The following is a 140071-nucleotide window of genomic DNA, read 5'->3' as shown; positions in this document are numbered from 1 at the left end:
AATCTTAGTGGGTAAAACATATAGAGATCAAACGTATACATATTTATGTATCTACTATCTTGCATGTATCTTTCATCATTATTTTTATAACCGCGACATCGCCGCGTTACCGAATGAAAAATTGTATTTTTCTAGATAAATAACTGATCACGATAAAAATGATTTATTTTACTCGTATATTTTAGGTATAACAAAATATAAATTATTCATAAAGACGAAAAATGTCAAAATATTTTGTAATTGGCGTACCTTATATTACGTAATCCGCCCGCGCGTATAGCATTATCATTTCCGCGCGCTACGTGTGTAACGTGTGTTATGAGACGCAACATTGAGCAATGGCGGCTAATATTCTCGCACCAACAACGTTCTCGTAGCGACGATAAATTCTCCTTCTACCGGCAGTCATTACAAGCGATTACAACGAGGGAGTAACATTTGACGGCAGATTTATTAATTATTTTTACCCAACTACGGCAAAGCAAAAAGACCTTTATGATTTTGACCGGTATACTATATGTGGGTGTGTATGTATGTTCATCTGTTCCCTCTTAACTTCTAAATTACTCAGTATCATTTGACAAATTAGGTGTCATTCAAAGCCAAATCGTCTTGATTGTCCACTGGTTAAAAGGCAATGCCGTGGCCCGTGTGGCAGAGTAGTCTAGGCGTCTCCCGCGAACGGCAGAACCCTTCGTGCGGTTTGGAGTTTTTCTTTCGTATACCTATGACATCTATTGCAGTTACCGCATAGCTAGTAAATTAATTAATTTAATGCCTACTTATCCAAACAGTCTACTTACGAAATTATATTTTCACCACACCATGATCTTAAGTACCTATATTTATTGGTCATATATCTTGATATTACGAACAACGCATAAGTATGTCACCAAAGCCTTTGTTCTACTGAAGGAACCGTTCGCCATCTCTTTGTGGTCAGTTACAACTATTCCTTTGTGTAAGTAAGTTATGAGTTCTTAGAACTTCGGACATAAAATCTGATGTCACAGCTAGGCTTACAATTTAAATAGATTCGAAGTCAATTAATACAATAAATTTTATAGTTTAAAACAAATTTTATAGATTTGAAAGTGGCATGAGATGTTTTAAGTATTAGTCAAATGAGTCAAATATAATATGTAATATGTTAATAAAAGGCCTCTTTTTAATGTCCACACTATTTGACATTTGGGGACCTCGGAACCACCGACATTTTGGGAAATATATGTACCGTCTTGGAATGGTACCGTCGAGAAATTTGCATTTTGCTCGCAGTCGAAGCTCTCAATGACAATAATTATGATGTAAGCCGATTAAATTTTACACAAAAAAGTTATTGTTTTTAGGCTTACTTGAATAAATAATGCTTTGAGTTTGAGTTTAATTATGATAAGTATTTATCGCAATGGCCTGTAGCTGCTATCAACATATAAACATGATTCATAACGGTGGTTAAAGTCGCAACCCTCTTATCTCCCGAAGGGAGTTAGAGTATTTTCACACTGTCCGATCCAATATCCTATCGGATGACGTTTTATTTTTGAACAATAATTATTATTGAAATGGATAAAAATATATAAAACGACATTGTTTTAATTGTGCTTCTGTACAGTCGTACAGTCGACGTCAAAGATATGTTTACATTTTTCGCCTTATTACAAAGGAGTAAGGTGCAAAAGTGTAAACATATTGAGGTCGACTGCACAAGTATTCAACATCCAATAGGTATCGGATTGGACAATGTGAAAACGCTCTTACGAGGTATGGAACTTTAGGTAACTAGTATTATCGAATAAGTTGCATATTCTTTATCTCCTTCAAATAGAGAACAGAATACCTACAAGGTTAAGTAATTATCTGCTTATTGCCAGGGCTATAACCGCGAAAATCGAAGTTCGCAAATTGCGGGCATTTTTCTCTGTCACTCTAATACGCCTTTATTGGAGTAAAAGAGAATGATCCCCGCAATTTGCGAATTTAGATTTTTGCGGTAGCCTCTTGTTATATATTATGTTAGGTGTTGTAAAACCCATTTTTAGTGAAAACGCGTTTTCCCTAGTTAAAACTAATTTTCTGTTACTATATTATAGGAAATACTGTAGGGAGACTAATAGTACAAAATGTACAATGTACAAAAAAACTCACATTGAAATACCTTCTCAGATTTGGGCTCTGAGTTTTTTGGAAGGTCACTTGGTAATGGTCCAAGAGCATTTTTACAATTCTGTTCGAAGAGAGGCGATTCTTCTGAAAACTATCTATGCAATAATAGGTAAACTGTGGCTTCAGCAGAGTATCTGGCTCATAAAAATAATTACCCGTTTTATAATATTTCATCTAAATAATCTTTTTGTCGTTTTTTCTACCTTTCCAAGCATATTTTCAAATGATTCAGACAAACAAAACTCATACAAATCTGCCATCTGTTTCCGATGACTGGTCCTAAAATATTTATCCTTGTCCAGCGCGCTAGTGCCAATCGTACCTAGCATGTTAGTCCGGTTGACACAATACATAGTAAACAAAACATATTTATTTCCATAATGTCTGCACTAAGCGCGATATAAACCGGTTGACCGCGGCTATCTAGTTAGTTCGTCATCAACATGCGCACGCTCAGCGTCGTGGTACTATTCGCACTCGCCGCCATGGCTGCCGCAGGCGCACCCACGCTCTACGACCTCAACCAAGCCGATTCTTTGTTCGAGAAATTCATACAAGAACACAAACGGGAATACAAAGACGCGGCGGACAGAGAACTGCATTTTAATGCGTTCAAGCAGAATGTGGCGAAGATCAACGAACATAACAGCAAGGGATCCTCTGCGACGTACGCTATAAACAAGTTTGCGGACTATACTGAAGAGGAAAAACAGGCGATGAGGGGCTTCAAGAGAAACTAGTGGCTGTGTTTATTGTGATCGCATAATCATTTGTGTGTGTTTTTCCATATTAACTGCTTTTTATAATGATATTACACAATTAATCACTGTATTGTTTGTTTGGTGCTTTAATACGTATTCCTGAAACATGTAGTGTTATTCAAAAGAGCCATAATTTCCAGGGTTTTAGGGTAGGTTACTTTGGGACCAATCCCAAAATTGCATAAAATGCTGTTTCTTACATTTTGGCTAAGCCTGTATTGATATTTTAATACGACGATAAAAAAATTTCTTGTAATGTTATTCACGAGTAGGTAGTTCTTTCCGTAGTACCTATTAGTTTTAGTTTAACCTTTATATATTTAACTCACGGAGTAGGCTAAGTGTTGCAAAAACATCCGGCATTTAGTTCGTGTTTATCTAAACCTACCCAGTAATAAATCAACCAACAATCAACAAAAACATTTATCAACTATTTTTTTTATTTTCAATTTAAATTTTAATAACTAGGTAAGGGTTACCTACCTACTAAACTGTGTCCTTGTGTCAAAGTACTATATAACTTTCTATTCGTCTCCCAATTTCACTTTCGTTTCTGTTCAGGGTTGAACGATGGTTACAAACGATGGTGACATGGATCCAACTTAATCTGATTTTATGTGTGTCAATCATGACGACGCCCGTAAAGATAAATAGCCTCTCGCAACAAACTGTAACTTTTTATTTTCGACCTAAGCTAACGACGGATGGGGTAAATTGAAATGCGGGTTGGGGACAAGAATTGACAAGTTTGACGATACGTGAAACCGATCGAGGGATTTTTCGGACCCTCGTAAAACGTTCCTTAGCGGAGCGAGTTCCGAGACTTCCGAGAGGAAAAATCTTTTTCGAGAATCCTTCTCATGGAATTATGACGTGGCATTCATAAGCGTCAGCGTCGAACGCTGAATATGAGGTCTTCAGTCAGTCGGCAATGCCAATAGAAAAAGGCTCTTGTCTCGATGGAATATTGAGTAATTAAATTACTGTGAAATCGTAATCTCGTTTGAAATAAAAGAATAAAACTTAATCGACAACTAAAATAAATTCAATAAAATCCCGTGACCATTTTGGGCCTGAATCTTTTTGTTAAATCACAAAATAGTAAAAATGTGTTGTCTTTAGGACACTGGCAACTGTTTCAGTCTTTTTGAAATGAAAAACCTCCTGATACATAGCTCATATTACTGTATCTTTCAGTTTTGCAACACTTCTACTAAGTACTTATCTAAACACTGTATGACTAATGTAAGCAGGATGAGTTAGTTTTTTTTAATGTGCAATGAAAAGTCACTAACTATCCAAAGACAAGCAATAATTAAAATATTAAGTAATTCTTAAGTAAATACGTAGGACTCATCCAACAAACAATGAATAGGTACAGTAAACAAAAGAATGTCGCTCTTTATCGCTGAGTTGTGTCATCCTTTACACAACCGCAATGGCGGCATGATATCATTAAAATAATACATAATTTTTAATTAAATCAAAGTATTTAACTCGGTAGGTATTTTTTTTTAACTTGTGATTTGTCTATTACATTAAAAACGTATTCATCTATAGGCAATATAGGCATTACTAAATTTACTAATGATATTTGCGCACTTGAAAATGAATGTTTATTACTTACATGTTTTGAGTTTCTTAAAAATACAGGTCTTATCACTCGTTTCATTAATAATAAAATTATGTAAATACGAAGTTGATTGTACCTATTATTTCCTTATCAGCGAAAAGTGTAATGTGTATTAATTGTGTAGGTTATTCTGATATATTTTTTTATAATTCTGAATAGTTGTTTATTATTATACCTACGCTACATTTGCCACAGATTATAATATAATTATAAAATTTGGCTTTGAATTGTCAAATGATTTTATATGTGTCGGCGGCCGATAGTATCCGCCAGGTCATGAAATTCCTAGTCATATCGTGAAAAGCGAAAAATCATTGTCTCCTCCCTTCCTTGAGTCGACGGAGCCCCGCTACAAGGGGGCTCTTATTTCTGGACAATTTGCCCTTTGGGCATCTGAAGTAACCTAACGAACCTATCCTACCTATCTACATATGTACAGGGACTTTACGATCGGGCGGATTTTGCGTTATATTTTTTTTTAACCATCCGGTTTGTTCCCTTGTTGACCTACCTATGTTTGACTTTTTAAATACAATTATAAACCACGAAATATTTTAATTATTTATTTCACCTTTTGAAATTGACGAAGCAATTATGACGAAGTTAAATTCGTTAAAAAGGTATTTCCAGTCCCAACTTGCGTCTTATTTCGCCGACCGTATAATCAGACGAGTTGTTTATCCCAAACGTAACGTTATCCGACGACTTTTCATTGAACTTATTTATAGACTGCAGGTTCATCTTGAATGCAATGTAATGTATTTCTTTATCTGTGTCATCCTTATACTGACGATTGTAATCCTTTATGAATTGCTCGAATAAAGTTCTTGTTTGGTTTATATCGTAATGGCGTTTCGGTTCCGTTTGTGCTATGGCGATTAGTGCCAATAACAATATAATACTTCGCATGTCCATGGTTTAATTTACACTGTAAGCAAAATAATCCAAAAACATAATATTGGTAATTTTACTGTTTACCTACTGATAAAACAATATTATGATTGCATTAGGTAGGTACCTGATGTAATATCACGGTAATTAAAAATTTAAATACCTTTAATTTTATATTTCTTATTTGTGTCCAAACCTGTCTCATTACTGGCAAGGTTTTCCTTAATAAATGTCCGTCCGAGTTTAAAAACATGCTTAAAGGATAGAAAAAAAATTAAATACTATAAAGTTGGTATAGTATATAGGTACTTATGGTGTAGAATAACAATGGCTTTCCATCATTAGCTTAAAATAATGTTTTTTGTTGATTTTTTTTTGTCGCTGATTGTATACCTACCCTTCCAAAATCTGATAACTGGCACGGGATCACGTAGTGGCCTTATTGAAAAATTTTACATCCTAAATGAAATGGATGGAAAGAAACAATAGGGTAAAGTATTAAATTATTTACTAAAAATAAACTTTTTCTACTCGTCGACTGCAATGCTTGTATTAAAACTTCGTATACCAAAGTGAAATCGCATACTTTTTTCACTATGGGACCCCAACTCAACTATGTATAATATTTATTTCGATACAGTTTAGTCAACTATAATATTCATTTCGATACCGTTTAGTCAACTATAATATACTTTTCTATGTATACTTTTGTTTTTTTTTTACCTACATATATGATTCTTCTACTAGTTTTAAGTATTTTTTTTGTTGACTCGTAGAAAAAGTATTGTATACAATAGTGATATAATCAAGCTTTTCAATTTCGTACCTTACTTAGGCAACTCAGCAAGCTTCGTTGCTTAAACACGGTATTCGACTGAAAAGCTCTCCATTATATCACGATTGTATAAAATACTATTATACATATTTTCACATTCTTGTATTTATTTCGCACGAATGGATTTACAATAAGAAAGGATTTATCAGTGGGATCACAGTTTGCTTTGTAAAATATGAAGACCTAACCAAACAATCGTTCGGATTGGCTCGCAAATTATACAAATATTAGCAATTGAGCAATTATGTAAAGTTAAATACAAAGTTATAATTATTTAGGCATTGATGCTGACGACTTAGGTATTACTTATTTAGTTGTTTAGTAAAGTTGTCAGTAGGTAAATATCACTTTATCATATTTTTTTTGTTGACTCGTAGAAAAAGTATTGTATACAATAGTGATATAATCAAGCTTTTCAATCTCGTATGACGACTTAAGTATTACTTATTTAGTTGTTTAGTAAAGTTGTCAGTAGGTAAATATCACTTTATCATATCACTTTATATATCATATTATTATGTCATATCAAATTATCAAGCTTTTATTTGATTGGTATCTAATTGATCACAATATATTTCATGGACCTTTATAAAATATTTATAGGTACCTATCTTATATTTATTAAAGACATCAAACTCAACACATACGAGTATGTAATAAAACTACCTATTCATTAACATTTTTCTTAATAAAACACACGTTATAAATCATCAGGTCACAGATTCCATCACACTACAACAGATACATCACTGTCACTTTTCGGAATATTTCACGTACGCCACTCGGATAATGGCTGATAAATATGTACCTAATTCTATGGTAACAAAATAATCTGTATTATTAATCACTGATCGGCGTAAATGCTTATAGTTCACAACCAAAATTAGACTTCAAAATCCTTAACCTTTTGGACGCCAATGACCGATATATCCGCACCGTAGGTTCAACGCCAATGACCGATTAATCGGTCACAAATCACAGAGCAACATAGACCTACGTGCATATGCATAAAGTTCAATTTCAGTTTTGACACTTCGGTGTCGTGGCGTCAGCGTGACAGCTTTTGTGTTTGACACGGCGTCAAAAAGGTTAACTATTGGGTACCTACGGTAAGTGACATTCAGATGTCAACCGCAGCAGCAATACTGTTGCGACATTATTGCTGCGGCCTTGACGCGGGCGCTGTATATGTCATTTCCTTAGTAAAATTAGTGACTGACTGAACATTATAATCACGACAGTAATGCGAAGGTGAACTTCACACAGTTTATAAAGGAAATTGACAGATACAACGTCCATATCAACGCCGCTGCAATAATGTCGCAACAGTAATGCAGCTGACATTACATTTTTCTACAGATTACTTAAAACAATAACATTCTGAGCATAATATTTCCTGACGCTAATGGTCAATGGTTTAAATTCAAAATTATTCATATATAAGTAATAAAGTACTTATACGATTGTATTAGGCCCGAGATACACTTGTAAGTTTAACTTGCGTAAGTAGGGACAAATCTATTTGTTAGAATGAGATAACGATATGCATCTCTCATTCTGTAGTATAGCTGTACCTACTAACGTAAGTAAAACTTACAAGTGTATCTTGGGCCTTAATCACAGCACTTGTAGCAATGTTATTTATGATCTAGCTTGACGCTAAGCTAGATGAAGCACTAAAGTTGAGTATCACTAACGCCTGAGTGGTCGGCTGATGAGCTGGCGTCTGGAACAAATTGTACACAATTTAATTACATAATAGTATTATTATATTACCAAAGAGATTTAATGTACCCGAGCAAGCGAAAGATTCCAAAATTCGTAAAATGGAATCTTGAGCGAGGAATTTCAAAGCACGAGGGTCATCTAACTAAGATGCAAATCAAGTCGATAATTACCGGCAAGAACCACTGGTAACTGCTGAGTATCACAGAACACAGCGTCAGGTAGAACAGCACTCAGCTGTTCTCTCACTAGAGGGCGCGCGTCGCACCACACCACTCGTCCACTGCGTGACCACTCTGCCACTAACATATTTATACTCTGGAAAATTAAGGATTAAATAAGTTCCAATATACATACACATTTATTTTTCATACATTTACTTTGCACTGTTCGTTTTATTTTCACCCCCAATCGCGTTTAATAACTAAGTACCTATATTAATTCGTTTTTCTGTGATTCTGTGTGTCTCGCATCGGTCTATTCAGCCACCAAAAACGGTCTTTCTCCGGTGTTACACCATAAATCGTCCGCAATAGACGCAAAGGCCAATGATGATGTTATTTTTAATAAATACGACATAGTGAGAACTTCATTTCTTATAATGAACGAAGCAGTAGATATAGCTTTAATTAGATAAGTAAAAATACACAATACACTACACATTGTAAACAATAATGTACAGAATACCAATCCAATAGAGCAGGTATTTTAACCGAGTTTGCGGTGTGTCCGTCAACATAGCAGCACCGGGATTTGACGTTGCGGTTTGCGTTGCGGTAAGTGCATTGCATGTTCAATTATAGCATCATATATAAACGAAGTAGGATTTACAACAAGGGAACAAATTAAATTATTTTATTGAATACTCTTTGGATTTGTGTTTTAAATTTAATAGTCATTATAAATATATAAATTATAAAACGATACGAAACTAAACCGTCACATCACCGGTCACGTGACCTAGTGGTCAGGGGGCCTAGCCAAGATGTCAATGGTTTGCGCCACGACAAATGAAACGCTATCTGTCTTTCTATCGCACTAATAAGTATGAGCACCCAGGTCGTTAGCCGCTGAAGACGGTTCGATTCCAGCCTTGGCCACCGGAGTGCTTTTATTTTTCTTTCGTATATGACATCTATTTTAGTTTAATTAGTACCTAAAAGAAATCTCAAAATATATATGCAATCATTACACACCTGTAAAAATGTATAGTCTAACCTATACAAACAGTCGCAATGTATCACAAGTACACTCGACCTCCGGCCAGCAATATCTCTTCCTGTCGCATTACTTGCACCGCCATTGCACTGGCTCCCAGCTCCGTTTGATAAAACACCGTCATTAGCTCCAGGTACGATCGTTAGTTGCTTTAATGTTGCTTTATTATCATTTTTCAGCGAGGAGAGCTTTAATCTCACTTTTTCCGCTCCAGCAAAATGGAGATTGCCCACTGGGTGGATAGAATAATGTGGTGGGAGATTTTCTTCCTGAAATATAAATAAGGTCAATATGGCTAATTCCGTCATAAGGACTATTCCGTCTTAGTAGACGCTAGTGCGTTTTTCTCGAATAACGATCAAAATTTATAAATAAATTTCATCGAAATAGCAGCGATATTTAAATGACTCATGCCAGATAGGGCCGGCCGTGCCTCGGCCGAAGCGTCTGACATGTCATTTTCTATGACAGCTGATCGGTGATCACGTGGTGCTTTCTATAGAAACCGAAGCGCCGGAAGCTCCAGCCCGGCCCCGACCCGGTCTAGCTTGAGTCATCCTTAAGAAAAAAATACAATGATATATGATCATATCATCATAGGTTGCTCATTTTTGGTGTATACTATTTAAGTGTATATTTATGTATATAAGATAAGTGTGTATTTAATGTATACCTCAATATATTTCACGTCGAGAGGTGGTCGGGAGTTGTAGTACAAGAGTAAAAGCACGTCGACACCCACTCCGCAGATCAGACCGAGTTCTATACCGAGCGCAAGGCAGCACACAAATGTACCCAGCAATGGGATTATATCCAGTCCTGTTGACAAATGGAAAATGTCTTTTTTCAAGAAGAAAAATACTAGGTATTGTTCGTAGATTTGGAACTGGCCCCGAACGGCTTATCCTTTGTCTAATGTTAAGTAAATCGGCACGTGCTACTCCCTGCATAAAAAATGGTCGAGTCACTTTAACTGTTTATTGAATTACAACTCCTATGGAAATTGCAATAAGATTCAAAATTAACAAATGGAAAGATAATTTGCAAGTTCTTGTGTGGCAGAGAATCCAAGAACTACAGATACTGAGTGCCGGCGAGTCGAACGCTAGCTAGAACCTGTAGCGATCGACTCGCCGGCACTCAGTATCTATCTGTAGGTGGTGGTGAGGGGCCCGATTAAAACAAAAGTCGAATCAATAATTTTGGGAAAATTTTTTCTGTAAGTAGTTATCATCATCATCTTCCGCGCGTTATCCCGGCGTTTTGCCAGAGCCGGGGTCCGCTGGGCAACGAATTCCGAGAATTGGCGTAGGCACTACTTTTTACGAAAGCGACTGCCATCTGACCTTCCAACCCAAAGGGTAAACAAGGCCTTATTGGGATTAGTCCGGTTTCCTCATGATGCTTTCCTTCGCCGAAAAGCGATTGGTAAAGATCATTTCGTAACATAAGTTCCGAATAACTCATTAGTACGAACTACGAACTGGTGGGTTTAGGTGACAACCAAAACTCACTAATTACTAAAAATAATTAAACGAAAATCGTCCTTATCTTGGTACTAATATGGTTCACTATGGCTATATATGAACCTGTGATGGAATTAATGAGTTTTGGTTGTCACCTGATACTCGTATGTATTAGAAACAGGGTTTTAAGATATATTAGACAGTGTTTTGTTTGTTTCGGACTGATGTTTACTTAGGACAGCTCTTGTAATTATAGATTTTCATCGTGGCCGTCATAGGGTTTACCTATTCATTTGGGATAGGAATAATAATTATTTGCTCTTTGTTATGTAAACAATAAAGTTTTGTTGACTTATAATTATAATTCTTTTGAACCGATGTTGACACTCCAGATAGTGAAGTTAAAACAAAAATATTATCGCGAAAAAATGCATTATGTATTTTATAACATAGTTTTACATGCAATTAGTACGCAAGTAAGTAAAATTTTAATAAGAAGGTTGCTGGACTTCAAATTATGTAGGTACTTACGGTTAGACTTCCATATTTTCTTGATGATATCAATATCGACCATATGTAGAACAGCACATACGATTACGGCAGACAGAGCTGCTCGAGGGATGAAGTAGAAGTACGGGGTTAGTAGTGCTAGAGTCAATAGCACTATTATTCCTGAAACAAGAATAGCTTTTGTATTACAAGGGGGCAAAGTTGTTGTTTAACCTCTCGTGCTAATATTGATACCCGAGCACGCGAAAGATTACCTACAAAATTGAACCACGAGCGAAAAATTAGCTGTCATAGGGATCATCATTCGACGCCCTAAGGATAGGTGGCGATATAAATACATATATTATATACCTACTTACATATTATATAAATACATTCCTACTTAGATACCTAGAGCATATACTTATTTATAACTCAGGAACTCACTTTATTCTATGGACTCCATTGTATTTTAAGACATTTTATTTCTGTATTTTTAGCGTTTGTTCCATAAATTATAAAACGGTATATTGGCGTGTAAACGATTTTTATCGTACAATTTAAATACAACAATATCAAATAGAAAAAAAAACGATAAATTCATCCAATGTATCATTGCAACGAAATAACGTACGAAATGATCAGTGAAATTCGCATCTAGATTCAGCGAATTTATTGTTAACAAGTTTAACATTTACAAATTGGTGCAACGAGAATCCAATGCAAAGTTTATCTGTGCTGCAAGCTGCAATTGGTTAAACAGCATACACATTTTGTACGAACAAAGTGCAACGGTCTTCTTATATGAAGTTTATTTAGCAAAATGTCTATATTACCTAAGTACCTATATGTAAACTTAAATCATAATAATTATAGTTACCGGTGGTTTCTAACCGTCGTAATACTCAATATTATCTAAAATGGTTCACGTCATGGTGTTTCTGGGTCACTCAAATTATTCTTTTTAGGTACGGTTAAATATTTGACTTTCATGGAGCTTCCACCAAGATATGTTTACACCATTTTGATCGCCTGGCCCGTGTTTTCTGGTTTTTTCACCACACCAACTGGTAAAGGCTCTCTTGATTGTTCAAAAACTGATAGCAAAGTTGCATTTTATTCACATGTGATGTGAGATGAAGTAATCAAATGCAAATTGGGAGTTGTTTTCTTATGTTTGCTGGTAGAATTGCCTTTTAAATGATTTAAATATTTAATATCATACATTTGGATTTGGTTTGGTTTCCTTTTGTCTGATATCTTACAGTTAAATATTTTCTTCGGGTTGGTGTGGTGGTGAAAAATTTTGTGTTTCACTCGGGGGCAAATTTTGTTTAACCCTCGTGCTTTGAAACCCTCTCAAAGCTCAAGATTACATTTTTCGAACAACTCGGTACCTACGCTAGTGGTTCAATTTTGGAATCTTTCGCTTGCTCGGGCATCAATATTTAATAGCACGAGCGGTTAAAAACAATATCTAAAAAAAAAAAATTAAAATTTAATCTGTTTATTTTCAATCAAGAAAATCTCCCCCCCCCCCTCTTCTTCTTCTTAGATCTTTGCCCCCTTGTTAAACAAATGACTATTACGCACCAGTAACGAATCCAGCGGCGGGGGTGCGTACGCCCGAAGCGTCGCTCACGGCACTCCGAGTGAAAGAACCGTTGACGGGGAAGGAGTGGAAAAAAGCGCCCACCACATTGCAAACGCCTAGAGCTATGATCTCTTGTGTTGCGTCCAGTGTTTTGCCGTTTGCTGAAATTATTGGAATAATATTAGTTATAATAGACGGTGCAGGCCGGGGTTCAGGCAGACCGAAAAGGAGATGGCGGGACGACTTGGACGCATTCTACCCCAAATGGTAGGAAAATGACGAGGGGAGGCCTTTGCCCAGCAGTGAGACACCAAATAGGCTAATAAATAAAAAATAATATTAGTTTGTATCTCGGCCATTAACAACTTAGACTTGAGAGAATAGAGTAAAATTTTTGGGATGAGGAGTGTCAAAAGTTCATTCTCAATTCATCATTGTAGGTACGCGATTCGTGATACACTCAATAAATTACCCTCATTTAGGTACGGCATGCAGTCGGGTAAAGAGACCATCACATCATCTCATAACATCTAGGGCTAGTTTATATTCATATTCAACCTACATACTACCTCCTTAAGACGAAACAGGAGCTGAAATTTAAATATTTTAGGTAAATATACCCGTCTCGCTAACGGAAGCGGCTCCTAAAACTAGTGCGATAAGGACAAGGCGAAAAATCCTGCGTAAAAATCTCAAAAATCCAGGTTTCGTACTCGACTGTTTCCTCCTCCAAAACTTAACTAACCGTAACCAATATTGGAAATCTAAATGATTATGAAATTATCTGTGTTACCGTTTTGCTTTTTTGGCTAATTGATATCAGTTTTGAATACCACGCCTCTCATTGCGGCATAGTCAATTAGGCCATTTAGGCCATTTTTGAAGGGCTCTAGCGCGTTAAAAAACAAAAATATCAATAAAAGCAAAACGGCCCGACACAGATATTGACAATATAAATCATTGCTCTAGCTTCAAAACCCACGGAGGAAACAGTCGAGTACGTTTGTGTGGAGAAATGACCACTCCTGTTGGCTCTTAAACAGAAAAACTGTACTTAAATACATTTTCGGTAAAAGACACCCCTAAAATATATGTATACCTACTGATAGTACCTACTGATGAATTATTCTCTCAGTACCTAGGTAGGTAATATTTTTACGACCATCAAGGTAAAAGACTAGACTAGGTACAAGTTTAAAAGCTAAGTGCTCTGAGCCTTAGGGACTGGTTGGCAAAGCGAAATCTATTCTGCATCTGTTTCAAAACGAAGAACTACAAAATAAACATTTTATAAAAATGTGAAGAATAAATGTCTTATTTTTACCAATTTGACAGAGTTAAGTCTGAACTAATAAGATACACCCAGTTATCGCAGATAATATCATACAAGTATACTCGTATTGTTGTACAACAAATCTGATTATTATTATTTTAACTTAATCCGGGGCTTACCACATGATACATGAGCACTGCAAATATTTCTTTACGGCATCCTTTTATTGATCCTATTATCACTAGAACTAGTTCACACATGACCAATATAACCATCATCTGGCTTCAACCTTTTATTTAGAGACTAATAAAAATAAAAACTTACAAAACGCCTTAGCGATGGCAACATTAGAGATGATCCCCACTAGTGGGACGACCAACAGCCCAGAGCCGAGCTGCGCCAGCATGCCGCCCCCGGAGATGGTGACGTTCCCGACCATCGTGTGGAACGGGGGCGCTTGTGGTGCCGGCAGGCCTGGCGTTATTTTACCTGAAACATTTATATTTTTAACATTATTGGCCGCAAAACTAAGTGGCAAGTTAATCATCGGAATCATTCATGATAATATATATCTTTCGCGCTTGCACTTCGCTAGGCGCACGACTGATGCTGCACTCATTTTGTCGGCTTTTCTACGTTAAATCTTATGGAGTATATAAAATTAGATACAACGGCTGCCACTAGCATTAATGTTTGAAATTTCTTCAGATAACGTGTGTTTGTGACAATTAGCGCCACTTCTTCCTCCACTGACTTCGCACCTTCCCTATAGTGCGGATAGTGTTACGCATAACCTGACTTTTATTGCCCGACTTGCCACTTGGTGCGGCAAGTATAGTTTCAAACAAAGTATGAGCAAAGTGCGAACTTGGAAACTAGTTTAAGTAGTTGAACTAGCTAATTAGAAGTGTGAAAACTCGTATGCGAGTTTCGTTACATTGCGGTATATTTGGCGGTTGAATGAATTGTAAGTAGTACCTCAAGCTGTCTGCAATGTAACTAAATCACAAACTAGTTCTTGAACTGTATAAGTACCTGAACCTTAAAACCGAGCACAACTTTAATAAAATATAGCCATAGCCATAATTGTACTAATATTGTTGTGCACTCTAAAAAAAATTTGGTTGGCCCTATCAATATCTTGATTGTCGTAATCAAGCATCTTGATTCCATACGAGCCTAACAAGAACTTAGACACATCAAATAAGGTAATTCTGATTGTTATTACTATATCTATGTAACTGAACCAATTAAGATCTTGTTCAATATTTACACGAAAAATAATTATGCTAACTAATTGATCCTAGCAAGATCAACTAAGGGCTTGATAATTATTATCATGATAAGTTACTGTACCAACTAATACAAACAAGTCAGTTTAACTAAGATGTAGGTCAATATTAACATGAAGAATTACTGTATTAACTATTTGACCCAAATAAGTTCAACTAAGAACATGATTACATCGACTAATGCACCTTATTAGCCTGAACTAAGATATTGTTAAATTTGAATCTCAATTGTTTAATCATTTCAACTAAGATGTAAATCAATGTTAACATGAAGAATTACTGTATCAACTATTTGACCCTAATAAGTTCAACTAAGAACATGATTGCATCGACTTATGCATCTTATTAGCCAGAACTAAGAAATTGTTAAATTTGAATCTCAATTGTTTAATCAGTTTAACTATGAAGCTTGTCTAGTACAATATACCATTCTTCATCAATTGTACTAGTACAATAACACACAACAACAAACAACAAGCTTCATAGTAGAACTGATTAAACAATTGAGATTCAAATTTAACAAAGTAAAGTTTTATGAAAAGGGGGTAAATGAATAAAAAAAATATATATATAATAAGATGTTATTTATTCATCTAAACATTTAGAAAACTAAACGTTTTACATTTAAAAATCGAACTTTCTTTTACATACCTTACATATATATTATAATTAACATTTAAAACGGGCTACAAATATAATGACCGTTTGGCGTACAACCGTCGATTTCCCCCTTATGGGTACCCGTTGGCGGCAGGCTCGGGGACGTCTGTCGCCTACACGAGGGTCCCTGGGATGGCCAATGCGCAAAAAATGGCGCACTCTTAGAGAAGTAAAGGGGAACAGTTCCTCCGAAGTCGAGTCCGCAGTTCGGACAGCCGCTGGCGGGGTTTCGGAAGCATGGTCCCGATCGTTTCCCGTGCCTCGCCTTAAAGCCTTGAGGCGGCCAATAGGGGTTTTACTGGGTAGACCTGAGGTCTCATTAGTCCACAACAGGGATTCCCACATAACCATCCCGGCCCGTCCCCGCGCCTTTTATTCCCGTCGCCCCGATTAGCACTTGCTCCATGTTGCACATACACTATTATACATTAGGTACACAAAGCAAAGGTAACACGTTCACTGTTCCAGGCTTGCCGTGAAATAAAGGCACAAGTAAAGTTTATTTCGTTGACGCGTACTTGAATGACTAAGTAGTTGAATGTTGAACGTCGAGGCTGAGACTGACTCCCCACTCGCACGGTCACAGGCGCCGAAGGGGCGCGGGCGGGGAGGACCGCGGGTGCACCGGCGCCCCCCCTACTTATCTCTTGATTGAACGGATTAACCGATTATTTAATTTAATTATGAATAAAATCGATTTAACAAATAATTCCTTAATAGAATGGAATATTAGTTTCGTAATTAATACAATAACTTGATCATAATGGGATTGAATGTTTTATCTTCGTTGTTCTAAATATTATATGTTTAGTTGATTAAAATACCAAGTCTTATGTAAATCAACAAAGAGAAAATAATCACATAAACTATTAAAATGTTCATAACTATTACCATATTTATCTGTTTTAATTAATTTGTTAAGGATTGAATCAACCTACGTTACATAATTATGCCAACAAGTTAATGATAGATGCAAAGTATACAATTGTTAGGATTAATAACATATCTACTTTATTAGTTCAATCACAGATACACTTATTGATTTAAGTAATCAGGTTTCTTTGATTTATATAAGATCGTTATTGTTATAATTAACTTAACGTCAACTAAGAGAAAACTGCTCTTAGTTGGTCTTCATTTTTTAGAGTGTGACTATATATCCTATTGAATTGTAATCAGATTCTGACTACAATAGCAGAGGACGCTGGTTCGATTCCAGCCTGGTGCACTGGAGGCCTGGGTCACCTTTTCTTAGTATTATGACATTTATTTCAGTTCAGATTCTGACTCTCAGAAATCGACTGGCATTATGTATTCAGCCAATGCTAGGCCTTATATATGACACCGTAAGATTGTGAACCCGTTAGTTTATAATCGAACGTAGGTTAGGTTAGGTTAGATTATAATCTCCCTACCGTCAGTTTATAATGTAACTAGCGAGATTATAATATGACGAGTGTTTACAATTTTACGGTGACATATATGTAAACCTTACTGTAGTGATGGCTCAAAAATTCTGGTCTCTGATAATAATTAACAGCGGCTCCACTTTATTTACCTACTCGTATTAACTTGATTTTGAATTATTCACGTTTATTAATTTAACGTTTTGGACGCCAATGACCGATATATCCGCACCGTAGGTTCAACGCCAAATACCGATTAATCGGTCACAGACCACATAAAGTTCAACTTCAGTTTTGACACTTCAATGATGTGGCGTGAGTGACAGCTTTTGTGTTTGATACGGCGTGGAAAAGGTTAACGTCTTTAACTCCCGTCATTTTATACCCGATAATTGAATAACTGTTCTGTTAATTAAAATGTTTTTTATGATCTTATTGAAAAAGTTAAATAGTAAATACATATAAAAAAGTCAAAGCAAAAGTTTTACGTAATAAGTACAAGTAGACTATGCTAAGAGCAGATTTTTCGCACACCGAAAATCCAATTACGAATCTCAATAACAGAACACTATTTCCATAAAACTGGTTACCTTCTGCATTCAGATCGGAAAGCAGCAAACTACCAATTTACATATCGAAAAACGGAATGAAATTTAAAACTTCACAGACATTCACGAGATTACTGCCAATCTCTGAGACGTGGGCGTGATGCTTATTTCTAACATAAACGGCTAGGCCCAAGGTGATTTGTTTTTAACAGAAACCAAATTCATTTCTCCATTACATAAAGTTTATCTGGAAGTAATGGCTCTTTAGCAACAAGGCCACCTGCTGTTTACCTCTGTCTTTATATATTGTGTGTGTCTCCTTGTAAATTAATTTTTCGGTTGTGCAATATATTTAGTGGATTTGTATTGCATTGTATATTTCAGAATATTGAGAAAATCTTAAGGTGCTATAAATTTTTATGACGCTATAATTCAAGGAAATAATGGAATAAGACTGTCTCCGCATCGGTATTGAAAACGCAAACGCAAAAGACGAAAGATTTACATTATTACCGTTTTATAGGTCGTGTTCATAACACTTTTATGTGCTTAAAAATTTTACGTGCCCGCAGACATTATACAATTGTAATAAATAAATCAAACAGTATTATGAAATGGTATAAGTTCAAATATGACATGATGATGATGATGTAATCCTGTTATCCCTCATTAGGGACATAGGGCTCGCAGAAGAATTTTCCATTTGTCGCGATCCTGAGCGGCTACTTCCAGCTCTTTCCAACCGAGTCCAGGTGCCCATTTCTCAAACGATATTAGACTAATATTATTAGTCTACGAACTGTCAAATCGTATGGGTTGCCATGACAACACACTAATAATTTAAACTAATATCGTTCGATAAATGGGCCCCAGTTGGCCTCGCCATCCATGTGGTAGGAGGCCGCCCAAAAATGACAATTTGTGCCTGATATTTTAAGAAGTTAAACAAATAATGTGTTATGTTATTTATAATTTTCTACTTTTAAAAGTGATTTGCCACGCTAGCAGTAAAGTCGGTTAATAAAGTAGTTATTAGTTATTCTTAAAACTGCCTACCTGTCAATATCAACGGGTTGCCAACATCCAGATAAACAAAGAAGGCTACAGCGGCAGCTAGGATGACCACAACCGCGTTTCTCGATACACCGGCGAACCACAAGCTTTTCTGTATGAAAACCACCCCTTTTTTACTTTTTTCATTGTCTTTTACTCCTATGTGAATATCCTTTAGGGCCTGAAAACAAAAAAAATGGGTCATTCTATTCTCATTCCCCTGGATTCTCATTCCCCTGTCCATTATTCGCAAACTCTCAAGATTCCGCTTAGCTGTTTGTGTTGTAGATGGAACTTGGTACAAGACAGTCGCCAAAAAATGAGATGCTAATAAAGCGGAATTCCCTGGGAATTTGCGAATAGGTATGGCCAGGGGAATGAGATTTTTGTACAATGACCCAAATACAGTCGGGCTAAGTTAACTCTGCAAGGAGTTTGCTATGACAAAGTGTGGTCATGTCATCATTAATGTCAAATTGCTATGAAAATATGACGTTTATAAGGATTGGGACAGTCAGCAGCAGAAGTTGCTAAGCGGGCCACGTGTTCAAAATGATCTTGACGCGACCTTATTGTTAAGAGAATAAGAGCATGTCCAGGTAATTTTGATCACCTCGCCCGCTTAGCAACTTCTGCTGCTGACTGGACCTCACTTTGTTCCGTATAAGTTCGGTGCAGAGTTAGCCTATACTGGCTTTAAGTAGATTTAATTAGATCACCGTCCATTAAAAAAAAACACTCCATGTGAAAAGATAGGTAGGTAGTTTTCGCACTCAAATAAAAAAATAAGTTAAACTCCAGCAAGAACCCATACTAATGCAAACAAAGGATGGAATTTAACTCACTAAGTGAGAGCACGCTTTGTAAAATCCGGCAATTACTCCGTCAAGTGGCGCTCTCGAATGTAAACCCTGCATATTTGCAGAAAACAACATTTGCTAATCTCATAGAATGTTTGCAATGCAATGTGCAAGAGAGTTTGATACTTTTGAAATGTAGGTACATATTTTTTTTACACGCATTAATTTCCACAAAAAAATTAATATGATACTTAATAAGTTCAAGTTATTTTGCCAAATTAATTTCCACAAAAAATCAAAATGATAATAAGTTCAAGTTATTTTCCCAAAAATATCCTATCAATCCGTAGGGTTCAAGAATATTTATTTATTTATTGAAACCTTCCAAAACCATTTATTTAATATCAGCTTTTTTTAAAGTTTGATAGTAGAAACTGAGCAGTGTATCAGATCAGGCAACCAATTGACCCCTTTAGCCAATTGGGCAGTTCCTTCCATGTAACTATAGACGTCTCTGTCTCCGCAAGTCGGCACATACACTCATAGACGTCTCCGCACTTTGAAGCCCAGCAGACTTGATACCCCAGCCGTACAGCACGCGAATCTAAGCAGCGTGACATACTATTTTCTGCATATGATGAAGCAGAGGACCTACCGCGAAAGTAGAAAATGGAGGCTCAAAAGACCTCTGAATGATTTGGGTTTGATACCTTCTTAGGTATGAAGGTATAGCACAATAAACTAAGCAGTGTATCGGGCAATCTCGTGTCTCCTATATGATGGTACAGCTCCTTCCAAGTAGCTATGAAAGTCTCGGCGCTAAACTTGAGGCCTAATAAGCCTTTAACTTGGGATGAGGCAATCATCACCACAGCTGCTCCCACCCAGGCGTGTCAGGCTATTATCTCAACACGATGATGCAGAGGACCCACCGGGAAAATTGAAGATTGAGGCTGAGCATTTGATTAATTTTGGTTTGATAGGTAACCTACCTTCATACCTAACAGCACAATGCAGCACGCTAAACTGAGCAGTGTATCAGGTAATCTTGTGTCTCCTATATGATGGTACATCTCCTTCCATGTAGCTATGAATGTCTCAGCGCTAAATTTGAGGCCTAATAAGCCTTTGACTTGGGATGAGGCGATGGTGACTGCGGCTGCTGAGGTGAAGCCAGACACGACTGGCAGCGAGACGAACTCTACGAGGAAACCTAAAAGGAGAAAATCAAAATCATATCAATATTTTATAAAGTGGGATGCATCTATTTCAAGGTACAGTCAAGTGTAAAAATAAGAGTACACAAACCATCTTAAAAAATATGTCCCATATTTCTTATGTCAGCGAATCTATCTATCTAATACCTTTAAACGAGCAATTCTTGCATATTTATTTATTTATATATATATATTTCGGGGAACTCGGAAACGACTCTAACGATTTCGATGAAATTTGGTATATGGGAGTTTTCGGGGGCGAAAAGTCGATCTAGCTAGGTCTTATCTCTGGGAAAACGCTAATTTTTGAGATTTTATATGTTTTCCGAGCAAAGCTCGGTCTCCCAGATATTAAAGAACTATGGGACAAATTTTCGAGTAAGTTGGCTACAGTTACACCCATATTTTTACAATTTACTGTACCTTGCAATAAATAAGGAGCGTCAGGTTTTTTTATAAGTATATATATGTTATAAGTGATACAATGATCTTGTTAAATTCATGTTTCAGACTTGGAAACCCCACCGGGTCATTGACAAATACTTGAAAAATCAAAAACTTTAAAATTATAATACATACATGGCCATTCATTCTACTAAGTCATTCATTTTGCTATATTTCAAAACTACTGCAGGGTTAATCTCACAAACAAGAAATTAACAAAGAAATTTCTCGGTTAAAACCATACAAAAAGAAGATTTTGAAGAAATTTTCTGGAATTGTTTCAGTTGAAGAACATTAGGTATTATTCAATATTAAGTAAATCAAATCCTTAGTTTGTGTTTTAATTAAATAAATGAATACGGAGAACGAGTTAATTTGAGAGATTCAAGCTATTTTATTCTTTAAATATGTAAGTACGAGTTTCACAGAAAATGAGATTTCATTATTGAAGAAGGCAGCCAGAGCAGTGACCTTTACAATATGCAAATACATCGCTTGAAAAAGATTAACTTGGGTAGTGACAGCTCGTAACATGGAGGCCAATTATTTAAATTTACATTGTGCCATCAAAATGATATCTAACTGATGTGATTCGCGCGTGCATTTTGCTCGTGATGCCCCGAATAGTGGTTTTGGCCGAATACCGAATATTCGGCCCCTTTCTCGGCCGAATACCGAATATTCGGCATGACATGCAAACATTTTGAGTCACAATTATTATGAAAACTGATCGCCAACAAAGCTCAACGTTAGATGACGTTGCACAGAATTAATGAATAGAGTCAAACAAATCAGACTGATGATAAAAATAAAATGTTTTTATAAAAAACAAATGCTCAAAATATGGTCTTCGTATTTAACAACTTTCCAAGAACACATTCTAAAATACCTACATAGTTTTTGGTTATTTTTATTGTGCAATTTTTCTTTTTCAGTAGGTGCAACAGATATTCGGTATTCGGCCGAATAGTAGGCAACATTAGGCCGAATCCCGAATATTCGGCAAAGTGGCCGAATAGGCCGAATACCGAATAGTTGCCGAATATTCGTGGCATCTTTATTTGTAATCAGTCTTGCCCAGTAAAGACTGTGTGTTGGTTTTAGGGTTTTTTAATTCCTTAATTTTTATTTTATTGAATGCCGTCATCATCCACGATTGAAGGATCTAAATGTATTTTCTCTTGTATGATACTTATACCCACGATTTCCGATTAATTCCCGATAATCCAATAAAAAACCAGCATTATCATACCAAGCTGCAACGTGCCGGCGACCAGCTGCACGAGCCCCGACGTCAGACACAAGAGCACGGCGAAGTCCGGGCTCGTGCCGTTCGTGTACGTGAACGTCAGTAGCGACAGCAGCGCCGTGGGCCCGATGTTTATCTGCGTACTCGTGCCCGTGATCTCGTACATGGACCCGCTTATTTAACAATGCGTATTAATCTTATTATCATACCAAGCTGCAATGTGCCGGCGACCAGCTGGACGAGCCCCGACGTCAGACACAAGAGCACGGCGAAGTCCGGACTCGTGCCGTTCGTGTACGTGAAGGTCAGCAGTGACAGCAGCGCCGTGGGCCCGATGTTTATCTGCGGACACGTGCCCGTGATCCCATACACGAAACCGCCGATCAGCGATGCGTATAAACCGTACTGGAATAGAAAAAACATTTATTATTCTCAACTGTCGTCCATGCGGGCGCAGCATGGTTCCACTTTTATCGCCTATCACTATGCTTTTATTATAACTAACAAGGGACTTATTTAATCGCGAGACTTACTGCCGTATTCGAACTTCAAGATATTCACAAGAGACGACACGTACTAGATCCATTCCAGATACGTTATAGTTTAGATTTCAACTAGTTCTCTTTTGCAGCGCAATTCGGGCAACCAATGTCACTTTTACGATAGATCGTGTCAAATATCTATTAGATGTGAATTAGATCTCTAAGTAATATCTTGTGGAAATCGTTCAAGAGTATCTCCAGAATCGCGGAGATGTCAAATTTGACAGGTTAGATCTTAAACATATCGTTATCGTATCTTGGCGATGTCTACAAGATATCTAATAGATGTCTATTACAAAATCCGAATCGGGCCCTTACGTTTATTTATGGCTATGTATAAGGGCTGAAGTTTGCTTCAGTGTAAACAAATCTTAACGATTGCTTGATTTTTAAGGAATTTCATAAAGCAATTTGGGAATATTAATATCAATTCAATTATTCCTGTTTCCATTTTCCTTCTAAAGTAACCCTTATTAACATTTACAGCACAAGGTATTTCAACATTCTTTTTTTAACAGCCATTCTGATTCTACCTTTCATTTAATAACGTTCTTTTGACATTGCTATGCGGAAAAACAGGCGCACGATGAAATTAAAATAAAATGATACCATGAAGGCTGGAAAGGGAAAATGAGACAATAACAGGGTTTCTACCTTCGTGTTATTTTTATATAAAAAGATATAGGTACCTACGAGGGGTATTCAAAATATTCTCGGTATGAGAATGAAAACAAACAAGTACGAAAAGTTTGATATTTTTATTTTTCAATATACTCCCCCCCTATGTTCATACACTTAAAAGATCGATCAATTATTTTTTTTAATCCCTCGTAAAAATATTTTTTATCTTTCGTGTAAAAATGCTCCTCCACTGCCGCCTTCAATGCTTCATCGTCAGAAAATTTATTTCCACGCAGATCCTTTTTAAGATTGGGGAGCAAAAAGAAGTCGCTGAGGGCTAAGTCCGGACTATACGGTGGGTGAGTAACAGTTTTAAACCCACATTCAACAATAGCTGCCTTGGCAATATGAGCAGTATGGACGGGGGCGTTGTCATGCAGAAGCAGAATACCTTTGGTTAACTTTCCTCGCCTCTTTTCTTTAATTACATCCTTTAATTGACGTAGAATGTTAGCGTAGTACTGTCCTGTGATATTTACACCTTTTTCTTTATAATCGATTAGTAATACTCCTTCACAATCCCAAAATATCGTGGCCATGACCTTGCCAGCTGAAGGGATGACCTTGAACTTCTTGGGATGAGCTGAACCCTTAATGTGCCACTGCATGGACTCTTGTTTACCCTCTGGGTCATAATGATGAACCCAGGTTTCATCTCCAGTAACTATTCTTTGCAGCACCTCATCAGGATTTTCACCGCACAGGTCAATAAAATCGGAACAACAAGCTACACGCATGTCTTTTTGAAGCCGAGTCAGCATTCGCGGAACCCATCTTGCACTTACTTTTGACATATTAAGATGGTCATGTATAATATCATGTACGGTACCAATAGAGAGATTGGTTACTTGTGCTATAGATTTTACCTTCACTCGACCATCTTCCAATATAAGTTTTTCCACTTTATCAATATTTTCTTGTGAAGTAGCTACTACAGGCCGGCCAGGTCTAGGGTCATCTTCAATACTCTCCCTTCCGCGTTTAAACTCGCTTGACCACTTTTGAATGGTAGATAAAGAAGGAGCAGACTCACGGTAAACACAATCCATTTCCTCTTTTATGGTTTTTTGATTTTTACCCTGTTTTGTCAAGAATTTTATCACGCATCGATGTTCTAATTTAGTTAACATTGTCAATTCGCACATGATGTTCATGTTTGTTCAGCAATTGCAGAAAAACAAAAGACCATCTCGGTTCGAATTATACTTTTTTTTAATGTCAATGAATAAACCTTAGCGGCCAGTAACGAAAGAAATTTTAGAAGAGGTCGTAAGATATCAATACCGAGAATATTTTGAACGCCCCTCGTACTTACTGAGTTGCTGACGTCGAAGATAAATGTAAGTATTATTTTTTCGCTTTACAAATGGTGTAATGTGTAATAATGCTTTATCGTATACATAATAAACGTCGAACGCACGTGACTACCAAGACAATGAGACAATTAAATTAAATGGAACATTGTTACGGGAGTATGATGATTGCTATAGTTATTGGCTACACCTAAATTCAGAACGAAACAAGCCATTGGAAACCTTATTGTTAAAAGTGGCCAATTACTAATGTAGTGGGCATTGTGGGCAATAACTGTAATAGCAGTCACCCTATTCACATTGAATGCGGATACGCTCGACGCTCCAGGGTGCGAGTGATTTTAAAGTGACTAACATTCGGGAAGATTCTTTCGGGAAGATTGGCTTAATATTGCCCTAGAACGAGACGCGTGGAAGAAAGAGAGGGAGGCCTTTGCCCAGCAGTGGGACACAACAGGCTAACAAATAAAATAAATAAATAAATAACATTGGATAATTATTAATTAAATTAATTTAGTATCAATCAGAAACGTCTGCGAACGATGCTATCAAACAAATCATTCGTGTTTATATTTTGCATGAGATAACTGAAAGTTTGTATGGAAACTTAACGAACTCGCACTTGACCGGTTAAGTACAAGATTACGGAGTTTCCACAGACTTAATATTTAAGTCTGTGGGAGTTTCATATCAGTAAGTAAATTGATTTTTTCACACTATTTAGACTTTCTGTATTTCCCAGCTATACCTCCGGATAATTTATGCATTTTTAACACATGAGTCAAGCAAGGCGAATCGTATTTAATATTAAATTTAAAAACAGTTACATACCTACAGCATTTTATGTGCGATGATGTCACACATAATTTCGGATATGTGAAATAATTTTCGTATAATAAAGTAATATGAAAAAAAATACGAGTTTTTATACAATAAACTTAAAACTTCATTTCGACATTCAAAAATTATCACCTGTACAGTACTCGTATTGCATCAATGTTTTATAAATTCAAATAATTTATGATAAACGCTCAAGATTCACACGACAATGTAACACAATGTTGTCATTGAGATGGGTAATAACAAACCGTTTACTTTCTCACAACTATTTTAATCGCTTTTTTTTTAAGTCACAAGCTATTGACTGCGGTATAAGCGTCAGAGCCACAGTAATCCCAGCTATCAGGTCGCAGCCCGTCCCGAGGTCATAATTCTTCGACCATTAGAATATTGCTATAGTTCACCTGTGGTTCTAATCCAGCGAGCGACGCGTAAGCTATAGACTGTGGTATGAGCGTCAGGGCCACAGTGATGCCAGCTATCAGGTCGCAGCCCGTCCCGAGGCCATAACTCTTCGGCCATTGGAGTATTGGTATAGTTCACCTGTGGTTCTAATCCAGCGAGCGACGCGTAAGCTATAGACTGTGGTATGAGCGTCAGGGCCACAGTGATGCCAGCTATCAGGTCGCAGCCCGTCCCGAGGCCATAACTCTTCGGCCATTGGAGTATTGGTATAGTTCACCTGTGGTTCTAATCCAGCGAGCGACGCGTAAGCTATAGACTGTGGTATGAGCGTCAGGGCCACAGTGATGCCAGCTATCAGGTCGCAGCCCGTCCCGAGGCCATAACTCTTCGGCCATTGGAGTATTGCTATAGTTCATCTGTGGTTCTAATCCAGCTAGCGACGCGTAATCTATAGACTGTGGTATGAGCGTCAGAGCCACAGTAATCCCAGCTATCAGGTCGCAGCCCGTCCCGAGGTCATAACTCTTCGACCATTGGATATTGTTAAAGTTTACCTGAGGTTCTAATCCAGCGAGCGAGGCGTAGGCTATAGACTGTGGTATGAGCGTCAGAGCCACAGTGATCCCGGCTATCAGGTCGCCAACGCCCGTCCCGATGTTATAACTCTTCGACCATTGAAGTATTGGAAAAATGCCGCCGAGCAGCCGCTTAGGGCTTGGCAGCTTCATATTTCCTGAAAATATAGACATTAATTTAAAATAATATACTACTTGCAGTGATTGTGGTTGGAGGTTAAAAGAAAATGTAAATAGGGTGATTGTCCAGTCAGAACCAATAGTAAATATCACTCTTTAATAGTCTTAAGGTGACATTCCAATGGCAACTACAACTGCACTATTGTTGCAACATTACTGTCGCAGCGTTAATACCGCAGCTGTTGCCTAAAAATGAGTGACGGATTGAACGTCACTCATTAGAACTAATTCATTTTAAAAAATAAAAGTAAAAAGTCATTTATTGTCGCAAAACATACAGTACAAAAAAAACAAACAAGGAAAAAGAAAAAAAGACACAATAATTTTACTCCGTAAGTTAACGTAGAAAAGCTGACAAAATGATGGCAGCACCAGTCGTGCACCTAGCGAATAAATGAAACTGTTTTGCACTCACAAACCAACAAAATATTTCCAAAACTACAAAACGCATGTTCACTTGCTCAACTTAACTAGGCTACCTAGTAGTTACTTACTAATGTTTATCTGTATTAACGTATTTTCTTCACTAGAACAGTTTTTTAAGTTGTTGTGGCGAATGAGTTTAGTTAGGAGTTTTGTGAGTGAAGTCGTTAAGTGCCTAACTAATACACTTAATGAAATTGCTACTAGCTTTTTCAACTCGGTCTTTTTGTACGTATAACCTGGGTTGCTTTGTGTTTTTCAGTCCATACCTAACATAGTGTAAGTATATTTCAAGGCATAAAATTATAAAAATTGTAATAAAATTAACAAAAAGAAAACAAAGAGGCAACTCCAGCAGCGTGCTAGGCACATTTACCCGGGTACCTATCGATCCTAAAATATAGTATCCTTAATAATTGAAAGTGATCCAGAATAAATGATTTAGATCGCCAAAAGAAATATATATTTATCGATTTATGAAAAAAGCGTACATTTATTTTGTAACACACGCAAAATAACCTAAGAATTTATTAAATTAAAGGCAAAATTGAAAAGTTCAACGCTTTGGGCAATACTCGAATTTGCCACGTTTTGGAACACAGGTCCAATCGCTCTTAACCAATTGAGCTACCGAAGCTTACCAGAAGCGTGCGATTTTCTCTATTCCTTCCTTTTGTTTACATGCCCTAAATAGACGCATAGGGACATCATAGCACATCTTTGGTAGCTCAGTTGTAGGGGCCACAAAACCGTGGGTATTTTAGAAAACCGGTTTTTCGGTTTTTGTGAAACAGCAAAACCGGGTTTCCGGGTTTTTCGGTGATTTCGATTTTGCGTAATTTGTAAAATAAGCAACAGGTGAATCAATGCTTTAATATTCAGTCTCCCAGGACATTTCTATTTACTTTATCTTTACCAAGACCATCAAATTCCATCAATAAATTTTTAACACACATGGTCATTACCTCATAAATTACCGGGATTTGACTTGGTAGTGGCCACTATACAGGGTGGATTTTCTTTTTGGGTCAGTGAGAGCAGCTACCAGATCCCGTACTGCTACGAGAAAACGATCTTAGAAGACCTTCCCTCGATTTCAAATTAATGAAGATTGGCTTTTTCAGATTTTGGAAAAAACATACAGGGTGCGAGATAAAGGTCATTTTTGATAAAAAAAATTTTTGATGCCAATCGATCCCATTTCTATTGAGGATCAAAAGCGTGTATGGAACTAAAATAAAAATTCCGGCTAAAAAAGCCACAAATCGAGGAAAACTTTTCCCATACAATTTGTTAGAAAATGAAAACTTTTATTTTTCACATGCTATTTTTGTATGCCAATCGATTCCATTCCTATCTAGTATCAATAGTTTCCTAGGGGTCAACTTACGGTAGTGTACTAAAAAGCCACAAATTAATAAAAACTTTTTCCATATATTTACCATAGTAAAAACGTGAAAACGTGAAATTTTATTCACAATTTTCTGTCTGTCCAGTCAGTCCTGTTACATTTAAGGACCATAATACTGTATGAAGACATTTGACGGCATTTGTTGTGATTCACACTTCTTTTTAGGGTTCGGTACCCAAAGGGTAAAAACGGGACTCTATTACTGGCCGTCTGTCTGTCCATCTATCTGTCACGGCTGTATCTCATGTACCGTGATAGTCTCTCTAGTTGAAATTTTCACAGATGATGTATTTATGTTGCCGCCATAACAACAAATAGTAAAAACAGAATAAAATAAATATTTAAGTGGGGCTCCTATACAACAAACGTGATTTTTTTGCCGTTTTTTGCGTAATGGTACGGAACCCTACGTGCGCGAGTCCGACTCGCACTTGGCCGGTTTTTTTTTCAAGCGTTCGACTATCTGTTACAGATGTCTTACCCACGGCAATCAAAGATAATCGCGGTCATAATATTCATGAATGATTTACAATAACAATACCACTTTTCGTATATTTTATTTAGAACTAGTGGCCCGCCCTGGCTTCGCACGGATAAACCTCTTTCTCAAGAATCACTCTATTGACAGGTGAAAATCGCAGGAAAATCCGTTAAGTAGTTTTTGAGTGTATCGCCAACCTACAGACAGACAGACGCGGTAGGAGACGTTGTTTTAAAGATGTATCGAAGTTTTCTCTGGTTGATCATGCAACATACTTACGAAGTAGTTATGTCGATACAAACGGATACCTATAATAAGTGGCCTCAGCACGGTTCCATTTTTATCGACTATCACTATGCTCGTCACTTTCGCACTTACATACTTGTTAGAACGTGAGAGGCATGGTGACAAACGATTAAAATGCGACCGTGCTACTAGGGCTGATGTTGTCAACTCATAACAAACATTTATTTTTATCGCCTTCGATATAATACATTCACAAAACTCGAGAACCACCTCTCGTTTCCCTTTTTATTTCAAACAAAACTATACGGCCTTGTCTTTGAATCTCGCTGTTTTAAGCGATACCTACGACAAAAAACAGAATAAAAACATGAACTTGGTTTCAATTGAAGTTTTTATTTAATGCTCAAACTGGTTTGCGACCATTCAAATATTATGTTTATTAAATGACTGGCTTTTGCCCGCGACTTCGTCTGCGTGGAATTAGTAATTTGGGTAGCTTATTTTTACCCAATCTGCTTTTTAACGATTGCCCATACAACCTTCCACCCCCCTTCTCACCCCTTAATAGGAGATTTTTGGGATAAATACTACCCTATGTTCTTCTCCGGGACTCAAACTATCTCCATACCAAATTTCAACTAAATCGGTTCAGCGGTTATTAATTGCCCATACAAATTTCCACCCCCCTTTTCACCCCCTTAAGGAGTGAGTTCTGAGATAAAAAGTATCCTATGTCCTTCCCCGGGACTCAAACTATCTTCATTCAACTAAATCGGTTCAGCGGGTTAAGCGCGAAGAGGTAACAGACAGACAGACAGACAGACAGAGACACTTTCGCATTTATAATATTAGTATGGATTACAAAAAGTGCAAAAAATCAAGTCAGTACCGTCAACCGGGGTGACAAGGACGGCTGGGGTGAATAAGCACAAAATTTAAAATGAGATTTACCTGACAATACCTTAATATCTACGGACACAAATTGTGTCATTCGATTGAAAATAATACTAGATTTTATATGATACAATATGTGTGGGTAGATTAATTTCCCGTGAGGAGGGAAAAAGAGGATTGAAAGATGTCGTTAAAATCGTTCTACTGCCATATTCGAACTTCAAGATATTCACAAGAGACGACACGTACTAGATCCATTCTAGATACGTTATAGTTTAGATTTCAACTAGTTCTCTTTTGCAGCGCAATTCGGGCAACCAATGTAACTTTTACGATAGATCATGTTAGATATCTATTAGATATGAATTAGATCTCTAAGTAATATCTTGTGGAAATCGTTCAAAAGTATCTCCAGAATCGCGGAAATGTCAAATTTGACAGGTTAGATCTTAAATATATCGTTATCGTATCTTGGCGATACGATACGACTACAAGACACGTCTTCGATCAACACGGGCTTCCGGCACGGAAGGGATAGGCCCAAGCGATATCTTGACATTCAAATCATTCTGCCATTTTTCGCGGGGGGGAACGTGCACACAGTCGCACTTCTCACACACTTACATACAAAATCTAATCTGTAATGACGACACAAATACATAGAAAATGACACCCTACACAGACAAATCTTGCACACCTCGATCTGTTTCTGTGTACGGACGAGTCACAAGTGTCACAACACGCACACTAACACATTTTCGTCAAAGAATTTTATCGTATTCTGAGAGATGAGAAATCGGATTTGTCGCTCGATCGATCCGCAATTTGTACTGGGCGAGGAAAATCGATAAATCCAGCAATTACATGAGACTAAAATATAATAATTGTGTTTAAATGTAATTAAACGTATGACATGTAAAAAAAATATTACATGAGAAATGTAACACCTTCTTTTTGTAAATTTGATGTCCCCGACCTCTTTTTACAACAAAAAACCGAGCAATTAGGCATTTTTTCTGCTGCTGTGTTCACTCGCGCGTCTGGACTCGGTCTAGTTTAAAATCCGAGCGCAACTAGTTTTATTTACCCGCGCTAGATCAGTTGATCTTGTACCTAGGCACAGGGGAAATAGTGTGAATGCCGCATCCCTTCCGTGTTGATCGAAGAGATATCTAATAGATGTCTATTACAAAATCCGAATCGGGCCTAGTCGAAAGTAATCGTTAGTTAACTATAAAATATTGAGGAAGATCTATGTTTAATTTGATTGTTTACCGGATATCGTAATAAATGCGATGGCATTGCATGAGATATAAATTTGAGCGATTACAATAGCCGGCATTGAACGGAAGTTAGTTACAATCGGTGACATTGATCAGCTGATGTGGCGAAGATCCTGCGCACAGTGAACATCAGTGATGCAAATATTAAAACGCACTTAAGGTCGCTGGCGCTACGTAACAGTTTTTTTCCGTCCCGTCCGGAACGTACGATTCTGCATGCTTTGTGCTGGTATGTACAGTCACGCCTCGCGATTGATGAATTTTAGGGCTCTAGCTAAATTGGCTATTACATAGCGCAAGTATTATCAGCCAATTTAACTAGAACCCTACATGGCATAACAATCGCGAAGCGTGATGGTACATTGCCGGGATAAAAATATTAAGTCAAAGAGGCCGATTCAGATTTAAAAATTCGTTGTGGATGTCATTACCAGAGATCGGCGGGGGTGAGCTATTTACCTTATAATTTGACGTGACACATGTCAAATTATAAGGTAAATAGTAGGGAGTGCTCCCGGTACTGGTTTTCTAAAGGTACAAATACAGTACCGGAACCGGGAAATTCCCGGTTCTCGCCATACAAACTCAGTACCGGGAGCATTCCCTAGTAAATAGCTCACCCCCGCCGATCTCTGGACTCATTACTCATTAGGAATATCACACGTGCTAGAATCTAGCCTCTTAAGCATCTAGCAGCTAGATGCTTTAGAGGGGGCTACCGAAATTAGAAAGAAACAAAAGAGATCCGTATTTTCGAGATTCTACTGCTTTTCTCATTTATTACTTACTGCAAAGTGCATATCATTGCAGTAAGTTGTACCGAATCTTGCAATTGGTCTCGAGCCTTCTTTCGCGTTTTCCTCAATTTATATTCAAATTAGTTGGTTAAATTTTTGCGCCTCTTATTTATATGTATATGCACATCCTCACACACAGACAATTGTAAACCTTAACAGAATGCACGAAGATTAATATTACACTGTAACTGTGCGCGTCTGCGTCCACAAACAGTGCCTTTGGAGGTCAAAGAGATGAACCGGAAAACTGGAACGTTTTGCTGCTAACTACAATAATCCGAGGCTGCACTCCTATTTATTCACATTTTTACTTTGCGATTGAAAGACATATTGTCTTTGAAACGCTGTCACTTGACAAATACGACCATAATATCCGTAATCTGCAGACGCCGTAATGAGTCACTGACAGTGCCAAAACTGACATATACGCTATCGAGAACGGTAATTTACTTTCTACATCTGGCTCGCACTAATATGCGAGTACAAGCGAGATGCATAGAAAGTAAATTACGTTCTCGTTGGCGTTTATGTCAGTGCCAAACTGGCGGTAGCCATACTGGCGTATTATGGTCATCGCGTTTATCACGCGCGACAGGACATATGATTAAAGCGCTCATCTATTCTGGCCCACCACGTAACAGACGTAACACAGCCATTGGCAAACTCATTCAATTGTTTATATTCTTGCGTAATATATTCTAAATTCAAACTAGTTTGTTAATAACGTTAAGTCGCATTCGGATTGCAACCGCAGCTGCATTACTGTTACAGCATTACTGCTGCGTGGAAGCGGGCGCTGGCACTGTCAATTTCCTTAATAAAATAAGTGACGTTCACAGCCGCAACTGCCGCGATTAGAGCATTCAATCCGTCACTCATTTTACTACGGAAATTGAGAGTAACAGCGGCTGCATTCAGCTGCAGTTGCCATCCGAATGTCACCTTTACGGCTGCTATGTATGGTGGAGAAATTGGAGAAGTAGACAAACTTGTTTATTAAACTTAAATATGAAGTAAAAGTTTAGTAGTAGTTTATGTGACTGCTAAATAATGAGAGGCATTAAAACACGAGTGTGGGTTTAACAAACGAACGTTAGTGAGTTTCTTAATAGGATCACACGAGTGTTTTAATGCCTAATTATGTACAGTTACATACACTACTTTCTCTAAACATATACTTAAAACTAATTAAAGATAAACTGTACGTCAAATGGCGGTAAATGAAAACTTTTTTCACGCATGTCACGCATCCGTAGGTTTTTTTTAATTCCTAGATAAACGAATGAAGTCCCTATTCTCATGTCACTCGCGATCAAATATCGTGCGGTTTATATTTTAAAAACATACTAAATTGACGTTTCGTGTCGATAACTGTTTTAATATCTATGGATACTAGAATAGAGACCCACTCGAGTTTTGGCTGCTGTTCCAAATTTAAACTCATAACGTTACAAAAAATCTGTAATGTAATAACATTAAAGTACAGATTTTACCTACTACCACAGATAAGAATGTTCTCATACTTAAATTGGTTATAATAAAGCTGGTCATTCCTACGGTTTCTGAACGCATTATAAAGCACTAATGACATGTGCATTTATTGAACAATTAATAAATACAATTAAATAATAATTAAGGCGATTTCCCAATGAAACGCTCATAATTTTGACGTATATAGTAAACTAGCTTTAGCCCGTGACTTCGTCTGCGTGAAATTAGTGACAGCAACTAAAGTATAGCGCTTGGATAATGCTAATAGCAATCATTCAATTTGCGCATTGCTTACTTCAATTATTAGGAAATTCTTTAATTCTTTCAGTTCCACCACCCTTTGCACTATCTTTAGGCACGATTTCCGACATAAAAACTATCCTATGTCCTTCCCCGGGACTCATAAACTAACTCTATGCCAAATTTCAACTAAATCGGTTCAGCGATTTAAGCGTGAAGAGGTAAAGACAGACAGACTTTCGCATTTATAATATTAGTATGGATAGAGTACCTACCTGATCATATAATACCTATATGATTTATTATTTTCCTACAATATTATGTAAAACATAATTTAATAAATCTGCGTTTACCTGTATTAAAAATTTATAATATTTTCATTAAGTAGGTATCAGCTTTTAAAACTTTTATTTTGAATATCCATTATTGTATCAAGAGCAAAATGAGATATTTGTCAACCGATAGTAAATATTTATATAAGTTTTTAAGTGGACTTTATCTGTTTCTTGAACAAATAAGGTTTGAATTTACTAAGTAAACTTACCTCAGTATTTGAAACACCTATATACCTATACGTAAATCAACATTAATTTTAAAATTTATTGCACACTATTTAACTAAGTTATTAACCATCACAAACTCATATTTATAGTCTCACATGTTTTAACATTTAGATATATTATAATCAACACTTGTCAAAACTTCGCGATTCCCGCGTTTTTCCGCCGCCTTTGCGCTTGCGCGGATATTTTTCACCTGCGCGTTTGACCGCGGCGCCGTGCAAACTGCCATACCGGCGACAATCATCTCGCAATCAGTCAATTTGCCCATCACGACAATGTTTTTATCATTACAACATTTACAACGCGCCCATTAAGGAAAACGCGAACTATTTAGCTCTACTTACATAACTTAAACTAATCGAAATAGACGTTGGGAGGTTATGCGGTGTTCTTTTAAATATATGAAACAATTCCGTTATGTACTGACCAACTACGCATAACTGTTCAGTTCAGGTCCTAAAGAATCGCAATAAGGACATCATGGTCAGGCCCTAGTTCAGTTTATTATAGACAGTTTGACAGTTATGAATTTTATTCACCCTTATGTAGTATTATAAGGTTTTTCATTTTATCGATCATATACATTAATGATCGGGGTCATAATTAAGTGTAACGTCTAATAGTTATGATTCAAACATGATTTCAATGTCAGTGTGCGTTCGACTTAGCCTGTACGAGTACCTATGTAAGTCTCGAGCCAATCAGAAATCGAATGCGACGATTTTAAGGACGATTTGTAAATATTAGGTGTATCAAATTGGCAGTTTTCAATTAGTGACAATATGCGACAATCAGGCGCGCCGAAACTGTATTTTCAGTAGTGTCAGAACAAAGTTTTGGTTTATATTTTAGCAGGTTTCGGCATAAAATAATATTTCCGCTGAAGGTTCGGTTTTGGCCGAAACTAGAGCAAAACCGAAACCGAAATCCGGTTTCGGTCGGGCACGACTTTCTTCATGATATAAAATCAAAATCCACCTGACCCAGATTCGTAACCAGATACGAGTATTTTGTACTTTTAAAGATAGTAATAAAACGTGGCAATACTAACAATTAATAATGAACTATATTATTGATTCATTTTGTTTGCCTTATTACTTAATACCTTAATACATACCTACCTATTCTTTTTTTATACATTGGCAATTACATTTCATGACAAAACTAAGTGTAGGTTACTAAACGAGAATGTACCTAAGTTTGTTATGAGTTACGACCTTACGACACGACAATTTCGTATGGTGCCTGCAATACTGCCACTTGGGCACCAACATTTTTCAATTCAATTCAATATCTTTAATGTCAAAAACACATGTCAAAATATACAATAGAAATTAAAAATAAAATTAGAATTAAAAAAATACATGACTTACACTAAATTAAAAAGTAATATACCTATACAAAATGTCAAAACAGTACCAACAGTACCTACCTAATATAAAGGAAAGGAAGTTTTTTAAAGGAAAATTATCTTTATAATTTTTCAATAGGATATAATCTCCAGTGGCTTTATTGCAAGCATCATACGATGTGCATTGCAACAGTTATTTTTATTACTTATTGGTTAGTCATAATTACATCTATTGAAAACAATATCTATGAATAGTCATAGGTAGCAATGTTTAATAAGTAGCCACATTAATGTCAGGCTGTCCTTATCCACTGAACAAAGCCGAAACGTACGTATACATTAGGGAATTTAGAACCAGTGTATACAAAGTACTTGAAAGTACCGTAAAATGGGGTGAGTAGGGTCAAAACTGAAATTCAAACCTCGATAACATTTTATTTTTACATATGAACATTGAATGGTGTATATAATAAGTGTTCCGGACGTTTGTATTTTAGTTTTTATTTTATTTTGGGTAGTTCCATTTCATAACTTTGACGATAAAGAGAAAAACCCACCTCACCCCGTAGTGCCTCGTATTTGAGGTGAGAGGGGTTTTCATACAAAGGTAATTTTGGAAGATTGTTGGATCGATTTTTTTTATTATGCGTATTACTATAGCTCCATTTTAAATTGGAAAACATTATTTTTGTAGCAGTAACCTTAAAATCCCTTCTCACCCCCCCTCTCAAACCTTCTCTCCCCATTCATAACCCACCTCTCCCCGCGAAACCTACTCACCCCGTTTTACGGTACTAAATATAAAATATAACAAGCGGTGCAGAGGTTACGAAGAAATTAAAAAAATTACAATTTCTTAGCTTTTGTTGCAAGCAATGCACGCATCCGATAAAACACTTATTTCGCGTGTTCCTTCGAAAAGTGTAATCATGAGCGTCGCGAGAGTTTCAAGACACAAATATGTTTCGCACTGTCGTACAGGCTGGATGTACGATTTAAAACATATATGTAGGAGATCTGCAAAAAAACATAAGTTATAACGCGTCCGAATATGGCGTTGCCATGCGTTGCTTAGTGGGTAAACAAATTACGAAACCAAATAGGTATGAAACCAAACGGGCAACTTCGTAAACATGGAATTTCCGTACCATTTTCCATGGAATCTCAGTCTACAAAATCAGCGGTCTAACCACGATTTGTAAAATCTTGCGAATTCCGAGCGAAATTTCGATTTCGAGGTTCGGCGTAGATCAGCGTAGCAATACTATGATGATCATCTCGTAAAAAAACTAACAGTTATATATTATGCCCTACTAACTTAACGTGTACTTGGCTTCTTCGGCCATCTGAGCAGGACAGGGCCAGATAGCTTGGAAAAGCTCATTATTACTGACCGCATGACAAGGAAGCGTAGGGATGGACGTGTGGCCACACGTTGGGCGGACAGAATAACGTCAGTGACAAATGCCACACTGCAGGCTAGCATGCACTGGGCCCAGGACAGAGCGGTCTGGAGAGCACTGGTGAAGAGTACCCACAATCGTCACGTCCCTCAGCCATGAGGTTACGACAAGGAAGAAAACTATTATGCCCTACTGGGTATGTTGAGGAGCTAGGCTAGAGGTATCGTTGTTTAATTTTTAAGTACATATTTGTCGCTTAGGTATAATTAAATACGACTCGGTACTTAAACGAAAATACGTTTACCAAGAGGACCACGTGATAATTGAATCATGTAGAATCAGTAAACCATGTATTGGTTGCATGCTGACCATAATAAGCTACGTCAATATTGTCAAAATATCGTGTTAAGTATCGGTGCTGGTCAGATAGGTATTTTATTTGCGTGAACAAGTACAGAAACCGTTAAATTAAATCAGAATGTTGACAGTATTACACTACTTATTCATGGTAACTGTTAATTTTGATTTAGAAACCTTTACTCGTAAACTTAGAAAGGGTTCTTCCAAATCCTATTACCTATATTTCAAAGAATTTCCAGCGGGAAATATATACTGCGCAGTTAGGGTAGGGTAATAAATTATTTTTAGTTTTTGTTTTAGCCTAAGTAAGACTAACATAATCTTTATTGTTTTGTTATTTTGTTATTAACCAATGATATGGATAATGTCAATAATGTGTCTGAAATATTTTTGAAGTGAAAACTTCTTTAGCGGCGCTGTGCCCTTTTTGAGGTGGGGAAAAAATGTTAAACTCGCGAGAGATCACGTGACCGTAAGACGGACCTGTTACATGTAATGTCATTGAGTTTTTCTTTATTGATTTAAATGCCATCTAGTGAGTTTCGCTCAAACTGCTATTAATATAACTCGAGTACTAACAGTGATGTGCTTAGGGGTTTCAAGTAATGCGACGAAGTAACGCTAGATGGCGTTAACCTCAATTATACATAGTGCATTTTGCACTAGTCATTGAGTTTTAACTTTTGCCGGCACTCCCTGAGTGCAACCCGTTGTTTTTTCTTTTTCAATTTCAATTACAATATGGTCCAAAAATATTTACATAAAAGATAACATACATATACAGTGGTAATACTAGACAAAATTAGTACATAACTAGCTTAAATCTAAAATAGGCCCTTGAGGCATTGTACCAAAGAATATCTTACTTTAGGTGAGACTATTATTTAAATGAAGCAAATTATTTTCATATAAATACATAATGGAACCATCTCACGAAAAACTACACGTCTTGTATTTACTTCTTAGGGTTTTCTAGTTCTTTTTAAATTCTGGCAATCCCTTTATAGTTCTCTATAAAGTAACGCAAGCTTAAACCTTCTACACTAAGGTACGTATTCGGAAGCTTAACGCCTAGAAGCACTCTCGAGCAGAGCTGTGGCTTGAAGGTTTGCTCGTATACTTCTTACTTTATACGATGAGATTTTATGATGCACCTTGCACAAAGTTCTAAAAGCATCCTAAGTTGCGAGTGCACGCTAGCTAGAAGCATGAACTACACTTTGAAGCCGTTGGGTATCAATATTATTAAATATGAACTACTGAAGCATATTCAATCCAGACATCATCCTGCATTTTCTGTCGCACTTAAGTATTACGGGAATTGCTCCGAGGAATTGTTTGGATTAATCCCATATTATTATATTAGCTCAAGACTCTGTAATGATTCATCTGGTGAAATCTTATTGACCTATAAGACTAGAACGCTGAATATGAATAGGTACGTAATTATTGACAGAGATCAACAAACAATTGTATTATTGCAATAACGTAACCGCAGCTTAGCGTAGTATATACCTATACCGTACGGTAGTATATTATCTCTCTACTGGAATTTACATACAAACAGGATAATCACACTTTGTTAATAATGCTGATTGTGCCGCACGTCGCGGGAATAGAAGCCATCCTGATGCAAAGCGTGTCTCGGAGTACGAGTATAGGCGCGCACACAAGAAACGGGACGAGCCAAGGCGGCCATTGTTTATGAGGTAGGCGCGGAACGTCAGAGCTCAATCCGCTATTCAAACAAACATGTACATCGTTCCTTACCGTATCTAAAGCAGAACATGGAACGCTCCTGTTATGTTAATCTCAAATCCCGGACAATCAACGCGGGACTGAACACTGTAGGGAATTCAGGACGACGTTTGTAAACTTATCTCGTCTTCTCGTTAGCGGGAGTGAGCTTTCTGAATACGTAAACGTTTCTTAACGTGGTTGTTGACAAAAATACTCGTACTGTCTCGAGACATTCCAAGCGAACTGAAATACGAACAGTAGATAATTCAGTTACTTAAGTCCTAATTTGCGTTAAAATATTAAAAAGACGGTAACGAACTCGGAAATTTAATCAGCGTCATCACTACATACATAGTACCGTAAAACGGGGTGAGTAGGTTTCGCGGGGACAGGTGGGTTATGAATGGGGAGAGAAGGTTTGAGAGGGGGGTGAGAAGGGATTTTAAGGCTACTGCTACAAAAATAATGTATTCCAATTTAAAATGGAGCTATAGTAATACGCATAATAAAAAAAATCGATCCAACAATCTTCCAAAATCATCTTTGTATGAAAACCCCTCTCACCCCAAATACGAGGCACTACGGGGTGAGGTAGGTTTTCCTCTTTATCGTCAAAGTTATGAAATGGAACTACCCAAAATAAAATAAAAACTAAAATACAAACGTCCGGAACACTTATTATATACACCATTCAGTTTTCATATGTAAAAATAAAATGTTATCGAGGTTTGAATTTCAGTTTTGACCCTACTCACCCTATTTTACGGTATAAAACAAAGTAGCTTCCCGCTGTCTGTCTGTCCCTATGTACTTATGCTTAGATCTTTAAAACTAAGCAACGGATTTTGATGCGGTTTTTTTAATAGATAGAGTGATTCAAGAGAAAGGTTTATGTATAATTTGTTAACCCGTGCGAACCCGGGGCGGGTCGCTATAATAACTGATAAATCTATTTCCAGATATCGTAACCATGTTGACGTATGTAAAGGACAGCGCGGAAAGTTTGAGAAGCGTATCGGCATCGCGGAGTGTAGTACCTAAACGATCCTGAAAATTGTTCGCAATATATTCGGTTCAAGGGTGACCCAGGATATAAAGAAGAGGTCGAGACGTGTGTCACTCAATAAATTATTTACCCACACTGGCAGCGATCTAGGAAAAAAGGGTCATTGAACTTTGAGATATTTTGAACTTAATGTTGACGATATGCTAAATGTAGCATAATTACAAAGGTATAATTATAATACGTATTTTTAAGGTTCCGTACCATAAAAGGAAAAAACGGAACCCTTATAGGATCACTCGTGTGTCTGTCTGTCCGTCTGTCCCAGCGTATTTTCTCGGAAACTACTGGACCAATTAAGTTGAAATTCGATACACATGTTGAGGTGGAGAATTTCAAATACCTATACCAAATACATACATTCAATACATTCATACATTAGAAGTTATTTAAGAAAATAGCCAAAAAAAATGCAGTCAAATGTGAGTCTGACTTAATGTACGGAACCTTTGGAACGCGAGTTCGACTCGCACTTGGCAGGTTTTTTACGCTTATGTCATACCACAGCAAGATTATAGAAATCCGTTTATGATAACAGCAAATCTTACGCGACAAAAGTTCGCAACTGTTATCTTTCCAGCACAGTTCGCACGAAATAGAACTGTGTCAAAGTGTAACTCCGCCTAAGTTGGAAAGGCTTGAGGCTGTTGGGCATACAAAGTTCACTAATGTGATAACGTTTTCATATTCATTCGAAGGAGGGTAAACTCGGGCTATTCCGGGATAAAACAGATACTGGAATTAAATAAATAAATATTATAGGACATTCTTACACAGATTGACTAAGTCCCACAGCAAGCTCAAGAAGGCTTGTGTTGTGGGTACTCAAACAACGATATACATAATACATAAATACGTAGAAAACACCCAAGACTCAGGAACAAATATCTGTGTTAATCACACAAATAAATGCCCTTAACAGGATTCGAACCCAGGACCGCGGCTTTAACAGGCAGGGTCACTACCCAGTAGGCCAGACCAGTCGTACATAGAAAACAACCATGACGCAGGAACAAATATCTGTATCACCATACAAATAAACGCCCTTACCAGGATTCGAACCCGGGACCATCGGTTTCATACTCTTCATAGGCAGGTTCGCTATCCATTAGGCCAGACCGGTCGACAAAATACGGGACAAAAACGGGACCATCAGTAAAAATACGGGACGTGATACTTAAATACGGTGACAGTCCCGTATATACGGGACGTATGGCAACCCTACCTATCCTCCTAGCCTCCAAGCTAGCCAAGCCAAGCCAAGCCGCCCAGACGTCAAAACTTGGCAAGAAAAAAGCAATTTTGATTTTTTGTCAAAACAAGGATTCAAATTAGAATGGAACAGACCTTTTTATAGGTCTCTTTGGCGGCTAGAGGCTATTGTGCCCCACTGTTGTGATTAATTTGTTTAGAATCAAATAAATCATATTCGTGTCACACAACTTTAAAGTAAAAAAGATATAGGTACCTATTTTTAAACTATGTAACATTATATTGGAAACTTAAAACTAAGTATACCCGTATACCTTAGTACCTGTCTACTACGAAAGGATTTTTGAAATCCTACCCCTGCTGAAAATGTTTTATTTGCCAAAGGCATAATTTAGTATAAAATTCACGAGAGGAAAAATATCTGTTTTGAGCTAGCCGCAAAAAATCCGGGAGCGTTGAAATTTTGACAAATCGTACTACGAGTATGTTTCGTACAAAAAATATGAGGAAATGTTATTCTCGCTGAATGTCGAGTGAGTAATGTCCTTTATATGGTCCACAATTTATTAGGCTCTGCTAATACAGCTTCAAACATAATATTGTCGGAGGAAAAATTATACAAGTCATTAGTTGTGATTGTATACCTACTCGATATTTTGCCGATTCATATACCAACTGCCGTATCATCCCAACTCATATTATAAATGCGAAAGTAATTATGTTTGCCTGTCTGTTTCCTCTTCATGCTCTAACCGCTGAACCGATTTAGATATTGGTATGGAAAATGTAAAAACTCATTAATTATATAATAAGTGGTATAAAACTAAAGCTAACTACAATTGGTATGGAGTATGGAGCACATGGCTCAGATAGATAGATAGATAGATAGCAAAAAAAAAGAAAAGTAATTTATGCAACAGCTCATAATTGGTTCTTAAAATTCTCGACTCGACTACGTCTCGTTTTGTAACTTCGACCGTTGAATTTTAAGAACCCTTATTATATCACTGTTGCATAAACTACTATTTTCTACTCCAGCACTTAAATGTGTCAATTAAATGACTGACAGTGATATCTAAAGCAATTCAATTCAATTCAATTCAATACTTTATTTCCAAGAATATGGTACATACAAAGTTGGTTAGTAAAAGGTGTTAGGTCAGCATATTCTGCCGGCATGCATCGGCGTAGAAATGTATTTTGAATGATTTTTCTATAGGCTCATAAGATGACTGCTAGCAGTCATCTTATGAGTATAATACAACTGCTTTATTTTTTTTAAAGATACAACTTCCGATCATCTTGATTGAAAGAGGTATGTTTTCATTTACAATAATAACTTTTTTTTTGGCTCTTTGTTTTGCTGTGTGCATAATAATTCATACAAAGTAACCCATTTTCTTAGTCTCAACTGTTTTGTGTCGGGTGCAGCTGTCATAGAAAAAGTAATGTATGCAACAGCTCATAACTGGTTCTTAAAATTCAAGGGTCTTTTTTTACAAAACTCGACTACGTCTCGTTTTGTAACTTCGACCCTTGAATTTTAACAACCCTTATTATATCACTGTTGCATAAACTACTATTATTTGACAGCTGCAATGACACACAATATAAATTTACACACAATCATCATAGGACAGGATAAGATAGTTTAAGGTCCGGGAAAGGATTTGCGAAACTTTGAGTCGGTACGGTTTTCTCATTCATATTTGTGATAGTCTACCTTTTTGTATGTTCTGAAGTGTTTTGATTAACAGCAAATAATCATAAGTGTGGGTTACAATACCTAATAGAAACCTTTCTTCGATAGTAAACATAAGGATATTTACTGCCTAAAACTTTCTTATTTATTTAAAAGATAAACACGACTTGTTCCTTTATTGAAACTTTTCTTGTTTTGTCTACACGACCTATTCGTTTAATAAAACTTTTCTTGTTTTGTCTTTTACGTTTATGAGTAGATACCAACAGTACCAACACTTAAATTAACTGCCCGAAGTTATAATTTCAACTGTAAACGAACAAATCAAATGTATCTTGTATGTTAATTTGTTTTGCGCTCTCTATAGACGATTATCCCATTCGTTTTTATTAAAAAATGGGGAATCACTCGAAAAACGCAGACGCGATTTACATCCCCAAAAGAAAATAAATATTTTATGTCATAATTCACCCGAGCCATAAACAGGGTGAGCGCAGACGAGCGTCTCGAAATAACTTTGCCCCCACGTTAGCTTATGGAGAAATATGGCATTCCTATGAGCTGATACAGAATGATTTTAGGGATAAAAATAATTTCCAGTCACATTAGCTATCTGTCTTAATAATTATCTACTTACATTACGTACTTATAAGACTTAATTTTTCACAAATTCAATTCAGATTTGCCTCTGATTCAGTTTTGTACCTAAGCTTTTTATTCCAATAGAATATGGATAAAGACAAAATACCTGATTGTTTCTATCAGGTAGCATAAGCATAGCTATAAGCAGATAGATCACTTAAAAAAACTGTAGCTTTTTAGAGCAGCATCGTGTTGCTTTTTGGCTAACGTATCATACAGAGGTGACTGACTCGACTTGAGCGAAGCGAATAATTGACCTGAAAAATTTAAATTGATAAATTTCCACACGGGAATATTCACCTAAAACATGAATAACAATAAAAACATAAATACTTGTTTCATAAAAAAACGAGTAGGAACTACTACCGACTATTAACAGCCAAAACAAATGGATAAGAATTAGTTTATTAAGGGGACGGTATATGACGTTTTCGATTTAGAGCTCACTTTGTGCAATCAATTTGTTCAAGAAATGTTTAATAACTGCATTAAATTATACGTAAATTTGTTCACGAAGAAGCCGTGTACCGGCTCTTTACGGCATAATATTTTTTATTTGCTGTAATTCTCTACAAATCGACACTAAAAGTATCCAAAAATCAAAATATGGAGTTCCGTTTGAGCAACACGCATTACAGTTTTGCCTTTAACAGTAATTGAGTTTTTGTGTGATTTTGAAAGCTAGATAACTAAACTAGCAAATTATTATCTACTTATATTTTTACTCACAAATACAACACAGAAATTCAATCCCAAATGTAAACTTTCGTACAATTTCCATACATTGACGACATCACTCAAAATTCTTCTTCGAGTCAGATGGCCGCTGGCCTTGGATCGAAGCAGACGTGTACTTCGTCGTAGCTCGTTTTTGACATTATTTAGACATTTCATCATATACGCTTACGAAAATGTATACCAGTAGATAAATTGTATTTCAAAAAATAGGGTAAATAAATTTATTTAAAATTTGATTTGTTGTTATTTACAGGTCGTAACGATCGAAAACAGCAGTAAACTATCCTAAAACAATACGATTACAATTGAATTTAAGTAACTTGTTCCTTCAAAACCCGCTTAAAATGAAAAAAGTTTAAAGACTCGTTTAACTGATTGGGATTGATTTTCATTATGCTGGTATCAATTTTGCGTCATTAAAAAAAAGTATATGACTTCTGTACGTCAATGACATTTGATGTCAATTGTAATCTTGTATTTACGTTAGAGAATATTATATATTCATTTAAATATTACTTACCTATTAATACGAAGCGTAATTCGTTTAATACCTGAAAGTCTTAGTGTCTACACCTACTTTGTTGCCGTTCGTTCCGTCTATATGTGTGCGATTACGTGCTGTTCTCAATAATCAAGAAACAAGCCATAATCTTCAAGAATAAAATAACAGCAAGACCAGCATTTAGTACTAACTAGTTTTTGCGGATTTGGAGACAAGAGATGAAGCTTACAGGCTAATACCGCTGCGGTCTGGTTATTGTTATGTGTATATATCGAGTATTATATAAATTTACTATAAAATAACAATGTTTTATTTCAATGACATTATGTGCGTAGGTATGTATGTTTCGGTGATTATAAGAATTTTGTCCACACAATAATTGTGCAAAGCAGAGACTGCATCATGCTTTCTTTACGGTATAAGCGGTATGGTACCGTTATTATTTATCAATACCGGTTCGTTTTGAAGGTAAAACTATACCGGTTGAAATACAAAGTACGGTACCGGTATAAAATTACAGCAGGGACAACCATTTTTATAGGTGTACAGTCAGCTGCAGAGAAAAGGTACGACCAGATAGATAATTGTATGCAGGGGTGGTACCTTTTCTCTGCAGCTAGCTTTACCGAGCGTTGGCGAAGGTCTACGTTTCAACTTGGGCAAAAATGCTTTCGTACGTCCGAATTCTTCTCCTTTGCATATCACATTTCTCAACTGATTCTCGTGAAAATTCGGTAGTCCGATATAATTATTCGGTTTCTTTTTTTTTGAACAATTTAAAATAGGCAGAAATTGTCATAAAGGACTTAAGCGCCAGTAGGGTCTGTGACACTTAAGACCACTGCGATTATTAGGTACTTACTGGCCCCTATTTCACCACGACCACGGTGACAGGTGCGACAGTTGTCGACATCACTGTTGCTGACGTCACAGGCCTCCATAGGCTACGGTAACCGCTTACCATCGGACGGGCGATGTGCTTGTTTGCCACCAACATTTTAATAAATAAATAAATAAACTCCATTATATTGCCACTAAAAAATTCTTATTTTGCGAAGCTAATGACAATTGCCACAAGAAACACGGCAACTGTATCGAAATTGCGACACAGAACTCATTTCCTGTCAAGACTTACCGAAAATTCTTTGAAAAATCTTGTGACAATTGTCACAAGATTTTTTTGCGAGAGAAATGTCTGTTTTATCCGATATAATAAAGTTTTTTTTTAATAATAGGTACAATGACGGTGGCAAACACGAATACGGCCCGCCCGATGGTAAGCGGTAACTGTATTATTAAATTGTACAACGGGACTTAATCGCGTATCTAAGTTTTAAGATTTACCTCCGACGTTTCGAGGACGGCGTTGTCCCCGTGGTCTCGGAGAAGACTGGCTTAAGTTGACATCAGCATCTTCTAACCGCGCGAGTTTTTCGAACTACCCGCACTTGGTCTTGTTTATCCGCTTGAACGTTTTGCGGTTCCGTTGTACAATTTAATAATGTGTAAAAATCGTGAAAGTTTAAATCAGTGTTAGCGGTAACTGTAGTCCATGGATGCCTATGGCGTCAATAACAGTGATGTTTTTGTCGTACCTGTCACCGTGGTGAAATAGGGGCCAGATTACGCCGCGCCGCGTGGAACGTGAGGTGCATTGGGGTAAATGCATACCATTCACTCAAGGAAAATAATCTCCCTTATAAGATCACTCGTGTGTCTGCCATTTTGTTAAAGCCAATTTTCACCGTAACTACTGGACTAGTTCAATTGAAATTTAGTACACATATGTCAAGTAAGGAAGTAGTAAGTCGGTGATCCGAAGATGAGTAACGTAAATAAATGAACTTTTAACTATGTGGCGATTTTTGGTATCATGTGACATATCAGATATAATACATAATTATAAGTAGGTGAGCAAAAATGTACCATAACCTAACTCAGAATTGTATTACATAAATACATATACAAAAAATAGTTCAACGCCAAAAGATTAATGGAAGACCTATGTCCTATAATAGGTGAGTTGGTCTTAAACAAAAAATACGCAATAAAAATGTATAACTGTGGAACCCATAGTGAATCCTACTCGTACATGATCGGTTTTTATATTATGTACCTATAAGATATTTTCTACTTTATACTTTATAAGTGTACCTACATAATATTTACTTATAAGCAGTTGTCACGTAAAATATTTGTAGATTTTTTTGGAAGTATGTGTCACATCATCATCATCTTCCTCGCGTTGTCCTGGCATTTTGACACGGCTCATGGGAGCCTGGGGTCCGCTTGGCAATTAATCCCATAAATTGGCGTGGGCACTAATTTTTATGAAAGCGACTGCCATCTGACCTTCCAACCCATAGGGGGTAAATTAGGCTCTTATTGGGATTAGTCCGGTTTTCTCACGATGTTTTCCTTCACCGAAAAGCGACTGGTAAATATCAAATGATATTTCGTACATAAGTTCCGAAAAACTCATTGGTACGAGCCGGAATTGCAATTCGCACGCTCTTACCGCTAGGCCTCCAGCGATTTTTTTGAAGTATGTATAGCACAAAAAATATATTTAGAAATGTAACATTTAAGGTAGGTAATTAAAATACGGTATAAACATTATTGGAGAAGACTTGGAGGAAGTGTCATAGGGATCTACATTCGATGCGTGGAAAACAAGTTCTTTTGTCTAATTATAATCCATCGGCAATCACGCGAGCGCATGAAACGAAAATCATTTTTTTTTTCACTTCCTAAAACTCCCTTAACCTAATAACAGTAAAACAAAAAATAAAATATAGAGGGTTACCAACCAGCCAAAGAATTATAAGTAGATATATGCACTTATCCCAACGCACCTCACGTTCTACTCTGCACGGGGTTCATTGCCGCTCCTACCGCCGTAAGTAACTATCAACACCTACATTATCAAGGCTACGATCGAAGATAATCGCTTCAGCACTGAAATAATACCGGTGGAATACCGGTATAATATTTTTTATTTTAATTGTATTAATTTAATAGTGAAACAAAAGGCGAATATACCACATAAAAGTAAATCGGTAAAGATATTAGGGGTACATTAGCCAACACTGTTTCCATATATTTTCAAATTTTATTTTGTCCGCCTTAATTAAATTTTGCACCCTGCCGGAACTTTATTTATTTAAATTCTCATTTAATTGATTTTGAGCCTTATGAAAAGTCGTATAGAGTAGTAAATAAAATTTTACATCTGACTTAATGACATCTGTTTTATTCGGTTTAACTTTAGAAAACGCGTATCTCGACAAAGCCATAATGTAGAAAATTGTCAACAACCAAATGAATTATTAGAATTTAAATACGTCACGTGTGACATGAACAGACAAGGAAAGCAAGATTAAATGTATTGTTTCTCTTTCTTCTTTCAATGGAACGCTTTTCCTAAAAGGAGGCCACTAAACTCAAAACGCTATCTTAAAAAAAAACTTGATGGGTCAGTGACCTGTCCCAGTAAAGTGAGGTAGTGTGCGTGAAGTGCGCTTGTGTGTGAAATGGGGTAAATTGACAGAATCTGAAAATTTACCCACCTCTACCGTCACCTTAAATAAAGTTTATTTTGTGTTTACTGGTCGCATCTAGCGATTATTTTGTTATCTACTCTTTTCCTTCACTCACACATACGATAAAATAATACAAGTTTAGTAAGTAGCACACGAATGCATACTCAAACAGATTAAGTTAAAAATATTATACTCTGAACATTCATTAAAAAGTTTCATTAATTTCGAAGCCGGGTGTGAATATCAATAATTTATCAAACTAAGAGACACCAATTTTCCGAAATTCGCTACAATATTATCTTATAATTGGGAAAGTTGGGCCACAAAAACGAGGGTTGCCCGCAAAAGAACTATAAAATGGCAGTTAACAGTCCCAAACGACGTCTCAATACCATTAGTGTGAAATATTTGAGTAGGTAACAAACTTTGGCGAGACAGACCGCTCTTCGTCCACTTGATGAAAATTAGATTCGTGTTGGAGCAATCTTCTCGTAAGTGACCATAAAATATTGGCATGGCAGAGTCGTAAATCTTTTATACCGACATAGTTCTGAAGTATCTTGTGGATTGTGTACGAATAAAGTAACAACATTGTTTAAAGAATTTATGTACATATTTAAGTACTTATTTAAAGATGGTGCCTGCGATTGAGTGTGTCTGTAAATTAAATTCCCAGAATTATACAAACGTGAAATCTTTGGGAACATAACGTTCGACTTTCTTTAATTCAGATTCAAAACTTCAAGAGAATTCACCCGATGCCGAAAACTGACCCGATCGGTATGTTTTTTTTTACTAAAGTCCATAAAACTGACCACTAAGTAAAGTGAAATATATTATTTACGTGTCTAAAGAGAATGAATTGTTAAAGATCACCTCCAAAGTAATTAAAAAAAACTGCGAAGATAAACAACCGAAGCTACATTGACTTTCTTCAGTTTGAGTTTTAAGGCCAATTTTCGGGTCCAGGTAAAAGTGGCAAAAAATATATATCACCTTTGTAATAGGGTCACTGCTATTAATTATTTGCCCTTCCATAGTAATTGGCCACTCTCGAATCAGAAAGAAACAAGGCAATAGAATTTATATTGTTAAGAGTGGCCACTTACTATGAAGTGGCCAATAACTGTAACAGTCACCCTATAAGCCATTCAATTGAATTACCTACCTAATGATAATCAGATATATTAAGCTCGAAGCTTGTTAAATATACCAAACGTTACGATTCAATAAATCATTGAATACTTAACTATTCACATAACAATACGACAGTATGTTAAAGATATGAATCTGTCAGCGCTCTCTCTATACTTTTCTACTTGGGTATGTAATTTAATCATCATTCGTTCCATTCCCCTTTACATTTCAAGACCGATGCGCTTACGATTATTTTGTGCGTAACGGCCGTGTGGTAAGAGCGTCAATAGCTAAATAGGAGGCAGATTCTGTTTAACAATTTGATATGGTTTTAACAGTTGGACATGAGCCGTGTCATGAAGCGTCTCACGCGTAATAAGACTCCTGAGGGCCTAGCTAAGAGAACAATCATTGATGATAAAAATGCCAATAGAAACTTAATATAATAAAAGTTTTGAATGATTCACGGTTTCACTAGACTTATATCGACCGGGATATGAACAGTGATTACCCGCTATCTTCAGTTACCCGTGAACAAGATGCATGTAACTGCGTCGAAATATCGGGAGCTCGAAAACAATACCTACAAAAGGTAATCATAATCACGGTTCATAATTCATATCCCGGTCGATAGAGTGTGTTCGGGAAGAGAAGAGTCGTGGATTGTATTGGGCCCCATACGTTCCACAACTCTTCTCTTTCCGAACACTCTATAAGTCTACTTAAAAAAATAATGTATGGAGTAACGTTTGGCGTTCGTCAATAACAGTCAGCAAAGCTATAAGCTTGCTACCCCTGCATGCATACATATTTGTAAACAGGGGTCCTAAGCTTATATATTTGCTGGCTGTACGTAAATTTGTTATCTTGTAAGCTGCTAACGCTGATTGCAGGTCACGGTCATGGTCGTATCAAAATGAGAATAACGTTTTATTTTTTTTAACGGAATCGCCCTCCAATATTCGACGCATCCCAGGTATTCAGCAATCAGTGCCAGCCCGTATGCCAATCTGGCGCACCTTTCAACGTTGGACTTGCTATTCGTTTTTTGGCATGCAATATACTGCAGTGCGGGACGGTTTACGCTGTGACGATTTGGTTTAGTTGTAAATACGGGCGCGCAAATGTTCTAAAAATAAAGTGTGAAACTCGATTTATTCATTTTTATTTCTTATGCTCTGAAAGAGGGTCATTGTGTGCAGAAAGTGATATGTTTCTGCACTAGAGCATTTAACTACGATAAGTACGATATTTTTCATTTTTTTAAGTGAATCAATTGAAATTTGGTTTTAAATGGATTTGATATACAATTTCCATTATGATTTTTAACACCCCATTCCATAAATAACGATTCTTTCACCTAAATTGTTAATTGAAAGTAGGTACCCTCGAGAAACAGTACCTCGAGGTACCTATAAAAATGTATACTCAGTCATGTTTTTTATAATCACATGCTTTTTACTTCCCTAGTATTTGAAAAGTACAGTGTTTAACTCGGGTGAAAGGCATGATTTCAGCCCCGGGCTATTTGGTGCTCTCACTGCGTTCCAGCACCAAACGACCTCGGCAGAAATGAGTGCCTTTCATTCACCTTGGTTAACAATCTACTATTGTTATTAACATTTATATTATATGCTACGTAGGTAAATATAAAATATCTTTAAACTAATTTTACAGTTTGACTCACGTATTTTTATAGATCGTAAATTCTCTTCACTTGATTCATTTTAACATTCCTAAAGTACCTACTTACTCCATTATACGGATCCCGAATATCTTATTCAAAACACAAGGATTCTTTCTCTCAGGGAATCGTTTTTGTCAATAGTCAGGTATAAGCTAGGGTTGCCATACGTCCCCTTACACCGGGACATGTCCCCGTTGGAAGCTTGGTGTCCCGGTATCCCCGCCATTAAACAAATTGTTCCCATGCTCAGATTTGCTCAAAGGTTGCCATACGTCCCCGTTTGCAGCTTGGTGTCCCGGTGATACTCACCTGTCGCTAAATCAAAAATTAAAAAAAAAAAAATGTCCCGGTTGATGGCCCTACACTTATGGCAACCCTAGTTTAAGCACAACGCAGTGGTAAATGTGGTAACAACATTTGGTACAATTTAAATGCCTTGCCAAAGTTCGGCACAGTGTTAGTCTGTTAGATTACCTACCTACACATTAAATAGCATGCAGAAATATCAAAGTTTCAGCCGTCCGGGACAGACGCGAATTGCATGTAATTTGTGTGGTTGCCGGTTAACTTTGTACCAACGGACGGACGGAAATTCTCTAATTTATAGCCAGTCCTTTAAGGTTATTAAAGGTATATTGTAAGTTGTTTTCTTAAGAATTATATGGAATACAATATTCGTGCTAAAGAAGATAAATAGATAGAATAACTCTTTATTGGCACACCTCAGTAAAAGATAACGCTTAAAAAAACAACTGATTAAAAATAGAGGAAGACAACAGGCGGTCTTATCGCTAAAGAGCGATCTCTTCCAGATAACCTACCTACCTACCCTATCTACCTACTTTACTGAAGGGTTCCAAAGCAGACTATCCACCACATAACTGTCGACTGCCCTAAGAGAAAGTTTATTGGCAACCATGAAGACTTGCTCGCTCCTATAAAGTTCGTTTTTTTAGCATTAGAAAGAACTTGAAAGAAGGTAAGCGATTTTGACATGTCTTTTAATTGAAAAACACTTTTTAAAAATCAATAACTATTACTTATGAAAGCAGAAGACTATAAAAGATCGTGTTAGATGCATAATTGTTACATTTACCGTAACTTATTTTTAAAATGTGTTTTTTAATTAAAAGAAGAATGCTAATAACGATGAACTATAGTGAAAACGCGGCCCTATGGGCCAACACATTGGATATAGTACTTTAATTAATTCTTTATTACTTTCTAATATTATAAGCGACTCGAATCTTGCCATACGATTAAATAAATAAACTTTAGGGTTGTAACAAGCAAGCAGAAGCCGCTGCAACTTGTAGCGCTGACCGCAAAACACGTAGCGATATTGCAAAATTACGGATATTTTTTATACGAATATACCTACAGATGTGCAAGTTGCGGAAAGTTTTTAAGAAACTGGAGAAGTTCTCGGAAATTTTAGGAAAATTTTAAAGAATCTTTCGATTCTAACACAAAAATATGACAAGTTCCGTGAAATTTTTCTATGTAAAAATTTCATTTAGGTGAATCATATTTTAAAGCCATTTTTACACAAACATAATTACGGTAGCTTTTTCAAAGAAAGCTTTGTAGATATCCATGCTGTGCAGATTATTAAATTAAAACTTTTCCATCTTCTGTACTGAAAAAGAAAGGGAATGAAAAGTAAAGCTTGCAACAGTCCAAGAAAAGTAAATTTAATTAGCGCTATATCATTTAAAAGGGTAGCTTCTAAGCTTTATTATATTCGGCTAAATATTTGTAGGTACCTACACAGAAAAGGGTTGTCATAAATCACTTACAACGTTGTTCGTATAGCAATCCAGACAGTAAATTAAATTGTTTTTGTTGGCAAAATTTATTTGGACGTCCTGCAATCTGCTAACTACATTCTATTGATCCACTTTACATAATAAACTTAATAGTATGAACACTGAATCAATCTCGTAAAGGATCTCTTTATATTTCTTTTAGCAAAGTTTGTTTGACCTTTGTGACTTGAAAACCTCGCAACGCTCAAAATTGTTTGCTTTTACTGTTGTTTGATGGGTATTGTATTCATATTAGCAGTAGGAGTTGAACAACGGTTTATTTGCTCTAATAATAAATAACTATGTATTTATCTTACCTACACAGATTTAGTTCTTATTTGTGTTAGGTGAAGTAAATAGATTAGCACCATTTTAGACTGCATAAATCACAAGTATCATTACGGTTCACTATTATTAACTGTTGTGAACAGAAGAGACACATTATTAGTGCTATTTATATATTTCCTATCTTACCACTTCGATGCTTGAATTCAGGTCATCCTTTAATATTAAAAACAAATATGTACTTTATTAAAAATTGTTTATTCAGATTCAGTTATCAACTTCCACAGCCGGAGCTATATCCGGTTCGCTTTCCTTTCCAATTCCGTTGCTTTCTATTGAAATTCTGTCCCTGTAATAAGAAAAATGTGTCACAGTCGGAAATACGATAACAGAGTAAACATTTAATAATAAGTAAGAATGTTGCTTTGTATAAAAAATAGCAATCTTAAATAAAATAATAAATCAAAAATATCTGGGAGATAGAACTTTGCTCGGAAAACATATAAAAACTGAAAAATGCGCGTTTTCTAATAGAGATTTTTCACCCTCGAAAATACAGCAAATATCATCGAAATCGTTAGAGCCGTTTCCGAGATCCCCGTTATACAAAGATTCTGTGAAAATGTGTGTTTGTTCATGTAAAAAAGTTAACACAGATTTCGTTTTTGATTTGCCGTAACTAACCTAACTATACCGTAAATAGTCCTTTGCCTACAGTCCTAGCAGTAGGTGATGAATGGTAGGTAGATGATAGGTAGTATTGGGAGCATTATTTATTTATTTATATGAGCCTAAGTAGAGTGTCCCACTGCTGGACAAAGGTCTCCCTCCTCCCTTTTCACGTTTCCCGGTCTTGACCCGTCTCCCATCACCAGAGGGTCTACCGCGAACCACGTTCGAAGTGTTACCTCCCTGTCGCACTTACGTACGAATTTACAAGTGCGACAGAGAGGCAACACGTCGAACGTGGTTCGCGGTAGGCGCTCAGTTCCTGTCAAAGGCGTCGAGGTCATCCCGCTAACGCCGTCGAGGTTTGCCGCGACCTCGAGTTTGATTTTGTGGAACCCAATTGGTGGTTGATTAAGCCCACTAGTCATCTGGCATACGGCAAACGTGTCCCGCCCAGTCCCACTTCAGCTTGGCGGCTGTTTCAGCCACGTCAGCTATTTGGGTTTGGGAGCATTAACATAAGATAAATGAAAGTATATGACTCCAAAACTTACGAATGCTTCACCAGATAGCGACTGGGGACCAGAAAACAGTTTGATTCGCGGTATATTACATCGCGTTTCTTGCTGCACGGCCACGCCAGACTCCACGCATCGTTCTGAAATACAGCAGGGCCATTTTTATTTGATTTTTACGAGTACATAATTATTTATTATAATGTAAGTACCTATACATATTTATTTTAATCAAAATCAACGACATTAACCTCATCACGCCAAATATTTCGATCTTGTCGCGCGATACCCTTACGCTTTTAGGAGCCCCAATTCTAGATGAATCGATTCCACTGGCTTTAGACGGTAAGATCGAACAATTTTATAAGTGTTCGGACTTGTTATATGAGATTAATCCGCACATGGCCATCTACATTTTACGGCTTTGCCTGTTTTCACCGAGATTTTTGTATATACTCCGCTGTGCCCCGGTATGGAGATTCCCGCTGATTACATCAAACGTATATAATATTCTGAGAGAAACGGTTAGTAAGATCCTGAACGTCAGCTTTACATCGTCGAGTTGGACTCAGGCTACCCTCCCAATTAAATTTGGTGGTCTCGGTATCCGTTTGACGGGTGATCTAGCTCTCCCGGCGTTTTTGTCGTCTGCCTACAGCACATACACCCTTGTTGGTGGTATTCTTCGAATTCCTACAACCGCTAACGTGTTGGTGTCGTGCCTGGCGGACGCAGAATCAGCTTGGGGGGCAGACCATTCCGTCGATCAGGTACCGGAGGAAAAAACGAGTCAAGCGGCGTGGGACGTTTTTAATGTTAGAAGAAACCACCAGTTTCTCTTGCAGAATTCCCCGAACCACCATGAACTAGCCAGGCTCAGGGCAGTGTCGGAAAAGGAGTCAGGTTATTGGTTGCATGCGCTCCCTTCACGAAACCTGGGCTCCGCTCTGGAGCCCTCAGCTCTGAGGATCGCGGTGTGCCTTCGCCTGGGTCTGCGAATCTGCGAGCCCCACACTTGCAGCCGCTGCGCTCAACCGGTGGACACTCTGGGACGGCATGGCCTGCACTGCAAGATGAGCGCTGGTCGTCTTTACAGGCATGCTACCCTCAATGATTTAATCCGCCGTGCCCTCAGCACTGCTTCTCTTCCCGCGATGTTGGAGCCGTCAGGTCTTTGCGCCGCTGACGGCAAGAGACCTGATGGTTGCACTCTCGTGCCCTGGAGCTTGGGTCGCCCTTTGGCGTGGGACGCCACCTGCGTGGATACGCTGGCTCCGTCCTACGTGGAAGGGGCGGCTCGAAAGCCTGGGACTGCCGCGGACCAGGCCAGACTGTCAAGCGCCGCAAATACGCGTTCTTGACGAAGGAGTATGAGTTTGCGGCGCTTACGATGGAAACGTTGGGCCCGTGGTCGTCTGACACCAGGGTTTTTGTCAGGGAAGTGTCGGTTCGGCTAGTAGGCATCTCAGGCGGTCATAGGGCTGGCGCTTTCTTTGCCCAGAGGCTAAGCCTGGCGGTGCAGAGGGGCAACGCCGCTAGCGTTCTTGCGACCATGCCGGAAGGGAGTGATTTGGGGGAAGTTTTTTATATTTAGTTTTTAGTTTTAGTTTTGTGTTAGCATAGGTTTAATTTACTTTCTTCTTTGTTTGTGATTTGAAATATTTTTATATAATTCAATGTATATTATATTAAATGTATAAAATTAAATAATAAACACATAAAATACCTAATTTTATTCCAATTGTTTTTATATCCACGGTTGATAAAGAATAAATAATTATTCCTATCATTTTAATCAAACTGAACGATTTGAAAACAGAATAATATTTAAGTGTACAATATTTTTCTTGTTAATACAAAGAAATCAATAATGTTTAGGTTCTTCAAAGAATACAAATCGACTAAGTACCTACTTTGTATAAAAATATGGTGGCTACAAAGAAACTTTTTTTATCGATATCTAATAATTCCTACTCAAAATAATTCATTTAATATCACAAGCAAAAATGTTTTCAATTATATATCGCTTTTACCACATTTATAAGAAAATATGCAGGCACCAGAATAGATTTATTGATAAAAAATGTACCAACATCACTATCTACTACATACACAAGATTGTATAGAAATATAACAGTTATTTATAACCACTATACCTGTATACCTACAGTCAGCAGCAATAGTTGCTAAGCGGATGAGCGGGTGTTCAAAATGATCTTGACGCGACTTTTTTTGTTAAGAGAATAAGAGCGCGCCAAGGTAATTTTGAACACCTTGCCCGCTTAGCAACTATTGCTGCTGACTTTATATATGTATTGCTAAGAAGGTAGAACGAATCACAAATAACGGAGTGAAAAAAAACAGCATTGCGAAGAGAAACAGCAGGGTGGTAACTGTCCCTACAACTTACCGTTTTGGCGCCTTTAAAAACGACCTGTTTGTGCGACGATTTCACCGCCCGCAGACGCCGTTTCACCTCTTCTTCGTCTTCCTGGAAATGTAATACATATTACTTTATTCATTAATAGTTATTTACATAAAAGATATAATACAGTGTTACTATTAGAGCGTTTCTTTTATTTTTTGCCATTTTTATATATTGTGACCTTTTTTGCCACTTTTGTGTTATTTGAGTTATTTTTTCTACTCAGAATCACGAGCTCTTTCGATTCTAATGGGATAAAAAAAATGTCCCAGAATTTTTTCCTATTGTGTTACCATTTCCCCATATACTTTGTATGGCAGTAACAAAAAGGAAAGTTTGAAAAATGTATGGAAATTTTAGGACATATTTTTTCCTATAAGGATGAAAAGGGCTCGCGATCCTGACTAGAAATAACACAAAAGTGGCAAAAAAGGTCGCAATAAGTATATAAAAATGGCAAAACATAAAACGCTTAATGAGCTAAATTAATAACAAGCTTAAATCTTAAAAATTGGCTCTTAAGCGCCACTTGCACCAACCCACTAACCCGGGGTTAACCGGTTGAACCGTTATCTCAATGTCGAATGTACTGGTAACCATGGTAACTCCAGGTTTAACCGGTTAACCCCGGGTTACTGAATGGTGCAAGTGGCCTTTAGGCATTAAAGGACGCTGGCCGCATTTCCTCGTTGTATCGCAATGCTGATACGTTGTGCGAGGAAGCCGCCAGCTCTTCGGTCACCAGTTAGGTAATTCATTTAGTTTTATGATTTCACGTTTCTTTCAAAAGTTTTAAAAAGCAAAAAGTGGGGTGTCATTAAGTTTGACCGCTACGTGTGTGACACGTCTGTCTGTGGCACCGTAACTCTTAGTGAAAGGATTTTCAAATTCAGTTGTTTGAAGATTCAGTTGTCTAAAGAAACTTACAAAAACATCTTGATAAACTGTGTGAACTGTTTCTTCAACGTCAGGCCTGAAAAATAAGAGCTTGTTACATATAAAACTATATAACGTAGGAAATTCACAAAAATGCTACACCTTTTCTCTACAAAATAAACAGCCCAGCTCCATTTTAATTACAAGAGCGCAAGTAACAAATTAAAATTAACATGAACGAAATAGTTTTACCCTTAAAACTTTAAATTGCTTCGAAACTTTCAACGCATACATCATACTGCACTAGGGTGCACCAAAGGGAGTAACTGAACCGGAAAATAATTATAAGTTAGGTACAGTCAACACCAATAGTAGCAGATGAAACAACGAAAGGCGTGGCTCACTCCGTGAGTACAAGTACAGTATGCAGCCCACACCATAGGCAAATTGTACTATTACTTATTTATTCTGTAACAACGCGCAAAAAGTACCTGCTTTCAAAATCTGATTGGCGCATACGAAATAAAGTGAAAGTTGTGCGGGAGATACGCGATACGAGATCGTCAATGTCGTATCAAAACCAGTTCAAACCCAAAACAAATTTAAATAAATGTCATATACTAAGAAAAAGTGACCAAGGCCTCCAGTGCCCCAGGCTGGAATCGAACCAGGGTCCCCTGCTATCGCGACAGGTGCCTGTGCCATTCGGCCACCGGGCCACAGCGGCATAGGTCGAATTTTTCCAAGTATATGCACTTCCTACTGAAGGCTTATGGCGCCCCCTGGCCACCTCTAAGGTATAACAGTATGGTTCGACCTTCTAACTGGATCATTAAGATGATATCACCTGAGGGTGATACCGAGTTAGCGAGACAGATGGCGCTGCCAATCAAATGTATTAGAACAAATTAGAAACAAATTGTTAAATTAGAATCGACCTCTTGCACTTTAGCACGTAGCGTAACGTCTATCTAATAACTTTAGATGTCGGCGTAGTTCTAGGTACTGGGGAGCGAAGCGCAGCGTGCAGTTTAAAAAAGTCGCAACCTTCTGTACCAAAATTGGATGATACGCAGACAGCGCGAACTTAATCTGAAGCCCTGACTCAAGGATCATATCGTAAGCCTGCTGTATCGTGAGCGCCGTAGAATCGATGTCATTGATGCTCGTCAGGTAGTCAACTACTTTGCTGCCGGCGTAGATGTACTGCCGGCCTAGCCAAGGTTACAATCGCTATCGCTTCGACAACGAAAAGCTTCATGTCTCTCTATCACTCTTCCATATTAGTGCGACAGTGACAGTTGCGTTTCGATCGCTACGGAGCGTAAGCGATTGGCATCTTGGCTACGCGGCCTGGGCAGGAGCGCTCAGTTTAAAAACTTTCTGTACTAAAGTTGTGAAGTTGGATGAATGTACTTACGCAGACAGCGCGAACTTAATCTGAACCCCTGACTCAAGTATCATATCGTGAGCCTGCTGTATCATTAGCGTCGTAGAGCCGATGTCATTGATGCTCGTCAGGTAGTCACCGACATTGCTGCCGGCGTAGATGTACTTAGAGAGGGGCGCACAGTTTAGAAACTGTATGTACTAAAGTTGCGAAGTTGGATGAAGGTACTCACGCAGACAGCGCGAACTTAATCTGCAGCCCTGACTCAAGGATCATATCATGAGCCTGCTGTATCGTGAGCGTCGTAGAGCCGATGTCATTGATGCTCGTCAGGTAGTCACCGACATTGCTGCCGGCGTAGATGTACTTAGAGAGGGGCGCACAGTTTAGAAACTGTATGTACTAAAGTTGCGAAGTTGGATGAAGGTACTCACGCAGACAGCGCGAACTTAATCTGCAGCCCTGACTCAAGGATCATATCATGAGCCTGCTGTATCGTGAGCGTCGTGGAGTCGATGTCATTGATGCTCCTCAGGTAGTCACCGACATTGCTGCCGGCGTAGATGTACTTGAGAGGGGCGCACAGTTTAGAAACTGTATGTACTAAAGTTGTGAAGTTGGATGAAGGTACTTACGCAGACAGCGCGAACTTAATCTGAAGCCCTGACTCTAGGATCATATCGTGAGCCTGCTGTATCGTGAGCGTCGTGGAGTCGATGTTATTGATACTCGTCAGGTATTAGGTAATCACTGACTATGCTGCCGGCGTAGATGTACTGGGCAGGGGCGCACAGTTTAGAAACTGTATGTACTAAAGTTGTGAAGTTGGATGAAGGTACTCACGCAGACAGCGCGAACTTAATCTGCAGCCCTGACTCAAGGATCATATCGTGAGCCTGCTGTATCGTGAGCGTCGTGGAGTCGATGTCATTGATGCTCGTCAAGTAGTCACCGACTTTGATGCCTGCGTGTTCGGCTCGACTGCCTTCTTTTACCTACAACCAATATGTCATGTTTAGACCCCGGACTTTTGTCACAATTACGTCACAATAGGGTAGTCTGAGAAGTAAATGAAGCGGTGTTATCAAAGCAGGATTTGTAACGCGGTTGCTTGGATTTATTTGTTGGACTTATAGGTGATTTATATCATGAATGCCTGATTATTATATTTTAATGAACACAGCCGTATTAATTAACACCGTTCCATTTACTCCCCAAACTACCCTGGGGTCTAGGTTCATGAAAATAGTAGCGGGGGAACTGTGGAGCCATTTTTCTAAAATGGCCTCTCTGGGTCATACACAGCAATTAGGTCCACGTTTCTCCTGTGGACGTACCCAACGACAATAATTCAAAATAACGAGAAATACGTTAAAACAATTTCCAAAGAATAAAACAATTATTCCCTAATATATTTCTTGATTCATTTCGCTTGCGGTTTGCAAATGAAAAGGGTTTCAACTTGTCAAGTTTAGGGTATAAAAGGGTGTCGGACCGAAATAATTTACGAACATTCTGAGACAATATAAACCTTGTTTTAATATGGAATTTAGTACTCATTCAAATTCACTTCATACAGAATACCTACATGAGCCAGTTTTAAAATAAAACCATAAAGAGATTTATATTATAATCAAACCGTACAGAATAATTTATAGCCAGCTAAAACGAAAATAATTCTTCCAATTTGCTGGCTGAGGAATTTAAATAAATTATGTATTAATGGTGTTTATTTATTTGTAGAATATGGGTTACAGTAAATTATTACAATTTCATTTATTTAGTCCACCATACTCTTCATAGTAGGTACCAAAAGCATGCAAATATTAAATCAAAACTTCAGGGCTGAAAAATTCACACAAAACACAGATGCCTTCTTACTGAACTAAATGTACCTAAATGCTTCTATTAAACTATACCTAGCTCCTTAAAAATCGCTTATTTAAAGATTAAACACACAAATCACAAAGTTTTTAGTAAGTTAACTTGGGTCCCAACTTATCTGAAAAAAGATAGGGTGGTTTCAAATTATTGCTGAGCCCCCAGGTCGTATCATCGAATTTTACCCTCTCGTGGGTGCCTCGTTGCTGGACTCCCAGAAGTTAGCGGCACGTTGCTCCTTCTATGGAATTGAAACAAGCTGCCTAGGTACCAGACCTAACAGCCTAAGTTTTAGACTATTAGATCTTACCTGTGTAACTCTAAGAGGGGTGTTATAAAACGCGCCGCCAGCGAGGCTTAGACCCCATATCGTATCATCGAAGTTGACCCTCTCGTGGACCCCTTCGTTGCTGGACTCCCAGGAGATGGTCGAGCGCTGCTCCGCTTTGCGAAGCTCCTCGACTAACGCCTTGGGCAGTTTCATCTGAAGATGAGATATGGGTGAGACTACCAGTTAGGTCTAGGTAATGCTCCCGGCACGGAGTTCGTATGGCGAGAACCGGGATTTTGCGGTACCGGTACTGTATATTTAATTTATTCGGAAAGAATGATTTGGATTTTTATATTATAGTAATTAACGTTAATTATTATTGCTCTGTTAAGTAATTAGCTGTTAAACTAAACAAACTAACGCATGTCATTTATTTTTAATAATAATGGGTAGTTACATATTACTCTTCTCTTAGATTACTTTACCATTGACAAACAGATATTAATAAACAACCGAACAAATCATCTTGATTGAAACTACATATTATGCACCGATAATTGTAATCGCTATAAACAATCTGCATGTGGAGTGGAGATCTTAGGACACTTTTAACTAACTTCATGAGCAAAACAGTTGAATAATTACTAAGCTTTTATAATAACGTCTTTTAACCAGAAAATGCTATTGTAAAATTAAACATCCCTTTTAACTTTAAAAAATATCGTAATTAAAAAAAACTTGAGCCATGAAACTAACATCAACTTACATTTTTAATCTCCTCCATTTTACTATGAAATCGCAAACTCAGTTATTACCGTTAGTAGTAAAAATCGCAACGTACACTTTTTGCTGGATCCTGCAATGAATGAAGTGAATGAACACTTTTTGCTGGCAAGAGTGGTGAATGAATGGCGAGTTGTCTTATTATAGGGGCGCCCGTGCAAGGGCTAATAGTTGGGCGGTATTAATATATTTTAATTGGCATGGAATTTATCGGCAATTAATCGTTCAAGATTGACGTGTTAAGGGGATGAATGCCATTAGAAAAAAAAATCTAAGTTTAATAGCATCGTTCGCAGACGTTTCTGCTTGTTAAAAATTAATTTAAATAAAATGGCCCCACTATAGTCTGTACCTACGGAAAGAGAAGAGTCGTAGAATGTATGGGCACAGAATAAATAATAGTACTAAGTACAGAACATTCACTCTCTAACAAAACGCGTCTGTTACGATCAGCACAGATATGGCCGCTAGGTGGCGACAGCGCCACGCGCGGCTTATGGCTTTCCCCAAAATTGAGGCCGAACGGATGTACTTTTAGCTACCTGTAGCAAAGCGACGAAATCGCGGAGTGAGACACGCCTGGTACTTATGGGATGCAATACATTTCACGACTCTTCTCTTTCCGTACAGACTATAGCTGTGCTGTGCAGTGATGAAGGTGGCCACCTAAAAAAGTTAGCGCCTCTGCACCATCGCACTAACCCGGGGTTAAAATAACCGGCTAAGCCGTTAACCTAGTGTCAATTGTACTGACAACCATGGTAACTCCAGGTTTAACCGTTACCTCTTACCTCTTATAAGGTTAGCGAGAGACTCATACACTTAAACAAATGACTCCTCAGTGATACATCTCGATAAATGATATAAACTTGTCAGTGTCAACGTGACAGGGCGATAACAAGGGAGGTGTGTCGGTGCGTCGAGTATTCCAAGCACTTGGCAACGACTACCACCCGTGTTCGATATTCCTTTCAACACCTCATAATCGGGTTTATACCTACCACACCCGTAATATTTTATCATCGTAATAATCTTATGGCTCCTCTACACGACGGGCCAGCGCCGGCCACTCCAAGGGACGCATTTATGCGTTAGAGGGAGCAATTGATATTGCTATCTCATTCTACCGCATGGCTGCCTCATTCTACCCTTGGAGTGGCCGGCGCTGGTCCATCGTGTAGAGGAGCCATTAAACATTAACACTTTCAGTGCCAATGCGAGCTACGCTACGAGCGTAGCCGATAACAAGAGAAACCTGTATGTAGCGAAAAGCGCCTATGAGCAGAAAACCCGCCTAGGAGGTCGCTGAAGTCAATAAAGAAATACTTAAAAGGAAATTACTTAGAGCGAGTGAAAATTTTACACACAAAACTTTTTACCTACTTACACAAATTTCTACTCGTTTTTATGCATGTCGTTTTTAAATGAGTATTGTAAATTTCGATGGTGGAATATTGATGAAACATTTTTGGGTTGGATATCTATTTCGCTAGAGTCAGGGAGAAGGGGTGGGGGTAAATATAAGACACGGGTAAAAATAAGACAAAGTTTTTAACACTCAATAACTTGTTCTATTCCATTCCAATTCCATTTAAAAAGAAGTCTACACACAAGGCTTAGGCTTAAACTAATAACGCATAGACAGATAGTCCCCATACGGCTAACCTGTCAAAAGTGAAGCCGAAACACGATCGATGTGTGCGTGCGGGGCTCGTGTTTTACGCTCAGCAACACATACATATATACAAAAACGTGTTGCCAGTATATAGATATTTCCCTCAAAGTGGGGGATTTTACCGACATCCTTAACACTTGGTTATTAATAATTTGTAAGTGTGTAGATTTGATTTGGTAGAAAAAGCTTTTTATGTTCCTTTTAAGGATTTTTTGCAATTCTGTACTTTGTGAAATAAGTTTTCAATAAAAAAGTGATACATTTTTACTATTTTTTATTTAAAATGTGCATAAAATAATTAAAATAATACATAATACAAGGAACTTCAATTAAGCGTAGGTATTTATTTTAGAGTGTAAACGTCATGTCTTATTTTGAGGAAAAAATATTCACTACACTGACAACATTTATAAGAAATGGCGGCTGACGAAACTTTGGATTTTTGTATTTACGATTACGTAAAAATATCACATTAAACTCGACTTACGCGTAAAATTTAATGTCAGTAGGTTTGTTTTTATGATATGATGCGTTGTGACACCCATTCACTGCACAAACAACCATCTTTCCAGTGTTTTTGATTTTTAAATGGGAGGTGTACACAAACCGACTTGACCTTGAGAACTGCCAGGGCCGTTCGAATACGGTGACGTCGCACTTGAAATGGCTTCACTTGGTTTGTACGAACACTTGATCTATGCCTTATAAATCTATGGGCTTAGGTATATTATATTTACCCAGCCTAACCCTAATAATTTTAAGTGATAACCAATAACATCAAAACCGTTTGGCTAGATTAAAAAAAATATTACAAAGAAAACGATTTTATCGAAATCCTGCCGCCGTGAATATCGTTCTTGGAATAAGAATGGTGTTTTGCTACAAGAATGTGCTTGGATTTGAAACCATTTCATCAAAGGTTTAATAGTAAGAAAAGAAATAAAGTGGGTAGATGTATAGTGATGGTCATGATAAGGGGCACGATAGAACCTGATGAATTCTCGTCGCGGATTAGCCCCTACGATATGAGCACAATAAAATTTCCCACGAGAGGGTCTAGGGTGACAAATACGGGCGTGAATGTCTCGCAATTTATTACCGGTCTGCGTGGTGCAATGTGTATTTTTCTACTCGTCGACTGCAATGCTTGAATTAAGACTTCGTATACCAACGTGAAATCGCATACTTTTTCCACTATGGGACCCCAACTCAACTATAATATTCATTTCGATACAGTTTAGTCAACTATAATATTCATTTCGATACAGTTTAGTCAACTATAAAAATTGACCAATCGAAAGCGCGGAGCAAGTACCAGGGCCTCATGAGTTACGAGAAGGTGTCGTTGACCAACCGGCCGGGGGCGCGGGGGCCGGGTCGCGTACGAGTATGAAGGTATCGCGGCTGCTCGCGCATCTTAGCTGTATACTTTTGTTTTTTTTACCTACATATATGATTCTTCTACTAGTTTTAAGTATTTTTTTTTGTTGACTTGTAGAAAAAGTATTGTATACAATAGTGATATAATCAAGCTTTTCAATCCTCCCCTCCATTATATCCATTATATCACGATTGTATAAAATGCTATTTCAAATAAAAAATAATAGACATTTTACGTACGTTGGACACTTGGACAGTCAGCATCATAACGAAACTGAGTATTCAATTACCTAAGTAATTCTCTGAAAGCGTAACAAAAAGAGATATTTCTCTATAAAACAATTAAACAGAGTCTTTGCAAATACTTTTGAACATGAACTGTCGATATTCGATATATATTTATACCTATTATGACAAGTATTCGAGGGTGGCAGGTACTTTTGATGCTTTGTTTCACACAATTACTTACTATTGATGTTGACTGGACAACAATTAATTGCGTTAGTATTGAGTCCTTTCCTGTCGGAAATGAATGCAAGCAAGGAATGGAAGGACCAATGTAAATTCAGTTAGGTTCGATCGTTACTTTCATCGTACATAGAGGTACCTACCTACTAAAAACGTGTCTTCTTACCTTAGCGGTAAAAATAACATTTTATTTTAACCATACACGAGTCAAATAAAACCAGCCTGAATTCCCTTTCAACCGAATAAAAGTCTATTAAATAGAATTAACCGTCACAGGAAAATCCCAAATAGAATATAAACTACGTTGCGTTTTCTAAATGTTGACGAAACGTTTCGGTTGGTACCTAAAAAGGCCTTTTGAATGGATGCAGCTCGACAGGATGGCCGGACTGGCCGGGCCTGTTATTTCCAACCGAAAAAAATAGAGCAGTGGCCTATTTTATAAAGCTACAAGTTACAATTTACAAGCGGAAGTCTCTTTCTAACCCTATGTGTTAGAACGAGACTTCCGCTTGTAAATTGTAACTTTTAGCTTTATAAAATAGGCCACAGGAGTTCATGCGAAGATTGCGAAGCGGGTCAAAAACAACACCACTACACTAACTTCGTCTACACTAGCGCCCCTAGTAGCGGCGAAATTAAACACAATATTACAGGATTTACAGGATTATTTATTAGGGCTGTGGAAAATCAAATGTGATAATTTTCTTCAAAGTTCTAGATAAGGGATTCGAGATCCGTAGTCAATTATTTTTTATTTTATTTTATTTTTATTGGTTTACCAGTAACTGTTACACTGACGCATACATAAATTTATTAAATCCTTAATAACTAAGAGCTTAGTGTACAATAAGATTTAGGTAAACACTGCATGCAAATTTAAATGTATTACCAACTAAGTTTAATTACGTACTACTTACTTAACTACTATTTTTGTGAAGCTGACGTTTAAGCTTGTTTAAAGGAGTGCAAAGTGCAAAACATATCAATTTTGTTATATTTGTTATGCAACTTACATAGTCTTGGGATGGGGGAATTAGAGCCTAGGACAGTCCTTCGGAAAGGCGGAGATAAAAGGTTAATAGGGTTTCTAGGATATCTAAACGGTACTCTAAATTTAAATTTTGACAATAGCTCAGGGCAGTTTATAGTACCACTTAAAATTTTTGATAGAAATGTTAAATCTAAAAGGTTTCTTCTATTTTCTAATGATTTTATTTTAAAATGTTTAAGACGAGCAGCATAACCTTTAATCCTCCTGCTATTACCAGTCGAGTATGCTAAGTGGTTCAGGAGTCGTTTTTGAATTCGTTCTATCCGTAGACTGTGCACTGCGTAATGAGGGCGCCACACAACCCCACAATACTCGAGTGTGCTGCGTACTAGTGAGTTGTATAGAAAAACTTTGGTATTTGCTTTGCGAAAAGATTTTGTATTTCTAATTATGAAACCGAGGGACTTTGACGCTTTTTTTATTATTGAATTAATTAATAATAAATTATGATATTATGGGTATTGATAGTGTAATCCATCTTATAATTTTATCACTACACCTTATAAAACAAAGTCCCCCGTCGCGGCTATCTGTTTGTGCGTATGCGTAGCTGCGTACCAGGGATGTTGCGAACATCCGCATCCGCATCCGCAACCGCGGAACATCCGCATTATTTTCAACATCCGCATCCGCATCCGCATCCGCATAAAATCGATGCGGAGCTTATGCGGATGCGGATGTCGAACAAGTCGGTACAAGAACGTCTTAGCGGCGGCGTAAGTGCTAGGTAATTTCGTCATTACCCATAACGAAATCGTCTAGATCCAGAAAAGTCGGCGAAGTTACTGTTTATTAAATATAACGCACCTATATTCTTGCTCAAATACTAAACGTTTGGTTTTTTTTAATAAAAAAATACTAAAATGTAATATTTGACGTTTTCTAAGTACCTAATCTTGACATCCGCATCCGCATCCGCATCCGCGGATGTGAGCCTTTAAAAATCCGCATCCGCATCCGCATCCGCGGATGTCAAAAAATCTGCATCCGCAACATCCCTGCTGCGTACCTATGTAAGTATGTTCGCGATAAACTTTCACGTACGAGGGGCGTTCAAAATATTCTCGGTATTGATATCTTACGACCTCTTCTAAAATTTCTTTCGTTACTGGCCGCTAAGGTTTATTCATTGACATTAAAAAAAAGTATAATTCGAACCGAGATAGTCTTTTGTTTTTCTGCAATTGCTGAACAAACATGAACATCCTGTGCGAATTGACAATGTTAACTAAATTAGAACACCGATGCGTGATAAAATTCTTGACAAAACAGGGTAAAAATCAAAAAACCATAAAAGAGGAAATGGATTGTGTTTACCGTGAGTCTGCTCCTTCTTTATCTACCATTCAAAAGTGGTCAAGCGAGTTTAAACGCGGAAGGGAGAGTATTGAAGATGACCCTAGACCTGGCCGGCCTGTAGTAGCTACTTCACAAGAAAATATTGATAAAGTGGAAAAACTTATATTGGAAGATGGTCGAGTGAAGGTAAAATCTATAGCACAAGTAACCAATCTCTCTATTGGTACCGTACATGATATTATACATGACCATCTTAATATGTCAAAAGTAAGTGCAAGATGGGTTCCGCGAATGCTGACTCGGCTTCAAAAAGACATGCGTGTAGCTTGTTGTTCCGATTTTATTGACCTGTGCGGTGAAAATCCTGATGAGGTGCTGCAAAGAATAGTTACTGGAGATGAAACCTGGGTTCATCATTATGACCCAGAGAGTAAACAAGAGTCCATGCAGTGGCACATTAAGGGTTCAGCTCATCCCAAGAAGTTGAAGGTCATCCCTTCAGCTGGCAAGGTCATGGCCACGATATTTTGGGATTGTGAAGGAGTATTACTAATCGATTATAAAGAAAAATGTGTAAATATCACAGGACAGTACTACGCTAACATTCTACGTCAATTAAAGGATGTAATTAAAGAAAAGAGGCGAGGAAAGTTAACCAAAGGTATTCTGCTTCTGCATGACAACGCCCCCGTCCATACTGCTCATATTGCCAAGGCAGCTATTGTTGAACGTGGGTTTAAAACTGTTACTCACCCACCGTATAGTCCGGACTTAGCCCCCAGCGACTTCTGTTTGCTCCCCAATCTTAAAAAGGATCTGCGTGGAAATAAATTTTCTGACGATGAAGCATTGAAGGCGGCAGTGGAGGAGCATTTTTACACGAAAGATAAAAAATATTTTTACGAGGGATTAAAAAAAATAATTGATCGATCTTTTAAGTGTATGAACATAGGGGGGGAGTATATTGAAAAATAAAAATATCAAACTTTTCGTACTTGTTTGTTTTCATTCTCATACCGAGAATATTTTGAATACCCCTCGTACCTATCGATAGTAGACAATAAAATAAAATGTGATAAAACTATAGTTTGTCAAAGGACTGTGTCATTTCAAACATAGACATAAATAATCATACTATCTTTGTCTTACACTAGTACTAGCACCCAAAAGAAAAGGATGAGTATAGTTTTCCTGGTTCTTACTGACTACTGACTGACAAATTGATTTGACCAACTATTTATTTATACAATAATTCTTGTTAGCAACTTAACGAAAATTCATTAGCTTAATACGGACTCAGTAGCCCTTAACTGTCAGTGTCAACTGTCAAAGTTACTTGACGTATGCTTGACGTTCTCTTGATACAAAAATGTTTACGAATACGTGAGATCCACTTCTCGACGTGAAGTGAATATTTCTCGTCAAATTTCCCTTTAATATTAATTAGTGACTTAATAAGGTGGATAATGTTTTATAATTGAATTTCTTACATTTGGAGGAAGCAGGTGAGTGGCTAATTTTCATTTTCAAAGCTACAGTTGTTGAGAAACAGTTTATGTAATTAGTTCTATGTTTAAGTGTAAAACTTGGGTAGGGATGACTTGAATATATAGTAATTCTTGATGAATACACCAAACGATACTTTCGCCAAGAACATTTGAATATTTAGGTACAGTAAATGTCCAGTTTTAGCTGAAAATAGGTCAAATGAGCTGTCAGCAATTATATCATTGAATCGTGTCTAATAAATGTGAATCTAGTATTGGAAGTACTTACCTATAACGCAAATTGTCTCTCACTCTCAATATTATTAGTTCTGATTGTAATATTGGAAAAATTGCAGTGACAAATCACCCCCTGCATAGTCACATAATATGGGTGGTTGCTAAGTCTATTTCTGAGGTACCTATAAACTACAAGTTTAATATTATGACGTGAAATAAATTAATACAAGATTAGAAATTACAAATACCTAAAATTACAAATAATTTCTTCAGAGGGGGAATGTTTCAAAGAGCGGGAACGATCCTGGGAACAATGCCTCAGGCTAATTTAGGTTTAGTTTTATGATTTATTTATTTTGTTATTTAATCTCTGTTTTAATAATTTGTTGTTAGGTAAGTAAGGTATGTATCTATGCCCTATGGGCATTTGAGTCCTTCAATAATTTCTTTTACATGTTATTAAAATTGTTTTTTTAAGAAGTCCGGGAAAGTCAACAACCTTTAGTAATCAGCGTGATCACCCTATCCTCAAGCGGCTAGCCACACACTTCTATTTAGTTTATTTAATGTCCCACTGCTAGGCATAGCCTCTAAGTTGAACAAACACATGTTTCAAATTGGTAAGAAACAAGATGTGTCATGCAGGTTCTGCGGACTCAGAGGAGACTGCAATGCACATTCTCTGTTCCTGTGGACCACTAATGTCAAAAAGAAGTACCTACTTAAGGCGGCACGTATTGCAACCCTATGAGGTACATAACATTACGGCTTACGGCATTAGTAATGAATGAACTTTACAGGGCCGTCACAATAGATCAATGCCTGGTCGTTGCAACACTCAAAGGCCCCATAGCACCCCATTAATAACATAACAGGCATAGACTTCTTTTCCGCCATTATGTCATGTTGCTTGTTATTTCGCACCACTCCAATGATCTTAACTTTTAGAACCAGAAAAGGAAAAAATTTAATGAATTTTATGTAACCATTTTTAACAAAGAAACATAATTTTTCACAGAATTTTGCATTATTTAGTGTGTAGGAGCTTTTAAAAAGTATGAAATGTGTTTATCGCACCTCTTAAAATAATTAAAAAATCGAAAAAAATCAAACAGACGGGCATAGATATGATTAAAATAAATCAAATTGTGTAAAAATATTTTCAATAATGTTAATATCCAAAGAGGAAAATGGGTAATATGTTTGTATGGAAAACCGCTTTTGAGGTGGTCGTCCCCTTTACTCTTAATAGTTTCTATTATGGTACGGAGTACGGACATATTTTATTGTATTAAAACAGTCAAATGTGTTGCGGAACATGATAAGTGTTATCTTCAGTTGGGCTTACCGCGAACCACGTTCGACGTATTGCCTCTCTGTCGCACTTGTAAATTCGTGTGTAAGTGTGACAGGGAGGCCCTCTGATCTCGTGGTCACACTCATTCTGGGTATTTGTTTACATACAAGAAAAAAACCACCTTTTCATACAAACGTTATAGTCCCCATTTTCGTCTCTAGATATTATTAAATTTTTGTACACAATGGGGTTGGCCGGTTGAAGTATTTAGCAGATGGCGCCATCATAGCTTGCCCTGTCAATTCCTAGAATTGTGTCAATTTTTTGGTTTTTTTTTAATGCCCTGGATGCCAGCCCTTTTGGCGCCATCTATGCAAACCTTGGACAGTTGCCAGTCCCATTTGATGTATAAGTACGAGGGGTGTTCAAAATATTCTCGGTATGAGAATGAAAACAAACAAGTACGAAAAGTTTGATATTTTTATTTTTCAATATACTCCCCCCCTATGTTCATACACTTAAAATATTGATCAATTATTTTTTTTTAATCCTGCATAAAAATATTTTTTATCTTTGGTGTAAAAATGCTCCTCCACTGCCGCCTTCAATGCTTCATCATCGGAAAATTTATTTCCACGCAGATCCTTTTTAAGATTGGGGAACAAAAAGAAGTCGCTGGGGGCTAAGTCCGGACTATACGGTGGGTGAGTAACAGTTTCAAACCCACATTCAACAATAGCTGCCTTGGCAATATGAGCAGTATGGACGGGGGCGTTGTCATGCAGAAGCATAACACCTTTGGTTAACTTTCCTCGCCTCTTTTCTTTGATTGCATCCTTTAATTGACGTAGAATGTTAGCGTAGTACTGTCCTGTGATATTTACACCTTTTTCTTTATAATCGATCAGTAATACTCCTTCACAATCCCAAAATATCGTGGCCATGACCTTGCCAGCTGAAGGGATGACCTTAAACTTCTTGGGATGAGCTGAACCCTTAATGTGCCACTGCATGGACTCTTGTTTACTCTCTGGGTCATAATGATGAACCCAGGTTTCATCTCCAGTAACTATTCTTTGCAGCACCTCATCAGGATTTTCACCGCACAGGTCAATAAAATCGGAACAACAAGCTACACGCATGTCTTTTTGAAGCCGAGTCAGCATTCGCGGAACCCATCTTGCACTTACTTTTGACATATTAAGATGGTCATGGATAATATCATGTACGGTACCAATAGAGAGATTGGTTACTTGTGCTATAGATTTTACCTTCACTCGACCATCTTCCAATATAAGTTTTTCCACTTTATCAATATTTTCTTGTGAAGTAGCTACTACAGGCCGGCCAGGTCTAGGGTCGTCTTCAACACTCTCCCTTCCACGTTTAAACTCGCTTGACCACTTTTGAATGGTAGATAAAGAAGGAGCAGACTCACGGTAAACACAATCCATTTCCTCTTTTATGGTTTTTTGATTTTTACCCTGTTTTGTCAAGAATTTTATCACGCATCGATGTTCTAATTTAGTTATCATTGTCAATTCCCACATGATGTTCATGTTTGTTCAGCAATTGCAGAAAAACAAAAGAACATCTCGCTTCGAATTATACTTTTTTTTAATGTCAATGAATAAACCTTAGCGGCCAGTAACGAAAGAAATTTTAGAAGAGGTTGTAAGATATCAATACCGAGAATATTTTGAACGCCCCTCGTATCTTAACAATCGCACACTACATTTAAGTTGAACGAGTCCCGCGCTCAGTAATCAATCGGAATGTCCCCTGAGGTAATGTTTGATAGTTAATCATTATCGCAACGCGACCTGCGCACACGCCGGTACAGTGCGCTACAAACGCGCCGCCGCGGTACACGCGTCACGCGAATGTTAGCGAAAATGTGCATTAATGCATCGTGATACAACTGTTTATTGCGTGCTTTCGCTGTGAGCTTCTGTTTTGATGATACGAAGATAATTAGTATCTACAGTTTTAATTATATAGGTATGTAATGTCTGTTGTTTTGTAGAACTTATTTTTATACACGATGTTTTTTTTAGTTTCCTCACTGTTAAATTAATTACGGTTAATGATGTTGTTAAGGTCGATAAGTACCTGCTGGATTTAAATTTTATATATTGGACTCGTATTTTTTTAAAGAGGGTTTTAGGCTCAGAGACTAAAACATTGATCACCCGACAATTAATTAAAATTAATAATTATTTTAAAATTAAAATAATTAGTTCAAAAATACATTTCACATACCTACACGTTATCGCCACAGAGGTTTTTGAAAAATGGGTACGTAGGTACCTGATCGGTGCTGACCTATAAAAACATTGTTTATTTACTCGTACGTACAGATTTAAGTAGATAAACATGATTTCCAACTTAAATAAATAACATTAAATATATTACATACTTACACAGTTGGCTAAGCCCCACAGTATTAAGCTCAAGAAGGCGTGTGGCTTGCGTACTCATATACAATACAATGATATATATTAATATTATACAAATACAAAAATACATAGAAAACACCCATGACTCAGGAACAAATATCTGGGCTCATCGCACAAATAAATGCCCTTACCTGGATTCGAACCCAGGACCATCCTCTTCATAGGCAGGATCTAGGCCACACTGGTTGTCAAAAAGTTCATACATATATGTAGGTAGGTATCATAATTTTTCATGTTCAGTAAGTACTGTAGTAAGTCACCATTGTATCAGCGTTCAATAGTTATTAATTCATTTGCTATCAAAATCGTTGCAGACTTATCTCGGTCTGTCTCTAGTTTGATTTACTGTTTTTCTATTTAAATTGATCTACGTGTAGATATGAATGTTAGATAAAAAGATAGTTTATTCAAGTAGGCATAATTACAATGCACTTAATTATGCCTACTTGAATAAACTATCAGCTCAGCTAGTTTGTCAGCTTCCTAGCCTATGTATCGACGGATGGTACCTATACGTACAGACAAGTGTAAAAATATGGGTTAAGTACACCCATATTATTACACTTGACTATTTCTGTACGAAATTAATGATAATAATATTATTACCGTTTCTTGCTTTTACGTAACTCTTTTAATTACGCACGCTTAATATAATGAAGTTTTAAATTGTGAGCAAATATTATTCTTACAGCATTGCACCTGTTGTTTTCTTAAGTTAATTTATTACTTGTGCCACCTTGTACTACAATTGTATTAATTTCACTATTAAATTAATTTAGCTGACGAAAACAGCTGTATACATTCATAAATTATCATTTTAACTAGGTATACCTACTCATACCTATCACAAAAACTTTCGGTACCGTAGACTCGGGTAACTAGTCCTTAAGAGCCCATCAACGTGCACACTAGCGCCACTGCTAAATAATCGTGATTATTTAATTTTAACGAAAGATATTGAAAAAAAGGGGGTCGCTACGTACTGTATCTTGTATTAAAGTACCTTTTGAATACATCAAACTAGTTTCTATGTTGCTGGATTCGTCAATCTATTAACTCAAAACAAAAACGGCTGTTTTTATTTTGAACGCATACATTCACGAGCAGCTTAGCGAGAGCAACATAGAAACTAGTTTGATGTATTCAAAAGATACTTTAATACAAGATACAGTACGTAGCGGCCCCCTTTTTCAAAATATCTTTCGTTAAATTTAAATAATCACTATTATTTAGCAGTGGCGCTAGTGTGCACGTTGAAGGGCTCTTAAGTGCAACTAATGGTCCAGTTTTTAACGTTGATTTTTAACGAGCCTTTATGATTTGTATTACTCGTTATATTTATTTTGGAGCTCATATACACTAATGCTCTTCCTATACTATATACCTACTCAACATAATTTAACAAATACTTAAGATCGGTTTTCCTAGGATAGCGGTGCCATCATATAGCGGCCGTCTCCATACTAAATAATACGGTTAAATATGGATGTCGTAGTATTTGTATGGAGACGGCCGCTATATGACGGCACCGCTATCGGAGGAAACCAAAGCTTAATACATAGTTTACTGAAACTTAAATTTGGACCATAGTTGTAAGTTATGGACTAAACTAAAGTTAGGTACCTCATTCTACGGTAACTAGATGTATACAAATTGCAATCCCAATTTAGAAAAAAAGTCGTCCTCATTGTATAAGGTGCTGGGACTGCAGGGGGGCAAATTAGGCTTTAAACTAATCGAAATATATACCTACACAACTTTGGGAACAAATCAAATAATTTTATTAAATTATTAGGGTAACATTCCATTTCTGACCGCAGCTGCACTACTGGTACTGAACGCGTCGCTGTTACTGTCAATTTCCATAGTAAAATGAACAATAGTGCAGCTGCGGTTGGAAATTGACTGTCACCTTTAGTGTGCTATATATAAATTATAAACTGAAATAGGTGTCAAATATTAAAGAAAAAGTGACCAAGCCCTTAGTGGTGAAGGCCGGATTCGAACCGGCGTCTTTAGCAATCCGGGCTAACGCCTTGAACCCCTTCGCCTATGGCTTTCGCTTGGCTTGAAATTGGGACGGGTTCCACTGTGGCGGGGTGGCCAAGGGGTTCAAGGCGTTAGCCCGGATTGCTAAAGACGCCGGTTCGAATCCGGCCTTCACCACGGGAGGGCTTTGTCACTTTTTCTTTAATATATGAAATCTATTTCAGTTTATAAACGAAATATGTTTTAGATTATTAACTAGAGTCACACACAACACATCTTTTTCGCCGTTTGGACATAACATGGCACTCTAATTAATAATGTAAAACATAGAAGATATTTCGATTAAGTAGTTTAAATTACCCCGCAGTTTAAATTGCCCCGCTGCACCTTAGGCCCTTAGATAGTCGATACAGAAATAGAATGCTCTTTATTAGCACAACTCAAAAACTTCTATGCAAAACCCATTTTACGTGCAAATAAATTAATATGATTATGATAAAACTAAGAAAAAACTCTCGGTTATGCTGATGTATAGAGCAGAAAAAGTCGTTTACGTTAATGTATGACATAGGTACATAAATCTAAGTATATACCGTCTAGTAGTTTGATAACTGAATTACCTACAATCTTAAGACCAGCTACTTAGTGCATTTACTCGATAAAAAGAACATGTAAAAGATAATTAAGTAAATGAAGCCGATAATTAATAAGTAAGTAAGTAAGTAAGTAAAGCCGATTAAATTCGATATATAAAGCCGTTTGCGTAAATATTTCCAGTAGGTAATTATGAATACGATCAAATTTATTATTGGCTACTATTTAATAGTTAATTTGGTTTTCAATTGATCTCCTTTCCTTTCACAAGCACTTAACAAACTTTAAAGGCCAACTCAGTCCTTCATCGTCCAGTATCAGATTGAACCTTGTCGACGCATAGTTTGTACTGATCTCGGCGTCAAAATATACTGGAGACCGATCATAGACGTGTTAAAACGTTTTTTAAATACATAAGCAGCAATCCAGCTCGTGTTATATGAGTATTTCCTTGTTTTGACATAAACAGGTTCTGATGTAGTGAGAAGTAATCTCGTTAGGTGTGATTTACAACATATGGACCGCGAGCCAGATTTTTATCTTAGGCGAGAACTCGTAACGAAGGTGTATCATGAAGTCTTGTGAACCTGTGGCTGGCGCTCCGTTGGTGGGTTGGGGTACATGTATTAACTAGAGTCAGACCAAGAAAAGTCTGCAGCGGATTTGATAGCCCACGCAGTGCAAGTGTTATTTACACGTCATAATTTCATAGTAGTTTGACGTTTAAAATCTGGCACTGCGAGGGCTGTCAAATCCGCTGCAGACTTTTCTTGGTCTGACTCTACGTACTTTACTTAAAGGAGCCCACTGATTATGAGTCCGCCGGACGATATCGGCCTGTCAGTTGTTCAGAACTGTCAACTTTTTATTCTAACCTAACTGACAGGCCGATATCGTTCGGCGGACTGATAATCAGTGGGCCCCTTAAAAGTGTCATTTTCTCCGGACTAGGGTTCGTAATAAACTTACAGTTAACACTGTTCTACAAGAATGCCTGTCACGTTCTAACAAGTATGTAAGTGCGAAAGTGACGAGCATAGTGACATGCGATAAAAATAGAAACATGCTGCCACCGCTGAGGTGTTTTTGGTTACTAATCTTTGCAAAATAAAAAGCGGCCAAGTGCGAGTCGGACTCGCCCATGAAGGGTTCCGTATTTAGGCGATTTATGACGTATTAAAAAAAAACTACTTACTAGATCTCGTTCAAACCAATTTTCGGTGGAAGTTTACATAGTAATGTACATCATATATTTTTTTTAGTTTTATCATTCTCTTATTTTAGAAGTTACAGGGGGGGGACACACATTTTACCACTTTGGAAGTGTCTCTCGCGCAAACTATTCAGTTTAGAAAAAAATGATATTAGAAACCTCAATATCATTTTTGAAGACCTATCCATAGATACCCCACACGTATGGGTTTGATGAAAAAAAAATTTTTGAGTTTCAGTTCGAAGTATGGGGAACCCCAAAAATTTATTGTTTTTTTTTTCTATTTTTGTGTGAAAATCTTAATGCGGTTCACAGAATACATCTACTTACCAAGTTTTAACAGTATAGTTCTTATAGTTTCGGAGAAAAGTGGCTGTGACATACGGACGGACAGACAGACGGACAGACGGACAGACAGACAGACAGACATGACGAATCTATAAGGGTTCCGTTTTTTGCCATTTGGCTACGGAACCCTAAAAAGATACGCGTGTAGATAGTAAAAGATAAAATAACTGAACTCATTGCTGATTCACGCTTAATTCCATTATCGTATGACCTTCGTGAGCTTTATCAATTTTAATTATGGATAGCGGAAACATATCTATTATCTATGCAAATAGGATAAGAATTGAGAGTGGATTAACCGATAAATGTTTAGCTAAAGGCAACATAATTTCAATTAACCTTTAATTAACCTTGTCTCGTTGCAATAAGGTTTGTGGATAGTTCATTAATTTTGTTGACAATTGCAGTTTCAAACAATATATTGGATGCATAGAGGACCACCCACGGACTCCACTGTATCAAACGTGTACAATGAGCGTAACGTCTCCATTCATTGGTGCTCGTCTTGTCCCATGCCCATCACTATCACTACATAGTATAAAACAAAGTCGCTTCCCTGTCTGTCTGTCTGTATGCTTAGATCTTTAAAACTACGCGACGGATTTTGATGCGGTTTTTTTTAATAGATAGAGTGATTCAAGAGGAAGGTTTATGTATAATTTGTTAACCCGTGCGAAGCCGGGGCGGGTCGCTAGTAGTCTATAAAACAATAGGTACACAGCCATATTCGAACTTTAAGATACGTTTCTTCAAACAAAAACGTCACTATTGGCACTTGTTTGACATGTCATTGTCAAACAAGTGTCAAAAGTGACGATCCGATCCATATCGTTTCTATATCTAATATTTGACGTATCTTTGGAGATGAGTTTAATGGCTCTTTAAAAATACGTTTTAACTAATATGTCTTTTTTTTTGACGTATCTTAGAGTTCTAATATGGCTGACAGTCATTCGACGAAGCCGTCTACACAGGGCAATCGTGCGGGATGCGAGGGGCGGGTCGCGCGCACCCGAGTTGCATACATCGCCATTATTAGTAGCTCGGTACTACTTACAGGGCTAGCGTGTCTTATTTGAAATGTTTGTAATTTATGGGCAGTTGTGTAAAAGTCTGTGACAACCTTACTTGTGTTTTTGTGCGGTGTCGGCATTTACGCACACATTAAAGGCGTCGGTCTACTGTTACTTTTTACACCACTCTACGCTATCTCGAATAATATTCCCTGAGTTACGGATGTTTTCTAAATTAATACATATTTAAAACTTTCGCGTTTTGAACACATATTCACAGTTATAGACGGGTCTATCGCGAAATTTATATAGTCTATACCTTTATTTACGGACGTTACGGCACAGGCGGCCTAGCCAAGGTGACAATCGCTATCGCTTCGCTATCGAATCGCTTTGTGTCTCTCTATCACTCTTCCATATTCCGCGTTAGCGATTGGTACTTTGGATACGCGGCGTTTCACTAAAATAAATTGATTTTTTCTAAATTCTTAAGTACTTGTATAAGTGTCTGTTATAATATATCGTCATCTATTACCCACAACACAAGCCTAATTGAGCATAAGTACTGTTTGGACTAAGTAGGTCGACTTTTGTGAGATAGTCCCATGATATTAATTTACTTATTTATGTAATTCTTGATAATCCTGAAGTGGAGATCTTAGACGCCACGGATACGGTCGCGCTTCCGTATAGTTTCCTATATAGGTACGTACTAATTATGAATGTATCTTTCGAACCGTTAGAATATAACACCTCTAAAAATGGCGTCACTGACAGTACGAATCGCTATAAGGGGCCTTTTCTCATGGTAAAACACGTTATTAACATTTACAGCGTTTCTAAGAACATTAAACCACGTAATAAAACTATAAACACTGGAAGCCTTCACCTGAACAGTCACTTAACAATCAACAGTGAAAAATTGAAATATAATAACATTATAAAACTATCAAGTTAAGTATCAATTTATGCTCATTAAAACAGATAATAATATGATTAATTAACATAAACATCATGTGACTAAATGCAGACTGATTAATATGATTACTCATGTAATTCTCAGTGAGAGCAGTGGCGGTAGCACAGGGCCCGATTCGGATTTTGAACTAGACATCTATTAGATGTCTATTAATCAATCAATCTTTGGGTAATATGGCTCCATCGATACTGTCGATGATTTCGCCAACGTCAAAGTGGATCCCACGTGGGATCGAATTAATATTATTTGTATAAAAAACCTCAGCCAGTGTACGGTATAAAAGGATAATATTATGGCCTCTAGGGCTCTAGCCAGCCACGGTTAGAGGTAGAAATACCAAATGCTCTAGAGCACGACGTTGTTCGGTAGTTGATGGGTTATGAGCTCTTGTAAGGCGATAGCTGGACTTTACAAGAACCCGCGTGGGCTACCCGGCGTTGACGCCAGAATGGTGGTTAAACGCGTTTCATGATTAATTTTTCATTATCTGCACACTTCCACATTAGTTTACTGCATAATACGCTATCAATATTACACTTTAAAGAACATTAAAAAGCAAAAACAAAGAAATGAATCACGAGGCGATGTTACCAAAATGGCGGTCGACGAATAACCCCCTAGATGTCTATTAGACATCACCAGGATACGATAACGATATGTTTAAGATCTTGCCTGTCAAATTTGACATTTGTACGATTCTGGCTACCGGGATAAACGTATGGGGTTATTGCGTCTATTATTTATTTCCAATAGGTAGGAACGTTTGGTCGGAACGCCGTTTATGTTATATGTTTTATTTTCAAACTACAGTTCGTTTTTTTTTGCATTAGAAAAAGACTACGCGATCTTGACGTGTCTTTTAATTGAAAAACGCTTTTTAAAAATCAGTAACTATTACTTATGAAAACAAAATAATGTAAATAATCGTATATGATTCATTATTGTTACATATTTGCCGTGACTTATTTTTCAATAGTGTTTTTCAATAAAAAGACACGGGAAGATCGCGTAGTCTTTTTCTAATGCTAAAAAAAACGAACTATAGTTTCCAAACAACTAATAAAGCTTTTGTACCTAATTCAATTTGTTTAAAAAAATACCCTAGGGACTGTTTTGACACTTGTGAAGTCGTGATCTATGGGGTACACCGAGTGGATGCTGACCTGTGTCATGGGACGCACGCAGAAGCAGGACCCGCTAGGGTGTAAGGACTATTGAGAGTAAATAATAAAGATTGCTAATCTGCATAAAATGCTTTCTTCGTCATAAATGTTATTCTTCCATTGACATTCACAGTTATTATCACGAGGAGTACCGTAAAACGGGGTGACTTTAGGAAATGTTGGGGATACTTTGATAGTTTTAAAACTGCCACTAAATTAGCATTATGCATTATTTTCCCGAACTGTTCGTGTAACAAGTTAGATTATTATACATACTTGTTTACCTACTACTAAAAATATATTACGGCTGAAAAACTAAAATATCGAAGTCGCCCCTGCATTTCTAAATCACCCCGGTTTACCGTACCTAGGCATTCTAATGAAACATTACTTGTACTAGAGCCGAATTTAAGTAATTTCTAATTCTGAAACTGTTATGCATTTGATCTTTCAGCTGCCTAAAGCGGTTTTCTCGATTTTTCATTCGTTAAATGTCAGTTGACTGCTGACAGCCATAAAAGTTTAGGAACAGAAACCCACCATCTTCATTCTTGACTTGAAGTACTATTTATTAATATTAGCACTCGGTTTTTTTTCTACGGCAAAAATACTTCTTAATTTATAAAAGTTAGATAAATAAATATTCAGGTCATCGGCCTGAGTAAAAAAAGGTTAAAAAACTTATTTACATAACACGCTTAATAAGTATGCGATTTATGCCCACCGCGTGTCCATTTAACTCCATTTTTATAACTGCATATTTAACATTCTTGGAATATCATATGCAAAACCATAATGACGATGCGAATCCTCTATGAACTTCAATGGTGACTTTAATCGGATCTCGGAATCGGTTATCGGAACAGGCCGCGTAGCCTAGAGGTACAAGGTCAAGGAGAGCATCATACTCGTAAACCAATGAATTTAAAAACTATAGCATTTTCTAATTTAAAATGGACTTAAATCACATATATTAAATATCAATGAAATATGTATTCTACTTAGTTTTTATTTTTTTTATTTTAGCATTTTGTCGACGTGATTGATTGCCAAATTGCAGCTTTCTGGTTTTAATGATCACTGAGCCGCGAACGAACAGATAGCCCGACAGATAGACAGACGGACACGGTGAAAACATATCCTAGTTGATTACAGAATCCTAGAAAGTTTCGGATAGGTATAGGTATTTCCCACAGGTATTTCCGAATATGATATCCAGTAAAGTCAGAGTGACCTAAAAAAGACAAGCTATCTGCCTACTCATACCTAGTCTTTCGTTCGTTTTATACCTACTTAGTACTTAGTTAAACTTTCTTGGTGGGCCCAAGCAGATTAGTTAAATTTACATCTCTAGACTGAGTTTAGAGCAATTATTTCATGAAACCGATGCTGCCAAAAATACGGGAGTGCGGGGGGACGAGGTGAGCGAATCCCGTGCTGTGATTGATCCGTTCAAAGACACGGACCAATCACGGCACGGGATTGACTCGAAGATGGAGTAAAACTACCGTATACTGGCAGAGGGGGTAGCGTTACTATGCTCAGTCTAGAGGATGTCTTGTCTGTGCATTAAGCATATATAAACAGTATAAAAACGAATATGCATATGCAATACCTTTTATCAATCCAATTAAGTACAAAATAATTATGTTAAACAGTTGAATGCACTCCGCAAGGGTAACCCCGAACACCGGAACAAATTTCACACACTTATTTCTGTGTTATTGTAATTTGAACCCAATTAATCTTGTTATGTAACCGAAACTCATTAATCGCATTATCTACCCGTAAATAAATATAAATACATACCTACTTTGCTTTATTTCGATTCGATCAGATCCAAAACGTAGGAGAAAGAGGAAGAGGATCGATGAAGTGGCACCCAAGTCTTTTAATCGACACATAAGTAAATAAAAAAACAACGGGTTGACTCCGGGAGTGCCGACAGAAGTGAAAACTCAATGACTAGTCCAAAATGTCTGCAGCACTATGTATAATTGACCCATCCTCCTATTTCTATTGAAAAACTTTAGTTCCGAAATTGCTGGCCAGTGAGCTTGTTTAAAATTCGAAATTCAAATTTGTAGCGTTAATTGTTTAAAATTCGAATTGAAATTGTAAAGTTACCTTGCAGACTTCGCATCTAAATATATTTGGTCATGATATTTTGAGTTTTATTCACCAGTACTAGAGTTCACTTTTATTAGCGATTTCATCAAGATGTAGCTTTATCTAATCTAATACCTTTAAACGAGCAATTCTTGCATATTTATTTATTTATATATATATATTTCAAAGATCTCGGAAACGGCTCTAACGATTTCGATGAAATTTGGTATATGAGGGTTTTCGGCGATAAATCGATCTAGGTCTTATCTCTGGAAAAACGCTAATTTTTGAGATTTATGTTTTCCAAGCAAAGCTCGGTCTCCCAGATATTTGAATTATATTATAAAGTTAGAATATACCTATAGAGTATAGAGTAACTGTGAGATCCTCTTATTTCAACCCGTACAAGATTAGAACCTTTTTCATGTAATGTCATTGAGTTTTTCTTTATTGATTTAAATTTTAAATGCCATCTAAACCTTACGGTCACGTGATCGCCTTACGGTCACGTGATCGCCTTACGCTGTCTCGAATTTATCATTTTTCCGCCACCTCAAAAAGTGCCCAGCGCCGCTAAAGAAGTTTTCACTTCAAAAAACAATTAAAGACCGCGGAATGCGGCCGTGTCCGACGTAAGTTGATAATAAGAGTACGGTATCGAGTGACTATCCTTGGAATGCTCCAGGCAGGGCGGGTAACTGACACCCTGCACTTTAGCCGAGTGCTTCCAGTAGTGACGTTCCCTAAGATTTTACGGGAACATTCCAGAGAATATATTACAACATACAAAAAATATTCAATTTTGGAAATTTGTTTTTTATTTTATTTAACCTTTAATGTACATTAAATGCAATCTTGCTTTGAAACCCTCGCAACGCTCAAGATTTCATTTTCGAACCACTCGCTAGGCTCAATTTTGGAATCTTGCTCGGGTATCAATATTATCACGAGCGGTTAAACAACAACTTTGCCCCCTTGTAAAACAAATAACTAGGTACATATTATCTTTACCTATTTATCTTACAATCAACATTCGTCAGACTCCGTAACAATTCTGGCAAGCACCACATGATCGTTGACAAGATTTATAATATCAAGAACTAATTTACTGTTCCTATATACTGTGTCACACTGTCAGGCGTGGCTCACACCGCGATTTCGTCGCGTCGCTACAAGTACATGCGGTTCACACCATTTTTGGTGTCTAGCAGTAAGTAGTAGTTGCCGCGCACCGCTACGGAACGGACGCTTGCTCGCGCCTGCGCCACCTTGTGGTCATATCTGTCGTAATAGACGCGTTTTGTTAGAGAGAACCTTCTGTACCTAGTAGGTACTATTATTTATTCTGTGCTCCTGTGCATCTAACATAATGGCATATTTACTATCAAAAGAATTTCAATCTATAACTACAATCACCATGCATTTTAGGCTAATTACGTAAAATAGCAGGCATAATATTTATTATATCCGTATGTTAGAAAAATTACCCTTCACCGAAGTCATGACAACACTCATATTTATATTGCACCAATAAAATGTGAATGTAAAACATTTACATAAATATATGATTCGAGGGATATTTACGACCCAGAAGTAAAAAGTTATTTCTTCTTAAAACCAAAGATTAGTTAATTCTTTAAGTTAATATATTTAATTATTCTAAGTACTACCTACTCTGGTGGCTCATTGAGCTGTAAGCCTAAGTTTTAGTGAGATTTAACACTCATGAAATCAATTTTTTTAAGAAAGGAAAGGAAATCTACATTTAATTTGTAATATCCCTTAACTTAAATGAGCAAATCGTGGCACAGCACTATTGCAGAGCAATCTTGTCGAAGTTGAAATTAAATTTCTATTTGGCAGTGTGAGAAAGAGAATTCTAATAATTAACTCGAAACAAAATATCTTTAAGTTCGTTGTGGATTTAAATAGAATTTATGATATTTACTACTAGCTTTTTAGTGAACGATCTTGTGACGAAAATGGCCTAAAGCTAATAAGGTCAATATTTTACTCTGTTTTAGAAGGTCGCTTTCATACTTACACCAGTTCTTGAGATTAAGTCATTGAGATAAGGCAGGTTAAAATGAAACTTAAAAAAGTAAACAGCAGAAAAAAACAATCTTATACGAAAAAGCGATTTGTTCACATCGTGTCGTACGCACCGGGGCAGGAAGCACGGATAACATCCTACGTACACACAGATATGCCACTCGAAACTAAATATAATAGCTCAATGCGCCCTACGTGCCTTAAGACAAGGTTTCACTATTCTTTCAACCCTATCGGTCTATTACCATCCTATCCTACCTTATCATCGTAAGCTTTTTGACAAATCGTCAGTTGACAACCAAATCTCACTAATTACTAAAACATATTTAAACAAAAATCAACCTTTTTTTTAGTAGAAATACTAGTAATATGGTTCACTGTGGCTATGGCTATGAACTTGTGGTGGTAATGAGTGAGTTTTGGTTGTCACTTGACGAAATCGTATTTTACCACCACACACCCCATTACAAGACGATTGTTTGCCACCACTAGTTTCAATTGGGTGTTGTACTACTGCGGATATTCACCCAACAGTTTGTACTTCTCGGCGATAGTCCACATTGACACTGCCAATTCATACTTTCTAAATTCGATATCCTCCAATGCGTCAAAAAGTTTCGTTAATCGCCTGATCCACTCATTCCTAATGAACCGAATTTAGCGTAGTTCTGAGCACGACGCTCTTTATGTACATGCACCTACTGTTTTTATTAATAGTGACGTATCTACTGTTTTTAAACATAATCTGTAATCTGTGACACGGGCTAGAGACAACCGACACGTACTTTAGTCATTAATCCAAGCACGGGGAAACTTTTCACCCTTTAGAGGATACGAGAAAAGCCTTTTTATATTTTCGACCCTTCTCAATTGAGATTTGGGTAGGTGTCATATTATTAACGAAAAAAAAAAACAATAAAATACGTTGGAAAGGGGTAGGCAACTCTCAATTTGACTGTCTATGCCGTCTATGGCATTGTCGAATTCCAAAATGTACTATCGTCACAGAATAAGTAATAGTACTACCGTACAGAAAGGACACTTCCTACAAAACCGAAGTTTGACAGCGATTCAGGGTCGAATCATCCCTTCCTAACTTATGGCACTATCCCTTTCGGCTATTTAGGGTTTTCAAAATTCAAGTCATTATCTTATCTGTGGTCTTGCTCGCAAAGGGACGTCAAGTTGTGTCAACCCTAATAATAAATGCTGAGCCGAACGGAGCCGAGTTTTCCCTAAGTCAGGAGTGTATCCCCGCTGCCATCATCAAGAGTAGGTTCCATCTACAAGGCTTTGACCGGCTGTAAAATTCCTACAAGAATGAATTATGAATCCCTCATATCGATGAACTAGCACCCCTTGTCAATTTATATTATTTTACACCTGTGACTGTGTGTTCTATAAGTGAAAACGCTCAATCAAATACGCAATATGCTGTCAAAAGCATTTGTCTCCGTGTGTTTACTATTAAATGGAATACATCAACAACCACTAGGTATTATGTAGGTATTGTGTTATAAACGTACAATGTATTTAACAGCCGTTATGGATATTATGCTATATAATGATATAAAAGCATTATTATGCAGTATATTTTATTGCAGTAAACGATTTAAATCATAATAGATACAATTTACCTTACAACGACAACACCGTGAAGAACATACGAAGGTCTATTGGTTTGCATTTAAGATTTAAACAGGAAAATTCCATTGAAGGATACTTATAAAAAAGAAAGGTAACATTCCAAACGCAGCATTGCAGCAATCTGCATTGCTGTAAGAAATACATGTTTAACAATATTCTTAACCGATGTTGTAGTTATAACCTGTAGGCGTAAAACATAGTTCTCATGTCCCAATTTTTGTGTAAGTGTTAACAAGACATTTTATTACTAATATACTTCGTTTTTTTTAGCATTAGGAATTTGGTAAACAATCTTGATGTGTCTTTTAATTGAAAAACACATTTTAAAAATAAGTTACGGTAAATATGTAACAATTATGAATCGAATACGATCTTTTATAGTCTTCTGCTTTCATAAGTAATAGTTATTGATTTTTAAAAAGTGTTTTTCAATTAAAAGACATGTCAAAATCGCTTATTTTCTTTCAAGTTCTTTCTAATGCTAAAAAAAAAACGAACTATATGCAAACATTTCTTTCAGTGCGCGTGACGCTCGTGGTAAGGGTACTGGCATGGTGCGCCATAATCCGCACACAATCGTCCATAATCGCGTTAGCTGATTGGATCTCTCACTAGACCGCTTATCAAATCATGCTACAACAAGGCTGGCAAGGCTACCAGCTGCTATAGCCACTAAAACATAAAGCCTTCGGTAATAACATGTACGCACACACACACACACACTACACCGTAGAATTAGGTAGACTGATAATTATATGGTTAGGTTCCCCAGCCCTACACCCTGACAGTATGAAAATATTTTTTTGTTGGATAAGGGCCGTGCCTTATCAAAAATTCTCAGGCCTGTATCAAGCTTAATACCTACTGGTTTTACCTGAAATAAATATTCTTCTGCGCCCAGTAAGCAATGGCAATACGGTCCGTGATGAATGGACCAATCATTTACTTCCTATAACTTGTATGGTGGCATCCCTTTGAGAGAAAATTGATACACGACAAGTATCAATCAATGTTTTATTTACCCAAAAATAAATGAGCAAAGTATATCTCAATATCTGAGCAATATTTAGACGACATGAGACCTTTGTGGCCGCCAGACTAGATGTATAAAATGGTACATTTTTCACCGACTGCTTTACTTTACTTTTACTCGACGTCCGTTAATTATTTCTTTTGACAAATAAATATTTCCTAAAAATGCCAGCACGAGTGCCCGGCCGATTGATCGAGGAATTACGTGGCTCACGTCTCCCAACCTCCCCAATGATAGATCATCATCTCGGGAGGAATTATTGCCAACGCCCAGATAGGCGCTTAATATGCGATAGATGAAGCTTCGTGTATTATCATTACTGGGACGAGCGCGGGTGACTATGACCAGGATCTCTAGAACTGTGGCGTGTGCATTATAGACCGCAATTTGACTTTTGATCCTTCTAATAGTTTTCCAAGGCTTCAAGAAACTCGATGTTGCCATGCTGAAAAGTAGTGGCGTTTCCACCATCATCCCCTTAAATTTCCCTCGTTTCATTTGAAGCACTGGAACACCACTACAAGGATCAGAAGATTCAGAAGTCAAACTGTGGTCTAATAATTATGCATACGATACAGTTCTAGATATCCTGGTCTATCTACTAGATGTTGGGCGCCACTTTTACGTGAAGTCACGTTAAACTGGCGCCCAACATCTAGGTTCCGTTAGAACTATGCCTAATCTGAGAGCATCCTTATACTAGTTATCTTTTGAGTTTGAACCGAGTGGTTAAAACAACAGCCTTGATGCCAGCCGAGTCGTAAAGCTTAAATTACTTTGATAGCGGACATTTTTATGACCAATCAAGATGGATACGTTTTAAAGCTGTAAAACGTCGCTCTTTGCGCAAAAATATGTCAGTTTATTTTATTATTCATCAAACTTGGAATGCGAGGGAAAGATGATAAGAATTTTCAGTCATTTTATCAAATGGCGTACGTAATTTACAAAATGTTACGTCCTGACTTACTACTCTTCCTTATCTCCATAGTAAAACGAGAATGAGAGATTCGTCGTAAATGTGTGCAATCAGTTCTAAGTAAACTGAAATATCCGACTTAATAAAGTAAATTTGTGTTGTTAATGCTGTTATTCTAGCAGTATAATTCGTTTCCTTTGCTTGTTATAAGTATTTAATATCCACACCGTTTACCTTTAGGAATATCAGATTACCTAATTGTGATTTCCTTTAATGTACATGTATGAACCACACCTAATTATGTACAATAAATAGGTATTATAACCGCTCTCTAATTTTAATCGCAAACGATTATAAACGATAACGTAGAGCGCAGCAACAATACTTTTTCATTCAGAAAGAAATCAAAGAAACCTTTACGATGTACTTGAAACCCTTGTAATGATGACCATACGCAAATTCAACGTAATTTTCAATTCCTGTTATTTTTTAATCATATTTCCGTGTGATTATTACTTATTTGCAATGTAACAATAGGAAATTATACCTATGCTAGTGGAGTTATTCTTATCGCTTACCACCTTAACCAGTTTTATATCTGTTTATGGTTTCACATAATCGTTTTTTGAAGTGAAAACTTCTTTAGCGGCGCAGTGCACTTTTTGTGATGGGAAAAAAATGTTAAACTCGCGAGAGGTGTCACGTGACCGTAAGACGGACACGTGACCTGATCGAAAAACTGTTACTTCAATGTCATTGAGTTTTTCTTTATTGATTTAAATGCCATCTAGTGAGTTTCGCTCTAACTGGTATTAATATAACTCGAGTACCTACTAACAGTGATGTGCTTAGGGGTTTCAAGTAATGCGACTAAATAACGCTAGATGGCGTTAACCTCAATTTTACATAGTACATAGTGCTGCAGACATTTTGCAATAGTGATTGAGTTTTCACTTCTGCCAGCACTCCCGGAGTGCAACCCCTTATTTTTTTTTTATTACTGTTGCGGCTTCGTTGTTGCCGCCGCTGTCTTCGTTAATTTCCTTGATTTTATCAAGAGCGTGATAGAACGAACGTTACTCGTTTTATCAAGGAAATTTACAGATACAGCGGCGGCAAAGACGCCGCAACAGTAACACAGCTGCAGTTGAAATTCGAACGTCGCCTTAAGAAAGGATACACGACACTAAACCCAAAACACGCTTATACTAATCAATTAACCCATTGCAAACTCCCTTAAATCGTCTAAACTGGTCGGTGCCGACCACAGTGTTTTGGGGATGAGATTTGCCTGTTTTGGGTACTTCATTAAGAGTTTTTTTGCCAGACGTATAGGTACTCCATACAGAACACAGTCGCCCGGTTTGCAACAGCTTGCCCGACTTGGCTTCCTGCCCAAATTTCTCCCAGAGTATTTTACCACCATACATACAAATAATGGAGACATATTGAAATTATTCCTTTCCTCATGACCTGCCGGAGTTACGCGTGAAAAAGTACCTCATTTTATTGTAATAATTATGTGTAATAAATTCTCAACTAGCTTGCGTTTTGTATACAGCATAATACATCAGTTCAATTATGGTTGATTATGTTTAGCGAAACAAATTGACTTGTCAGGGCCATACCGACCGGCGCATCATGATATTCAATTATCGTTCACTGTTTGCATTGTCGTTGATTGTGAAATTACATTAGACGGCTTTAATGCGATGTTATATGTAATTTTACATACCTACTGCTGTTGATTGCATGTTTTGCTTCCCTTTTATTGAGGTCTTATTCTTTTTAACATTCCGCATTGTAGTTCGGTTCGTTACTACTGTTTCTTCTTGACTGTATTTTAATTTGACTAGGTGTAAATTGTTTTGTTTCGTGCAAGAAAACGCTGTTTGACTAGCTTAATAGTAAGGAATTATTAACGAGACTTGCAATACTTAGGTACATTACATGTTGCTAATATCTTCGACCTTAAATATGAAAATAAATAATCCTTGTCAATCTAAGAACAAAATACAATATTAACTTACATTTATAGACGGGTCTATCGCGAAATTTATTTTATTACCTTTATTTACCGACTTTTCGACACAGGTTTCACTGGTCGTGGTGGTGGTTTGCTGGGATAGGTATGTGTTCAAAACGCGAAAGTTTTAAACATGATATTCAGAATACAATAGTTTTTAAGTACCAACTGTGACGGTTACACAATAAACAGTACGACGCAACTACCCGCTAGCTTCACTCCATAGGGAAGTGTCATGGCGTGCGCGTGGCTGCGGAGTGCACAAGCGATAACAGTTGTTTCATTTGGTCACCCAGTACACAACGGCGCCTGGACGTCACAAATGGCGACGAGGATAAAACATCACCAAAAAAAATTACGAAAAGGAAAGGTAACGGTGGCGGAAAAAAAACAAAATACCTAAGGTATGGAAATCCTAACCTAATAGCTACCGTAGTTGTCCATTTGCTCCCGAGCTCCCGATTGTATTCAGGCAATACAAAAGTTTGGGCGAGGTGATATTGTAACGAGTGACGTACGGTTGTACATAATACGGAAATATTAAAATTGCAACGACTTTGTTACGTAACTAGGTTATGAAATTCCAAACTCACGTCAGAGGAGTATTAAAGAAACTAGTGCAGAATTTAAATATTAGTGCAAAACTGTAAAAAGGTAGATCTTGTACCTATACCTAATTTTATACCTACTTAGGGCGACATGTATTGCAACCCTATGAGGTACAGAACGTTACGGCCCAAAGCATCTGTAATTTTCTGGATGCAACGGGCATTAGTAATGAACTTTAAAGGGCCGTCACCATAGATCAATACGTGGTCGGCGTGACACTCAAAGGCCCGATACCACCCCAATAATAATAAATATAAATACCTAATTTTATAGTTTTGTTTACAATCAATGTTAATAAAAACAATTATGTATATGCACAGTTGATTTTGTCGACTGTTTACATAAGAACAGTAGTTAACTTTACAACTATTTAGTGAGTAATTGATGGTAGCTCGGGAGGAATGTTTACCAAGCAAAGAAGAAATATGCGCTTGCTTATTACACTAACTCTTTGACAGTAGCTACTGTTCGTGAGCCTGGTTACCAATTGTAAATCCAAAAGTGCAATCAATGCAAGATAGATCAATAATTGGGAAAATCCTACAAAAAATAATGTACTCATGTTGCATTATTAGAATGATGTGGCACCGGTGTATTAATTTTTCCATGAAGTGACAGAAACGAATATGCTGATGATTTGCGTGTTACAAATACAGTTGGTACATGGTTTATTTTCTGACTCAAAACCGTATATTAGAATTCATATGATATAAAGGGTAAATAATCAAACTATCTTCGCGGAAATCACGATTATTATGAGTTGTTGTGTATTTGCCGTTCATACTTAAAATATACCTACCTACTTAGTTGTGTAATTACTAAGATATTTTTACATAAGGAAACCTATTGAGAAACCTGCATATTAAGTCGGTATAGTTGTATAAATTTTTAGGGACCTTATGTCCTAAAAGAAATATTGTTCGATTAAAATAACCTGTTATAATACTTATAATCAATTGAAATGGTATGAATCGCTGTTACCTAACTTGGTGTCGACTTAACATGTATTTATATATACATAGGTATGTTATGACAATAAAGAATGCTAGCAGGTAACGGATCAGTAAAATTATCAAGGACCGTTACGATGTCAAGTGAGTCAAGAACTATAGATATGTACTTAGACTGATGAATGCCGAGGGCTTTGTTATTGTTTTACTGTAGGAGTAGACACGTAAACTCAGCATCAAATGAATTGAGTAGTAAGTCGGAGTCGGACTAACAAGAAAAATAAATTACAAGAAGTAAACTGTACATCACATCTATGCTGCAGTTGGTATAATTAACTACTAATGACGCAAAACAAATAATTAGTAGGATGGAACGTTCAACTAGTACTAGCAAAACAAATAAGTAGTAGGTTGAAGTGTTCAACTGGTACTAGCAAAACAAATAAGTAGTAGGTTGATATGTTCAACTGGTACTAGCAAAACAAATAAGTAGTAGGTTGAAATTGTTCAATTGGTACTAGCAAAACAAATAATTAGTAGGTTGAATTGAAACGTTCAACTGGTACTGGCAAAATAAATAAGTAGTAGGTTGAATGTTCCACTGGTACTAGCAAAATAAAATAAATGATACAGCGAAATCATAACGCTTACCTACGATATAAACAAGGTATAATTAGTATTATGTTCAACTACCCAGTACTAACAAGCCAAAAGGGTCAAATGTACCTAGTAACAAGTCTAGTAGACGCGATATAGAGTTGGTTGGTACTAACGATAGGATCTTGTCATAGGTCATCCAAAATGTCCCAGATACCACCATTAGACTTAATAGGGAGGCAAAATAGTAATAAACTGACATAATGTTAGTAGAGTAACCTGCTATGTATTTATTTAATTCAAAATTATATAATAAGCAGCGAAAATTATATAATTGGTGCCTCTGCCTACTGTTCCAGTTCACTTAAGGCGTAGGTATAGATGGATGGCCTCGGGAATAGGCATACCTACTAATATAGATTCAGGTAGATTTTCAATTTTACAAATATATTTGGAAAAAATATTTCCTGTAAAGTACTACAATTTAACCTTCCTCTAACTTGTACCCGTATCATAAATTTACGGCATTTTGCAGATGTTCGTATAGGTAAGTACTCAATGTATCAGCTTAAATAAAAACGAACAAAGCAAGTGTATAAAGTATACGACGACTTAATAGACGGTATTCCGATTAAAGATTGTTGTAGCCATTATGTTGGAACAGTTAGAGAACGCGTTAAATTATAATTTAAGAGAAACAAGCAGGTGACCAGGATAATAATGCATTTTGCGCAGCCGTGGAAACTGTGGAACACAGAGGCATGCCTAAACTGCCCAAATAAAATCTATAAATAGATGAGGATATACAATTCCTTCAAAATCGTATATGACCCAGATTTCATATTATAAATTCCAATCCCAATCTATTTTAAAGCCGGAATACATGATTCTATTGAATAATAATCAGGACAAAGCTCAATCACAAACCCAAGTACAAAAGGTACGTAAATAGATGCGCTGGCCCTGTCATAATACATCATGTCATGTAGTACCTAAAGTCAATGCTGTAAAAACGGGAGTGGCGATGCGTGGAGCCTTGCACAGTGAGGAAGCACAGCTTACTAACTATACTACGAAACTATACCCAAGGCAAACATGACTTAGGTACTAACAGCAAAACTCTAGTGAACAGCGGTTAACCTAATGCCTTGTAAATAGACATACGACTTTTGTCGGTTGACAGGTAGATGACGAAGTACCTTTTAAGTACCTAGGTAGTAGGTACACCTACTCAGATTAAGATGAGTGATATGTGTGATGTGATGACTAATTATAATTAGGTGTAATTAAAAAGGCAATTTACTGGAAAATATATTTCCCTATTTCAGTCACATGCATAAAACTACAATATTTAAGGATGCCAAAACGCTTAGGTATGCGGTAGAGACAATACATACATTGGAAATTATACATAGTCTCAGAACCGATACATTAAAACAAAACAGAAACAATCAAATAAGTAAATAGTGTGTCTGAGTAGGTATACATTAGAAAATAAAAACAATAAGTATTCGAATTAACCGTGATCTTGATCGCCCTCAATGACAGTGCCTGATTGATGTTTAATTAGTTGAGACTAACTAATTTAGTAAAACTAGTAGATTAAAGTTGCATCTAGAGCCACTTCATGGATCTACCCAAGAGTACACATATATGGTACTAATCTACACTAAGACCCAAAAGACCAAAACCCTAGGTCATATCAAACAGAACCGTTAAACGTAACGCTATAATGGTAAAGTAAACATTCGAACAGCGTATTCTTGTGTACCTACTTACTCTGTATTTCATGGGATCATGGTTAAGATAATGGAGTTCCATTGGTTCGTTGTAAGATGTTTATTGAAGTTAAATGACATACTTAGGAAACAGACATACAAGGTGTGTATGTTTCAGGTTTATAAAATATGTTGCAACTGTTGCAAGTAATTGAAATAAACCGGAGAAAAAGTGTATACAAATATTAATATTTATGTGATAGTCTGACAGTAATTGTTGTGGAAATAATAATACAATACTTACTGGCTTACTAGTTGAAAAATCAGCTTCCGATTAGTAAAAAGGAGTTACGTTATTTTCATAACATAAATTGTAATTATGATTCTTCGCAAAAGTTGCTAGATTAATATTACATTCGATATTATATTTGCTGTGTTACTTTTTGAGTAATAGAATGAATAAAATAAATATTTGGATTAATTGATGTCAATATTATATTATCCAAGTATTACATATAATTGAAGAACGATAATTAGATATGATTATGATTAGATAATAACAATGGTCAAATAGGCAGGTAAATCTTAGTAGGTACCTAACAAATTAATTATATATAAATATATTTATATAGATTATTGTTTGCTTAACCTATTCACAAGTAAAACTAAATATACTTGACGTGGTACCTCTACTATGAATAGAGTAACATTGCTACTTTATTTGACATTGGATTATCTATAAGTATTATAAATTGCCTCATATATATTAACATCATACAAGACAAGTAAAACTGAGTCAATCAGTTATTGCCAGTAAGTAACTAATGTCCAAGACGCTTGGCAAGCTTACAATTTTATTGTACCTAAATCATGAAATAGGTATTAATTTAGTAAAATATTATATTGTATGCTAATGTTAATACCTGGAAATGTGTAAGCATCAAAAGGAAAATGTAGTAATTAAGGCTTTTAAAATAATTCTTTGAATTATATTCAAGTTAATAAAAGGACTTAGACTCAAAACTGCAAATAGGAGAAGGAGAGGGACTGACACATAAGAAATTGTAAAAGTAAAATAGAGATAGAGATCTTTATTTTGCATCCAATGTACATATTTATATTACATACGAGTAAACTACATAGTAACATACAGGCACATGGACCCTGGTAGGGTATCGCAAGAAATATTTGTAACAAATCAAATTATAAGTTTTATGTGGCAAGCATAACATGACTTAAAGTAAATTAAAAGTCGGTAACAATTAGGAATAATCAAATAATAGTTTTACAGGTTTAAAGGCTTGCTAGTGTTGGAAAATATTTATTATTTAACAGTTGTAAAATGGATCCACACTTCGCCGAGTTTCTTACGCCGGTTCTTCTCGGGTCTGAGGTTAACTTTTCCGAACCGGTGGTAGTATACCTAGATTGGAAAAATAAATCAACGTAGCGAGTATAAGATAATAAGATAAACTGAATTATTGTTGCATGGTTAATATATAAAGTAAAATAAATAAATTGTTATAAAAAGGGAGAGATGTGACGGTTACACAATAAACAGTACGACGCAACTACCCGCTAGCTTCACTCCATAGGGAAGTGTCATGGCGTGCGCGTGGCTGCGGAGTGCACAAGCGATAACAGTTGTTTCATTTGGTCACCCAGTACACAACGGCGCCTGGACGTCACACCAACAAAGCATTCTATTAAATGTAAATCTCTTCAGTAGCTCCATATTTCAAATAAATGTAAATACACAGGTTAATGGAAACCCTAATCAAATCCCCATGACTGGCAACAAAACAAAGGGCAGGCGTCATTGTTTACCAAAGGTTTATTAGCAATCAACCGACGTAACATCTCATCCCAAATTAATACACCGTCCACAATACCAGCCGAGACAATTGAAGGTACCTCGAATATACCTTAATAAGTTATTATCCGTTGCCAACATATTCTGTCGGATAGAATTGACAGTAATTGATTTGTTTCAACCCTGCTGGGAGGGTCTGAAATCTACCAAGTTTTTTTATTTCTTCTTATTCAACTGTGTATGTAGTCGTCTTAGTTTGTGGACTTTCCGTAAGTAATTAGATTTTGTCAATTGTAACATCTGTAACTTTGTAACTCCTTTCGATGGGATTACATTATACTTATAAAAGCCTGGGAATTGAAATTTTAAGTTACAGGGTTTCTTAAGTTCCCTATTAGAGTTGTGCCGTTCCCGAGAACGTTTTCCATTTTTTATGAAAAAAATATTTGTTGAGAATATTTCCTATTGGCAAGGTGCGAAGTCGGTGGAGGGGGAAGTGGCGCTGATCGTCACAAACATAGGTAATCTTATGGAATTTTCGTCATTAGTACTAGCGGCAGCCGCTAGAACTAATTTTACTCCATAAGATTTAACGTAGAAAGTCCGCCAAAATGAGGGCAGCACCAGTCGTGCACCTAACGAATAGTAAGCAGAGATCGTTCTACCAACGAACGTTTGTACCCGTATATATACTTACCCTTAGTGTTCAATATTTACTTAAATGTGATAAGATAGATCAAATTATAATTGTTATGTAATTCACCAAAATTAACCTTAAATATTATAACAGAACCAGTACCCGAATTTAACCCAAAGGGTATTTTTATATTTGATCCAAAGTGTTCATATGAGACTAATGGGACACAGAAGTCCCAACAAATATAATGCGTAATATTTGTCGTTCTGGACAATAATACATATTAATTTCCGTCCCATTCTGTACCATGTCACAGTGACAATATTGACTGTCTCTGTGACAAGGTACGAAATGGGTCGGAAATTAAATTATTTGACTTTACAAGGCAGCTTCGATATTTTGGCCCGTTCATCTGTAAGAACGCTGCCTTTGTTTTCGGACGGTCATGTTTATCCTGAGCTGTTTATTAGGAAATTGGAGGTGTGTGACACAAAGGGCCTTTAATTAAATCAACTGCCCAATTCTCCAGGAGAGCTTTGTAGGCCGGTAGGGATCTAGGGAGGGATGTAGTTGTAGATAGGTAATGGCGGGTCGCTGCCAAAGGGGGATATTAACTAAAGTAGGTACTATAGTTACCGCAATACCAATAACTGGCGACTGAGGCCATAATGTTACCTCTTTTACCCTTGTTAAGACCTACCAAGAGTGAAAGAGATGGCATAACTTTAGTCGCCAGTTGCTACTATAACAGCAACAATCTTATCTTACCATTGGTGGGCTTTATCTCTGCAATAAGTTTAACGAATTGTTAGTTAAAACACAGAATAAATTATTATTTATTCTGTGTTTTAACTAACAATAATATAGTACTATTAGGCACAGAAGATTTAGTCTCTGACAAAACGCGTCTATTACGACAGATATGACCGCTAGGTGGCGCAAGTGCGAGCAGGCGCCCGTTCCATAGCGGTGCGCGGCAACCGGCAACTAGACACCAAAACTGGTGTGGGCCGCATGTACTTGTTGGTACTTGTAGCGACGCGACGAAATCGCGGAGTGAGCCACGCCTGGTTAAGTTAAGAGTAATAGTGTGTAAATTAAGAATTAAATTTGTTTGGTCTTATCCAGTTATAGTGAACCTCTTTTGCATTTTTACTACCTATATTTCTTATGTCAGAAGAAGAGTTCATATTGTCATTCACAACCTAAATGTTATTTAAGACCTACAATTATTTGTAGGTCTTAACCTTATGGTTGTGAGGGGTACTTTGAAATACCTTTCAACCCTCGTTTGTTTATAAATCATGTCGCGCTGAAAACTTTCAGTGTAGGCACGAACTACGAAGTTTTCATGCCTCTTTTATTTCTTAGAAACAAAATACTACCTACTAAGAAAGACCCAGTTTCTAAAGGAACGTATTGTTAACTTTTGACTTGATTTATTACTAAGTCGTGTTTTTAGAAAGGATTTTCAGATGTGTTTTTATATTGTGAACGCAAGATATCTTCCTTATTTATATGAAGATACCTTTATAGGTGCTTATGCAGGGTTCGAAAGGATAATTATCAATGATAGTTATCCTGATAATTACGCGATAAGTATCGTGATTTTTATGCCTGATAATTATCGTCATGATATTTATCGGATAATTATCAAAAATACTATAATTATCTGGATAATTTCGAACCCTGGCTATAAGTACTTACTGCAAAAAGATCAAAGCCGAGTCTTTAGCTTTGTGTTAGATTGAGGCGTTTGTCCTAAATAAAAAATTAATTATTAAGTGTTATTATATTAAAGCTACTTACTTAACTGGGACAATTACGCTAAGGTTATCTCATGGAATTAATCTTTTTATCACTCGGCCAAACATAATTTTTAGGGTTCCGTACCCAAAGGGTAAAAACGGGTCCCTATTACTAAGACTCCGCTGTCCGTGTGTCCGTCCGTCCGTCCGTCTGTCACCAGGCTGTATCTCACGAACCGTGATAGCTAGACAGTTGAAATTTTCACAGATTATGTATTTCTGTTGCCGCTATAACAACAAATACTAAAAACAGAATAAAATAAAGATTTAAGTGGGGCTCCCATACAACAAACGTGATTTTTGACCGAAGTTAAGCAACGTCGGGCGGGGTCAGTACTTGGATGGGTGACCGTTTTTTTTGCTTGTTTTTCTCTATTTTTTGTTGATGGTGCGGAACCCTCCGTGCGTGAGTCCCACTCGCACTTGGCCGGTTTTTTAATTTTACTACCAAACATTTGCAAGAATTATTTGCATAAAATATAATTATCGCTGACTCTTTTATGAGCCATTAATTTAACATTTGCACGATTTGTTAATTGTCTCCTAAAACAATAAGGAAATATTAATATTCAAACGAGGGCTAGTAATTATTGTAAGAATTTGTCTAGATTAAGTGTTGTTCTAAAAGTAACTATGAAATTTAAACGACTCACATTTTCAATGAAAACCGTTTTCAGAGCAAACATAGGTAGTAAAATAAAAACAGGTTTAATAAAATGTAGGTTGGCCCTACGAACAACGTTGTTTTAATAATTACTTTTTCTTTTTGTCACCAGGTACCCCAAAATGGCGTCCCCTTCAAAAAACCGTTTCAAAAGGCAAGCATGGTGCCGGCGGCTGCTGAGCAAAAGACTGCCCATAGTAACATGGCTTCCAGAGTACAACTCAGAGAAGGCGGTGGCCGATCTTATCGCAGGGATAACAGTTGGGCTCACGGTCATACCGCAGGCACTGGCTTATGCTACGCTCGCCGGCTTAGAGCCCCAGGTAAGGCAAACTTGCATGTTTAATTACCTGCCTAGGGATTTCTGTTTCAGCCGGGAAATAATAAATGAGCGAGCTTCCGTAAAGCGTTTGACGGGATTCAGGCGCTTGTAGATTTTAGCTAGATAATTTTAGTGAGACTCGAACTTTAGAATATTTAAAACCGGGACAGTAATTTAGGTCGAATATCATGTTTTGATCCATTAGGAGCGTCCTATCAGCACCAAAGTCGGACGAATACTGCGCAGTAGGTATTCCACCGCATTTGAACTTAGACATAATAAACCTTCCTTTATTCCAAACTTAATCTGAAGAATTGGTACCGTTATTTTTTTTTCTGAAAGCGAAGTGGTTTTCGTCATCTTTTACTAAACTTGTCATTTTGTGAATTATAACGGTTTCCTCTAGATGTTTACTAAAATATTATTTTGCAAATAAGATCCAAAAATCTCTTTTGTCACGAGCCAGGGTTTGAACCCACGACTGTTTTGGAAGCCATAGCGCTACCACCAGCACTCTAATTGTACTTGACTTTACGTCTTTTAACAAACGTTTATTTAACTTGCAATGTTTGTATATTTATGTATGTTCGAGTCAAATCTTGCAAGCTAAATTAGACCCACTTCCCATTATTCGATTGAGCTGATACTTCATACACAGTAAGTTGGGTGACAATGCAATAGTATCTGATGATGGACACAGAGAGTGGCCATAGGAGCTCTGTGATTAGGGTTTCACCACGGATCCTAAATGTATGAGAAGATCCGCTGATCCGGATCCAGATCCGGATAATTTCACACATTTCGGATCCGGATTGATCCCTATTTGTGATTAAATAACGTAACCGAATTGGATATTAGGTGCCTGTTGAAAGAAAAGGGCTGTCAACAATTTTTTTTTGTAAAAACACGGGTCGGCAGAAGTGAAAACTCAATGACTAGTGCAAAATATCTGCAGCACTATGTATAATTGAGGTTAACGCCATCTAGCGTTATTTCGTCGCATTACTTGAAACCCCTAAGCACATCACTGTTAGTACTCGAGTTATATTAATACCAGTTAGAGGGAAACCCACTAGATGCCATTTAAATCAATAAAGAAAAACTCAATGACATTGAAGTAACAGTTTTCCGATCAGGTCACGTGTCCGTCTTACGTCTTACGGTCACGTGACACCTGTTACGAGTTTAACATTTTTTCCCCATCACAAAAAGTGCACAGCGCCGCTAAAGAAGTTTTCACTTCAAAAAGCTTATATTCCACAGGACGGCCTGTACTCCTCATTCATGGGCTGCTTCGTGTACGTCATCTTCGGCTCCTGTAAGGACATCACGCTGGGCCCCACCGCGCTCCTGGCGTTGATGACGCACGCCCAGATACAGGGCACGCCGCCGCGGCCTGAATACGCCGTCCTGCTGTGTTTTCTGACCGGCGTTGTGCAGCTCGTCATGGGGACGCTACATTTAGGTGAATTGAAGTTATAGTTTTTTTTATACCACACCAGTGGCAAACAAGCATACGGGCCGCCTGGTGATAAGCAGTCACCGTAGCCTATGGATTCATGGGCTGCTTCTTGTACGTCATCTTCGGCTCCTGTAAGGACATCACGCTGGGCCCCACCGCGCTCCTGGCGTTGATGACGCACGCCCAGATACAGGGCACGCCGCCGCGGCCTGAATACGCCGTCCTGCTGTGTTTTCTGACTGGCATTGTGCAGCTCGTCATGGGGATGCTGCATTTAGGTGAATTGAAGTTATAGTTTTTTTTTATACCACACCGGTGGCAAACAAGCATACGGGCCGCCTGATGGTAAGCAGTCACCGTAGCCTATGGACGCCTGCAACTCTAGTGGTGTTACATGCGCGTTTCCGACCTTTAGCTTGTCAAAGGACTGTCTCATTTCAACATAGACAGAGATAATCGTACTATATTTGTCTTACACTAGTACTAGCACCCAAAAGAAAAGGATGAGTATAGTTTTTTTTGTTCTTATTTACTGACAAATTGGTTTGAGCAACTATAGGTAGTTGTTGATTGGCCTAATCTTTTATTCCTGTGTGGCAGAGACATCAGTGCCGAAAACTGACTTTAAGCGCATTTGCTTTCGAAATATGATGCTGGAAATGGTGAAGTGGGAAGATACTCTGTATTCCATAGGCTATGCCTAGAATAGAATTAACGCTTCAATTCTTAAGTAACTATATACCTACTGGAGAGCAGACCAAGATTCTCGAACATCAAAAAGCTGTTTAAGAGCCAACAGGAGCTAAGATTTAAATATTTTAGGTAAATATACCCGTCTCGCTAACGGAAGCGGCTCCTAAAACTGGTGCGATAAGGACAAGGCGAAAAATCCTGCGTAAAAATATCAAAAATCGAGGTTTCGTACTCGACTGTTTCCTCCTCCAAAACTTAACCAATCGTAACCAAATTTGGAAATCTTAATGATTATGACATTATCTGTGTCGGACCGTTTTGCTTTTTTGACTAATTGATGTCAGTTTTAAATAGCACGCCTCTCATTGCGGCATAGTCAATTAGGCCATTTTGGCCATTTTTGAAGGGCTCTAGCGCCTTAAAAAACAAAAATATCAAAAAAAGCAAAACGGTCCGACACAGATATTGACAATATTAATCTGTGTTGAAAAAATCATTGCTCTAGCTTCAAAACCCACGGAGGAAACAGTCGAGTACGTTTGTATGGAGAAATGACCACTCCTGTTGGCTCTTAATGCCCACAAATCTGCGAAAATCTAGAAATTGCTGACACCGGGACATTCCAAGAGTGCCTGTTTTGTGTACAGTGTACCTGCAAAATTGCATGGTCGTATTATGAATGAATTCTTTGCAGTCGTGTACAGAGTAAAATTACCACTGGTTCTAGCTAGCTAATATAAAAAATTAAATTAAATTCGTTTATTAAAAGAAAGAAGATATAAAATTAAATAACTAGCTCAGTGTATGATCGCACTACAGAAATGTTATATATATTTTTAGGTTAACTTCAGGGAGCATAACCTACCTTATTTATATTTATTTGTTTGTTAGCCTGTTGTGTCCCACTGCTGGGTAAAGGCCTCCCTCTCTTTCTTCCACGCGTCTTCTATGGCAATATTAGGCCAATCTTTCCGAAAGACGTCAAGATCGTTCCGCCATTTCCTTCGAGGTCTGCCGTGACGCCGCATACCTAAGTAATTTGAAGTTCAAATCAAATCAAATATCTTTATTTTGCATAAAATATGGTACAAAAGATGGACTTAGTAACTAAGAAGCACATGCATACTTCACCAGCAACTGGCATAGTTCGAATAAAAGATCCATTATTTTTTTCTTATCTTCATCAGGGGTCCTGATAGACTTCATATCGGTGCCGGTGACTGTTGGCTTCACGTCGGCCACGTCAGTCATCATCGCCGTGTCTCAGCTGAAAGGTCTGCTCGGACTTAGCTTCAAGTCGGGAGGTTTCCTCACAACCGTCAAAATGGTAATTTACTTGTAAGCTTCTAACACCTTTACGTAGAGGATAGAAGATTGTTAACCAAGGGGTGAACTGATGCCTTTCAACCGTATTGCACATTACATTTCGAATACTCGCTACGCTCGTGGTTCAATTTTGGAATTTTTCGCTTGCTCGGGTACCAATATTAGCACGAGCGGTTAAACAACAAGTTTGCCCCCTTGTAATACAAATAACTAGGTATTTACCTACTCACATGCAGTTATCTCTAAATTATCTTTTTTTGCAGGTTGCAGAAAATTTACCAAATGCAAGACTGTCAGACAGCGCGTTAGGAGTTACCTGTATAATTGTTTTACTACTTATGCGTGTGAGTATTTCATGATCAAAAGTAATTACTAAAATCGTCAAGACAAAGCAATCGTGATTTGTGATATTAATTATTGATTTTCACAATATAATAGGCACTTTCGCTAATTGTCGCTTTTTGTACTACGATTATCTAATTTTTTGTAAGAATGTTTTGATTTTCTAGGAATACATAATAGTTACGCTTTCTCAATATAGTTTTATCTAAATATATTTCAGTTAACTGATAAAAACAAAATGAGATGTTTCACTCTTACGATAAATTGTTTCGTTATACCTACCAAATAATTTTTTTAAGGGGCATATTAGAAATACACATTTTATCGCCCCCTAACCATATGAATCACGGGCTCCCAATTTTTTTTGCAGCACGACTGTCTTTACATGCCATCTTCATCTCTAGAAACAGTCAAGAAACTCCTGGCAAAAAAATTTTTTATCAGCCTAGTTTAGTGTCCCACAGTGCACAGGCCTCGCCTCGTTTTTAGTGTTCCGTACCCAAAGGGTAAAAACGGGACCCTATTATTAAGACTCCGCTGTCCGTCCGTCCGTCCGTCCGTCCGTCCGTCCGTCCGTCCGTCCGTCCGTCCGTCCGTCTGTCACCAGGCTGTATCTCACGAACCGTGATAGCTAGACAGTTGAAATTTTCACAGATGATGTATTTCTGTTGCCGCTATACTAACAACAAATACTAAAAACAGAATAAAATAAAGATTTAAGTGGGGCTCCCATACAACAAACGTGATTTTTGACCTAAGTTAAGCAACGTCGGGCGGGGTCAGTACTTGGATGGGTGACCGTTTTTTTGCTTGTTTTGCTCTATTTTTTGTTGATGGTGCGGAACCGTCCGTGCGCGAGTCCGACTCGCACTTGGCCGGTTTTTTCCACTCAACCCTGTGGTACTTTCCCGCCAATCCGGATAGAATGCGTCCAAGTCGTCCCGCCATCTCCTTTTCGGTCTGTCTGTACCATCTATGGTGTTCCGTGCGTCCCACTCGGTAACCATTTTTGACCCACCTTTCCGGGTGCATGCGGCAGAAATTTCCAGCCCAGTCCCACTTAAGGTGACAGTCCATTTCCAACCGCAGCTGCACTACTGTTCATTTTACTATGGAAATTGACAGTAACAGCGACGCGTTCAGTACCAGTAGTGCAGCTGCGGTCAGAAATGGAATGTTACCATTAAGCTAAAATTTATACGATTTAAAATATTTAAATATATCTTTGTTGTATTGAATTGTTCACAGAAACTGAAAGATATAAAATTATCTAGAAGCAAAAAGGGTCTAAAGAAGACACTCTGGCTGCTATCCACATCCAGGAACGCGATCGTCGTCATAGTGTGTTCATTGATATCGTTCGGATTCGAGTCTCACGGATCTCAACCTTTCCGGATAACGGGGCGGGTAAAGTAAGTCTATCTACTTATCTAATATCATAATTCAGTCTATATTATATATGTCCCATTGGACACAGGCCTACTCTCATGTACTAGAAGGATTAGGTTTAAGTATAGATGGTAGGATCCTATATATGTGCTATACACGTGCGTCCGTGACGGACGAAACATACGCAATGCGACACTGTGATTGGTCGAATTTATTTGTTGCCCACCATAATCCATACTAAATTTATGGTGGGGGAATTTAAAAAAAAATGTGAGACTTAGAAAAGGACAAACAATAATAGCGCTTTCGCTGTTACTCCCTTTGAAAGATTCATAAGACTATCCCGTTCGATCATATCCCCATCCCTCATGTCTGATCCAGTTATATTAGATTCATGGGTTAAAGTATCCACGCCTCTGGCCCAAAGCAGGTTGGAACCTTCAGACATCTTTCAACGCCTTAGCGGAGGTATGTAGGTTTCCTTAATGAAAAAGCGACTAGTAAATATCAAATGATATTTCATACATAGAAACATAGTTCCGGGAAACTCATTGATACAAACAGGAACACTTCTAACTGTACATGGACCTTATTACGAAAGGCATAAGGTCCACTGATGTACAGTTAACAGTGTTGGCGATGGTACAACCGCGACCTTCGGATTGAAATTCGCATGTCCAACGACCAGTGCCCTGTTTATCAAAAGCTTGTAACTTGTAATACAAGTGCAACTCCCTTTTTGACAGCTTTTGTTAGAAAGGGACTTCCACTTGGTTACAAGCTTTTGAGAAACGGGCCCCAGCGCGTTTTTTCTTCCTACCGACTTATTTATCAGACAAAAAAGTCCACTGTATTTTTTTGCCGAAGCGGGACTTTTTACAAGTGAGATTAGAAGTTTTTTTCACGTAACAAGACTAATTTTTTTTTCAGAGAAGGTCTGCCATCTTGGAACCTCCCCCCCTTCAGTACGTACGCTAACGGAGAATACGTGTCGTTCATTGACATGTGTTCAGAGTTGGGCTCCTCTATCATTCTAGTTCCCATCATCGGCGTGCTGGGCAACGTGGCTATTGCTAAAGCTTTCGGTAAGCGATATTCAATCATATTGCATAGTTATTAAGGTTGAATTTTAAATCTAACTTGCATTATTTTTGCTAAGGATCTTGAGGAGGGAAACTTAATCTTATTATTTTGATACGTAAGGTTTATTCTTGAATGTAAGTTGGAACGTTAGTTCAAATGATTTCTATGGGACATTCAATCTTAACACCTTATTATACATTCGTCTTAAATCTTTTGGCGGGGGAAATTCAAACGTATTTCTTTCTTGTTTTTTCTCTTTCTAGCAAGCGGAGAATCAGTAGACGCGACGCAAGAACTGTTAACGCTGTCCCTCTCCAACATATTGGGCTCTTTCGTAGGTGCCTTCCCAATCACTGGTTCATTTTCGCGCAGCGCCGTCAACCACGCCAGCGGTGTGGCCACGCAGGCCGGCAGCCTCTATACAGGTGACTTGTTTTAAACACCTTATCCTCCTAAGCAGGGATGTTGCGAATATCCGCATCCGCATCCGCAATCGCGGAACTTCCGCATTATTTGGAGTTTTGGCCGAAGGGTGTCAAGTTTCGGCGGTTCCGCGGCCGGTTCCCTGACACTGCGGGGTTGCGTAATGCATCGCAATCATAATGTGTTTTTTAGTGTTTAGATATATTTTTATAATATGTATGCTAGTTTTAAGGTATTTATGTATGGGCCACTAGTTGCCTGAAATAAACGATTTCATTCATTCATTCATTCATTATTTTCAGCATCCGCATCCGCATAAAATCAATGCGGAGTTTAATGCGGATGCGGATGTGGAACAGGTCGGTACAGGAACGTCTTAGCATCGGCGTAAGTGCTAGACTGCTAGGTAATTTAGTCATTAGCCAAAAAAACCTATTATAAATGAGCAGTCAAGCGTGAATGCGACTTAATGTACGGAACCCTTGGAACGCGAGTCCGACTCGCACTTGGCCGGTTTTTTGAAATAAAAATTACTAAAATAACGAATGATTTTGACGTTTTTTTATGTACCTATCTTACATCCGCATCCGCGGATGTGAGCCTTTAAAAATCCGCATCCGCGGATGTCAAAAAATCGGCATCCGCAACATCCCTGCTCCTAAAGCCCAAGGTCCTACCTATAGTGCCTATTCAGTTCGATGTAATTTAAACTATGTTCAATTGGAACAGAGCCGCTTTTGCTTTGTTTCGTTCAATTTGCAAACAACGCAAAATCAACTCTATTTCCTACATTTTAGGTTCAAATTTCATTGGCAAATTTTGGATGTTTCGTTTGTATGGCTGGGCCTTAGAAGGCTATAACTCCCTATAGGGACGTGCGCGTTGGATGGTCTGCTATTTTGTGGCTTGAATCTGAACCATAAACATTGACACTCAACGACAAAACAAGTGCCGCCATCTACCGTTCTTGTGCATAGTAGGTTCTGCCATCTTGTGGACTATTTTAGGAAGCATTTATAAACTACACATTTACGCCTCGCGCCAAAAATCTGACGTCTCCTGTGCCCCCCATAGTTTATGCACGCTCCCTATAAAACAAATCCTTAATGATTTTATTACTCTCTAGGGAGCAAAGGCCGCTTTTACTCCCTAGGAAGCAATGTCCGCATGAGTCCCTAGGACGTGATATAGGTTACTTAGGAAGCGTATAACAGCATATTTCCTCATATTTACAGGTACCCTGGTGTTGTTGGCGTTGAGCCTCCTCACGCCGTACTTCTACTACATCCCTAAAGCGGCGCTGGCCGCCGTTGTGATATGTGCTGTGATATTTATGATAGAATATGAGGTAAGACTTGTTTATGGTGTTAACTGTATACGGTACATAAAATGATATATAACTTGCCCTAAACTGTCATTCAATAGAACTTGCTATGTAAACAAACCGCCATACTAAAGTTGACACTGAATGTCAATTTACTAGTAACTTTTGTTTACATAGTTAGCAAGTTCTATTGAATGACACCTTAGTTGCTAAGAGCAGAAAGAAATATAGCATAGATTGGACCTGGGGATCCTACCCTTTTCCCTCCCTTTTTGGGGGGTAGGCACGGTACGATATCGTGGCTACTGGGCCAAATCAGCCTTGTATGACCTTAGAAACAATCGTGCCAAGCGGCATCGCCTGAGACAAAAGTGCATACTCACTGCAGTCACTTAGCCTACGAAGTACGAATTCAATTTAAAAAAAAAATTAAAACTTTTGAAAGGCTTTATCTCGGAAACTATTCAATCTACAGAGATAATTCTAGTGTCGTATTGTAGCAAATTAAGTTTTCATTAAGAACGCCCTGAAAAGGTACTATCAAAAACTAGTCTTTTAGGGTTATAATCGCCCAAATCTAAAAGAAAACCGAAATTTTCGCGGTTTTTTTTTTTCGATTTTTGACAAAGTTGCGTTCGGCGCTCGAGGTCACAAACTTGGATTATTAATTGGGCCAACATCAGAAATAAGTCTGCAAAAAATCAAAACTACCGGATTTGACGCAATCGCTCAATGTATAAATTTACTGTATTAGCAAGTGAATTTTGCAGTTTTTGGTGAATTAGTGATAAATGTTTTTACTTCGACTGTTTTGTCTTTAGAATAAAGTTAATGAACTTGAGTTTCATGAATATTGTAATTTTCCCAACTAATGGGTTCCTTAACCTGCTTCGCTAAAAAGCGGCTTATCAAAACACATCCGTATACAAATAAAAGTGAAACTAGTTCTACTTTATAGAATACTTGGGTACTGAAATTAAATTAAATTCAAATTTCTTTATTTAAGACAACATATGGTCCATACATTTGTTAGTTAAAGCTTATGATTTATGTTAGTAAATTTTCATCGTTTAAATCTATTATAAATAATTTCAATAATTTTTACCAGGTAGTGAAACCAATGTGGCGGTAGCGGCTAGCGACCCGCCCCCGCTTCGTACGGGTTAACAAATTATACATAAACTTTCCTCTTGAATCACTCTATCTAATAAAAAACCGCATCAAAATCCGTTGCTTAGTTTTAAAGATCTAAGCATACATAGGGACAGACAGCGGGAAGCGACTTTGTTTCATACTATGTAGTGATGATTTAACCTTTTCGACGCCGTGTCAAACACAAAAGCTGTCACGCTGACGCCACGTCACCGAAGTGTCAAAACTGAAATTGAACTTTATGCATATGCACGTAGGTCTATGTTGCTCTGTGGTCTGTGGCCAATTAATCGGTCTTTGGCGTTGAACCTACAGTGCGGATACATCGGTCATTGGCGTCCAAAAGGTTAAGTTAGTAAATTACCCCTTTTCATCGTTTAAATGTATTATAAATAATTTTAATATATTTTACCAGGTAGTGAAACCAATGTGGCGCTAGCGACCCGCCCCCGCTTCGCACGGCTTAACAAATTATACATAAACCTTCCTCTTGAATCACTCTATGTATTAAAAAAACCCCATCAAAATCCGTTGCTTAGTTTTAAAGATCTAAGCATACATAGGGACAGACAGACAGCGGGAATCGTCTAAGCATACATAGGGACAGACAGACAGCGGGAAGCGACTTTGTTTCATACTATATAGTGATGATTTAAGTTAGTAAATTACCCCATTTCATCGTTTAACCTCTCAACTCCCACGTGTGACGTCACCCATAAGCGTTCTGGCTCATATACGAGCCGTGGGATATGACAAGTTAAATCTATTATAAATAATTTCAATAATTTTTACCAGGTAGTGAAACCAATGTGGCGCTCCCGCCGCGCCGACCTCGTGCCGGCCTTCGCCACGTTCTGCGTGTGCCTCGTGGTGGGCGTAGAAATCGGCATCTTGGTGGGAGTTGTGTTAAACGTTCTACTGCTGCTGTACCCGAGTGCGAGGCCGCAGATGGACGCTGAGATCGTCACGGTACGTTATAAGGAGTCCTAAACGTAACCGGGCGGTGTAGCCGATGTAACCGGGTGGTGTAGCCGATGTAACCAGGTGGTGTAGCCGATGTAACCAGGTGGTGAAGCCAATGTGGCGCTCCCGCCGCGCCGACCTCGTGCCCGCCTTCGCCACGTTCTGCGTGTGCCTCGTGGTGGGCGTAGAGATCGGCATCTTGGTGGGCGTTGTGTTAAACGTTCTACTGCTGCTGTACCCGAGTGCGAGGCCGCAGATGGACGCTGAGATCGTCACGGTACGTTATAAGGAGTCCTAAACGTAACCGGGCGGTGTAGCCGATGTAACCGGGTGGTGTAGCCGATGTAACCAGGTGGTGTAGCCGATGTAACCAGGTGGTGAAGCCAATGTGGCGCTCCCGCCGCGCCGACCTCGTGCCCGCCTTCGCCACGTTCTGCGTGTGCCTCGTGGTGGGCGTAGAGATCGGCATCTTGGTGGGCGTTGTGTTAAACGTTCTACTGCTGCTGTACCCGAGTGCGAGGCCGCAGATGGACGCTGAGATCGTCACGGTACGTTATAAGGAGTCCTAAACGTAACCGGGCGGTGTAGCCGATGTAACCGGGTGGTGTAGCCGATGTAACCAGGTGGTGTAGCCGATGTAACCAGGTGGTGAAGCCAATGTGGCGCTCCCGCCGCGCCGACCTCGTGCCCGCCTTCGCCACGTTCTGCGTGTGCCTCGTGGTGGGCGTAGAGATCGGCATCTTGGTGGGCGTTGTGTTAAACGTTCTACTGCTGCTGTACCCGAGTGCGAGGCCGCAGATGGACGCTGAGATCGTCACGGTACGTTATAAGGAGTCCTAAACGTAACCGGGCGGTGTAGCCGATGTAACCGGGTGGTGTAGCCGATGTAACCAGGTGGTGTAGCCGATGTAACCAGGTGGTGAAGCCAATGTGGCGCTCCCGCCGCGCCGACCTCGTGCCCGCCTTCGCCACGTTCTGCGTGTGCCTCGTGGTGGGCGTAGAGATCGGCATCTTGGTGGGCGTTGTGTTAAACGTTCTACTGCTGCTGTACCCGAGTGCGAGGCCGCAGATGGACGCTGAGATCGTCACGGTACGTTATAAGGAGTCCTAAACGTAACCGGGCGGTGTAGCCGATGTAACCGGGTGGTGTAGCCGATGTAACCAGGTGGTGTAGCCGATGTAACCAGGTGGTGAAGCCAATGTGGCGCTCCCGCCGCGCCGACCTCGTGCCCGCCTTCGCCACGTTCTGCGTGTGCCTCGTGGTGGGCGTAGAGATCGGCATCTTGGTGGGCGTTGTGTTAAACGTTCTACTGCTGCTGTACCCGAGTGCGAGGCCGCAGATGGACGCTGAGATCGTCACGGTACGTTATAAGGAGTCCTAAACGTAACCGGGCGGTGTAGCCGATGTAACCGGGTGGTGTAGCCGATGTAACCAGGTGGTGTAGCCGATGTAACCAGGTGGTGAAGCCAATGTGGCGCTCCCGCCGCGCCGACCTCGTGCCCGCCTTCGCCACGTTCTGCGTGTGCCTCGTGGTGGGCGTAGAGATCGGCATCTTGGTGGGCGTTGTGTTAAACGTTCTACTGCTGCTGTACCCGAGTGCGAGGCCGCAGATGGACGCTGAGATCGTCACGGTACGTTATAAGGAGTCCTAAACGTAACCGGGCGGTGTAGCCGATGTAACCGGGTGGTGTAACCGATGTAACCAGGCGGTGTTATCTGACTGCTCCGGCTGATAAATAATAATTGGAACATGTATACAGATTTTCAAAGTGGCGCCTTATCCATATCTGACCTTGGCTCAAAATAATTAGAAGTTTTTAATATGTATTAAAACAACAACTAAAATATTGAAGTATAACTCTTTGAAATATGAGGATGAAGGGTAGAAAGTAACACCACTATAGTCGGGTAAATAATGAATACTTTAATAGAAACTGTTGGCCTTATATACTAATTTACATCCTTTGTCTGAGTTCAATCATGTGGAAAATCGCAATGAATCATAATTGTGTCGTCTCGAGTTACATTGGAATACCGATTATTATTGAAGCGTGAAAAGAATTATAATTTATCTATTTGTCAGCTGATCAGCTGTGATCAGCTGTGTGGCCTCACTACAACTCTCTCCTTTTTTTTGAGACAAAAATAGTACATTTATAGAACTATTTTTGGTTTACAAATATATGTACTTAATTCTATGGTATACATATTGGTTCTTAAAGATTAAATTAACAAATCTTACTGCTACCTGGATACATAATTTGCTTACATGCCTATTTCTAACATTATATTTTTAAGATAGCTATTGAATGCATTGTTGCACTAACATGTAGACATAGATTTTTTTTTTTTTTTTTATTTAACACTCTACGGCTAAGACTATTTTAGTTTGTGTAGAAAATAATATAGGTATGTGTATATATATATATATATGTTCATGTTTGTGTATGTATTTATAATATTATACTGTATGATACTATGACATATGTGAAGATAGGTTTAATGTTTAGGCTAAATAAATACTTGGGTAATATAGTATATATTGAGGAAATAAATAACATGAATGTAATAATTTTACTATAAGTAGGTAATTTTACTATAATTTTACTATATGTGTTTATCTTTACCTACATGTTATGCGTTATAGGACACTCTTTTACTTATGGTTCCTTATTTGGATGGCGGCATGTGCTTAGATCTTAGGTTTTATCTGTTTTTTGTTTGTACTTTTTTTTTTTTTTTTTATTTATACATGGTAGGGTTTTGTTCGGTTTTTATGCATCAAATATTCTTTTTTTCTGAAACTAACATTTTAACATTTTCACCTTGATCTTGAATTACCGTTAATAGTCCCGTATACACTGGGTCCATTTTATCTCTATTTTCCTTTTTCACTAATACTAAATCTCCTGTTTTATAATTTATGGGATTGGTTTTTACATCATAATTAGTTTTTCTTGATAATTTTGACTTAATTAAATTATTTCTAGCATCCTCTTGGGATTTTTGTAATCTATACTTAAGGTCTATGGGATAAGAGTTAAAATTATAATGGGTCTATTTGTTTTACAATATTTGTTATATATGATTACGGTTTAATTTAAACTTTTTTTTTTTTAGATGCCGAAAAGTATTAAATAATACTTTTGATAATATGTCATTGACAATATAAAGGTTTCATAAAAATGTGTGTGTGTATGCTTTACTGAATGCTAATATTTGTACCCTGATTTTGAATAACAGTAAATGGCTCCTTTATACATTGGGTAGTTATAACTATGTGGTTACAAAGAATTTTTCTACATTGATGACGAACAAACTCTAACTTTTAAATTAAGTGGGTTGTATTTTATTTTGTTTTATTCATTTTTTTATATTTTTTTTATATGGACCTATTGTAGGTATGGCAAGTAGATTGTTAGGTACTTATTTTTGCTAATTCTCTTCGACATGTAAACTATTCATTAATTCACTAATTTATTATTATATTCTTGACACAATACAACGTGTATTGTATTCATATTTTACATGTAAGGTATTTTATGTGATTATTATTTTATACTTTATTTATCTTTCATCTTAGGTTAGGTTTTTTTTTAATATGAATATAAAAGTAAAATATAAAATTATTATTATTAATTATTTAATTAAGTATGTATTTATATTGTTGTTTACTTGATTTATTTATCATTATCACTGTAATTTTAGGTATTTATTTAATGTAAGTATTACGTTTAATTTAGATATGGTTAATGTTCTTTGTTTTAATTTAGTTTTATTCTTAAATATATTTAGTTCATAATTTATTTAATTATATATTTATTTTCTTTTCTGTATTGTTTGAGTTGTTATTTATTTATTTATTTAGTGTAATGTTATATTTAGATTTTTATATGATTTTTTTTTTTTACAGGCTGTTTTTTAACACATGTTTATATTAATAAACATACTATGTGTCCAAAGACATTCATGCTAGGTAACTCGACCGTATGATGTCTCAAGGATTCAGTGTTTGGTAGTAAAAAAAAATCTAACCTAATAGTGTTATAGTGTCTATTATTTTCCTGGGTTTTTTTTCTTCTTTTTTTTTTTTTTTTTTTTTCATAATTCTTGCTCGGTATTTGTGGGAAATTGTTTATTATTCCAAGAATCGATTGCCAATGAGCCATTTTGTAATGTCTGCATTGTGACCTAATAATGTAAGCTGACTTCGTGATTCTTGTCACCTGTCTTTTAAAAAGTACACAGCGCCTTTTAATAGCACTCTCGGTCGGCCGACCCTTTGTTTACATACAATATATTTATTAAGGATACAAAAATTCATTATTTATTATTTATTATAGCGCGCTAATACATATTACGCGTTAATATGTATTGCCAGACAGTTGTTTTCACACATCGGAACAGCTGTAAAAAACTTTCCGTGTGCCCAAGGACCGCTGCAATTGAGAGCTCGCTCGAATTGTCTAGGTTTCAAGGGTTATTGCCTGGTTGTATCCTGGTGTACCTTGCTTACATTATTTATTTCCACGAGCTTCCCAGTTTTGAAAGGAAACCATCATTTTGAAAACTTAAAGCATATAAGAGTCGCAATAACTTTTAGGTGATCAGGCTAATTGTTTGTTTGCAACACTTATCTGATTTAGCTCTCTCAATGTGTTATTTATATTTTTCCTTTCTTTTTATTTTATTTCTTTCATTATATTTTTTTTTTATAGCTACTCGTATAATACCTAAATTTTGCTTTTATCATCACATTACGTGTTGTGAATAATTTCTAGTTTTATATTTTTTTTTAATGCGTCAAATGTATAAATTTTTTTTTGTGTGGTTATTTATTTTTCTTGTTTCTATGTACTCGAAATTTTTAGATGACATAGCATATGTTGCATGTGCTTCCGTATTGGGTGACGTGTGACGAGCACGCGTGGCGCGGCCTTCACAAGTCTGGTGCATTCCATTAATCATATGTTTAAGTTGATTAGTAGTTAGTGTTGATATGTTTGTGTTACTTTGTATGTTTTGTTGTTATTGGTAATTTGTTGGATGTGAATATTGTTTTTCTAATTAAATTTTTGTATTATTCCTTATATTTGGTTGTTATAAGTACTTATATGAGAGTGGTGAGTGGGTGATGGCATTTTCTTATTTTGATGCAATAATTCATTAGTTATGTAGTAGATTCGCGGATTGAATATTATTGATATATAAATGTAAGTTAATGTATGTTAATGTAAGATTGTTATTTATCCACTTTAGATTTAAAAACACAATATTTACTCAGATTGACTACATGTCATAGAAATAAGTTATATCGTTAATCAATAAAAAAAATGAAATCAAATTATTAAATTGAACAGATAATATTAAAAAAAATAGATTATAATTCGCATTAAAGATATTAAAGTATATGTAAGCTGAAATTATTTGACCTAAAATAATAATAATATTCTGTGTAAGTAATGTTTTCATGTATAAAATAATAATGTGTTTTGGAATAGTAATGAAGTGCTGACATATAAAATACTTCTATTTTACCAATAAAAGTTTGATTGATTAATTGCAATAGTGATATGATTTGATTGGGGTTTTTTTTTTTTGAAAACACGAAATTAATTTGTAACTGGTTAAGAGGGCCTTTGCAAGAATATATTAATATGTTACCTATTGAAAACCAAATGGTGTGAAAGCTACTTTTTTTTATGTTAAATTGGATAATAATTTGAAAAGACCATAAGTGATGTTGTTTAATGTGTGGAATAGTAGATTCTAGTGTTTGTCAGCTAGTCAAAGTTAATGTTAGGTTAGTTTGTTAGTGGTTTTGTCCTTGTCTTGGGAAATGGGTTTTGTTTTGAAATGTTATGTTAGTTTGTTAGTGTTAGTGTTAGTGGTGGGTGGTGGTGGGTTAGTGGGTTGTTGTTGTTGTTTTAAACGAAGCTAAATTATGATGTTAATGTTAGTGTTATTGTTAGTTATGGGTGGTGGTGGGTTAGTGGTTTGTTTTGTTTTTACTGAAGCTAAATGATGTTATTATGACGTCAATGTTAGTGTTATTGTTGAGGTGGTTTTTTTTTTTTATATTGTGGTCTTTAAAATATATAATATACTTAAGTTGATTGCAAAGATGGGAATAATGGAATGCACCCCCGTGTTAATTATTTAATGTTGCTGATTGTGTAAAGTTTTTTGAGTTAACCATGCGACGCGTTATATGTGTAATTATTGATGGATACTAGAAAATGTTTTTGTTTTATTAGCTGTTTTATTTTAATTAGTTGTTGATATTTAATTTTATCTATATGTATGTTTTATTACTTGTTTTGTTTTAATAAGTTGTTGTTATTTAATTTTATCTATATGTATGTTTTATTACTTGTTTTATTTTAATAAGTTGTTGATATTTGATTTTATCTATATGTATGTATATAACCATTTTTTTTTTTACTGTGAAAAATATATTTTTGTTTTTTGTTTACTTTAAAATTAATTACTTGTGGTTTACTGGTGAATATGTATTTATATGTATATTTTTTTTTTGACATGTATTCATGTTTTGTTTTTCGTCATAAAGTAGTAATCGTAAATTAATTAAAATTGTATTAATAGATAAATAGATAGTAGAATTTGGAATATCGCTCGCAGACGAATCTGCATATTTAAAGAATAGATTATACATTATTAAGATTATAGATCTATCTTCCCATAGATAGATAAATTATGGATTTGATTAATATTATACTTAATGATAATTTAAACTGATAATTTTAATAAGGCGAGAAAAAATAATAATCTTAAGTAGTTGGTGTGCTTGCTTACTTGTTAGTTTTCATATTCTTTTTCTTCGTCTTCTATGGTTTCCGATGTTGTTTTGGTCGTCATGTTCGCTTGGCTGCGGCATGCGTATCGGCTTCGGTTCTGCTTCCTGGAAGTGTTGACTCTGCTATGTCCATGAGGCGGTTGATGGTCCGGCCGAGTTGGTAGTTGGGGTCGACGTTGAAAACCAGGTTGTTTTGTGGCCCACTGGACTGATCTTGTTGCGGTTTTCTGTCCCGTGGTATCTACCGTTATCGTTATCGTTATCATTGTCCCTGTGCAGCTGTCAGCTTGGCTAGTGCTTGCGCTGTTGGACGCCTCCTTCGGAGCGATGATGACCTTTCCTTTTTGGTAGGTTTTAGCGGGCTGGCTGTTCATGACCTCGGGTTGGTGCTTGGTTCGGCTTGGCTGGGCTGGTCGGCGCGATCTTCGTTCGTGTATTTATTTTATGCTGCTGGGCTAGCTGGCTGGCTGGCTGGCTGGCTGGCTGGCTGGCTGGCTGGCTGGCTGGCTGGCTGGCTGGCTGGCTGGCTGGCTAGGTGACGTCTAAGCCGGGGCTGCCTCGAGCAGCCCAACTGGCAGGATCGCCATGAAATATGAGGATGAAGGGTAGAAAGTAACACCACTATAGTCGGGTAAATAATGAATACTTTAATAGAAACTGTTGGCCTTATATACTAATTTACATCCTTTGTCTGAGTTCAATCATGTGGAAAATCGCAATGAATCATAATATTCATAATTGTGTCGTCTCGAGTTACATTGGAATACCGATTATTATTGAAGCGTGAAAAGAATTATAATTTATCTATTTGTCAGCTGATCAGCTGTGATCAGCTGTGTGGCCTCACTACAATCCTTGACAATCCTTATTGGAGCTATAATTTTATTTCATTAGTATTTTGTTAACATTTTCATTTTTATTTTGACGATCATGATACAAATTCTTATATTTTCATTCTCATTCTTATATTTTTGACATCACAATGCAAACTTATTATGTACCTAAGGGCTCATTTAGACGGCGCGCGAACTCGTATACGATTTTAGTTACATTGCGGACCATTGAGGTGACATCAATTCAGCCGGCCGATCAAACAACGCAATGTAATCAAACTCTCATGCGAGTTCTCGCCCCGTCTAAATGAGCCCTAATTGTCTTTCATGAAATAAATAATATAATCTAATCTAATATCTTACAGAACGCATCAGGCCTTGGTTACCTCCTAGTTACTGTTGGCAACAACTTGTACTTTCCCGGGGTGGAATACATAAGACAGTACGTCGAGCGAGCGGCCAAGAAGCAAGCAAACTGTAGAATGCCGGTGGTCATTGACTGCAGATACGTACTCGGTAAGTTGTTATAATCTATTGAATGATTATATGGAAATTTGCCCTTGTGTAAATTTCTACTTGTGTAACTTTACCCAAACTGTCTTATTATTAGTGTCCGACCGAAACATGTTTTTTTGCCGAAAGTTCGGTTTTGGCTCTAGTTTCGGCCGATACCGAAACTATTGTAAACTTCTTAAAATCGTTAAAAAAATGTCATTAAACCGCTTCTATACACATATTAAGACTGCGTCGACCGTCCAGTGGCGAGCTCATTAGGGGAATTGAGTTTTCTAATAAACCAGTTAATTTCTGTAGACATAAATATTGTTGTCCTGTTGCCACTGCAATAATTTGTTTGCAAAATAGTAAATTCCTTTTTATAAATAAACACGCTAAGATAATTTATTTATTGGTATTTTTACTCCTACGATTTAAAAAAGTAGTTTTATTTACTTATTTTTACATAAATACAAGACGCGCTAGTAAAAAGTGGCAACATTGTCTTACTTTTTTTGGAATCTAATTACTATTTTCAGTATAGACAAATTCAGCCTAGCGATTTTGTAAAACAGAATATGTCTTAGTCACATCATTCATTACGTGACCATCGCATGGGAGACCCATTACATACCCAGACCATATTAGATGTTAGAATACTTAATATATTATAAACCTACTCTTACAGGAGCCGATTTTACGGCAGCAAAAGGCATCTGCGCGTTATCCAGCTCTCTAGTATCACGAGGACAACCACTAGTACTACTATCGCCGCGTAGCAACGTGTCCGCGGTTTTCAAAGGAGCGGGCTCTAGTGTAGTTGTCGTGCCTACTGCTAACGAGTTGGAACGGGCGTTGCAAGGTATTATCACAGGCTAGTCGTCTCTCTCTCTCTCGTAGCGCTGTCTCACTCACACTACTATCACCGCGTAGGAACGTGTCGGCAGTTTTTAAAGGCGCCGGTTCAAGCGTAGTGGTGTTTCCTACTGCTAACGAGTTGGAACGGGCGCTGCAAGGTATATCACAGACTAGTCGTCTCTCTCTCTCTCTCTCTCTCTCTCTCTCTCTCTCTCTCTCTCTCTCTCTCTCTCACTCTCGTAGCGCTCTCTCACTCACTAGTATCACGAGGACAACCACTGGTACTACTATCGCCGCGTAGCAACGTGTCTGCAGTTTTTAAAGGAGCGGGCTCTAGTGTAGTTGTCGTGCCTACTGCTAACGAGTTGGAACGGGCGTTGCAAGGTATTATCACAGGCTAGTCGTCTCTCTCTCACTGTCGTAGCGCTGTCTCACTCACTAGTATCACGAGGACAACCACTGGTACTACTATCACCACGTAGCAACGTGTCTGCAGTTTTTAAAGGAGCGGGCTCTAGTGTAGTTGTCGTGCCTACTGCCAACGAGTTGGAACGGGCGTTGCAAGGTATTGTCACAGGCTAGTCGTCTCTCTCTCACTCTCGTAGCGCTGTCTCACTCACTAGTATCACGAGGACAACCACTAGTACTACTATCGCCGCGTAGCAACGTGTCCGCGGTTTTCAAAGGAGCGGGCTCTAGTGTAGTTGTCGTGCCTACTGCTAACGAGTTGGAACGGGCGTTGCAAGGTATTGTCACAGGCTAGTCGTCTCTCTCTCACTCTCGTAGCGCTGTCTCACTTACTGGTATCACGAGGATAGCCACTGGTACTACTATCGCCGCGTAGCAACGTGTCCGCGGTTTTCAAAGGAGCGGGCTCTAGTGTAGTTGTCGTGCCTACTGCTAACGAGTTGGAACGGGCGTTGCAAGGTATTATCACAGGCTAGTCGTCTCTCTCTCACTCTCTCTCTCTCTCTCATAGTGCTGTCTCACTTACTAGTATCACGAGAACAACCACTGGTACTACTATCACCGCGTAGCAACGTGTCCGCGGTTTTCAAAGGAGCGGGCTCTAGTGTAGTTGTCGTGCCTACTGCTAACGAGTTGGAACGGGCGTTGCAAGGTATTATCACAGGCTAGTCGTCTCTCTCTCACTGTCGTAGCGCTGTCTCACTCACTAGTATCACGAGGACAACCACTGGTACTACTATCACCACGTAGCAACGTGTCTGCAGTTTTTAAAGGAGCGGGCTCTAGTGTAGTTGTCGTGCCTACTGCCAACGAGTTGGAACGGGCGTTGCAAGGTATTGTCACAGGCTAGTCGTCTCTCTCTCACTCTCGTAGCGCTGTCTCACTCACTAGTATCACGAGAACAACCACTGGTACTACTATCACCGCGTAGCAACGTGTCCGCGGTTTTCAAAGGAGCGGGCTCTAGTGTAGTTGTCTTGCCTACTGCTAACGAGTTGGAACGGGCGTTGCAAGGTATATCACAGACTATAGCCTTCTCTCTTCTCTCTGTCTCTCTCTCTCTCTCTCGTAGCGCTGTCTCACTCACACTACTATCACCGCGTAGGAACGTGTCGGCAGTTTTTAAAGGCGCCGGTTCAGGCGTAGTGGTCGTTCCTACTGCCAACGAGTTGGAACGGGCGCTGCAAGGTAATTTGAACCTTCCATACAGTGGATAAGTTCCATATTTAAATGGAATCACTTACTAGTATCAAGAGGACAGCCGCTGGTACTATTGTCACCACGCGGAGTACTCTTTAGTCACCTTCAAAAGCTTGTGTGTGTGTGTGTGTATGCGTGTTTGTGTCGCTAGGCTAGGCTACATATCCTAGCAAGTCTTCCACCTGATCGTAGACATTTTACGGGACAGCATTATATAATTAAGCGCGTGCGATAGAGATAGGCAGGGATGTTGCGGATGCCGATTTTTTGACATCCGCGGATGCGGATTTTTAAAGGCTCACATCCGCGGATGCGGATGTCAAGATATGTACATAAAAAACGTCAAATATTACATTTTAGTAATTTTTATCTCAAAAAACCGGCCAAGTGCGAGTCGGACTCGCGTTCCAAGGGTTCCGTACATTAAGTCCCACTCACGCTTGGTCACTGGTCATTTCTAATATGTTTTTTGGTTAATGACTAAATTACCTAGCAGTCTAGCACTTACGCCGATGCTAAGACGTTCCTGTACCGACCTGAGGGCCTACCGCGAACCACGTTCGAAGTATTACCTCCCTGTCACACTTACGTACGAATTTACAAGTGCGACAGAGAGGCCACACGTCGAACGTGGTTCGCGGTAGGCGCTCTGTTCCACATCCGCATTAAACTCCGCATCGATTTTATGCGATGCAAATGCGGATGTTGAAAATAATGCAGAAGTTCCGCGGTTGCGGATGCGGATGCGGATATTCGCAACATCCCTGGAGATAGGATCTGGCGGGTCACTGTACGGAATTCTACGTGCTTTTCGTCTTTCCTTTACCACCTGTGACTCACATTTTAGACATTTAATTTTTATTTTTACAGACCTCACCGGCCAAATAGCAATGCCTCTACTAAACGGTAAAAAAGAAACCATCACGCCACCGCCGTCGTACAACTCCCTACAACTCGAAGACGTCACAGAAATAGTCACCGAAGACAGAAGCCAGACTCCCTTACTGAAGATAGACAACGCAAAAACGTCCAGTGACTCCAGTGAGGTTAATGACACTTGACCATATTAATTTTTAGTGTAGATATCTGACAATTTATGTTAAGTGCCAATTTGAACTTAGGGGCTATTCATAAATTACGTCATTTCAAATTAGGGGGGGAGGGTTGGTTGGGTTGGACATCGGATGATGGTAGCATGACGTAAGAGGAAACGGGGTCATTCGAAGCATGATTTTTGGATGATTTTAGGGGGGGTCAAATATCGTCAAAAATAGATGACGTAATGTATGAACAGCCCCTTACATTGTAACATCAAAATGATGTGAGTCGTGCGTCTCGCTCGCACCACCGCGTGCACCAGATACTGCATGATTGTTTGCATCGTATTTTCTCGGAAACTTTCGTATTTCTCATGCTACTTCAGTCAACGTCAGTACTTTTTGTACCGAGACTGACTGAAATAGCAAGACACGTTCGCACGTGTCCGTGAAAATACAATGGAAAATAATTATGCACTTATAGCGGGTGTAGGTATAATAAGAATAACCGGCATTGAAGTTAAACAGTTTATTAACGTTTTACGATACACACCAATCCGCTATACTGTAAAATTACTAAAACTATTACAATTCAATACTTATGATCGCTCGTAGGGTCGGATACGCGCACACGTTTATATCATAAGATACCGGCTACCGAACTAAACTCAGCCGCGCACGCGCCTAGGGAAGACGCCCAGTTGGCGTGCCATCTCTTTCTAACGCACGCGTGGGCGTGCTGTCTCTATCACACGCTATACACTACATCTGTAAGTTTGATTTAGCCTCATAGTTAAATTTCCGAAATATCAAAATTTCCAAGTCAAAAATTTTTGAAAACCCTCAAATTTTTGTATAGGCATGGAAATTTTCCAAATCCAATAATGAAAACTTTATTTATTTCTGTTAGCCTCAACTCTATTGCCGATATCTATACTGACGCTTAATTAGTAATAATAATAGTAATTATTAATAATTATTGAATAAATGTGGATTTGAAATAGATGCACTTTTTATAGGAAGACACAGATCATAGATTAAACTAGACGCCACACAACCACGAAATTGGCTCGCACTTGGACTGTTTTTAAGTTCAGTATTTTACATTTACTCGTACAGTATATATCGTTTTATACATTCAGTGAACAATAAGGTTTTAAATAGAGAGAGGCTATATGGATAATTGTGAGATATGGGCGAATCAACTTTTAGACTAACACTAAATTGATCTGTCCACGACAGTTTCACTTCAATCGAAGATTTTGCTTTTAAATAATATACTAATATAATATAATACTATACCTAAAATTTATACAAATATTCTTTTAAAACATGATTTCTTGGTAACTCCAAAGACATTTTTGGTAACGCCAGAGACGTGAAGAAATTGGTCTAAAAGTAGATTCGCCCATATATTTGGGAAGTATAGCCTATAATACAATTTTCACAGATAAGATGTTTTAACACAAAAGTCAGGCCGTAATTTATGATTTTTGAACGCATCATAGAGGATTTATGATATGCGTGTACCTAGGCACAGTCTAAAAAACAATTACTTTTTGCACTGTGACCTAGGGTATGTGTGTAAAACTATTCAATGTTCGCTCTCTTCTCATAAATGAGCCCATTCCATTTTCTTGTACATTGTGTAAGTATAACCTGTATTAAATTATTTTTTCTTTTTATAGTTCATGTTTGTGTTGTTCTTTAATTTATTGCCTAGTTTATCAACTTTACATATACCATCTTAAACCATTACCGGTTAATGGTGTCACACAATGGTACCATTTGTTGTACGAAAAAGTAAAATATAGTATAAGCTTTAAATTACCTAATTTTACCTCAGTAGGCTTACCGCGGGAGCTCCGCGATAGTATATCGTCTGCGAGAAGGACTATCCGTCTTTTTCTAACTGTATTCGACGGGCAGTCTATCACGGGGGCGAAATACTGTCGCGGCGCTCCTGTGCTAAGCCTACTGGAACAGTATACAAAAAATAGCCAATAAGGTTAAGGCAACATGTTTGTTAACATTACCAAACTAAGTACCTACCTACTTATAAAATCAAAAAAACTATTTTGCGTAATGTATTTTTTATTTCAAAAATTATGATCATGTAATGTTATATAGATAATTTTAAATTGATTGATTATTTCGTGATATCTCTACCCATACCAGTAATAAAACCTGTATTGACTGTATCTGTAATAAGCACACAAATAATAACCATAGTTCAAATGACGTTTTGTGGGTTTTATTTCACTCCTTCACAAGAAAAATACCAGTTACAAATATATTTTTTATTAATAAATTACACAATTATATTTTATAAAATTATCTTAGCACCATCAAAGTTACAAATTAATAAATGCATCATCTGACTATTCCACATCTATGAGTATCTTTAAAACTTAACTTTCCATAACAGTCTTAGTTTGTATATAAATTAAAATCTATAAATGCAAATCTGAGTACAATTCAAAAATACATCATATACTAAAGAAAAAGTGACCAGGCCTATACTACCAACTTGACACCTGACTTTGAGAGGATCAGGCCCCTTGACATTGGCAATTCACTGTACCTACAGTCGCCATCAGATATATCGGAGCGGCCAAGGTGCTCACGAATATCTGAGCACGCCTCTATTGTCAACACGTTAGAGTGCTTGTTCAGATATTGTGAACACCTTGGCCGCTCCGATATATTTGATGGCGACTGACCATTGCTGGTCCAACAAGTCAACACTGACGCTATATATCGTCGTTATTTAGCAACCCAGAAATTTAGAGCGGTTTTACTTTAGAGTTTCTTTTTCTGCGCACATACTGTCGTTTCGGCATACGCGTATATACACGCGCGCTACATTTGGAAAAAGTCACGCCCATACGCGCTTTTTATAACGAGCCTATACGAACGTATAATATTCTAGTCTGAAACCGCCCTTACAGTTACGGGGGGCATTTATACCTAGTACCCTGTATCAAACGTCAAATTGGTGAAATAGGCGCCAGGGAATCCAATGTTAAAAGCAGGATTCGAACTAGCTTCTACTTTTCGCGGCAGTCTCGTTCGTACACCTGTCCCAATTTCCTAAGTATATGCCATCTTGGCAAGGCTATACGCCTTAGCCAACATCTAAAGACTATGTGCCTTACGCTAAAGTGTTAAGGTTGCTTATTCCTCGGTCACGCTTTGGTGGACGAACATGGGTTTGGAAGCCGACATGAGTTTTTCTGACACGACGTGCGCGATCCTCGCGCTGCGGCGCCATACTAGTTCCCGTGTGCGTTCGTGATTGCTGTCCACACGGACCTGACAAACAAGGGATAGTTAGTCATATTGCTACTGAAATAAAGTTTATATTTGGGTGGATCAACTATTTCTTGTTGTTATTCTGTCCGGTCAGCCAAGAGACAATAGTAGCATAGATTGTTAGAAGACATTGTCCACCACCTTCTGACACGCTTGGTAGACGACCCTCTATGGAAAGGGTTTATAAGTTTCACAAAAAAGCGTGTTTGGAGAATTTAAATGCCTAAAAATCAGGTTTTAAAGAGTGACCCAGGGGAACGTAACCATGGTAACGAGTGACAAGAAAAAGTTGATTCACCCATTTAATAGTCATCGCCTGATTGCCACGACTGTACACTATGCGCCATCTTGAACCCTTTGACCGCCAAAGACGACAACTGACGCTCGCGGCTACATTCCAATATCAACCTTAGTGCATTCCGACAAGGTTCAAGATGACGCGCCGCCCACGATAGACGTGGCGTTCAAAGGGAAGTCTACATTAAGAACCGAAACCACAGATTAAATAATAGTACTAGGTACAGAAGGTTCCTCTCTAACAAAAGCGTCTATTACGACAGATATGACCGCTAGGTGGCGCAAGCGCGAGCAGGCCGCGTAGCCAACGTGCCAATCGCTTACGCTCCGTAGCGATCGAAACGCAACTGTCACTCACACTAATATGGAAGAGTGATAAAGAGACGGAAAGCGATTCGATGGCGAAGCGATAGCGATCGTCACCTTGGCTAGGCCGCCAGGCGTCCGTTCCGTAGCGGTGCGCGGCAATCACTATGGCTAGACACCAAAATTGGTGTAGGCCGCATCATGCCGCATTTACTTTTAGCGACGCGACGAAATCGCGGAGTGAGCCACGCCTGCCTAAACCACGATGCAGGTAAATAGCCAATACGGATCTTATTCCAAAGCACTAAGATTACTTTTCGCTCACCTGTTTAGGCTGCAGAACTTTGATAGAGTGCAAGGTGGCGACGCCATCATTTTTAACCCTGAGGCTAATCTTGCCGGTCATCTCTGCCGTGGTGGCGGTAGCAGACTTCAGCTCCTTCTTGGCCCCACGTCCGACCTATAACCAAATACAGTCAATGTATAACGATAACCACAAAGTCCAGATATAAATGAAAAATGATTACGGTAGATGTCGCTAGGCGCCTCCCTATGACTCGAAAAGGCGCACATGGGTGATATGGTGGAAATATTCGCTGTCATCGAGTGAAGTCTCGGTAGCTCAGTCGGCAGAGCGATGGGCTAGTGATCCAGAGTCGCGAGTTCTAGCATCGCCCGAGACATGGAATATTTCCACTTTTCGTTTATTATTAAAAATTAAAACGACAACTACCTGAGAACAAATCAATTAATATTCTAGATACACAAAAGCATTTTTTTTTTGTTAAAATTATCTACAACATAACTATCTCGTTAACGTATTTTTGGGCCACTCTGTATAAACTAGAATATCTAAGCCAGCTATGAAATTTGCTTTACAACAAAAAAAAAAGAACGAGATACAAAACAAATTAATGTAATGTGAATAATTAAGTATACGTACCTCCTTTTCCACTCTCAAGATCAAAGGTCCAACAGCAAAGTTACTCTTCACAGTGGTATGATCCGACATAATGCTGACGGCGACATCGCCCATCCTCCTCAAAGACGACAGCCCATACAACGTCCCCTTAGCTCTCGGCTTGCTTTTAGGAACTGTCGTCTTCGTCTTGGTCTTTACCGGTTTCTTAGTCGATGAAGTTTTAGGAGGCTTAGTTTTAGGCTTCGTAGTTTTTGAAGGTTTCGGCTTAGGGGTAGTAGCTTTAGCTTTTCCGCTTTCTGATTTCAACGCTCGTCCTTCTGCTTGAAGCTGTTCAACAGGTATTTCAATCTTAGGTTCTACGTTGTTGATCTCAGTGTCATTTGAGGCGATTTTGTCGCTCGTCTTTTCTGGGTTGCCGGCGCGAGCGCTGTTCTTTTTTTTGTTAGTCGTTTTTCTGGAAACAAAAGTGTTAATCTTGATTGAAACAAGTGAAAGTTGATCGATTTCGAAGCGTTTTTCTGTGGGCGTATTATCTCACGATCATTGATTGCCTTTTGGTCCATTAGAACAAATTGAGTTAAACATATCGTTTATTGCTTGTTAGGCAATTTTGTTGTTACAATAACGATAGCTCGTTTTTATAAAGAGGGTCATTTTACAGATATCAACGTAGAAGAAATCGCGTGATTGCGTATTGATGTTGCGTTATCAATGTGATGTCTAGGTCTAAGATTGCCACCGTAGTACCTACAATGCTCACATCGTCTTATTGTATGGAAAGATAATGTTTTATAGAACTTGTCGCTGAACGCAGCTAACGGCTTGCACTGGATGCCAAGTGCAATACAAATTAAAAACTTAATAAAATGCAAAAACGGTTTCGATTTTTTCTACCGATTTAGTTTTATGACAACTGTTCAACATTAACAGCTCTTATATTTTTTACTTTCACCTGACCCGGTCTCTGTCTGTCTATAATCAAATTTCGCAAGTTATGGATCCATTTCCCGGTTTTCATTTCACCTTTTAACATTCCTATGTAAGATCGGTGACAATACAATAATTACAAATTAGTTGTTTACGCTACCTACGTAAGTAGTTGTGAACTACTCTAATAGTTCAATTTGCGGCGGGCTATACCAAAACATAATATAAAACTCAATCACTCGATGAAATGTATCTTAGGTACAGCTGTTTGGTAGAGTCACTAATAAACTTAATCGTCAAGCCAGGTAATTAGGGTTCCGTACCCAAAGGGTAAAAACGGGACCCTATTACTAAGACTCCGCTGTCCGTCCGTCCGTCCGTCCGTCCGTCCGTCCGTCTGTCACCAGGCTGTATCTCACGAACCGTGATAGCTAGACAGTTGAAATTTTCACAGATGATGTATTTCTGTTGCCGCTACAACAACAAATACTAAAAACAGAATAAAATAAAGATTTAAGTGGGGCTCCCATACAACAAACGTGATTTTTGACCGAAGTTAAGCAACGTCGGGCGGGGTCAGTACTTGGATGGGTGACCGTTTTTTTGCTTGTTTTTTGTTGATGGTGCGGAACCCTCCGTGCGCGAGTCAGACTCGTACTTGGCCGGTTTTATTAACTATAAGGTAAGGTGTAAGTTAACTGGAAGAGATCCCTCAGTTCGCCTTTGTACTTTTTACTATTATTTTTGTTATTTTTAATAAGTATTTTGGTACAATAAAGAGCTTACTACTACTACTATTATTTAATATTTGGCATGGCAGGCTAGGCACTGTCTCTGTCGCACTTTCCGACTACCCATAGACCTGATGTGAGAGATAAAAACAAAATAGTTGCGGAGACAAAAGTTGCTCGTGCGCGCCTAGCCTTAAGTATCTTACCCATTGACGTATATCTTAGGACGGGCCTTACGGGCACTAAATATGGTTCTAGTTCAGAGGTGTCACTCACGAATTCAAGCCAATCGTGCAGTCTAACGCAACTAGTTGCGACCAATCGCCATTCTTATTGCCCGTAAGGCCAGTCCTGAGAAATAAGTCAATGATCTTACCTCTTCTTGGTCTTGTTCTTATTTTTCTTAGGCTTGGTAGACTTCTTGCTAGCATCAATGGGCTGAAGCTTCACGCTGACAGGGTCGTATGAGCGGCGCAGTATGTCGTTCATCTTCTGGAGAATGTTGTCTATGAAGCGGTTGTATTTCACTATGTATATCGCTGGCACTGTCTCTTTTGGCGTTTTCTCTGTGTCGCCTTCTAGTGCACCTGTGAATGGTTTGTTTTGTTCAAGTTTTGCGAGACCCCTTTGAAATACTGTTCCTTGAAGTTCTTTGATTCATTATTAGAATGACTAGGTTGGACGACTGGACAGTCAAACACAAAGAGTGATTTTAAAATTATAATTTGTGGCTTTCTATATGCTAAGAAACAAAGGATTTTTTGAAATAAAAAGCAGGTGGACATTTGCCTTGATACCTGAATTTTACGAAAGAACATGCCGGAGGCTAAGAGAATCAAAAGCTTACCCCTCATTAGCTTGTGTACTTATTTATGCCTTATCATATGATCGACTGGCGTCACTTGTCATATTTTATGTTATAATTATGTTGAATTTGTACTACAGTATTTACCATTTTGGACACCGTTTTGGGCTGAATAATACTTGACATGTAATATTTAAAATGTTATGAATAAATGTCTATGTTAACATAATATAATATGTACCTAGGCAATAATGTACTTGTTCAAGTTTAACCTGATGTGTGAAATGAGAGAGGTTTTCAAGTCAAGGTGTGTTGTATGTACGTAGAAACTACCTAACTGCCTAAGACATATTTAAAAAGTTGAATGATTTAATGACTATTGATTTGATTGGATGAAACTAACTTAACTTGTTTAATACCTATTTGTTCAAATGTTGTAAATTGAACTAGGCATTTAGAAATGGCAGGTTAGCGACGCTAAAAACCATTATAAACAAACAAGTGCATGCCACCAAGTAATCGCTTCTAGTTATACACATGATAGGTTTCTAATTGACGATTCGTGCCAACTGTTCTTCGACTCACAATATAACATTCAAGTTATTTATTGCTGATTGATTTAATCGTAACTATAATACTTCGATATTTCAAATCGTTGACCTTCCTGTCACGCCAATTTTATACCATTAATATTTAACTGGAAATAGCTATGCATATTTTAAAAATTGTGCTCATTTTTGAGGCATCCAACGGTATTGCACACTTTTAAAATTATTTACGGTATGTAGTTTACCTACGTTATTTGTGTTTGATTTGCAAATGAGCGCAAAGTCAAAGGGAAACTTTGCCAAACAATTTCTCTTTCAACGGACGTGACATTCCTTTTATTTAAATATAAACTCGTCAGTTTTTCATTGCATCACGCGAGTCTACATATAATTAATTATGGGCCTGCATAATTCATAGGATACACCTAATTCTGAGCACGTATGAAGACACGCGAACTAACTGTATCGCTCCCGGAGTCGCGCTTGAATTCTAATGGCCAGTCACAATTAATACACGCAGTCAACGGTGGATTTTCTATTTTCCACACGTAAAAGAAACTGCGTGCCGAGACGTTCTAAAGAAATCTGAAGTACTGCATAGTTACGAACCGGCACCATATGTAGGTTTCTGCTACGCTGGCTATATACCTACTTCTCGATATATTGACCATGATAATGACTTTATAATTTACGTTATGCAACGTTTCACTCTAGTTTAACTACTCATTTTGTTAAATACTATTTATAAATTTCATTGGAAACGATCTCGAAGTTTTACCGTAAAAAGCAAAGCTATCGAACAGGTACGGTATGTAGGTTACCACTGCCGGTAACAAACGAGTTCCATTCGGGTCGAATATGACTCCTCGACTCTCCCAGCATTTCACGACGACAAACATTTAAAATTTCTCTTCTCGCATCTCATTATCGTTTTCACTAAGCCGGACACTCACGCAAATTTCGCGGTGCGCGTCATTCAGTGAGAGTAAACATCTAGTGCGATTTACTTTCTATCGGTGTTGAACTGTTGAGATTCGTCAAGGTCGCTCCTGAGCGGGTGGCAAGGTCAAAGAAAGTGTCAAGGTTGTAGAAGAAATCGGGTGGGTTCATCGCTCGGGCCGGATTGGGAAAGTGCGCCCGTCACCCGGCCTCTTAACACACATCCACGCCCATCAAGTTCCTTCTGCCCGAGCTCTGCTGAGCGATTAATGAACCTGTTCATCCGTCTCAAAACTTGTCCCTAGTCTCACTTGATCTCTAGATTCGTGGTAACTGTGCTCAATTTGCCTTAACATTTATACTGGTCCACCTGTTTAAAGTGGTCAATATTCGTTGTGAAGGGCCCCAGCCGCGCCCGCGATCACGCGAGGTATTCCTACCTCTTTCTCTGCCCCTCATTTTCTACTTATCTTATTTTAATTAATAAAGGAATTGGGAGCGGGACGAAATTGCTCTGTGCGTTAGATTATATAGATAAATCGGTCAAAAGGCTAGTTAATTATATCTACACTTTAATATCTACATATACAATACTAATATTATGATCTACGTTGGACGTAATACGGGATCAATATAGATAAATGCCTAAAAGAGTCATAACATACATTACGAGCATACGAAGTAATAGCTTAGGATGATAGGATCTACTTTATCATGACTAGTATACATTTTATATTCAAAATTAAATTAATATCACTAGATAATGTCACTCTATCAGCTGACAAAAATAATTTCAACTAGAATTCTGACCGATCATTCATTTCAATCTTTTGCAATATGAAAAAGAACGCACAAATCATTTTGTAGGTTACAGAAAAAATTGCACACAACAAATTAGAACAACAGATTTATTTCCAATAAATTGCCACGAGACCAGTGTGACATGATCTAGACATTAATTTAACTCTCTCGGTTCCATACTTACACTTTCACACGTCAAACACACTCACTTAATAAATAAAATAAATTAAATAGAATAAATAAATAGTCAATAAATAGCTAAGCTAAAGGAGGGGACCGCGGAGGTCTCTCAGGTGGATGGGGCCGATGGGGCCGACGCCCGGGACTCGGCGCCTACTCACTATCTGAACTTTTTGTGTTCCGCAGTCGCTGCCGCGGCGGCCGTCGCTTTGGTTTTCTTTACTTTACCCAGGTAGTTCGCTTTTTTCCCTGACTTTTTCGCGTGTTTGACGAGACTAGCCTTCAGCTTTTTGGACTCACGTGCTTGTTTGCTCACGTTTCTGCCGAGAGCGTCGGTGATGTCGTCATCGTCGTCATCGTCGTCGTCCTCGTCGTCGTCGTCGTCGTCCTCGGGGTCGAGCGCGTCCGCGATGTCGTCCTCCTCGTCGTCGTCGTCGGCGTCGTCGGCCTCGGCGGCCTCCTCAGCGGGCTGGGCGGGTTCGGCCTCGGCGGGCTCCTTCTGAGCGACCTCGGACTCTTCCGCGGCGGCGGCTTCGCTGTCACCCTCGGCCGCCTCTTCGGCGGCTTCGGCTACTGCGGCGGGCTCTTCACCACTTGCAGCGGCAGCGGCGGCGGGCGCAGCGGCGACGGTGTCGGCGGGAGCCACGACCGGCTGCACCGCTGCCGGCGTGTCATCGTCATCATCGTCCTCGTCGTCTGCGAATGAAAAATCCCGAATGTTAACCGTCCTGACACTGTCTAGAATACAAGTTCATTTTTCAAGGTATCTGAAATCTGCTCACCTCCTAAGATGTCGTCGAAGAACCTCTCCAAGTAGTCCTCGTCATCATCATCATCGTCGGCCTCGTCCTCATCGTCGTCGTCATCGTCATCATCGTCGTCACCTAAAAATACATTTCTATTAAAATTCTGCACCACAGAATATATAGCGAAAATGACAGTTACCTAATTATTTACCTATACAACTACAAAAATTTTTTTAGACCTTTTAAAGATTTCATATTCTCGAGAATTAGGGACGGTCACCGCCGTGGCCGGGTGGCGTAGAGGTCATGGCGTTAGACGCTTAAGCTTAAGACGCCGGTTCGATTCCGACCTCGACCACTAAAGAACTTTCTAATTATTTATCTTCCGTCATTTAGGAATTCAAATGATATTTTAATCTCGTTTCAACTGCTGGTTGCTGGGTGCTTGTCGCCTTTCTAATTATTTATCTTCCGTCATTTAGGAATTCAAATGATATTTCAATCTCGTTTCAACTGCTGGTTCGTACTACTACAGTTTGATCGTTAGCCTGGGCTAACGATGCTGTAGTAGCGTGTTCCCCTTGCTTATTCTTGCGGCTATTAAAAACCTGCTCTTTAAAAACCCACTGACCAATTTAAACCTGCTCTTTGAAAGCCCAGTGACCAAACATCCAATTATCATAAAACCAACGAGCTGTAGTCCAAAAGCTCCCAACTTTGGTCCAATTGAACACGAATATAAACTGCTGTGATTTAGGTGCGACTACTCTTTGATTGTCGTAGTTCTATGGCAAAATAATTTTATAAATAGAAAAAAAATTAGACCAGTCCAAAACCATCATTGGTAGGTATTTATAAGGTACGTGTTGAACTTGTCGATCATAGTTTCAGTGGACTATATGGGTAGTTTTACGGTACAAACCCATGTTTAACATAAATCATAAATTATCTACCTACTAGGTTGTAACGTTTTTGATTAGCATCACCAAACGCAAATGAACTGTTAAGCAAACAGTTAATGAAAGACGCCGTCGGACCGTGACGTCCTGCGAGACTTTCGTCGTTAGAAAGCAGGGGAGCATCAATTTCTCTGATTGAGTATCTGTTAGAATTAATTAAGCACTGAGCGCGCTGTCACGGCCAGCTCACATTCCTCGGCCTGGTTCTCAGGTATTTTTATCGAAAAAACGTAACACTTTCGACGTTATGATGAATTTCGTTAACAATATTCTTAATTATATCGATTTAAAAAGAAAGTCTTTATTGCTTTGTTGTTACATGAATATACAATTGAACTATGCTTCTTGAAAACGATTAATTCTTAAATTGTTACCTATCTCTTTGTTGTTACACGATTATATTGAACTTGATTATATTGAACTACGTTTTTTAAAACAAGATTAAGTCTCCGATTGTTATAATTATTAAAACAGAGATTAAATAACAAAATAAATCATAAATCTACTAAATTAGCCTGTGGCATTGTTCCCAGGACACTGGCCGCGTTCCTCTGCACAGTGAGGCTGAGTTTTAGAGCGAAAAATGTATAAAACATAAACATATTTTATTTAATAACAGCATATATATTGTAAGATACACCTGACCTGATCTGCTTTATAACTATTTAATCATTGATAATGACTTCCCATCGTAATTACGCAGGTGCTCATTAAAATGCAGTAAATTATCTTCATAACTTAACTACTACAGTAAATGGTTACCGGTGCATTCAATAGGACGTATATCTCACACTTGGGTCAACCGTTATGGTTCTTACTCATTTGAACGGTAAACCTAGCCAACAGGTCAGTATGCGAGTACCCGGACTGGCTAAACAAGTGCGAAACTGTTTGTACTATTTAAGTACCGTACAATTGCCCAACTATGTAGCGACACAAATGTATGTGTCGCTTAACTTCAAACTCTGGTAAATCCATTCGACCCTCTCAGCAAATATCTACCCTATTACCTTTTCTTAATACCACAATCGCATAATCTGACAGATGGATTTACCCGAGCTTGAAGTAAACGACTCATAGATCCCAAAATTAACGAATATCTTCGTTCAGGCGTGACAAATTAATTACTTAATGTTATTTACAGTTCTATAGCAAAATATGATTATGAATGGAAGAAAAACTCAGTCAAACCAAATAGATCATTGATGTTTACCTATTGCACTTACAAGCCATTGTTTTAGTATTGGGTGCTGAATTATTTTACAGTAAAAAAATTGTGAAATGCGTATATGAATTCGACTGTCACGATGTTGGCACCTTGTACCTGTAGGTACAACCTACCTGTAGGCCGCTATTTCAAACGTTTTCTAAGAAATCGTGCAAGACACGCGTTACCAAATCCAAAACTGGGTTGTTTAACAGCAAGATAAGTGAAATATTTATTTGACTGCCCTTGAATTCCATCATCCGGAATGTCGGATTGGATGGTAGAAAGAGTTGCAATTGGATTGGATGGCAATTAGGTAGGTATGCGGAAAACACCAGTGGGTTTAAAGTATATCAGATTCTACAACCCAATAAATGACCTAATTGAAATGTTAAAGTCTGTGGCTCACCTGTCAGTGCATCATCCAGGTCTACGTCATCATCGTCATCGTCATCATCGTCGTCGTCGTCATCGTCAGCCGGCGCGGCAGGCGCAGCCGGCGCGGCAGGAGCTGCCGCTTGTCTGCCGACTTCCTTCTCCTCCGGTCGCGCGATGGGGCTCCCGCTCGCCGACAAAACTAAGCAGCACAGCGCCGCTAACAACCACAACGACCTCATCTCGTATCTGAAACAAACACAGCCCTTTAATACCAGCCTCTTCACCGCGATCGCGACAGTGCCCCACGTTCCCGCACACACAGACACTGTTGCCATCACGATATCACAACACTGTCACTGCACACGTGCACTGATCCTTGGAGCACTTCACCTTTTGTTGAACTAGTGATCACTGGTGAGTCCGTGGGAGCTCAGCGGAAGAGGTTCCGCTCGCGTCCTTCTGTGCCGGTGGTCGGGACGTTATGGCCGAGCCTGGCGAACGGAAACGGTATAGCGGCGGCGTCTTCACCGCGCACTCTTTTATAGAGTTACGTCACACACGCAGGGAAGGAAAGTAGTGATGGTAGCCGCGGCGGCACAGAGCAGCGCGCGCGCAGACGCGGTACATTCTTCCAAAACGGTTATACGCGACAAACACGTATCCATATACAGTTTTTCATAAAACCGGTTAAAGCTGTTACTAGACTAGCCTAAAAAGCATATAATCCTTTTTCAAGAATTTGAATATATTAGTCTTAGCAGAAGTAGACACGAACGTATCTAGGTGAAATTATCTATTCTTTGGATCGATGAGTACGGCTAGTTTGAGTCTATTAATTTATTCACCTTGTTTACTAACTTGCGTCTCGTCGGAGAAAAGTGCGAGGCCAAGTCGGAATCTTTAAACATTTTGAACATTAATATGGGGAGGCCGGCCGCGTACTTTCACTCAAAGTTATGTATGTTAATATGCTTCAAGTAATTGATAACGTGACGTAAACCTTAGACGGCTGATAATATCATTATTAGACGGCTCATAATGCAAGGCACACGCAATGAACTAATTTAATATAAAAAAGATAACAATGGCTTATAACGCTGGGTTATTATAACAATACGCGCGTTGTTCTTTGACCTAGAACTTGACAGTGATACTATGCCGATTAGACCGAATAACCAAGTTAGTTTACATTTAATCAGGTATTATTTCCGCGTAAGTTATAGACTTTCTACTTTGGCAGCTACCGTCAGCCGTGAGTCGATTGTTTAGAAAGCTTCAAGTTTGTTAAAATTCGCAGAAAATTAGAAAATTAAATGCTATTTAGACTCGAAAGAGATAATGTAGCATCCCGCCATACTTGACCCCACTAATGCTTCTACTGATAAAAACTGATGAGAACCTAGTTCAGACCAACTCAAAAGAACGAATGATTAATAAACATTTAGGTTGTCTTTCGTGTATTACGGGGGGTTATTCAATAAGAGCACAGGAATAATTGCAGATGTCTTATTAAAAAAAAAAACAGGAAAAGAAAACATGTAGGTATAACAATGTGTCTTTCCTGTTTTCATAAAATATAAACATTTTAAATTCAAGAGACATATGTGTGTCGTAGTTTTTAGGTACATTATATTTTATTCCAAAGAAAGTAGCAAGCTATTTTTGGCCCCAGTTTTTGAATAGGTAAGTACGTAGGAATTTTTTTAACACGAGTTTTAAAATATTTATCTATTAATTATCTCATCATAATTCATAAGTATTTATTATTATTATTAAGATTGTATCATTGAGACCCTCTATTTCTAATTTGCATGGGGCCCGATGAAGAATCTCTAAAAATCATTGCAAATCGCAATTAAGATTCGTTAAGAACAAACATAAGTTAACCGAATTCTTTTAACTCTCTAAAATTATTAATTAAATCAAAAGTTTCCTTTATTATTTGGAGTTAAGGTTTAAATCTTAAACTGGATTAAGTGCAGTAAAAATGTTACGGATTTCTCATTTTCTCGTGATAACATAAATATTGCGCCACATCACGTAATTTCTTATTAATGCTACATTATATGCATTCCTACGTATAATATATATTATGTATACACGCAGGAGCTTACAAACTTATAAAAAATAGAAGAAATAGTTCTTAGTGAGAGCGTTTTAGGAGGTAGGTGCACATCTTCTGAACTGTATATCTTATCATCAACTGTACTTCTGTTGTTTCTCAAATAAAGAAAAGAAAATAAAATAAAATGAAATGAAATGAAATGAAATACTATTTTTCTGTTCGCCGGAGCCGGAAAGCTGCAACATCGTTTAGCGCAGCGGCCCGAAAGTTGACGCTTTCTGGCAGAAAAACAGAAAAAACATTTTCAGCGGGGATTTGAAACAGCCACCAATATTGATTTGATCAGTGTAACAAGGCGCTCAATGTTTTCAAACTTAGGATATCCGCTAAAAGTTACGTTCGGATGTCAACTGAAGCTGCAGTGTTACGACATTACTGCGGCGTGTTAATGTCGCCCAATATACCCAATAGGTAACCTTAAATAATTTTTATTAGCCTATTTTATGTCCCACTGCTGGACAAAACAAAGGCCTCCCGTTTTTTCCGCCACTCCGATTTGGTGCATGCCGGGCTAGTCGCTGCAACATGCGTCGAGGTCGTCCCGTCATTTCGTTTTTGGTCTTAACAAGCTCAAATCATATAAAGCCTGACCAGGAATATTATTATGATCATTGTCAAGAGGGCGCTGTTATTCTCATGTATAGGTTGACAGTTCAGTATAGTATATAAAAATTCGTTCCAGTGAAATTCCGCAACATGGTGCGTGACCATTTGGTAAGTATGTAATAAAATGCGTATGCTTCCGTTCCTGTTTCAAAAATGTTGCTGACTTGTTTTTAATGATTTGCTTTCATTTTTATTTACTTGTTCCATCAGCAAGCACCAAGTTCATAAAATGAAACTTTTGACTTACATATTTACTTATGGCTAATTTAAATTTTGGCAAATACCTACTGGATCAGAAAATTGACAATAGGTATAATGTATGCAATGTTGCGATGTAACAAAGCTACAAGGCCAGTTTTCACATTTTTTTTTCTTTTCATCACAATCAATCCTATGAGAAGAAACTCCATTATTTCGAAAATTACCACAATAATTACGTAACAGTGCATGTGTTTTAGTTTATTATTAACACCTAGTTTAATTACTACTACACATAATTTACTTTTAACGCGGCACCACATTGTTAAGTGGGAACTTCTAATGACCAATGTTCACATATTTCAGTGAACAATTACCTACTTACATTCCTACGTATTACATCTTTCCTTGTTTTAACGATTTATTTAAACAATGGATAGGATAAGTACCTATTAGTGGACACACACAGGATTACTGATTTATGTTTTCAAAAAGTTGTATCAACATAGTTTTCCCTAAGGGTGTTTTCTAATGTTTAGGTATTTTGTCAGGTTGCCTTTAGTATTTTTAGTAGGTAAGTTACCTATATTGCACAAATACCCATATAGGGATATCTCCAACCAATGATCATGTCCAGTTTCAAATGTTCTTGACCTTCCTGCTCATTATAGCATTTCTCAGGTTACATCCTAAAGCTGATCCCAATAATAGGCCAGTGTTTTAATTTTACCCAATAACCATCGGTTCTACAAGCAATGTGCCTCGACCACTGCCACTTAAGGTTGACGTCATTGACATGTCCCGGACTGAGCTATGTCGACGACCAGCAATGACTCTCTGAGCTAGGTATATGACCTTGTTTCTCTGGCAGTTCTTCTACTTCTCAGTTGTGGGATGGAAGTGACATAAGGTATAATCAAAATTAAAATAAATAAAAGGCGGATTTTCGTGCCAAAATGTGTATGTATGTATCGACTTGTTAACAATAGTATTTATCCTATATCTCAGAAGCATATAGTTTCTCCAAGATACCAGGATCAACCGAACATTGAAGTTGGACTACTAACTTTGCACTAAGTTTGCAATAACAGCGAAATGTCACCATAAACCTCAAAACTCTATTTATTTCTTTATTGCACTGTGATAACATGAAGCGCATTATGGCACTGCCCCACTTCACCGCGTCATACTTAGTGCTTAGCCGGCAATTAGTCCTTCCCTTACCCGATATCGCAACGAGAAAGGCCTAAACCCGTTTTTGGTAGTGTGGGCGTCCACAAATATTTGTATGCGGCCTGTGAATGGGTTTCGAAGACTTTCTCCCATCGAACGGAGTCTCTAACGCACACAGGAGCGAGCGTGGCTGCGCAAGTGAGGATATAGTATTTATTATAATTGACTAGTTATTGATAGTAGTTAAAGGCAGCCACGTAAGCACAATAGCGTCCAAATGAAATGATATTGAAAATTGAATTTTAAGATAAGGAATTTAAGGTATACGTTTGCATTCAATTTTGATTTTAGATACCGCTAATTGTAGAGGCAGAGTACCGGTTCGGTTTCTGATAGATTTCCCTGCGTTTTGCGCG

The 140071-nt window shown here is 37.8% G+C and overlaps 5 protein-coding genes across 6 annotated transcripts; 2 read left to right on the top strand and 3 right to left on the bottom strand.

The window, feature by feature from the left end:
- Positions 1-2570: 2570 nt before the first annotated feature.
- Positions 2571-2997, top strand: LOC134650655 (cathepsin L-like proteinase). Its single transcript, XM_063505587.1, has one exon. The coding sequence runs from the start codon at positions 2610-2612 to the stop codon at positions 2904-2906; it is 297 nt and encodes a 98-aa protein (XP_063361657.1). The 5' UTR covers positions 2571-2609; the 3' UTR covers positions 2907-2997.
- Positions 2998-7909: 4912 nt separating this feature from the next.
- On the bottom strand, positions 7910-27254 carry LOC134650907 (sodium-independent sulfate anion transporter-like). Of its 2 annotated transcripts, XM_063505853.1 has the most exons (11): positions 27056-27254; positions 22930-23125; positions 20803-21023; positions 19014-19191; positions 14376-14540; positions 12778-12939; positions 11227-11367; positions 9903-10048; positions 9208-9498; positions 8185-8329; positions 7910-8012 (listed from the first exon to the last, which is right to left on the bottom strand). In XM_063505853.1, the coding sequence occupies exons 1-11, from the start codon at positions 27248-27250 to the stop codon at positions 7963-7965; spliced, it is 1890 nt and encodes a 629-aa protein (XP_063361923.1). In that variant the 5' UTR covers positions 27251-27254; the 3' UTR covers positions 7910-7962. The 2 variants fall into 2 exon arrangements, with proteins under 2 accessions (XP_063361923.1, XP_063361922.1); XM_063505852.1 differs by lacking the exons at positions 22930-23125; positions 27056-27254 and adding an exon at positions 22724-22888.
- Positions 27255-54503: 27249 nt separating this feature from the next.
- Positions 54504-63123, bottom strand: LOC134650654 (uncharacterized). Its single transcript, XM_063505586.1, has 7 exons — positions 63051-63123; positions 62324-62497; positions 60976-61127; positions 58794-58839; positions 57852-57932; positions 55481-55584; positions 54504-54606 (listed from the first exon to the last, which is right to left on the bottom strand). Exons 1-7 carry the CDS (start codon positions 63066-63068, stop codon positions 54525-54527), a joined length of 657 nt encoding a protein of 218 aa, XP_063361656.1. The 5' UTR covers positions 63069-63123; the 3' UTR covers positions 54504-54524.
- Positions 63124-70304: 7181 nt separating this feature from the next.
- On the top strand, positions 70305-122551 carry LOC134650939 (sodium-independent sulfate anion transporter). Its single transcript, XM_063505894.1, has 13 exons — positions 70305-70448; positions 100417-100627; positions 101890-102091; positions 103969-104108; positions 104371-104451; positions 105698-105861; positions 106769-106923; positions 107185-107346; positions 108580-108692; positions 110616-110789; positions 118800-118950; positions 119618-119791; positions 122326-122551. The coding sequence occupies exons 2-13, from the start codon at positions 100427-100429 to the stop codon at positions 122514-122516; spliced, it is 1908 nt and encodes a 635-aa protein (XP_063361964.1). The 5' UTR covers positions 70305-70448; positions 100417-100426; the 3' UTR covers positions 122517-122551.
- Positions 122552-125580: 3029 nt separating this feature from the next.
- On the bottom strand, positions 125581-136161 carry LOC134650899 (germ cell nuclear acidic protein). Its single transcript, XM_063505835.1, has 8 exons — positions 135944-136161; positions 135585-135799; positions 133046-133147; positions 132564-132959; positions 129367-129577; positions 127354-127786; positions 126736-126870; positions 125581-125807 (listed from the first exon to the last, which is right to left on the bottom strand). Exons 2-8 carry the CDS (start codon positions 135790-135792, stop codon positions 125670-125672), a joined length of 1623 nt encoding a protein of 540 aa, XP_063361905.1. The 5' UTR covers positions 135793-135799; positions 135944-136161; the 3' UTR covers positions 125581-125669.
- Positions 136162-140071: the final 3910 nt, after the last annotated feature.

The sequence above is a fragment of the Cydia amplana genome, chromosome 9 (assembly GCF_948474715.1).
Source record: "Cydia amplana chromosome 9, ilCydAmpl1.1, whole genome shotgun sequence".
Classification (NCBI taxonomy): domain Eukaryota; kingdom Metazoa; phylum Arthropoda; class Insecta; order Lepidoptera; family Tortricidae; genus Cydia; species Cydia amplana.
The sequence above is the reverse complement of the archived record's forward strand: the minus strand, read 5'-3'. Positions and strand labels throughout refer to the sequence as shown.

Excerpts from the sequence above, each read along its gene's own strand:
- LOC134650899 (XM_063505835.1), bottom strand. The coding sequence starts at position 135,792 with ATGAGGTCGTTGTGGTTGTTAGCGGCGCTGTGCTGCTTAGTTTTGTCG. Across the intron at positions 133,148-135,584 it reads CCTGGATGATGCACTGACAG|GTGACGACGATGATGACGAT; the intron begins GTGAGCCACAGA and ends ATGTATTTTTAG. Across the intron at positions 129,578-132,563 it reads AAACGTGAGCAAACAAGCAC|GTGCACTAGAAGGCGACACA; the intron begins GTGAGTCCAAAA and ends AACCATTCACAG.
- LOC134650654 (XM_063505586.1), bottom strand. Across the intron at positions 61,128-62,323 it reads CCCCTCTTAGAGTTACACAG|GTAAAAGAAGGCAGTCGAGC; the intron begins GTAAGATCTAAT and ends TATTGGTTGTAG. Across the intron at positions 55,585-57,851 it reads TTTTTAAAGGCGCCAAAACG|AACGATGCGTGGAGTCTGGC; the intron begins GTAAGTTGTAGG and ends GCTGTATTTCAG.
- LOC134650907 (XM_063505853.1), bottom strand. The coding sequence starts at position 27,250 with ATGTCTATATTTTCAGGAAATATGAAGCTGCCAAGCCCTAAGCGGCTG. Across the intron at positions 23,126-27,055 it reads TCGCTGGATTAGAACCTCAG|TACGGTTTATACGCATCGCT; the intron begins GTAAACTTTAAC and ends TTTCTATTCCAG. Across the intron at positions 10,049-11,226 it reads GAAAATATGGAAGTCTAACC|GACTGGATATAATCCCATTG; the intron begins GTAAGTACCTAC and ends ATTTGTCAACAG.
- LOC134650655 (XM_063505587.1), top strand. The coding sequence starts at position 2,610 with ATGCGCACGCTCAGCGTCGTGGTACTATTCGCACTCGCCGCCATGGCT.
- LOC134650939 (XM_063505894.1), top strand. The coding sequence starts at position 100,427 with ATGGCGTCCCCTTCAAAAAACCGTTTCAAAAGGCAAGCATGGTGCCGG. Across the intron at positions 105,862-106,768 it reads CGGATAACGGGGCGGGTAAA|AGAAGGTCTGCCATCTTGGA; the intron begins GTAAGTCTATCT and ends TTTTTTTTTCAG. Across the intron at positions 108,693-110,615 it reads TATTTATGATAGAATATGAG|GTAGTGAAACCAATGTGGCG; the intron begins GTAAGACTTGTT and ends AATTTTTACCAG.